The sequence below is a fragment of the Haliotis asinina genome, chromosome 11, assembly GCF_037392515.1.
Source record: "Haliotis asinina isolate JCU_RB_2024 chromosome 11, JCU_Hal_asi_v2, whole genome shotgun sequence".
NCBI classification, from domain to species: Eukaryota; Metazoa; Mollusca; class Gastropoda; order Lepetellida; family Haliotidae; genus Haliotis; species Haliotis asinina.
This window is the reverse complement of record NC_090290.1, coordinates 44057464-44201642: the sequence shown is the minus strand read 5'-3', so window position 1 is coordinate 44201642 and position 144179 is coordinate 44057464. Positions and strand designations below refer to the sequence as shown.

The window sequence follows — 144179 nt, the reverse complement described above, 5'->3', positions numbered from 1 at the left end:
CAATTTAACTAAATCTGACAAGATGATATCTGTATATCGGACAGATACTCGGATGATGAAGAAATAGATGAAGAAATAAATTCCAGCTATCACTGTGACATAGGTCATTGATGTTCCAGAGCTTGTAGACAGCACTAGCACTTTCCCGGTTCCTCAACGGTGACGTATTACAGGGGCGTGAAGGAACGTCGACGGCGCTGCAGTGAGCTTGGCAGAATGGTTTCTAACAGATTATCATCCACTTTTTAAGAATTACATTTTGCTGTAAAATCTTATAGTCATATATTTTGTTCTTACTTGGAACATGTCTGTCTTCTTGTTCCCAGCTAAGGTACAGAAATAGAGGAAGATGCAGTGGGTAGATGAAGATAAGTCTACAGAACCTGTTCGGGAAACATTCTATTTTCTCAAGACGTCACGAGCGACGCAAACATCCGTGGAACAAACGTCTCGATATGTCTGCCTCGACAAAGCCTGCCTGGAACAGTGTTAGAACACACAAAAGCTGTTAACTACTAGATTAGAAGATCGATTCCAAAGTCTCTCCAATGAAGTACAGTGAAAGCTGGCAAAACCGGTGTTTGTCCAATCCGGCAAGTTGTCAACACCGGCATAAGATCTGAGTCCCATACGTGACTTGTACATTTATCATCAGCTCTACAATCCGGCACATTGCCTAAACTGGATTATTTATTCAGTCCCAGTGAGTGCCGGTTTAAACAGCTTGCACTGTACGAGCAACGTGTCGACGACACCCGTGAACAGCTTGCATGCCGTGTGTTCGGGAAACAAAGTTACCGGAAGGGATGTCACAGCTCTTTTAAACTCCTTCTACAGCACGAACTTAGAATTAGTCGCTTGGAACGCATCTGTGAAATATGGGATATCTAGCAGCTGTGATTGGATGATTTTGTGTAAGACGTTATGTTTATGTTTCTTAAATGTACATCTATGCAATATTCAATCTGTACAGGTGGTATTAGATTTGGACTTGAGTGCATTTACCTTGGGTGCGAACCAAGCGTAAACATTCCAGTGATTGACATCATCAGCATCGATCTTGGATGAGATGACATGTGTCAACCAAGTCAGCGATCCTGACTACCCGATCACGTTGGGCGCTTGTCACCACAAGCATGTGTTACTGGAAACTAATCAGTCCACATATTCACGGGTGTATACAGGTCGTAAGATCGATGACGTGGTCGATTGTGTTTGAACTATGGACAGATGCTCACTATATCGATCACTGGGTTGTTTATCTGTATGAGACATTAACCATGAAAAACATGTAAACCAACATATAACTGTTTCGTTTTTATTGTATGCTCGTGTCTCGTGAGTTTATGTTTTAACGAGCAGAAAGAATTTCAGAGGCACATCATATGGGCTTTTCCTCCCAAAACAAGCTGGCACGCCCGGACATGAATACAGTTCAACCACAAGAGTCATTACAACCAAAGCAATTGACTCACACAAGCGTTTGATGAGATGAAAGAAGTTGAAATGATGACAGCTGGTGCGTCTAGCCAGTCGCTGACACTAGTCGGTGAATCTACCTGCAGATGTGGCCAAGACTCTTGTGTCCGGGGCGTCCTGAAACCGATGTGTTCTCGACCGCAATTCAGTCATAGCATGTCGTGTCTTTTCATGAATGAAATAGCTCATCCTAGCTATAAATAAATCTCTCATTTATCTCCGTACGTCGTAACATAATCCCTGAACAAACACGACCTGAACAGCAGGTCGGCGTGTCTACATTGAAACTGTACATTAACGCCATTAAGTAGCTGTATGCGGAACAAATTGAATCTATATGCGTGCAGCCCATACTCAAAGCTACAGTTGGATTAATTCACAAGACAACACAAACGTATCTCGTTAACTGACGTAGATGATTGGAGTATGCATATAGATATATTGTTTTCAGCCCATTTCAGAACTCTTGCCATCTCATTGTTGAAATATTCATGCACATAGACACGAACGCACTTATTCACTCACTCGCTGGCTCACTCATTCATCCAACATACAACACTATAGCTGTGTCAACTGTCCCTGGAAGTTGTGTAAACGGACCCTGCCGAAAATTCATCAAATTCGTCATCAATATCCTTAACGTCTCAGATTCGTCTGTATAAAAAGCTTTGCGTCTTCCTTTCCTGGCATTCTGATTCATGCTAAATCGAGAAAAAACTTTTAACTTTTAAAGAGTTTAATATTGAAGTTTCACGACCATTTTCTCTACATACAACCCCTACTAATGTGCTATTCATGTTAGAGGTTTTTATTATATACTTTGTAGGCAACACAAGGACTGAACATTCCATCAATCACGTTTTCCGTCAATCGACAAGAAAAGGGCGCCTGTGACGAGACGAATGGGTTTCTTTTGATTAATTCAAGCTTAATTTACAATGGCAGAGAAGACGTTGAACGTCGTGCTCTGAAAGCAGATATGCAAATTACACATTCCATGGTCAGTTAGGTGTGCCTAAGATGATAGGTTTACATTAATCATAATTGTCATAATATCTGTTTTCTGTCACAGTACCAGTTACTGTAGCTGGCGCAATGTGTATATTGGGTTCGGAAGGAGTGTGGGAAAAGCTTGCTGTGCCATCGGTCGATAGTCAAGCGACTTCTCCAGTTTTGGATTTCGTTAAAAAGGACTAAATCAGATATGACATACTACATTACAGTTTTACAACCAGTATCAGTCAAGGCTGGGTAACTTGACACACTATCAGTAGACGCGTTAGCGGGACTGGCCCGACATTTGACAGACTTAGAACTGGAACACTGGGTGTGACCACTCTGAAAAATGGCCATCATTGGTGAATTCTCCAAGATGAACACAGTGACGTCATCAGCATCAACAGCTTTGGCGACGTTGGATGTTGGTACGATATCTGTTGTGTTTGGGCACCACAAGACAGTTACTTTGTTCGGGCACCAGATGTGTACTTTCTTTTATGCGTCAGTCTAGACATACATACATATACATACATATATATATATATATATATATATACATACATACATACATACATACATACATACATACATACATACATACATACATACATACATACATACATATATATATATATATATATATATATATATATATACACACATACATACACACACACACACACACACACACACACACTCACACACACACACTCACACACATATAGATATAGACACACATATATATAGTTATATAGTTATATGTAGTTATACTTCAGCCTCTGAAACAAAGTGTAGTGAATGTGGCAAGTCTAGATTCCCACAGTTTTTATGATATTTTATCAATATGATTTAGGAACCGTTTCTGTAGCATATGCTCATTTCAGAGACAAGGTGCAAGTCCAGGCGGTCCTTGAGTGTTTTGAGCATCACAACTATATCGCTGTTTCATTAGATTACAGCTTTTGTGTGTAATCAGGTGTAAATCTGACGGTGCACAGATTACAATAGTTGCTGGTCTCATCTCATCCACTGGATGGTTTATGTGATGATGAAGTTGGTCTGCGTTGTCATGGGCAGATAGGAGTGACCAGCTGAGCTAGAGTCTGGAGGAGGGGATTTCGAGGCGATCCCTGAAGATAATGACTCTTTGAAACACTTTAAAGTTACTCTGACCTCACACTGTCTAGATACTGAGATCCGGGTCACACCTTGTGTCATCAGTACTCTAAGGTAACCAAGGTAACATCCATGACTGAGTTCCGTCCCATTAGTCAGATGTAAATATAGTTAGTCGTGACAGTTCTAAGACAAGGTATATACAACCAGCACCCATACCTCTACTGACTACCCCTAACGAGACAGGGATATCTAGAACAGGCTTTGTCTCAATGACATTTCATATGACTAGACAACACAGGAACTTTTCCAACAGAACCACGTGGATGTCCTAACCATGCGGAAGACTTAACCGGATTTCAGTCCTGCCGAGCATCTGTGGGATGAACGTCATTGACAGTAGCTGAGTTGATAAAAGCTCTGCAATTTGACTAGAGAGCCGTTCTACAAGTTTCGATTCCGATATTTTGCTTATCAGTGAGTGCCAGACCTCGAACTTGGATCACTGAGCGTATTATAAAGTGTCACGTGACATTGTACTCTGATACCTTTTGTTTTCCACGTGGTCGCAAAGACTTTGTTGCATCAGCAAAGTGTGAATAATTGTTAAAACATTTCCTCCGTGCGCTTCGTTTTTGAGAGAGTGTATTTTGTGAGTATTAGAAATAATATGTTAGTTTATCTAACTATATCTAAAAATTAGTTTATGGGTGTAAAGTGAACTAAATAGTTAAGTGCAATAATGTTTTAACGATTTTAACCCTGTCTGTTCATCGATGAAAGAAAGATGGGTGATTAAAATGTTTATGAGAAACGCGTTTTGCACGTGTTAGATAAACAATGCGCTGATCGAGTCCACATCCACGAGTCTTTGTAAATATTATCATACGGAAATTAAACCTTAAGGACAGGACGGAAACATTTGGAAGTTTCACTGCGAATGTCAGAAATTGTAACTAATTCATTTTATGGATAAGTATAAAATGCTTAAAAACGATAATTGTAATATCGATTTCGAACCTGATGTCTTTCGATCGATAGAAGAATGACAGTAGTTTGATATATCCATGAAAACATGTTTTGCACTTGTGAAATGGACGAAGTGCTGGTCGACCCATTATTTAGGAAACAAAGTCACTGACTGTTTTGCTCCTTTTTATGTTTTCTTACTTTATTCTCACATATCTGAGCAAAATGTATCGGTTTCAAGTCTGTTAATACACCTCTCCTTCACTGATGCTTTGTGTACACACCCATAATCATTGATGCTTTCACGGTAAACATTTTCATTCGGGACATTTCGGGAAAATTAATCCGCGGTGTTACCTTCTCGGGCTTAGTTTCCTCGGGTCTTAAAGTCCGAAGCACAAGCACTAGATACGCATTATCCTATACATGGGGAGATCTCCCCAAGATCAGTTTCACATTTAGTCTTGGAGGAATAATCTCTCGGGGAATTGCGTGGAGATAAGCTCTCCTCTACTCCAAAACTTGGCGACGTGGAACTAAGGACAGTTTATCACAGCGCCTGGGCACAGGATGTTCGCTGTAGCAGTTAACAGGAATTTGGTCCAGGTCACCAATTTGCGTCCTTGCTACATACTAATTAACTCACACTGGTGATAAGGACAAGCAGTGTGCCTCGGAAACATGTCCCAAGGACAATCTTTAAATGGTGCTGTAACGTAAAAAGATTCATAATGGTGTTGGATGTGCTTCCTCGGATTCGGAGACGGTTTTGGTTGAGGTGGGGCATGGCTTGTGACTTCGTATCTGGACAACCCATGAACATCCGGTCACAATTTGTCTTCAGCAACCCAGACCTGTCGTAAGAGGCGACTAACAGCACCGGGTAGTCATGCTCGCTGATTGGGTTGATACATGTAGTCGCATTCAAATTGTGAAGACCTATATTCAATGGACCAACGGGGTGTCTGGTTCAAACACGATTGTGTACAGACACATATTCAATGGACCAACGTGGTGTCTGGTCCAAACTCGATTGTGTACAGTCCCACGTCATATAGAACTGGAATAGGGACAATGTCTTTACAGCGTTGAACAAACACAGAATATTCCATGGCCCCAGATGCTGCTGCGACGTTTCCATTTTGTCAATCATTGGATTTTCTGGTCGAAACACTAGACCATCTTCATATGTAACTGGAATACTGCCCATGTATTTACTGCTTTGAGCAAACAAACAATGTACCGTGGTCAAATTGAAATGCTGCAACTTTTCCATTTTGATTTTCCAGTCGTGAATTTCCTCTTGGCAATAAACCATCAGTTCCAATTTATGGCGTCTGCACGTTTCATTATTGATAAATGCTTTGGTAAACGAACATCACATTCAATATACACTGATGGCCAAGTTTTGCTTAAAAATAAGCTTTGCTATAGGGTCTTGTCATGAAAGGTCTGGCTATATCGTTCTAATAATTTTGCGACAGGGTGATTAAGTATATATGACCGGCTGTTTGTCTACCTGCTGTGTGGTGCTATCCCCCAGAGTGGCCTTTGCAAATAGTGTACGCTCACTAAGTTACTGGGGGTTATGTTTTTATAGAATGTGTATGGCTGGCATGTACGTACTACCGGCGGAGCGCAACATGCTCACCATTTTCACCAACCCCTCTTATCATTACTGACTTTAGTTCCGCATTGGTATAGGTTTCTGTTTCATAATATCAATTCCCTTCCTCCCATCTAGTAGAATTGTGTTTAGCAGATACTCCAAACTAGTCATGCAATGATAAAGACGTTTGGAATTTATGTGACCACGAGTTCGTTGATTCTTTTTCTTTTAAATAAAAAACTGAGATGGTCCTGGAAAAATAAAACGCTGAAAAGGAACAGCACGCCGGTGTGACAATGTGAAGCCAATATGGACCAATCCCGAGTACAATTACTTCCAGGTGTCTATGATTTAGTACCTTAATATTGTAGGTCCGAAATGGGAGAATAAGTATTTTACGACCCAGCATGTCAATTGTGTTTAGCATCTTAAACCGACCTAAGCGTTATGAGACTTCGGTGGTGATTTTGGCCTGTTCAAATGGATCATTTGGACCACGTGTGGTGACCAAGACGTTTGTTACGGCAGCGCTGTATCAGCCCTTATCCAGTTGAACGGATGTACTCCTTGGGGGAATTCTGAACTCATTAGAATGAGACGTTTAATGACTATCACATATAGATGAAGTCACAACAATCACGTTTAGTTTAAAGATGTTATTTCAGTATCCCTATCCATTTCTTTCGTGTCTTCGAACGAGTATTCTTCAATGTGCCAACAGAGAACGTTTCTCCAGGCTTGTGAAGGTAGTGTCATTCAGCTAGCTGACTGTGTAGGTTGTAGCCTAAAGTTACGTGCACTAGACTGACAAGACTGGGTCCGAATATGCCAAAAGAGTTGGGTAGTAGAATATTGTACGAAGTATTGTCCTAAATGATCACATGAATCACCTACTGCAGCTTGTGGCGTTTAGACTTGTAATTGTAGCATTCCGGAACTGATCGTCAACAACCACTCTTGCCGTCATGCGACTAAGGAGATCAGATGGGCAGGCTCACAGAGTTGATTCATGGTTGTCATCCCATCCTAGATGCGTAGATCGATGTTAGAGATGTCAATCACTGGATTGTCTAGTCCAAGCTCTATTCCTTCACAACCGACTGGAATATTGCTAAACAACAAACAAACGCTTAAAATATACAGTTCTGCAAATAGTACATAACCCATTACGTTATCTCCCTATATGTAGCGGCTACTCGCCCCATTATCTTGTGAATAGTTCGATGGCGGTTGGGTAGCCTGGTGGGTAAAGCGTTCGCTCGTCACGCCAAAGACCCGGGTTCGATTCTCAACACGGTCACAATGCAGTCCATTTCTGGTTTCACCCGTGATGTTGTCAAAAGCTGGTTGTAAAATCTTTTAAAAGCTGCGTAAAACCACACTCACTTCATTCATTCACTTGTAAACAGTTATCGATCTAAAGGAAGTGATAGCTTTGCCGTCTGTCTGATTGTGACGTGAAACTATATGACGGCACCATTACTCCCTAACCACGAAACTATACCACTACCAAATCTCTCTTCGGATTTGGAAATCGAAATATCGATTGAAGAAACACTTGAATCTTGAGAGGGTTCGAGAAAACTAATTTTAAGACTTTAGTATTTTTGTGCTCTACTTGCATTTTGAAAAGTGAAAGAATAATATCCTGTTTCTGTTTTATTTCTTTGTTTTCATTTTTCAAGTGTAAGAAAAATAATCACAGCTGCATGCATATTCAGAAAGAAAGAGCACTTTTCTATCACGAATTTTATTGGAACCATGTATTTGTCCTTAACAAATGTAAGTGTCTATATCCAAAACGATTTAAGACCCGGTGGTCTTTGAAGTAAAAGAAGTACGCCAAGAAAAATATGGATGATAGAATGAGCGGAAAATGATCCATTTTGTCGGGTCACGGTGACCCAAGTATTGTGCCTGATCTCCTAATCATCTTCGGCCGTCTCTTACGACAAGCGTGGTATACGTATTTCAGGATTAGGGTTGCCTGCTCGGAAAGGGTCCGTTTAGTTTGTTTGTATTTTGGTTTTTTTTATACGGTCTTTCTTGGTGTCTTGGTGTCTTTAAAATATATGTTTGTTTCATATTCTCAACGATATTCCAGTTCTTGGGTGGAGGTCTTAGTTGGAACCAGACAATTCTGCTATCAACAGCGTGAGCGTCGAGATTCTGTCAAGCAAGTCCTCGAGTCTGACTACCCAGTCTCTTTAATTGGCTGTAACGACAAGCATGCTTACCGAAACACGAGTCTCGTTAACTTGATGTTGCAATTTACAAGTGCACAGACATATGAAATTATACTGATTAAATGAATTAGTCTAAAAATTCCGGACTGGTTATCGCACTAAGTTGCACAATAGGACGGAACCAAGTGAACAGGAAACGAGATTAATCAATGTTTTGACTTGGTTGCTGAAGATGAACTCCTAACTGGGATCTTTTCGAGAGTCAAACAGTAACACTAGAGGATGTGGTAGACTTTTCAGTTTTATTATTACTTTTTGAAAACAAGCATTCCCTCTTTTTACCTCTAGAAATAATACCGATAATTTACACCTGTCATTATATTTAAAGCTTATAACATATTCATTAAAAAATATTGTATTTTTATCCAGATTGATGTGATACTGCTTGTAACATCTGACTGTGCGAGTCAGTGTACATATTGTTGACTTTGTATTTGGAGGTCTAAATACAGTAAACTTCTTGTTCTTCTAATGTTGCGAAATAGACACATTATTGATGGCCAGAGGGCACACATTGTTTAAAAAGATCTTGATATATTGACCACGTGGCATTATGCCACGTGCCATCTTTGTATGTTTCATAAGAGCGCCAATGATTGGCATCCTATATTTGATACAATGGTACTTGTACACGTAGGCATACACTCATGACATTAACTGTACCATACAATCGGGTTATTGGACAATGTGCAGACATATCACCCTCTGGTATCGACAGCAACATATTGGTGTGAAGTCTCTGGCAGACAAATCAAGAATTGCACTGTGAAAGCTGCAGCAGGGTTTGACTGTTGGGTGTAGAGTACGCCAGGCTGCCATGTCAACCTGGTACTTTACATCAACTTGAGACTCGGGGGATGGCTCTTTGTATATGTCACAAATATGACGAAAAAGGTTCATCAAAGCCGAGTGAGTGAGTGAATGAATGCGTTGATGCATGCGTGCATGCGTGTGTCTTGTGATCATGTCAGACAGATTTATTTCGTAGAGTGGCCATGAAGTCAAAATTACAAGGACATTCTGTTTTTTGGAGCCTTGACTTCGGAAGTATATTGGTATAAGTATCATAAATAGTTATGGAGTTTGTTTACAAATAGGGACAGGCGTTAGAGAACATTTGCATTTTGCATTTTGAGCAAATTCACAAACTTCTGTTTGTTGGGAGTTACATAATAACATTGGGGTATATATCTGCGTGTAAAACGTGTAGAATATCTTTCACATTGGGTTAGGCCACTGCGTGATGTCATCGGCACAATGCACAAACTGAAGAAGATAATTACAAAATTGGAATAAACCCATGCTTCCCCAGCCAGCTGTTATCCAATGTCCGGCTGTCCTGTATGAAAGTTATCCAATGTCCGGCTGTCCTGTATGAAAGTTATCCAATGTCCGGCTGTCCTGTATGAAAGTTATTTAATGTCCGGCTGTCCTGTATGAAAGTTATCCAATGTCCGGCTGTCCTGTATGAAAGTTATCTAATGTCCGGCTGACCTGTATGAAAGTCATCCAATGTCCGGCTGACCTGTATGAAAGTTATCCAATGTTCGGCTGTCCTGTATGAAAGTTATCCAATGTCCGGCTGTCCTGTATGAAAGTTATCCAATGTCCGGCTGTCCTGTATGAAAGTTATCCAATGTTCGGCTGTCCTGTATAAAAGTCATCCAATGTCCGGCTGTCCTGTATGAAAGTTATCCAATGTCCGGCTGTCCTGTATGAAAGTTATCTAATGTCCGGCTGACCTGTATCAAAGTTATCTAATGTCCGGCTGTCCTGTATGAAAGTTATCTAATGTCCGGCTGACCTGTATGAAAGTTATCCAATGTCCGGCTGTCCTGTATAAAAGTCACCCAATGTCCGGCTGACCTGTATGAAAGTTATCTAATGTCCGGCTGACCTGTATGAAAGTCATCCAATGTCTGGCTGTCCTGTATGAAAGTTATCCAATGTTCGACTGTCCTGTATGAAAGTTATCCAATGTCCGGTTGTCCTGTATGAAATGTTTGTAGTCGTGTTCAATGAAATATCCTCAAATACTGCAACCATTGTATGTAAACATCACTACATTGATTAATTATTTGATCAAAGAACTTGATAGGAGTGGCATTATGAATAATGTCTCACACGGGGCCTCGAGAAGCTGAAGACATGTCCATTCCTGTTTGTACTGAATTCTAAAGCAGCCTCATACTCAGCAGAAAGAAAGATATACTGCTTGTTCCAACGAATGATTCAGCATAATTTTAGCAAATCCTATCCTAAAGCTTGACCATAATCCTTAATACCATCAATACATGACTTTCTCTATATTCATAGAAAGGATTTGAGAAAAGCGGAATTAAGACCTTGTGGATTTCAAAAATATCAAAGGATTTGCTAGAATTTTTAAAATCTCAGAGTTCAATTCTGTTGAAACATTTAATTTTTCAACGCTGTACATCTCTATCTTACATTACAGACTTTTTCACTTGATGCATGAGGCATTTGTCAATAAACGTAGTAAACAAATATTTCTTCAAAGGTTCAGGACAATTCGCCAAAAATGAAAGCACGCGTCATTTGAAGTTTTCTGACAAAACAATATGTACACGTTCACACGTTCTCACTGATAACATCTTTGTAAAATGTGGGTGTAAAACATTTAGATAGGAAGTAAGCAACTGAATGAGAACAATTTTGCTCCCATCCTTACGAATCTGTTTCTTTATGCATAGCAATCAGAATTTCTACTTGGGTTAACAAAATCAAAGTATAGTAATTTGAGTAAGAAACTTAATTTAAGCTTCGGGTATATGTATGACCTAACATCGTTCAATAACAACTAACTTGCTAATTCCTTTCCACCGGTCACCGAAATTAAGGAAAACAGGCGAGACCACATCACACATTTCGTATTTTCATTTATGCATGTAGTTGTCCATGCATTCAAAAACCCTCCACAGGGCTGTATGACAAAAGGGATGATTTCACTATTTATGTTTATCAGCATATTTCGGTATTCAAACAGAATCATCTTTGCATGCAGTTTACGGTTTATAACTGTACAGGTACAGGCGAGATTAATCTTTTCGCTAGATTTCAAGACACGTCAATCAGCTCTTGCTTTGAAGTTGTTCGAACAAGGATACAGCATGCAAGACTGTACTTAGCTAAAAAAAAGCTGTATCGAGATATATGTGGGTCGATAATGTGTGACAAATATGATGTCCGATGCAAATCCCTTTTTTATAAAGGTCATCAAGGTTAGTAATCCACACCATGGACACGTGAGGGATCCAGATCTCATCATCAGTCACGTGACTATTTCCTTGCTAACCATGCTTCCATGGTAACTCTATGAACTGTTGGACTCTTGGACTCACACCAACTATCATTTGACAGGTGCAGGGGTGCTCCCTTGATCAACGGATGTCTTTTTCTGGCATTCTTTTAACCAACTCGTGGAGAGTATTCAACTGATGCTGCCTGTTAGTACCGCGAGATGTCACACAGCCTCATCCTCTCAAGCACCCAGTTGCAGTTAGGTGGATATGGACACATAGTCTCGGTAGTTTGCCCGTAACTAGGTGTCTGCATGTGTCCGTGTGTCCATCATCTGCCCACCTACCATCGGATGAATCTACTTTAAAGTGCACAAGGTTGTGAGCTGCACAAAGGGGTTACAACTCTGGAAGAACGTCAATTAATGTTAGCTCCAATATTTTTACACCTTGTCACCAGCGGGCACAAAAATAATGAAATCTGAGGGCTGATTTTTAAAACCTTTTGTAGCTCTGCAAGAGTCTGTGGCCACCAAGGTCAACCTCAGGAAACCAATCTGAAGAAGTCTACTGATGACCTTATAAGGCAGCTCATGGAACCAAATCTCTTAAACGTTTACATTTGGGAAAAAGGGTTCTTTATTAAAAAACTATGGTGGAAATTTGGAAAAATGGAAAATATCGATCAGAAAACCACTCATTGTGATTGTTGCAGAGGTCTTGTTAAGAGACGTAGTATCAGAAACAGCTTCCTCAGGGAACTTTGGCATGGTGTTTGCTTAGTTTCACGAATGATTTGTGTCTTTACCCGACAGGGTAATACGTGACAGTCCTCAGGAACAGTGTCTGCATTTATAGGCTAGAAGTCTGTTGTTGTTTAACGCCGCACTCATCAATAACCCTGTCAGATAATGGTGGTCTGTAGTAATCCGGTCTGGAATAGACAATCCAGTGATTAACAGCCTGAAAATCGATCTGCGCAATTGGCGCTGGTTAAACGTTTGGTATATCGGAACAGTTGGTCTATTAGCGTGGTCTGCTCTCTCTGGGGCTAAAATAATTTCTATTGAAGGGGAAACAACCGTTGCGATAATCTCTTGCAACATGCTATTGCGATACCATCAGTAGTTTCTTCTCTCATTGAATGTGTCATTTGAAGTCACTTGCAAAATGAGTGTATAGTTTATATGAAATAAAAACAAGCTGTATTTTCAGTCTCTTGAAAGTTGAAAGCCAGATGGAGTAATTCAATACTGATGCATAGAACATGTTTAAAAGCAACCTAGATTTTTACGGATTCGTGTCAGACTGAAAGTATTCAGATATCCGATGGTATATCGCGAATCAACTTGATGCTGTTATAATGAACCCGAAGGCACCGACACTATTGGTTCGCTATGTCTCAAATATCTAACAGCAAAGTAAACGCAAACGTTCTTTTTTTTTGTCAAGTTAGTATAATAGAAGGCATAAACATGAACGTTTGCTTTTATGAGATTTCTCGAAACTTGAGATTCTTTTGCTGTTTAGTTCATATACCCCGAAGCAGCTTAATTTTTTAAAATGGCGTCGCATGAAAACGTAGATTTCTGTCAATACGAAAGGAATAATGGAACACATGAAAGTGTAGTACTCCTTTATCTACCTCCAGAATTTCACTCCCCGTGCAATACAAAACATGTGAAGAAACATGAAAACGAATAAAGGAACACTTGTACTTTCATGTGTTACCATATTCGTTTCCATGAGTACATTCTCACCATTAGAGCTATATATTTAGAACAACCGTGTCAAGGGCCAAGTGTAACTGAAGTACATCGGTACACTGTCACGACAGAGCGCGTTAACGCTACAATGTCATCTCGACATCTCGACATCTCGACGCGAGTTGACTGTCATAGGAATTTCTCATCACGCTCAAGCGACTCTATAGGATGATGTCAAAGCACATTACTGCTCTTTTCTTCTGTTTACACTGGGTGATGATGAGATTTATTGGCATTATGCAAATAACTTGTTCAGTATGCGATTATGCTAGTTGTTCATTACGCCGAGGTTCTCCGGGGAGCTCAGTATATGGAAAGGTTAGGGGAGGTGGAATGTGGGGAGGGGGTAGACATCTGTTGTTATTGAACACCTAGATATTCTGCCCTTACGTTTTAAGGAATGAAATGGTTGTATTGTTCTCGTCGTTGGATAACTGTGATGTTAAAATGTGTACAGTTGTTTCCCTTAGGCTTGGATCATGTGACCGTTGGTTTGAGTGAGTGAGTGAGTGAGTGAGTTTAGTTTTACGTCGCTTTTAGCAATATTCCAGCAGTATCACGGCGGGGGACACCAGAAAATGGACTTCACTCATTGTACCCATGTGCCGAATCGAATTCGGTCTTCGGCGTGACGAGCGAACGCTTTAACCACTAGGCTACCCCACCGCCCCCGTTGGTTTGAAATCCGGTCTATCCGTGCTGCAGGATTCAGTCAACGTGGTCCAATTATAATAATGAGAATATTTGTAAAGTGCCTTTTCCTGGCCAGATATCCTGCTCAAAGTGCTCAATCTGATCATTATTACCCCGGATAACCCAAGCTGCCTGTTAGGCGCTAGACGGTTAACAGTCTCACGACTTATTTCACCGGGTACCCATTTTCTGCTGAGTGAACAGAGGTGACGTTTAACAAAGTGACCAGCATGAGATGAGACCACATGTATCACGTGTTTTGTTGTGGGCAAGGCTGAAGTCCTAGGAACTCTCATGAGTCAAGCTGCTAAAGACGGTCTCCCATCCAAGGGCTCTCCGTGCCTAACGCTGCTTCAGATGATTTATGATTTGAGCTCTACCCACAGGACTACTCACCGTCAGCAATTTAGCCACTTTACGTTGACACGCGTTGATGTGTGGCAGTTGTTGGATAACACTGCGTGTCGTGAGCTGCGAGTTCGCGTGCCGATTCCTTCAACACAACGACGGTATGTTCCACGTAGAATTAAACCCGCTCGTAATCAATATTTCCAGTGGAAGTGTGACGCCCTTAAATGTTCTTCTATAGGAATTATAACCCCAGAGACCGTGAATACTACGTGAGGTGGCATTATATCGAAGCCCGGTTGTCGAGGAGACAAGATGACATCACGAGTGAGTGAGTAAATGTAGTTTTACTTCGCATCAATTTTCCAACTACATGGCCACGGTCTGTAAATAATCGTATCTGGATCTGACAATCCAGTGATCAACAGCATGCATTTTGGAACCGATGACATGTGCGAATCAAGTCAGCGAGTCAGACCACCCAATCTCGTTAACTAAGATAAATTCTAACCCGGATCTTCACGTGAATGATGATGGCTCGTAACTATAAAACACCAATGCTAGAGAAGTCATCCTTGGTTTAATTATCTGAGATGTTTCCGAAGGCGAGCAAAAGGGCTGGTATTCGCTGTGCACTGTGTTCAAGTCCTTTATTAGCCTAGTATATGTTCCTTGATCTGTCATTTCTGGTGTCCCCGTCTAGATATTGATGGGATATTGCTAAAATCAGCATAAAACTAAACTCTCTCACTCACTCAAGCAAACCTAAACTAGTGGGTCTCATGATCACTGAAGCGGTAGTTTGTATGGTGTGTGTGCCTGTCACTGAACACATCGTCATATAAATAAAGAACAGCAGACCAACTTACTTCTGTCCTCTCCTGCTGGTCAAGACAAGAGGGTGTTCGTCGACGACCAGATTTCGATTTCCCACATAAGTAAAATGTGTGAAGCCCTTTTCTGGTGTCCCCAACGGTGATATCGTAGGAACATTGCTAAAGGCTGCGTAAAACTAAACTCACTCACTCAAGACAAGCGCTTCGTATTCAGGAGAGCAGCTGTAAGTGCCAGTTGGTTGTATGTTTGCATGCATGGGCAACTGCGTTCGATGCCAATGCTTGATAAATCGGTCTTGTGTTTGTTTAAAACTATTCCGGGATCAGACCGCGTCATTCAGCCATATTCAGCGCTAATAAGGTACTGCGCGTGTGTTCGTTCGCGTGATTACAGGTGGATTAAATGTTGGCTTCGAGTACAATTAATTAGTAAACAACCGTAGACAGCGATAAGGAATGCTAGTGGGAATCTAAGGTGACTTATCAAAGTGGATTGTTAAATTAGTGGATGACACACAAACCTAATTTTCATCTTATCGGATCAAAAACGTGAATCGCAGCGCGCGTTGTCGCCCCCTGCATTTCAGATGGTACAACCTCGTGAATATTAATGTGACAATCTGAGAAATCTTTAAAAATATGCCATCACACACCGTGGACTACCTTTTTACGCATGAGCGTAATACCCTGCACGGTGGTAATTCGCCGGAAGTACAAGTCCAGTTGCCTCCCTTTGTTATGGGTCGTAAATCACGCTCTCAGTCCTTTGATCAGTGGCGATTTCAAAGGTCCAGACACTTTATACGGTGGTAATGCGTCAGAGGTACAAGCCTCAGTCCAGTTGCATCCCTTTGTTGCGGGTCGTAAGTCATGTTCTCGGTCCCTTGACCTGCTACAGACACGTAAGAATTCATGCGAGTACGAACAAGCAGACTCGTTGTTCAGCCCCTGTATCAGGTGTATTTGTTTAACAGAGCATACAAATACGTTAAACTTCGTCGTATTAAACTTTAGTCCCATATTGTCAGCAGAACTAGCAGAAATGACTGAAAGTTGACAGCAAACGTTGCACACTCACTCACTCACGTCTCTTACTTGCGACCCGTGAAGATCCGGGTTAGAACTGATCTTCGGTAAACCATTCTTGATGACTGGATTGTCTGGTCCACACTCGATTATTTACAAACCGCCGCCACATGGCTGGAATATTGCTGAGCGCGGCTTAAAGCTAAACCCATTCACTCACGCTTACTCGCGTCTCTCTCACGTCTCCCTGAATCATTTCGCAAACGTGTGGTGAAAGAATTCAGTAAATGGTAACCACTGTTTGTTACTCAGTCGATTTAACTTGCCCTGCAGAGGACGTCTTTTTGCAGTGAGTGGGTTATAGCTACGCCAGAGCCACGGATTACAGGTATGGTTTAAAAGTGGTTTTCCACAGAGGGAAACGAACCATATTTTGCACACCAAACAAGCACCATGCAGAGGATTTATTTTTAGTATGAGTTATGGATGTATCATTGCCATGGATTACAAGTTTGGTTTGAAGATGGGTTTTCACAGAGGGAATCGAACCCGAATCGTCTCGCTCTAAACAAACACCCTAACCAATGAACCACCTATCCCACACATGGCAAGCGTCTTTTGTAGCGCCTGTTGTTGTCACAATCTGTGATGAGGTCTGGTACAAGAGGCTGCATCAGAAGGAAAGACACTCAACAGACGAGGGGTGTCGACAAAGCATACAAATCGATAAACTTGAGACACGGATTCGGACAGCCTTGGCAAGTAGAAAGTTAAACCCGATAGACCTTTATTTGTTACGCTATCTCTACTGTTCCAGTGGGAGTTGAGATCATATTACTTGGAAGAGTGTTTGTACAGGAATTTATTTCGTACGCAAATTCCCACGGAAACTCTTCGTGAGGCGCCATCGTTATAGTCACGTAAAATTAGAAAATATAAATTATACGTCTTTCATTTTTGACACGGGCCCAAATGAAAATGCGGAAATACTTGTGAGACTTATTCGTTTTTTATTCAATGATTTTTCTTGTCACTGTATAAGATAAACACAAATTACGTCTAGACGATGACCTATTCTGTGTCGCATCATACATACATATAATTTCGTCTCAGACTTCCTTTATGTGGATTCATGTTTTAGTTGGGCGCTGTAAGGTGTCCCACTGGTCAAAGCGCTCGCTCGTCATGACGAAGACACGGGTTTGATTCCCACATGGGTACAAGTTGTTGCTCATTTCTGGTGTGCCCCGCCATGAAATTGCTGGAATATAGCTAAAAGAAGACTGAACGCTTACTCAATCACTTACACATGTGTAAATTAGCTTCGTGTTTCTCATCTTCTGTGAAGTTGTTTTGTTTTATCCATATAGCCTAAACACTCACAAACAAGAAAATGGTATCTCTGATGGCTATGCGTTTAATGCAGGCACCGTGGTTGTATTTCAGTGCAAATGCTCGCGGTGTTAAATCGACTATTTACAGCCTAGTAAATTTGTAACTTCTTTGAGTGGGTTGGGGTGGGTAACAACGGGAGATAACTCCATGGATATAATTATAACGTAAGCCACGTTTCGGTGTAGCTGCTTACACCGTTATGAAACAAGCTTTGCTAGCACCAGAAGGTCACCTACATTTAGTTAAAGAAGCTGCATATCCACAGAACGGTCCATTGTCATGAGAAGCGTTTTGATAAGGAGTCGGAGAACGGAGATAATGGGTCGGAGAACGGAGATAAAGAGTCGGAGAACGGAGATAAGGAGTCGGAGAACGGAGATAAGGAGTCGGAGAACGGAGATAAGGAGTAGGAGAACGGAGAGAAGGAGTCGGAGAACGGAGATAAGGAGTCGGAGAACTTCCTAATCCTTTTCTCTGTGAATAAAATATGTTTAAACCAAACGTTTTGATAACAGTTTCAAAGTTTTAGTCAAATCCAGTTTTCAAAAATTGTTTTCATTTGCCATAAAAAATTATTAAAAAGGAATTATTATAACTATCAATACTGACCTGCGTCTTATTCATACGTTCTCTTTTCAACGTAATATATTGTTCGAAATTTTCAAAAAAAATAGTGTTATTTGTTTAAAAAGTATTCGGTTGGTGTCCACTAAGATATATGGATTCATTTAACCGGAAGATGAAATATGTTAAAGCCATTCACATCCCACTTTGTCCGCATATAAACACTACACGAAACGACAAGAGTCAGCACGTCAGCAATCTGCCATACAGACCCTGAAACAAATCTACCTAATGCAACTCATTCTAAAATGCATGGCAAGTGACTCTTTTTCATTATATTTTATGAATATTTGTATGTCTTTGTAAAATATTTTCATTTTAGAAACAGGATTTTAGTCTAAATGTGTTCCACAAAGAGCATGATATTTCGGAGAGAATGGCGGACAATGGTTATGTATAACGTCGCAAGCTTATGAAACACCAGTGAGACTTTGTTTTAAGTTCAGGATAATGGTAACATTTGCCGTTATGATGCAAAAGATGTGTTGTTTTTTATGGAAATAGAAAAAATAGCCACCATTTAACTATTATCCGTCATGTTTATCATATGTCCATTGTCCTTCTTCACACACGCGCGCACTCTCACGCACAAGCGCGCACTCGCGCACATGCACACGCATACTCAGAGAAACACACACATCCACTTGCACGTGCACACACAGAAACGCATACGACCGCCGCCCTGCACCACACACGCACACAGGAACGCACACGCACATGCACGCGCGCACACACACATCACCCCCATCCGTTACATCAGTCTTCCCCAGTTCCCCATGTAGTCCCGTTCAGACTTGACACTAACTGAATTACGTCTTCAAACCATCCCCAATTGCAAACAGCTTAGGGCGTCCGTCGTCGCCCACCGCTCATCTATCGTTACCTTCAGCCACATAACCCGGTGTGTCTGACTTCGGGAACTTCGCTGTTGTTTTCCTTAGTGATAAGTAGAAACCAATCATTTAAAGTGCCCGGTGATCGATGTGGGTGAATGGAATTCGATTTACATGTATCCTGTTCAGCGATGGGTTTATCCTCTGACCGGAGCGGTATTGGATTCCCGTTTCATGTTACTGGTTGAGGGCCACCATGGGCAACACTGCACCTATAATGGAAGCTGTATTCCTGACACAGTGTTTGTGTAACCTTTTTCCCTGGTTTAGCTGTCTCGGTTCATGTCTCCACGAGAGCTTTGCTGTCCCCTATACACAATCACGGCCTATACACAAGTAGATAGTGTTCGACAGTTGTATGGTGTATGGTGAATATATCTGACATTCATTCAATGTGCATGAGTAGGATTAGATTTGAAGGTGTTTATATCTATGTTATAAAAGCGCGCAAAGAGAAGAAAGTACTAAATGTAAATAAGTCACAACACCCCTTATGTCTTTCTGGGTCTGGTCCAATTTCTGGGTCCTCAGGTTCGCTGACTCGGTTGACACATGTCATCGTATCCCAGTTGCGTAGATCGATGTTCATGATATTGATCACTGAATGTCTGGTCCAGAATGGATTACTTACAGACCACCGCCATATATCGGGAATACAGCGTAAAATTAAAATCATTCACTCCAACGTTCACCTGCGAGTGACAGATGCAGATCTGACTCGGACATCACGTCAGTTCAGACGACCTATTCTCGACGTCAGTACCTCCGCTATCACGGTCACACTAACAACACGACACCACCACAGGCGATGCGTGCATCGAGACGCAGTTGGAATCCACCGCTGCACCCACATGGGAGGTAATGGTAGTCAGTCACGACACTTAAACCAGCCGTTACATGTACACCGACAGTAGGATCTGTCAACGCTCTGAAGCTGTGTACAGAGGGTCAACATCTGACATAGCCATTTACCAGGAACCACCACAGACACGGAACTGCCTCTTCCCCAGGCATTTATCAGGTGCGCATGGAGACCGGAACACCATCTTACGATCCTCGCTCGGTGACAACAATATACTGGAGAGCAAAAGAAACTCCACCCGTTTGTCAAGTTTTTATGTAGAACCCATAGACATGAACGCTTATGTTTATGCGTTTCTTTTGCTGATCAGTATATGTCGATGCTTTAACAGTATGACCTTACTTGTTGGAGAGTGAGAATTGCCTCAGGAATGAAACTCTGGTAGTGTATGAATATTTCATTCTGTAATATGTACAGGCTGCCAAGTCTGTAATACCACTGTCAACACCTCAACACCTCACCTGTCACAATTTACATGTGTTTTTGTCTGTAATGATAAATCTTCTCAAAGATTGCGACCATCTGGTGATATGAATATCAACACTGTTTCCCTCAAAACAGATTACTTTGCCACTAGATGACGCTGTGTTTGCATCAGTATTCATTGTCCATCAAGACATCAATTTGTCAAAGGAGTTTCGATATCTGCATATGTCCTCTATTTAATCAACACAAGATAATGTGTCCCTCCATTTTGAATATCAACTCAACTATAACCAATACTGAATGTTTACTCCAGATACTATCTCCCTCGTGACTGAATGTTATAGCTGGATAACATGCTGGAATGTGCACTGCATGTTACCTAAATACTATATTACCAACGGTACTGAACTCCGTCATTATTACGACTGGTACTACTGACGGTATAAAATAATTGAAAATTCTTCACTCCTTTCATGCGAATCCTGAAATACACGTGTTCGTCATTCTACAATTTTACGACTCATAACTTGTTATGCTATAGATACGCGTTGGTGATTCTAGTAATAGTCAATCTCGTAGTTCTTGGACGACATGATCTCCTCGTCTGTGTGTCACTCTCTGCATCTCGAAATGCCCAAGTCTATATTTTCCTCAGGTTCAGATCCGAATCTGACTGGGGTCATTTTGATTTTAAAGGGTAGTATTTGTTTCTCAGCAAATCATGAGACTGAGCATGAGTGTGAAACAATGCTGTTAGGGTGTGGGGGTATAAATGTTTCACAGTAGGTTTCCGGTATAGTCTGGCACTAAAGGTTAACATATAGAACCCTTGCCCCCACGAACGTGAACTATATTCTCCCCCTCCCCTGTGGCGTGCTTGAGATTCACTGACACACTGCCCCATCATACATTTCAACCTAAGGGTTATATCGGGAGCCCTGGCCGTAATCTGACTGACTTCAACCCTGTATTAACTGTGGGCGAAAATAACCGCCACGACTGCTACCCTCGAGGCACGAGCTGGGCGAAGTGAATAGCCCGCTGATCCTCATATTACCACTGCCCGTCATTGATCCAACTTCAGGACCTGGAGTCTATATCTACCAATCATGTTGATCCAATGGTGCGGTGGAGAAGTTTCAAATTTCTTACATCACAAAGGAAAGTAACCTTGGTAAGCTACAAGACACGTTTGGGTTCGACATGGACCGATATAATACAATTAACGACTATCACTTTGGGAGTTTCTCACAAACGGGGAAAATTACATGGACTATATATAGATTTAACGTAATAAAGTTTAGAGTTTGTTAATGCGACTGCGATATGTGAAAGGCGAGAGGAGATTGATCCTGAAGAATGAATGGTGTATCTGTAACAGTAGTGACTTCGTAGAATTAACCGCACGGCCAGAAAAAACATACGACAGATTATACAATTGAATTGCGATAATCTGAACAGTTACTGTATTACAGAGAAAGCTTTAAGAACTAGGCGACCCCACCGCCCTTCTGATTTTAGGAAACGCAACATTTAATGGAACCGTGGCAGAATCTTTATTCCTGAAATACACTGGTGCATGAGTCGAGTACCTGTCACTAGTGGTTAAACAGTTCGCTCATCACGCCAAAGGCCTGGGTTTGATTCTCCACATGGACATAATGTGTGAATCCCATGTGTTTCACTTATGTTTCAAGTACCACGTTCACGGCTTTTTTTCTCCCTGTTCCCAAAATGTTCCGTGTGCTACGAAACATTCAATGCATTCTACCCAGTTTATCGTGAGTGCATGAGCTCGGAATCTAACCCAGGCCATCGGCATGAAGTGCAAACGCTTTTAGCACTCGGCTACCCATTCTCTTCCCACAGAGGTTACTCCTGTCATATCTTCCTACGTAACCTCTGTTCTAATACGGCGTATTTCCCGGTCATCGAGAAATCTCCTTGTGGCACAAAAGTCGCAACAGGAATTGCCTCCCTTGTTACTACCCAATCAGAACACGCGTTAAATAGACTTAGCTCCAATATGGCGGCCCCCATGGAGTTGGTACATCAACGTACGAAGGAAAGATTCGGTATTTCATGTTTAACTGAAAATCAGAAACTGGCAATAGAGAGTGCAGGGATCAATGGGCAGGATGTGTTTTCCCGATGCATTCGGAAATTACCGACATCATGCGAATTATCACTCTTGAAACAACGTCTCTGATTGCACAACTAAATCTGAACGCCTCCAATCACGAGTCTTGAACACTCGCACCATGAAAGGACCGTATTAGAACAGAGGTTACGTAGGAGGATATGACAGGAGTAACCTCTGTGGGAAGAGAATGTCGGCTACCCCACCATACTCCATATCAGGCTTATACGCTATGACGAAACTGAAACAATCAAACATGGACTCACGTCTTCCTTGACCCTCATATAATACATATCAACGTCTATGGTTTTAATTCCGGTTAGGAGTGAGTGGGTGAGTTTAGTTTTACGCCGCACTCAGCAATAGTACAGCTATATGGTGGCGGTCTGTAAATAATCGAGTCTGGACCAGACAATCCAGTGATCAACAACATGAGCATCGATCTGCTGAATTGGAAACCGATGACATGTGTCGGCCAAGTCAGCGAGCCTGACCACCCGATCCCATTGGTCGCCACTTACAACAAGCATAGTGGCCTTGTATCGCAAAATTCCAGTTATGAGATGGTGGTTTGGCCTGGTAGTAAAAGCGTTCGTTCGTCCCGCCGAAGACCCGGGTTCGATTCCCCACATGGATACAATGTGTGAAGCCCATTTCTGGTGTCCTCCGGCGTGATATAGCTGGTGTGTAGCTAAAAACGGCTTAAACCCCAACTCACTCACTCGTCTTAGGACAGTGTTTGAAATAGCGTCTTGCTCCGCTACTTGCTAGTTACATGACAGGCTGAAGCTTACAACGTTACTGCATAGCCAGTCTTGTGGGCCAGTCCAATTTCCATGGGTATATATTTTACCATGTCCACTGTCTATGGGTGATATTTTGAAAACAGTTAACTGTGGTAGCTAGACGACGTCTGTATGTATAGTTCGTGATCAATCAAACCGTAACTTCAAAAGATCAGCCAACCCTTTTATCTAACACTAAACGTGACTTGTCTAAAGGATGCTTTCAGTGACTAAGTCGTTTTTGTTAAATTTGCTGTAACGCATGTTTACTCTTCACAAGGAGACTTACCAATCCGCTGTGCTAATTGCATGAATACATGTAGAGACCATTGTTGCCAAAGATACTGACCATTCTGACTTTGCCTGTTTGTCTCATTCACATGGCAGTGACACTAAATGAATCAACAGGCACCACCAAGTCATGCTTTGTAAAGTTTGCTTTGCATATATTTAAGTTTACCTCACTATAAGTAATTCTTTGATAAGGGTATTTTAACACCTTGCCTTAGTTTCTTTTTTTCCAAAACAGGGCTGGTTACATGTTCACAGGACCAGCAACATTTTTCAGTTATCGGCGGGTTTCCTGTTTTTTCAGTTTCACAGACTGCTTAGGATATGGGCTTTACCATCGTTTGGCTTCATGCCAGGCACCGTAGAGTATCACAGATTTAAAGGAGCAGTCCTGGGGAATATTAAATAGCCGTGATATAGCTGCAATAGTGACGAAAGCTGCATACAACTAAACTAGCTCACTGTTGTATTGATGTGAGTGAGTGAGTGTGTTTACCTTTGCGCCGCACTCAGCAATATTCCAGCTATATGGCGGTGGTCTGTAAACAATCGAGTTTGGACAGACAATCCAGTGATCAACAGCATGAGCATCGATCTGCGCAATTGGTTGACATGTGTCAAACAAGTCAGCAAACGTTTCATGGTAAACAAGGCTTGATGAAGGCTTATTCTACTGACGCTCCAATACACTGTACATAAGTTTATACGGTTCATGTGGAGGGTTTATATCACATGACAACAGTACGGAGTGGGGGACATGATAACATCACTATGTGATACTGATTCTAAACCATGTGCTTATGATAAAAACTGAAAGGCATACCGAAGTTATTAATTAAACACATTCAAGTTTAAAGAACTTGTTAGTCTTTTAACTACCAATCATCCCAGCAACACCTTGTACATAGTAGGCTGTGACTGGTCATTTTATCTAATTGTGTGCAATGAAACATGGGAAGAAATACATTTCGAAAAAAGACGGTTTTTTTTAAGCCTTGTGCTGTTTGCACATACATATACACGCGTACGTCGTGTAAAAGATTACACAAAACCCAAAACAATCAGATCTGAGAAATTGTGTCACGTCTGTCCTATCTACACAGTCTACAGTGTGTACGCCCCTAAACAATCAACACGCTTCCAGAACCTCATTTTGGCCACATCACGTCTAATGCGTTGACGTTCGGCGGATTGATTCCGGTAATTCTAATATTCAAATGAAGACCTGTTTACTTACTTTCTGGAGGAAGTTCTTCCGCTCTATCGCCACTCATCACATCGTATCCCGTAGTTACAACGTCAAACGCTCAGTCATCCGACATTCGCCTTAATGAAACGATGGAGGTGATAACATGCATAGTCGGAGGATATTTAGACGTTCACTACATGGAACTTGTACAGACTTCAGTCTAAGTATACTTAGTCTCAGTGTATTTCGTTACACTCCACGACTGAGTCTAACAAAACCTAGTAGAAGGTCGCGTCAGGTAACCTTTGAGCGACTTATAACCGTCCAATCAAATCCGAGACGGTTAAATAGATTTAACCAATCAAACAATGGCTACTATTTAGGGATTGGAGGGACTTTCAAAATATTCAGGTTACCGACACAGATCTCTCCACAAACAAAAATCTGTATATAAGACAGTTATTTGACCAGCTGTATATACGCTTTGGGGGTTCTGTTGACATGGTTACCATTAGCCAATATTTCTGCAAGATGACATCCGTGAATATTGCCAAAAACACCATTTTCAGGGACTGTTTACTCATCGTTGTCATGGTTGTAACGCGCGCCGTGTGCATCACCCGGAAGCGAGCGTACGCCAAATAGCATTCGGAATCGTTCGGGTACGAACATTTTCGAAATAAACGACATTCAAAAGGTATGTGTGAATGTCCACTTTCGCGATTTGGTAAGCTGTGTTCTGATTGGTCAATCTCAAAGGCTACCTGACGCGACCTCTCATAAGGTTTCGTTAGACTCGGTGGTGGAGTGTGACGAAAAGCACTGAGGATAGGTTTACTAAGACTTTATACACAGATACACGAAAGGTCATATGTTTCTTCAAGTTCCCATTAGACCGGACTTCGCTCATTTAAGGTAATTAGGAAAATACTATCAAAAGATTTCTATTATATATAAAAATTGGTGCAATTAAGTCCGCGAGTGAGTGAGGTTGGTTTTACTCCTCATTTAGCAATACTGTGGGAACGCCAGAGATGGGCTTTACACCCTGTACTCTTTTCTGGAATTGAACCCTTCGGCGTGACAAATTAGCACTTTAACCACTAATTTAAGTTACGCCATGTGTCTAGGCATTTCAGTCAAATCTGTATCTTCACGAATATTGCATCAGCCAGAACGTGTCAACATATGAGGAGGGCGGTTAGTCCTATGTTCAGTGTGATCGGTTTCAGACTGCGGTTTCGAATCCCCACAAGTATACAATATATCGCTTCTTACACTGCAGCCAGTGTGCAATGCAATTATAGCACATGGAATGCTGAGTTTGATAATAAATACTAATAGTGCACATCTGTAATGCACGCATTTCCACGCTTGCAGCATGCTCAAGACGCAACAATTTGGCGTAATATTCACTTATTTATGCAAATGAATGATTCGGTATCAACAACTTCGTGTGAGTTGAATGTTGCCTTTCCAACTTGAAAAAAATTCCCCTAATAGACCCTGAATGATCAGTTCACCAACAGTGTTTCAGTATATACTGAACAACAAAGTAAACTCAAGTTTCGAAAAAAAAAGAAATTTCAGAAAAGTAAGCGTTCATGTTTATGTCGTCTTATTAATAACAACTTGACAGAAAACAGACTCGAGTTTCTAGTATTGTTCAGTATGCGTAGATCTACAGCGTTTATTGCCGTCATTATCGACGTTTCGTTCCACTGATATTGTTGCTCACGACTTGAGATACTTCTTGCCAATCCCCTCTTAGTCCGTCTGGGACAGACGTTCTCGTAGATCCTGTTCAAAGACAATGCATCGTTATCATTGCAGGAATACAACGTTTAACTGCACCTCCAGTAGCGTCTGTAGCTGCACACCCGCATACATTGTTGTATATGGGATCGTGGACAGTGAACGAGTTGACGTGGCAGGGAGACCGTCTGCGCTGGTTATCTGGATAACACAAGTCTGTTAATAAACAGTTACTGTTATTGGATGTCTCACAATATTAGAAGATGGGGTGGGGTGAGATGAGGTGAAATGGGGTTTAACGTCATACCTGAGATTATTTCGCTCATTTATCAAGGTGCATGCATGTGTAAACTGTGGCTGCTTGTACTATCTCAGACTTAAGCTGATTTCGTAGTGCTGCGATGTCATGCCGAAACTAAGCATGAATACCCTACTCAGACACACTTAGTGACCTTGATAAGATTAGAGCTTTACTGCCCAATCGACTAGTGTCTTTTGATACAGGCAGAATCTGCTTTCCTATCTTACGGCGGAGACATGCGGTTTTATACTCTTAAACTTGGTAATGTAATTATTAAAATTAGTTCTGTATTGTAGATGTCATATAGTGCTGGACTACACCTTGAGACCAAACCGCTTCATGCTGCATTTTCACCCCATCATCACTGCACACTACACATGAACAATGTTGCTATGTCTAATGGGTGTATTTTAATTATTTGAGAGCCAAGAGACTTACGCCGTGATAGGAAGACCTCGGATACGCATACGTAAATGCTGCCTCGAAATATCGTTGGAATTGTACAATCAATTCTGCTTTTAGCAGATAGTCCGTGTGATAGCCTTCGTCGTTTTTATTTCTGAATCGCTGTCGCTGTCAATTAAAAAGTGGAAGGATTTTAAAATCATTTCTCCTGGAAACGAGTTTTAACAGAATAAAAAGAGATCCGGTTGGTAAAATACGAAGGTTTTTCTTTCAAGAGAAAAATTCTGTTCCCATCTTATGCCCACAGTGAAAGACATTAAACTTGTCAGAGCGTATAAATATCCCCTTAACTATATCACACTAGTCACGCTTTTCCTATCCGAGTCGTAATTTAAGTAAAAGGTCGCAAACAGGAGAATTGTTGAATTCTGTCGTGTACAGCGTTGATATTTCTAAGCCTTGAAGCTGACATTAGAGGCAAACACGTTGCCGACATAAGTCCAACGCTCCCTTAAACACTCAGCAGTCAAAATTAGTTCCGGTATCGACTAAATCCAACGTCACCAGGTGGCGTTACTCATCACAATGTTGGCTAAATACTCCGCGGATGCAAATAGTACAACGCGCTTCGTGCTTGATCGCCATCTAGTGATAAAACCAACAACAAATAGACATTGCTATTTATAACAGAACCCAATTACAGCGAGATTAATTCCCTTCTGTTTTTTGTACGAGGTTTGTTGCTGTTTTGTGGAGCTTGAATGTCACGTGTACTCTAACATCCAGTTTGATCTGGTCTCCTATAGGGTACAATGACGGGAGCGACCATGTCTGCCGTCAGAACGTCGAACATTGGGACTAATATGTTGTACGTGAAACAAAAAAAAATATCGTTGATGGAAATGTACCTTCACGTTTACGGGTTGTGGAACGTTAGCGATGTTTACGTCTGAATGTCAGGACGTCATTGCATAATGTCAGATTGTAATTTGAACACTACGCATGTTGTGCCCTATTTGTAATGTTTAGAATTAATTAAGTTCAGTATCACAGAGGCACAGACATGATACAAAAAGTGATCTGACACAGGTGAGTCAGTGAGTTTGGTTGTAATATTCCAACAACATCATGACAGGGGACACAAGAACTGAACATGACACCTTGTACCCATGTGGGAATTGAACCCGGGGTTATGGCGTTACGAGCGAACGCTTTAACCACTAGGCTACCCCACTGCCTTCTGACACAAGTAGTGTATGTAAAAATGATATACGATTTCAGAGAATGTCCAAGTTGTTAATGCAAGAAACATGGACCATAAGTTCTCTAATATCAACATTATTTTAGACAGATGAACTCTCAAAACCATCTGAATATCCTGTCAAAGTGAAACTGCCAAGTGATTGTATGTGATGGTATTCGAGTGTGTTAGTGAGTTGGTTTTACGTCATTTGGGGCAAGATTAAAGCATAATCACGGCGGTTCACACGTTTTACTCACGCAGAGAATCGAACCGGGTCTTCGGCGTGAGGAATAAACCACTAGGCTGCCCAAACGCCCCATGCCGGAGTTCAAACCTGGAACACTCTGATCCAAGGTCGGACGCCTGGTTCGCAATCTCTCAGCAAGCTGACAAGCCGAGGATGTCAAAGTAACCCCATGCCCTGCTACACATGCGCAATGCCAAGTAAACTGTTTAAATCCAGACACCCCGCTTCAGGTAACCAACAAGGACCATTTTCAAAATATTAATGCTCTTGAGAACATTATATATTCGTTGTCATGATTCGTTAATCCTTCATTGGCACGATTCGTTAATCCAGATATCTGTTAATCCTGGTTGGATTACAAGTTTGAGATGCTGAGAGTGGTTGGCCAAAGCTGGAATGGCAGAAATGGCGGATCATCCTCAGCACCGAGGAAGGAAATCACGTAAACCACTTTGCAACGATCGTTAAATACATACACCGCTAAAAGTGGGGGATGAATTCCAAATACAGCGTTACTTAAGACGAAAAAGAGCAGACCTTCGTAAGTGAATTGTAGAGAAGCGATTGCCCGCTGCATAAAGTTTAACATTCAAGCTCCTGACACCGTTATAGTTTTTTCTAGTGATGCCATCAGTGAACATCGACCGAAACTCTTCGCACTAGATGACGTCTGTGCAGTTGATTCACACCTTTTTCAGCTATATCCCAGTAATAGACACCAGAAATAGGCTTCACACACTACACTCGCTTGTTTTCAGCACGTCTAAGTGAGTGAGTGAGTTTAGTTTTACGCTGCACTCAGCAATAGTACAGCTATATGATGGCGTTCTGTAAGTAATCGAGTCTGGACCAGACAATTCAGTGATCAACAACATCAGCATCGATCAGCACAATTGGGAACCGATGACATGTGTCAACCAAGTCAGCGTGCCTGACCATCCGATCAAGCATAGTCACCTTTTATGGCAGGCATGGGTTGCTGAAGGCCGATTCTACTAAGGGACCTTCACGGATCGGCACATCTAAGAGTTGCTGTGGATGGCAGCTGTTCGCTCGGTAACTGAAGTCTGTAACATTATTTTCAAATACCGTGTTGAACATATACCGTAAAGGTTGTCTTTGTTTATTGCATAAAAGACAACTTATTTTATTTACAAATAATCATAATAATACAGATCCATCCGATCCAGTGATCAATATAATGAGCATCGATTTACGCAATTTGGATACGGTCACACGACTCAACCATGTCAGCAGCCCTCAAAGGTTGAATATTTATAGATGGGTCCAATGTCTCTGCTCATAACATTAACCACTGGTTATTATCTAGTCCACCCTCGATCATTCACAGATGGCTTTGATATAGCTGGAATACTGATGACTGTGAGTTTAGTCTAGAAGCTAAATCCTGCAGCTGCTCAGAGAAATAGTTTGTTCAAAATACATAAACCGCAAACGAACGTCGCATCCTCTGTGAAATTGGTCATCAGTTTAATTCAAATACATGTAAATAACATAATAATCGTCAGAAAGATTTCAATACTGACATGACATAGGAATTTGCACCCATAGTCGGTGATACGCCTGAAAGAGTTCAGCTGCAGTCGTCGGCCGTGGACGTACATCATGGCGCATCCTCTGAACCTCGTTCCACAAGTGTTCTATCGGGTTTATCTATCTGGACTGATGGCAGGCCACTGAAAAATCTGTATGACGTGTTGACAACAAAGTCGCTAGTTGCTCTGGCAGTATGGGCACGCACGCTGCCCGGCTGGAAGACGCGGTTTCCATGACGACCAAACTGTGGCACGACAAAGGATCTCAACCCTTGACCATTGTAGCGGGCACATGTTACGCCATTTCTTCTACCAGGACCAATATTCTGGAAAATCATAGGGCCTACTCTGTGATCGAGAACAATAGCACCTCACAGCATTATGCTCGGACCTCCCAGGGAGTCTCTTTCCAGGACACAATCATCTGCAAAATGCTCCCCGCGTCGCCACCACACCCTCACTCTGCCAAAAGCAGTCGAGGCGTTGTACCGGCGGTCGTCGGACAATTGAGATGAAACATACCTGGCAAACATTTGGTAGGGTGACATTTCTTTTGCGGTTCAGTATATATAAAAGGTCTGACTAGATAGTGTTCTCCATGAGATCCTACTAAACCTCTCGGTGTACTATCCGATCATAAGTTACAGGGTTGTAGGGTAATCCCACAGCGTTCATTCTTAAGGCCTTCAACTACAAAGTGCATTTACTCGTTCCCGAGTAATTCTACTGGGCGATACAACCTATATGAAAGGGGTTCTGATTGTCATAATGAGGTACCTAAATCACTGTGTGCGGAATTCGTCACGGAAAGGGACGAGAAGTTACGATTGCGTAAGCGGGACAGGTCTCCTGACTATGATGAAATACATTCCATAACTCCCTAACTCATTCCTGGAAAGGTTGGGACGGGAACGGAGGAAGGGGGTCAAGATCCGACACGCCACGAGGCATACGCAAAGGAATTATGGCAAGGATAAAACAATATATCCGGTACATTCCGCCGTGCCTGACTTCTCCAGAAGCATGTTTACTTTGGCACGTCCATCGGTAAGTTACGAAAATATTGCACTCATTCGATGGTCAGAATATATATGACAGATAGCTTACAGAGCTCTTGCCGTTTAACTTCTGACACGTACTAAGTGAGCGAGTTTAGTTTTACGCCGCACTCAGCAATATTCCAGCTATATGGCAGTCTGTAAATAATCGGATCTGAACCAGAGAATCTAGTGATCAACAACATGAGCATCTATCTACACAGCTGGGATACGATGACATGTATCAGCTTGTCAGCGAGCCTCACCACCCGATCCCGTTAGTCGCTTCTCGCGACAAACATGGGCTACTGAAGATCAATACTTATCCGAGTACGTACTAAGTATGACATCAGCTAGCTAATTACAGTCAAGGTATGTTTTATTTGTTAGTTGTTAACAGCCGTGATCACCAATATTCCACCTGTACAACAGTGATCTGTAAATAATCGAGTCTGGATCAGACAATCCAGTGACTGACATGATGGGCATTGATCTACGCATCTGAGAACCGATGGCATATTTAACCAAGTCAGCGATTCTGATAACCCGATCCCGTTAGGCGTCTCTTACGCCTGCATGGCTCATCGAAGGCAACTTTTAATCCGGATCTTCAAGGATATGAACTAACAGGTGGAACGAGTTTGGACCAGGCAATCCAGTGATTAGCATTGATTTATGCAGGTGGGCTATGTTGACATGTGTCAACCAAGTCAGCGAGCCTGACCAACCGATCCCGTTAGTCGCCTTTTACGACAAGCATAGGTTGCTGAAGATCATTTCTTATCCGGATCTTCACGAGTTGTCACAATACACTGATGTTACAACATTTGTTCTCGGCGACCAAGGACGTCTCTTACGCTTCTTACGACAAGCATAGGTTGCTGAAGACCAGTTCTAACTCGGATCTTCACTGAAGATCTAGGTGTTAATACTGTACGAGAAAATACGCAGTAGAGGTTCGACGTAAAACGCAACGTCATCTGATAATCTTAGGTGTCAGAAGTAGTTACAGAAAACATATTTAAAATAATCGTCAGCTGCACCAACTGACCGAAACGCTGAAGTGTCAAGGGCCTTTGCTGCCGGATTTGACACGACCCGTGATGATGCGAGTTAAGACCTCTGGTTGTTTAGAAATACCACAGGCCTGATCTCCCACAAATCTCGTGATGGGGACATTTTCTAGAAGGCTGGCTGTAGCTACGAAAGGTCGATACGAGGACGAGTGTATTGTGATACATTGTACATGGCTTCTTTTTGCATTTGCAATGTGACCCGTAATGTGGCCATTTGTTTTGTAAGCCTAGAACCTATGATTTTACAAACTGAATAGTAATGTGCAATCTTCTACAAACTGTCCCTTTCATTATTCCGTCGATATCGCTGCAACTGTTTCGCGAGTTGGCTGCGTTTGTTTACATTGTAGATGCATTTGCTTCAAAATTGCTGTAATTCCTTCAATTACTTTAGGGGGGATGGTCGTGTTTTGTGTGGTCATTTACAGGTCCCAGTGCATTATATGATGAGCGATTTCTGGGTTAACCTTTGTTATACTATTATCTTTGTACTTTTATACTACCTCGTGTGACTGAGTTTTGTCAGATGACAAAATCGGGTATCGAACCCGAGCAGACTCTCAGTCACACAGTTGAATGTGAAAAGAGTGTGTGAGTTTAGTCTTGCTCCGCATTTAGCAATATTTTAGCAATATTCCAGCAATATTCCAGCAATATTCCAGCAATATTCCAGCAATATCACAGCGGGTTACAACAGAAATGGGCGTTACACATGGTACGCATGTCGGGAATCGTACCACGGTCTTCGACATGAAGAGCGAACGCTTTAACAACGTGGCTACCCCACCACCCCAACCTCGAGTGAACACATCTTCACTCACTCACTGCGGCGTAAAACTAAACTCACTCTCACGCTCTCTCACACTCTCACTCGTCCAGTACAATGGCTTGCCTCAAATGAACGTCACTAGTTGGTAGAGTATGCGTATGTGTGATATGTGTGATATGTGTGATATATCTCAGCTGGCTGGGAGCTAATTACAAGGTATGTTTTTGCTTGTTTGTTGTTTATAGTGAGCGCGCACACGCGTCTTTGGTATTGTTAACTGTCAGATCCTGCGTCGTTATCCAAAACTGAAGAGAATTTACTCCCTATCCCCTTACACCATATCAAGCCCAAACAATTACACCATTACAATGCTTTTTGTTTTGAGTGCATAGAATGTATTATGTTGACAGTAAATAGTTTCCCATTACAATTCTGAAACAATGTATTTTCACCATTATAATTATTTTAAATCAACTGTGTTGAGATCGAATGTTTATAATCTGTCTGAAGCACCCTTTAAAAACATTCAGGAAGTTGTTATCAATAAATAGATTCAAGACGGTACTTGCACCATGTTTGTGTTAGCACCATGCAGTTGAGCCAAACATAGAGGTGGAGGATCAGCAACTTGATTGTCTGACGCCCCACTTGTTAGACAGCTTATACCAGGATTGGTCGGTTAGTCAAACATACCTGTTACCTTTAATTAAAGAGGAACAAAGCAGAAAACAGGGAATTTACAGGGTGGGTTTATCACCTGCACACAACCCGACACAGATCAAACGCAGCGTCTAAACACAATCATAATCTGGTTAATCGGTATTGGTCAGTAACTCAGCTTGCTCTGTCCACAAAGAGGGCAGCTCGTTAATTACGTGAGACTGACTGTTGGATGATTGATTCCATGACTGATGGGATGTCTGACAATTGGGAGTGAACTGCTGCACTCGGCCTTTACCAGCAGACAAACAAAACATCACAGCTTGTCCTTTGCAATGTTAAGCCTTCACCGGTCACTGTATACAACATCATGCATACATGATCAGCTCTCCACAAGATACTGTGACTTACTGACAAAGAAACCACAAGTTTCAAAATATCGTTATGTGTAAATATGATTCAGTTTAGTGCTAAAACATATACTGATGAACATTCATTTACTACAATTGAACGCAAGAATGTTCTATCTATAGATAGATAGATAGATAGATAGATAGATAGATAGATAGATAGATAGATAGATAGATAGATAGATAGATAGATAGATAGATAGATAGATAGATAGATAGATAGATAGATAGATAGATAGATAGATAGATAGATAGATAGATAGATAGATCGTTGCAGTGGTAACAAAATAAACTAAAGTAATTCGATGTTGAATGACTTTGAAATGACGTTTGTTATAGAGTGGGAAGACGTCGGTCGGCACAGGGTATTTTACGAACGCTTTCAATGTTTTTCCTGTGTTGGGTTTTACGACAATATTAACATTAATACGTCACTTAGAAATGTCACGGTTCGGTTTGTTAGGAAATCCCAATAGATTGTTAAAGTTTACCACCTGTAAACCTACGATAACGATAATTTGGAGATTTGGCGTGCGTTTTTCGACATAACGTGCATTTAGCACAGATTGATCGCGAGAGGGGTGATTTGACCCACAGATAGAACAATCGGAAACGGGTATCAACGATGTATAGCCACTTTGGTGGTGAAAGTGGTATGCCTCATTGCAAAAATTGTCATGTAATTGCAAACAAATCAAGTGGAAGATTTTATGCGTACGATATCTACTGGAACCAAAACAGTTCATCACCATAATATAGCATAATGCATTATTTTTCAACATCAAAGCTTTAAATCGATAACGAAGAATGAACAGAAGTTAAACTGCATTGAAGACAAGCTAAAATGTAAGTAACAACATAGAAATCAGCCACCACAATCGTGAAAAGACATAATGAATTGTTTTCCCATAGTTCTTAAACAAACGGAGATGCAAAACCATATACAACATTCGAGGTATCGTTCAACAAATACGGAGGCACTGTTCACATGTGTCAAACATTCCATATGGCAGTTATCGACCGGTGGTCACATGTCTGTCACGTGTCACGTGTAATTTACTATCTCTATGACAACACGGTCTGGTGGGTAATTTGACGCTTCCCGGACACTGACAATGGACGTAATCACTTCTCATAGCACCCCTTAGACAATTGAAAGAATGGGCTACGTAAATCACAGCCAGTTATAACGATCAGCTAGGCGTCAGGCGTCAAAACCAATCAGTCGTGAACTGAATCGCTGAACCGATATCAACTCGTTTCAACCAATGAACAGAAAGATTATGTGACCCAGCCAATCAGAGACCCGCGTGAAGAAAAACGATGCAGGGGGTTTGAAGGGTATAAAACCAACACACACTCGGTCTCAACCATTAAAGTCGACAGTCCGAATTAAACTAGTACCCATCTTCAGAGTGTCACTTCAAAATCTTAACAGAAAATGGCGTCCTTCATTTCTCCCATCGGTGTTCGTTCTAAGCCACGTTTCTCAAAAATAGGTAAGTTGTCGTTATATTCATGTCTAATTTATGAATATAACTTGCTCAAAAAAAGTTTCAGAAAAAATCTTCAGTGACGACTTATAAGTTTTGATGGTTTGTTGTTTAATACCGCACTCAGCAGTATTCCAGCTATGTGACGGCGGTCTGTAAATAATCGTGTTTGGATCAGACAATCATTGATCTGCTCGACTGGGAACCGGTCAAATGTTTCCACCCGACCCCGTTACTCGCCTCTTACGACAAACATGGAATGTTGAAGACCAATTCTAACCCGGATGTTATCCGGTCAATGTAGTGTCGATTTTGAGATGTCTCTGAGTCTGTAATGTGAAATTGTCTGCCTTGTTTCTTCTTGGTGATGTTCATTATATTTCCGATGTTTTTCAGGTGCAGAGGCCGACAAATGTCACGTGACACCAAGCGATGATGTGATAGAGTCTTTTATAGGTATGTATTACCCGACTATTCCACAGTACTGTGATATAAACCGATAAGGGGAATATTCCATTAAACAGATGAAATACATATCATTGTTTGAATTTGTCAGGAAAATTGACAAAAATAGTAACGTCCGGAACCCCCCGACACCCCCTTCACCCTCGATCCCCCACTGTAATTAAAAAGTGACTTTAAGTAACAGCTTTCGATAAATATATTGGTACCCCCGGTTGTTTGGTGGTTAGAACGGTCCCTTTGCCCCACGTTTTCAATGTCTGGTTCGCCCAGTCTATAAATTATTTCGAATGGAATATAGTTTTACTCTAAATTCATCAAATGTTCAACGAACATAATGCTAATGATTATCTTTCCAACTACAGGTGCCCCGCTGCACTCTTCGACACCAGTGCCTAGATGTCGCGTTTACCAGATGTCGACACCGGGTGCTTTACATATTCCAGCAGTCTCAGCTCATGTGTTTCACCCGAGAACCGTCAAAATATCGAACTGTGTCCTATTCGCTGTCTGTGACGTCAGCTTGTGAAGACTCCCTTGAATGACCCTCGAGCCCACTCGAGTCATTCCGCTACCAATCGGACTGACGTGAACTGACTTGAGAATCTCGCACGGAACATTACGGGGAGGTAACTCTAGTTGCTATGACGACCCACATGGAGTGTCCAGTAATCGTTGATTTGTACAGTGCGCGGGGCATGGGGTAAAATCAGTTAGGAAAACGCTGTGGGACAGTACGTAGCTCTGCGAGGCGACAAAACAAGTTCAACCTCTGCACAGAGAGCTGTCACCTAAGGCTTGATGTGCTGGATCCTGAAATACAGAGAGTGAGTGAAGTTTCACGCCGATTCACAGCACTATTCCAGCAACATCACCACAGTGTGCACCAGAAATGGGCTTCACACACTGTACCCGTGTAAAAAATCGAACCCAGGTCTTCGGTGGACCGATCGAACGCTCTACCAACGGGGCCACCCCATCACCCCTGTGATATATTGAAAAGTGCTAACAACTGTGTACATATTTTAATAAATAACTAAAACCGATAGAAAACAGGCACATCTTGTTTTTATTTAGAACAAAATACTAGCAGTGTCGGGGAAATACACATAGTACCATGTACTATAAAGAATACTGTAAGGATATGCCGCAGTTTAGACCCGACTTGCGGGTATACGTCTAACAAGGCTCATTAAGCAGTGAAGACACAAGGGGGACAAGAAAAACATTATTTCTTTTTCAAGAGCGCTAAAAGGAATGACATTTCGTATACCTTGCATATGAAAACAAACACGTATATTCTTAATGGATACAAAACATATAAACAAACATATAATTACACACAGTATTATTAAAACAAATATCATTGGAGAAAATTGAGAAAAAAGGACGGAAGCGAAGTGGGACAGAATACATGCAAATATGAAGGTACATTTTATGAAGTGTTTATTTGATTACGTGTGAGTTATGGGTTGTACACGCTGGACCCATGCAGCGTTCAAAATAGCCACAAGCTAATTGAATTTCTGAACTAATTGAAACTACATGCGAAGCCAAAATGCTTGCCCGTTTCTATGAAATATTAAGAAATAAACACCAACCAAAATAGTCAACGCATCCTTCATCATTTGCAGATGGTGCCATGGCATCCTTTGTATCCTGACTGACTGGCAGAGTACTTAACTGGACTGTCACTAGTAGCAATGTTCCCTGGCAACAGGGTATGGTGGAGACTTATCGGAACTTACATTCTCAATTTCAGCTGTATGACGACTGTATGTAAATAATCTACACCGGGCAATCCAGTGACAGAAATCTTGAGCACTTCAATTGATGAAATACGATGAAGTGTATCAGACAACTGATCCCTCTTACGATAAGCATTTGTTACCGAAGACCTCTTTAACCAGATCTTCAAATGTATGAAGGAGGCGAGGAAATAGAAATGGTCGTGAGGCAATGCGCATGTACAGACGTGGAACCATGGGATTGGGTCTTGGACTACAGATCAGCGTTTATCTTTTGTCAGACGATTATTTAAGTTCCAATCCAATACTGGTAAAAGTCATGAATATTAATATTGCTGGAAAATTGGCAAAACCACCATAAAACAGTATTCACAAATTCACTGACGAACTTGCATTATTTGCAGTGACATGAGGTGGGGAACCCAAACATGTCCACATTGTGCAATCCAGTCCTTGTTTCCTAACCCACGAATAGCGAACTACAACCATGGTATCGACATGTACATCTTTCAACGTCTTTTCACATGTCACATTCGGGAATTTAACCCCGACAGACTGTGAGTCATTGAGACGGAGATGGGCGTTGAAAGAGTGAGTGAGTGAGTTTAGTTTTACGCCACCTTTGGCACTATTCCAGCAATACTAGTGGGGACATTCAGAAACACTAGACTCATTAACCACACAATGACCTGCTATTCCGCCGAATCGAATTTTCTCGTATCAAAGTGAAAATAGACACCACAAACAACTCTGTTTACACGGGATTCCAATTCCTTGTTTCATATGAAAATTGTATTTACAAATGAATTTAGTTTTTAAACTTAAAGAACACAGTAGTTCCATATTTAATGTCGAGATTTCCACAGCATGCCTTAATCACGAACTCACAGACTACAACTCTTTGAAGACGTCGTAAAATGATTCACAATGCACCTGGCTCACTGATTACACCTGTTATGTGTTATTTTGCGCTTATTCAGTGTAGATCGATAACGCGCAGTGAGATTGATATGCTATCCATTCCGTTTGTCAGAGCTCGCTGTACGACACAGCACGCGTTACGACGTGTGTGCAAGGGTTAGATGGAGGTAAGTGTTGCATTACACAATGCTTACACGTATCAAATCATGCCGATTACTATTTACGCAGCCTCGTAAATGAATTATTGTAAATTTTCTGGATTGGTTATTGCACTAATTTGCTGTTCTGTAATCAGTGTTTTCACTTGCAGAAATGGGCTTCACACATTGTGTCCATGTGGGGAATCGAACACGGGTCGTCAGCGTGACGAGCGAACGCTTTAACCACTGGGCTACCCCACCGCCCTGAGTGTCGAAAGAACACCGCCGCTTCTGTTAACGACTTATTAGTAAAAGGTTGCTGCTTCACCAAGAATCCAAATTTCGAGCATTGGATCCTGTTAAGACGGAAAACACCATTCTTGAATATCCTTAGCCCTACGGCGAGGTGTAGTAGCTTCGTGGTTAAAGAGGTTCGATTCCCACCACAGGGCGGCCCGTGGGCAAAGCGTTCGCTCGTCACCCCGAAGATCCGGGTTCGATTCCTGACATGGGTTCAGTGTGGGAAATCCACGTTTGGTGTCCCTCGCCGTGACATTGCTGGAATATTTCTAAGGCGATGTAAAACTAAATTCAACCATTTCGAACGTCATTCGACTGAAAGGCCGATGGCGAGGTTGGTATGATAGCCATTGTGCTCCCGTTGTAAAACGTCAGGTTACCCTGCTCGTTCAGCCATCTTGGATTCCACAGATGATTAAGGTTTCCGCAGTCGCAGTCGCCCCCGTACCACCATCCGCCGCCAACGATGGAACAGGTGTTGTTGGTACCGTGGCTTTCGTCGTACGTGTAGAAGGAGGAGCTCTCCTTGACAAGCAATCCGTCACTATTACTGACGCCGTTGGTTCCTTCAAATGCGAAGTGTATTTTGTACTGGTTCTCAGCGGTGTCGATTTTGAACATGTTCAGTGTCGTCTGAAATAATGATTTTTATAATAAGAATGTACGATAATAGTCAGAGAAAAGCAATGAATAATAACGAACGGAGTTCAACTTGATTTCTGGGTTGCTTAGAAAATGCAATTTAGAAATTGGTCAAATGGAAAATGTTATATTTGGGATTACACTTTCTTTGTAAAGTACAGATTGTAGTACTTTTGTTGGATTGTGTTCCATCCGGGATTCGACTCTGAGGGTGTGGGTTCGAATCCCGGATGGGACTCAACCGAGCAAAAACAAGAATGTGTACTTTACTAAGAAAGTGTAATCCCAAATATAATGTATGTAGAACAAACTTTCATTTAAATGTAACAAATTTTAAACAATACTCCCGTCCAATACATAAACCCGTAAAAATAAATGTTCTGGGACAGATAGACGAGATATTAGACGGTCGTCGGGGACCCAAGAACATTGGTCTCCAGCAAGTCAATTTTGTTGTAACAGGCGACTTAATCGGATGGTCAGGCTCGCTGACTTGGTTGGCAGTAATCCCAGATGTGTAGATCGATGCTCACGCTGTTGATCAGTGGTTTGTCTGGTCCAAACTCGATTATTTACAGACTGCCGCAGTATATTGCTGAACATGGTGTTGTAATACATAATACAGTGTGAAGCATGTCAGTAATAGTATATGGCGAAATGATTGAAAATACAGAGATTCTTGTTCGATTACAAAAAAAAAAATTACCTGCCATTCACCCAAACTGCTGTGGGTCCTTACTTGCAGGTTGTAATCCGTCTGGTTCGTGAGTGCCCGGATTTTATTATTGCCCAGCCAGAAACAGGAATCGTGCTCACCAAAACCGGACTCATACTCGGACCAGGACCGATTGAAGAAATCAGCATCGCACATCAATGATGATCTGAAGAAACGTCGAAAAATGATGGTGAGAATGACAAGATAAGATTGAAAGCAACAATTTGATGGTTTTGTTGAAGGAGTTTTCTTTGTGCATCTGAGAAGATGGAGTCTCACTGTGCTATACAACGTCATTAGGATATGATCTAAGTCAGCTTCGTAAGATTTGATCCAATCTGGTTTATATAAATGAAATTGAAAAATTGAAATCCTACACCTTTGACATAAGGATATACTTGTACAGTGTTCCCAGAAATTATTGAGAAAATCTTTGTTTTTTTTCTAATGATGCTAAGATTGGAAAAAGGGCTTTCACTATGCACTAAGCATACTAAATAATGGAGACAACTCTTGAAGGCTTAGAAGGCAGCTCATTACGTCAAGAGTTATCTCCCTTGTCTGAGCAGACGGCTTCCTGTGTTGACATGGCAGATTTACAGCAAGAGAGAAAAGAAAGCTCATTCTAGATGATTTTGAAAGGGGTGAGGCTGATGCTAAAGTGTTAGCTTGTAGACATGGTATTCCTCTGTCTACAGTATACAGAACTTTGAAGAATATTCAAACAGGAACCGGGATAGAGCACAAAGCAGGGGCAGGTCGGCCTAGGAAATTCAGTGTTGTGGATCGCCGAAGACTTGGGCAGATTGTGAGTAGGGGCAAATTGAAAAGTGTTGAGAACATCAGAAATGAAATGATTAGCAGAGGAAGTCTTCAGGTATGCAATGAAACAGTTAGGCAGGAATTACAGAGACTTAATTGGGTGAAAAAACGTGGAATTCCCTCGCCGTTGATGAAAGATGCACAAAAGGAAAAACGTTTAAACTGGTGTCGGGCTCATGAAAATCAAGATTGGGATAATGTTTTCTTTTCGAATGAAAGTTCTGTTTGGCTTTTCCCTAATTGTGTGAAAATTTGGACGAAAGATATTGTCAAACCTATCTACCAGCGACCAAAACATAGCCCGAAGTTTCACATGTGGGGTGGCATATCGGCTCGCGGAGTGATGCCATTGTGTGTTTTCACGGGAAACTTGACAAAAGAAAGATACGTTGACATTCTAAATGGTCACCTTCTTCCGACAGCACAAACATTGTATGAAGATGATTGGATTTTCCAGCATGATGATGACCCAAAACACACTGCGCGCTACACAAAACAGTGGTTGTCGAGCGAAAATGTTCAAGTTTTAGACTGGCCCAGTTACAGCCCAGACCTAAACCCAATTGAGAATGTGTGGGGAGTCATGAAGGACAGAATAAACCAAAAGGGACTGAGAAATATTGAAGATATGAAGGCCGAGGTCGTCCAATATTGGGACACCCTGTCACACGATTACCCACAAACTTTGATGGGTAGTGTGCCTAGGCATATTCAGGCATGCATTGCTGAGCGAGGAGGTCTAACAAAGTACTAAAACAAGACTGAGACTGTAAAAGGATGATGTTTTAACATGTTTATGTAAGTAAAACGCCAGAAGTTAATAAACGTAATGAGTTACATGACGCAACATGATTCTCAATAATTTCTGGGAATACTATATGTATTCTATAACTATATTCTATAACTATATCAAGATTTGCATGAAACTGTAACCAGCTGTTCAAGGTGCTATATGTAAACAGTAACCAACTGTATGTGACACTATAGCTAAAATGTAGCCAACTGTTTAAGGCACTGTAGGTACGCTATAACGAATGGTATAAGGCACTATAGGTAAACCCTAACCATCTGTATCGGGCATTGTTAGTAAACCGTAACAGCTGCATAAGGCACTAAGGGTGAGCTGTAACCAACTGCATAAGGCACTATGGGTAAACTGTGACCAACTGTACAAGAGACTGTAGGTAAACTGTAACGAATGGTATAAGACACCATAGATGAACTGTATGCAACTGTATAAAGCACAGTAGGTAAACTGTAACGCTCTGTATGAGGCATTGGAAGTAAACTCTCACCGACCGTATAAGACACTATAGCAAAACTATATAACCAACTAAATAAGGCACTACGGTTTAACTGTAACGGTTGCATAGGCACTATGACTAAACTGTAACCAACTGTACAAGGCACTGCAGCTGAACTGTAACCACCTGTATAAGGCACTGCAGCTGAACTGTAACCAACTGTATAAGGCACTGCAGGTGTACTGTAACCACCTGTATGATGCACTACAGACTTACTATAACCAACTGCTCGAGGAGTATAGTTGAACGGACTCAAACATTATGCTGATCTATTGTTACCCTGTACCTTTGTTGGATGGGCGTCTGCCCTCCGTAGCACGGGACCCTGAAAGCCTCATCGTAGTTCTGTGGTTGTATGTTGACAATCTTCGTGCAGTATACAGTAAAAGCCAGAGCGTCGTAACAGTCTAGAAACCAAACTCATCGTTAAACACAGTTACATATCTAACATAGCAGTTCCAACAAGCGATGTCCCTGCTTTGTTATAATATCTGTTCCAGAGTATTTTTCAGGTTACCAACTGACATACCTTTGCAAGGGATGCCATCATTGGAGCAGGATCTGCTCACCTTTTCGCTAACACAGTGAATTATGACATTTTAATTGTGAATCATAAATGCAGACTAATTATACGGTCACAATCGTTCAGCCGACATCGCGTTTGCAGAAATGTCTTATGACTCTTTGAAACATGTACTAGGGCTTGCATTTTGTATCCTGGATCACCAACTTTTGAAACCACAATCGTATCACAAGTTTTAGAGAGGACGCGGTGGGGTAGTGGTTAAAGCGTTCGCATGTCCCGCTGGTGATCTGGGTTCGATTCTCCATATGGGTGCAATGTGCTAAACTGTATTTCTAGTCTCCCTGCAGTGATATTGCTGGAATATTTCTAAAAACAGCATAAAACCATATACGTTCACTCACTCACTCTTTGAAAACTCACTCGCTCTTTGAATATTCTGACAGGATGAAACATCAGTGCTTTTCATAGCTGTTTGGAGTAAACGCTGGGTACTGTTGCACGTTTTCATACATGTGTTTTGCACACAGTGTGTCAGTGAGTGGGGTGGATATAACGCTGAAAAGTAGTTGCAGTTATATCAGATCGCGTCCGACAATTCATATTCCTTCTAGGGTTCCATACGTTAGCCTCTTAATGAAATGGGTTATATTAAAGTTCTCACGGAAATAGCAATAAATATTTTTGGCAATTATTTCTTTAGTTTGATTGTTAAATAGTCTATTACTATCGTTTTCCCCAACTTTTGTTTTGAACACTTTTTGAAAATTTATCCAAAATAGATGAGTTTACGGGAGCAAATTGACTTAATTTTGCATCTTGAAATTTCATCGAAGTCAAAATGTACGTTTCTGATGACCGCACGGGTTCGCATGCATAATATGAAAAACGTCATATACCTTTCATCCTATATTTCTTGTATTATTATAGACATATAAAATAATTAATTATGGGGTTTTCTCAGTACTTTTCATGCCTGTAGACTTGTTGACAATGTACCAAATTAAAAGGCTTCGTAGGGAAAAATCTAGTTATTTTTATACATTTTATTTGTCATAACTATCTATCGTCATGCCGTAATAAGCAAACGCCTAAAACCATTTTATGTTTATCTCCGTGAGTATGTGTGCCTGCACTCCTTGGAGAAACGCACGAATATGTCGAATGCAAGGAATTCTTGAAAGGACATAGTCGCGTTTTCGCATTATTATTCAAAGCTCGAGACTATTTGCTTCTTTGGGTAAGTGGGTAAGGACAACACGAGAATGTTCCTTCTGGGATTCCATAGGTATGGCATTGCTAGAATCCGTTCTCAAACCGATTGCCAATATCGGACTCCGTCTTATATACGTTTCAGCATATATCATAACATGCCATATCCTTACCTTTAAAGACGCTTGTTGAGTCAGGGATTTCTGGACATGTCGATGACTGTGAAGTGTCCGCTCCAGAGATCGTCCCGGAGGAATCAGTTTCTTTCAGGTCAGCCGTTGAATTCACGGGGGAGGTCAGTGATGACGATTGTTTGTTTCGTACCTGCCGAAAATAGCTCTGAAGGTCACGCTAATTGCCATGGTTATTTGATGTTTAACGAAAGGAGTGTGTGTGTGTGTATGTGTGTGTGTGTGTGCGTGCGTGTGCGTGTGTGTGTGTGTGTGGAGGGTGTATTTGGGTTGAGTGGATGCATGGCTGGCGGTGCGTGTGCGGTGAGGTATCGTTTGACTGACAATGAAAGTCGCGTGGTTTCATATACTGAACTTTAACACAAATCGACAAAGCGTGTTTTAATCAAATGTGGAATCAGTGGTGAGAGTGACCACTATTGGCTTCACCACTTCACCACACCACTTGTCGACAATTGATAACGTTCCCACGGTGCAACTTGTTGTATACAATTTGTGGTTGCAACGAATATCAAAATGGAACTCCAAAGCTGAACGATTTTTTGTTGCATCCAACTTGTGGGAAGCGAATTGCAAGCAATAAACCTTGCTCTATCTTCATGTGACAAATCTGATGATTCTAGTCAATCAGAGCGCGTTTCGTAATCACGTGATGATGACGTTATGTGCGATGCGTTGCCATTCCTTTCAGGAGACATCGTTGAGCGCTGACAGGAAGCGCTTGTAATCTTATATGTCGATCTGGTAGTCAATATAATGTTCTATCGGACTCCAGTCTAAGTAAATTTAGTCTCAGTGTATTTCGTTACACTCCACCACTGAGTCTAACAAAACCTAGTTGAAGGTCGCGTCAGGTAACCATTGAACGACCCACGACCGTCCAATCAATAGCGAGACGGTTAAATAGATTTAACCAATCAGACAACGGCTACTATTTAGGGATTGGAGGGACTTTCAAAATATTCAAGTCACTGACACAGATCTCTCCACAAATAAAATCCGCATATAACACAGTTATTTGACCTGCAGTATATACGCTTTGGGGTTTCTGTTGACATAGTTACCATTACCTAATATTTCCGCAAGGTAACATCCTGGAATATTGCCAAAAACACTATTTTCAGCGACTGTTTACTCACCGTTGTCATGGTTGTACGTACGGAAGCGAGTATCACCCGGAAGCGAGCGTGCGCTCGGGTACGAACCTTTTCGAGATAAAAAGTTCAAAAGGTATGTGAGAATGTCCACTTTCGCGAATTGGTAAGCTGTGTTCTGATTGGTCAATCTCAAAGGCTACCTGACGCGACCTCCCATAAGGTTTTGTTCGACTCAGTAGTGGAGTGTAACGAAAAGTGGTGCTGATAAATTTACTTAGACATTATCGGACTCAATTAACGAGAACATGCTGGTCATGCTAGGGTTACACAGGAAGCCGTTTGACAGTGTTTCTGTATGAGGAATTACGTTATCATGTTGGTAGACAATGATATGTGGTTTTTATGTTCGTATCGCAAAAAAAGATGCCAGCGAATTTAAATGTCATTGTCCAATAGGTCCAATTTGTCGTTGCCAGAATTTTCTGGTGGCAAAACCTCATCCCTGTATCTTCGAGAATTCAGCTTGCCAAGTCTCGTATTGATATTGCAGGAGATGCATCCCCACATGATCACGCCCTCGGCTCCATACGGTCGGATTTGGTGGCCCCAATTCGGCGTTCCGCTACTTATCTGTAAACACGAGCCCGGTCGTCATTACTGTACAGGCCAATGTCAAACTAGTCTGACCTACATCAGTCGCCAACGTCGAATGCACCCCGCAGTTACGTCGACGTGCTCGAATTCCATGTTCTTTTTTTGTCCGATTGGCTCAAAAAGCGGACTGATGAACTGCGATCTAGCTCGAAAGCAAACAAGCATAAATTACTCAGTGAAACGCTGATCATAATCAAAACATCATACCTACTCCTTAACATAAATGATCGAACTTGTTTAACAAACTATCATTAAAATATTGACGCAGTTCACTATTTGTTACGAGGGAGAAGTGCAAAGAAAGGGACAGCCAGGTGTGCGAGAAAGCATGGAAACGGCACAGCAGAGGTTAATGTGTCATATGGTATGTTATGAGTCAAACCCCGTTGTGTCGAACTCGTCGGGTCCAAGGGGAAAGTTCGACTTATCCGAGTGTTCGACACATCCGTCAGCATTGAAAAGACCAAGAACCAACACGACCACGGTGCTTAACTCATCGTTATTTTGCAGTAGGATACACATACGAACAATATATCTTTGCAATAAACGTTTACGGCAGTATTGATCTTTAAATTACAACATATACCAATGTAAATCAATTCAATCACTTTATTCGTCATGGCAAATAAATATGCATACAAAAAGATAAGAACAAGAATAATTTCACAAACTCACAAGCGATCCCATTTACTTGACAGCACTAATTCATTTCAGTCAGTATAAAAAGTTGTATGGTTCATACACACGGAATCGGAATGTACTTACGTACGGATACGGGTGTACATGTGGGGAATTTATCTCTTAAAAAAACCCGAAATTACAGTCTGTTTGGCGTTCGGGCATGGCATCACAGCAGACGTCAGTGTCACGTACTTCAACAAATCTGATAAGGGTGTCGAGGGCGGCCCATGCTGCAGCTAGGGTAGGGGTGATCCTACACCTTAAATACTAATCCAACATCAATTTAGATAATCCAACTCCGTTTTCCTCACTTCTCATTTTGTATTTTCAAGGAAATCACATGACCGCTAACATAGACTGTCACAGGACAACAACATGCGCCATTGTTTGTTTAGAGATATCCTGTCGGTCCGTGATCAACGTGTCACTGGTAACAACTTAATTATGGTTAATTGTTTGAGTAAAGTTCAGTTTTAAGTGTGCTGACAATGTGTGTATAGATGCGTAGTTAAACATGTCACTTGATTGTTGAGTCCGTTAATCGTTACTTTTGATCTTTAGGTAGCACGTTTATGAGGATGACTTCCGATTGCGCGACTGAAGTTTTCAGTTGCAACAACCAGCTTTGACAGTTCGAGACAAAGGGTAAATTTGTACTTGTTAGAGCCTTTGGGGACCCTAAAATGAGTTCGACACAACCGGGAATTCGACACATCAGGGTAAAAATAATGATAAATATAAGGAAATCGGCAGGGACCGAGATGTCAGTTCGACACATCCGAGAATTCGTCTCAACCGAGTTCGAGACAATGGGGTTCGACTGTATATAACTTTCTCGGCACTTGTACACGCACTTCCCGAATACCTGACTGTGTCTTTCTCTGCTCTCCTCTCTGTTACTAAATAGTGACGAGTGTCAGTATTTTAATGATAGTTTGTTAAACAGCACTTTTATAATTGGGACGAAAAATTCTGCAAAAAAAAATCACAGACTTGGTATGACGTTTTGATGATCAGCGTTTCATTGAGTAGGTCATGTCTATAAGTTCTCGAGTTACATTGCAGTTCACTGGTCCGCTTTTGAGCCAAAGGACTATATAGGCGCCGACAGTCTGTACCATCAACGGACGTTGTCGGACGTGGTTGACAACAGCTAGTCCAGTTGTATCAGTATGATGGCAGTTGCTTCGGGTGCAGCCGAAGGTTCTGGCATTGACGGTGTGGTTCGATTTGCCTCAAATGTTTTGTGTTCCTTATTCTCTGCGTTGCTCACATGTTGCGCGAGCTGTATTATAACGCCACTATGCAGGTGTATTTCATGTAACATATGAAAAATCGTTTTGGATTTTTTGCGACTTCTAGGCAGTTCGTTAACTTGTTTACCCGTTTGTTTGAAAGGATGGGTCAGTACATGTGTGACGTGACTCAGTATGGTTTTATCACTTCATGTATATTTTCTGTGTAATTTTTATGTACTATTTTGCAGTGTATAGTTTCCTTTGACATCGTTTCAGTAGTGTGCATAGATTCTTTCAAGACCACTAGACGGTTTTTTTTAAAAACTGTTGTACAATGACGCATTTTAGTATTTGCAGCTGAATTAGACATCTAGTTTCCATGCATACTATTTATCAGAATACCCCATACCCGAACACCCACCCCCATAAAAATATCCATTGATCGTTGTATTGTGAAATAGCTATACGCTTTATGAACATTATTCTTGTCGCAACACAATATTACAAACATGCAAATTTTGCAAAACATAATATTCCAGCACAAGTCGACGAGAAAATAGCCAAACACGATCATGGTTATCTGCATTATAACAGACCCGTGAAGATCGGGAACTCCTGCCTGTCCTGAAAGGCGACTAACGGAATCGGGTATCGTGGTTGACACGTCATCGTATCCCATTTGCGTTGATCCATGGTCATGCTGTTGAATTTCACGGATTGTATGTTCAGGCGTGATAACGAACAGACCGCCACTACATAACGTTGATATTATTACTGTGAGCGGCGTTAAACAACAAACAAACAAAGCATATATAACTGTATACGATTTATCCTGAGATTGGTAGTTCAACAATATGTACTTGAAAGCTGGCATGGATGGAAATACAGATGTGCAAACATCATGGCGCCGAAGAAAATACATGTAGTTCAAACAGTGCAATCCGAGGCCAGAAACACCATTCCTCAATTACCTACATGTAGTATTCGCAGATGGCGGTTCGAGAACATAGAAACTGATGGTCAACACATACGTGGTATTCTCTGTTCAGTAAGACTGCAATACTGCACCGAACTCTCGATGGATTGTGATTGTTGAGTCTCTGGTAGCTATCGATGCATCGATAGTATGTGTGACTATCGATAACTTAGCAATTGACTTCCGTTGACCTCGCCATAGTATGTTGCAATATATATAGATTATCCTATCGCAACAGTTGTTTTCCCTTCAATAGTCACTCCTAGTGTTCACAACTTTCTCTTAGATGGTCAGGGTGATAGTTGTAATATACAGTAATGGTCAGGGTGATAGTTGTAATATACAGTAATGGTCAGGGTGATAGTTGTAATATACAGTAATGGTCAGGGTGATAGTCGTAATATACAACTTGTAGAGCGAACAATCTTCACCCCATAGATACCCAGTGGCACTGAGGACAAACTGTGCCCACAGAGAAGACACCCCTGTTTTCCCAAGCCGTCGAAGCTAAAAAATCAACGAAATACTTACAACGTGAACAAAAAGGCAGTTGGGTTTGATTAATGGAAGGTCATCCTTACCTGTTTGCTGAATCGTCTGCATTTTGTGGCATCAAAAATAGTCATCGAGCAGGTGCTGTCTTCACCCAACGTATGACAGGTCACGGTCCAGGATGTCGCATTGCAGATAATGACGTCATTACAGAACGGACGCTGCTCACAGAAGAGTGGACACTGAGCTCCGACGTACGCAGTGTATGTCTGCGTTACACAAGCCGGCCTCAATAACATATTTATGTTGACGATGTTGTATAGGCTGGATGTTGAAGAAGCTGACGTCGGACTTGAGTCCATGGCCATAGGTGCCAAACGCGTCAAGAGCGATATCATGGCCAGAATGGTCATGACGCCTAAGAGTAGTCTTTATATATCTTCAGTATATTCCCCTGTGCTGGTTACTTTGTTGTGACAGGACATACCGAACAGTTACTTTTAACGTGGGTGTCACCAGTGGAGTGAGAGAATATTATTTAAGGACGGATCAGTCATCAGTGGAACGGTAGTACAGTTCACGTGGAAATGAAGAGAACTTTCTGTGAATGCAGCTCTTTACACGTAGACGTCAAAAGAAGTCTGTCGTTTTATGAGCCTACCGACCAATGAAAAGCGTTGCCTTATAGCACGTGATAATATACAGTCGCTGACGTCATTGATTACAGCCAGTAATGGAACAGTTGGGTCGGTGTTGACAGAGCTCTCGACAACACTGGTTTGTTGCTACGATGGGTACGGAATAAAAAATAACTAAAACCTGACAAAGTGAAGCTTTCGTCCATTCTCCACTCAATAAACGAAATGTGTTTGTTATAAAGTTTAAGTGAAGGAATAGATTATATTCATTTAACTAATCACACTTGAGAAGTGATTTAAATGATCATTGAAGTATTTTGAATTCGGTGAAGTGAGGCGGGGGTGTGGTGTGGTGTGTGTGCATGTGTTGGGGGAGGGGGGTGTTGAGGGGGCGAATGTGTGGTATCTGGGAGTACATGGGTGAGAGAGGGTAGCACTAATTCATAACAATTTCATTCTCTTTAATGGCACTTGTTTTTGTACGAAGCTACAAACGGGATCGGGTGGTCAGATTCGATACATGTCAACGTTTCCCTACTACATAGGCCGATGACACAAATCGCTCTGGTCCAGACTCGAATATTCTAAGACCGACACGTGAAGATCAGAGTTATAATGTATCTTCATGCTTGTTTTAAGAGGTGACTGACAGGATCGGGTGGTCAGACACTCTGACTTGGTAGTAACACATGTCGTCGTACCAAACTGAGTCGACAGATGCTCTTGTTGTTGATCACTCGATTGCCTGGTACAGACTATATTACTAGTATTTACAGACCAACGCAATATAGCTGGATTGTGAGTGCGGCGTAAAGCGACAAGGCAACATCAAGTAATGACTATGTGGGCTGTAAGCTTTCCTCGAGTGAGTGAGTGAGTTTAGCTTTCCTCGAGAGCAATACGGTCAATCTGAAGTAGCAGTGTCACCCGAGCCAGAGAGAAATTTACAACGTATTTATTTTACCTCAATTTTACATGTCATTTTATGTATCGCTACCGACTATAGGAAGTGTAAACAAAATGGCACCTGCCTCTCGACTGGATTTGTAGTATCAGTGGGCTTTATTCTGACAAGATTAAAACTGCTGTAACAATGGTTAATTATGTTCAGTGTTCAGTGTGCAAACGATGTAATGTGTAAAATAGTTTATATGAAGCGGTGAAAGTTGGTAACATAAGTGTGTACAAGGAGAGCTAAAAACAGCTGATCGAACGGTTTTCGAACTCCGAGCACTGCATGCGTCATTTAGAAATACTGAACTATATGTTAAATCACAATTACATGTTCGACAAATCGAACAACCGTAGTGTTGACAAAACACTGAAGTCAAAACATTGATTACAGAACAGGCTGATCTCGTTTCCTATCTACTGGGTTCCGTCCGTTTGCGCAACTGACTGTGATAACCAGTCCAGAACTTTAAGACTAATTCATTTAACTTGATGCATCAATATTCATCTGTATGATGTGATGCGTGTAAGCACTTGTATGTTGCAACACTCCTCTTCTTCTAATCGTAGCAAACCACGCTGTACCGCAAGTGGTCCGTCGTACATAGAGCTCTGACAAACGGTGCTCTGGAAATTGTGGAAAATATCAAAACGAGGCTCTGCCGCAAGAAACCTTGAGCGGCCTGGTACGGTATAGATATTAATTTTGCGTTACAGAACTACACTGAATAAACACACAAACACACAACTAGTGTAACCAGTGAGTCAGACGCATTGTGAATCACTTTAGGACCTCATGAAACAAGGGCAGTATGTCATTTATTAGTTACGGTATGATGCCTACACCTCGACATAAAATATAGAAATACGGTGTTATCTCACTTTAAAATTAAACTTCATTTGTAAATACCATTTACATGCGAAACAAAGAATTGAAGTTGTTTGTGGTGTCTATTTTCACTTGGACACGAGAAAATTCGGATCGCCTGAAAAGTAGGTCATTGTTTGAATAGGTTAATGAGACTAGTGTTTCGGTATGAACAGACTCCCAGTCGAGTCGATTTATTTTAATACTTTCTTAGTCATGTCTGTCTTTGAAAAAACTAACGTAGCAATGGAAATTCCAATTGACTAAACCATTACCAGTGTGTGAGCAATAGGTGCAGGTAAACACATACACTATGGTCATGTAGATCTTTGTTCGTTTTAGGAAACGACTTTACATGATCTCTCATACATCTACCTTGCAAACAGTCGTGGATTCAAGTGGACATGGATTTTTCACCTCATGTGGATGCTGTATGCAGTATCAGTTTGGATGTTATCTTCTTTGATTATGCGCAGGACATACAAAACCTTTCTAATTGGCGCATAATCCGTATGCCGTGTTTGTTGCAAATTATCGATACGACATATTACATTATGTGCATTAATCGAATAAACACTACTGGGAGTTCTGTGGCAACAAAGTCACATTATCTTAATGCACGGGAGAGTGTCTGTGAATGTATGTTTCGATTTGACGTTGTGGCGTTGATTACAAAAAGTGTCCGAAACAAGTGTAAATAGTTTCAAGTTCGTTCCGTTGACTGAAATATGTAAGTGAGTGAGTTTAGTTTTACGCCACGTTTAGCGAAACCCCAGGAACATTATGGCGGGAGCACCAGATACGGTCTTCACACATTGTACCCATGTGGGGAATGAACCCAGGTCATCAGCGTGACGAGCGAACACTTTACCACAAGGCTAACCCACCTCCTCTTCCCGAAATGAAGAATGTTTACAGACTGAACAGTTTGTAATATCGTTTGGAGTTTATCGTTTTTGTTGTATGCTTTCTGAGGTGTTAAGGTGTTTTCTAAGCGGTTGGGTAGCCTGGTGGTTTAAGTGTTCCGGGGTTCAAACGGTACTTTCGACTTTTTATGAAATGCAGTTGTGTACCTTTGCTGTAGAAATGAATACTGTTTGAAATTTAATATATGTTTCTTACATGTGCTTTTAAGATGAACAATATTGCAGCGAGACAAGGGGCTGATAACTTGTTTAAATTCGGACAGTTCCACTCAGAGACTAGACAGGTGTAATAGGTTTAGGTGTATTGGTTGAAGCATTGTGATGTGAAGAGGTTATAAGTGAGGTGAGGTGAAAGACTCTAAGCCGTCCAGTCCCAGAATAATCCCTCAGTAACGAATCCGTGAAGATCCAGGCTACAGCTGGCCTTCAGCAACACACGATCTTGTCGTCAGACTCAATGGCATCGAGTGACGTGGTTGACACTTGTCATCGAATCCAATCTGAGTAGTTCGATATTCATGTTGATGATCAATGGATTGTCTCTGAATATGTGTTCGATCCAGTCAAAAACCATCTCAGTATAGATAGTAAACAACTGCGTGGCTGGAAACTGTCATTCGTCCAAGTACAAAGCAGAGTTTGCACCAGATCCAGTCATCCGAGAAAAATGGATGTAGTTTGTTTGCAATCCACAGACATAAAAAAATATGTCATGTGTACGCGTATCACATCTGCCTAAGTCATGTAATGTGGCAGAGACTGGACTCTGGTGCACGAGTCATAAATCAATTTACTTTGTTTATGGCGTATAGCCTGATAGTGTTAAGTTCAAATTGCATGTGTAGCTGAAATTGAAACTGTGTATTGCATACTGTCTTTAGCAGACTGGCAGGCAGACATCTTGGTGTCAATAGTGTCAGAGGCTACGCAGCACGGCTGTTGAAACCACTTTTTTCCCAGCACTGGGGGAAATGTAGCGAATCGTTTGAACTCCGACTCCGATAGATTATTTTTTAGGAAAAGATCGTCACTGCAAAACAGCATCATAAGTCATGCCCCGGAGGTTGTTTACGTCTGAAATTAGGAAGCCTCCGGGTGCATGACTTATGAAGCTGTTTTGCAGTGACGATCTTTTCCTTAAATACTATTCTATAGATCCCACAACATCTCACACCTAAATGCATTCAACACGGGTGGTTAAAGATGGATAATTATAAAAATGAAAACAGTAGAAACCAAAAACAAAACTCATTGAGACGGGTGCTCCTTCCAGTAACGCCATGTATTGATGTGTGAGTTTCAGGACGCGACCGACAAATCACGGAACGGAGCCGAGAAATCTCCGAAGATGGCCGAGCGTGTTTCAAGTATTACCGACATTGTTTCCGAGAGGGGCGTTGTAATTCTGCTATTACCACTAAACTACCGATATCGCTGCAATTGTTTCGCGAGTGGGCTGCGTTTGTTTACATTTGTTTGTTTGTTTACATGACGTCACAGACTGTCATTGTTGGAAATGTGGTAAAATAATTCACAATGCATCTGGCTCACTGGTTACACCTGTTATGTATTATTTGCGCTTATTTAGTGTAGTTCTGTAACACACAGTGAGACTGATATAAGATCATACAAGACAGTCCAAGATTTCTATTAGATCCTATTACGACGCATCTCCGTGAACGCCATCCTCTATTATCCAGGGCGTTTTAACCCCATCTTGTTATTCTATTCACTCTGGAGCTTTTCCAGGTGGGTATGGAGCTCAATGACTGTCCCGTTTAGAATTAACGTTTGAGAAGAATATACATTTCAGAGTATGCCTTGATTTAACATTTGAGAACAAACCCACTCGCTGCAGCTGTTACATTTGACATACGCCTTGTCTCTGATTATATGCTTTACAAGAATAAAAAGAATTCCTATTTACGTTGAAAATGAACCCTAGTGAAATGAGAGATTCGGAGTTACTCGGGACTTGCCTCATTCTAGGCTTAAGTGAGTAATGAGGCACTTTCTCATGAAAAACTCGGACAATAATATTTATTGACAAACATGCATATTCATGGGAAGAATAGTCCATTAAAATTTATATCGGAAAAACGTATATTTAGAGGACTGTAGTAATACTATTCACGTGAGCAAGATACATGTTGTACTGATTTTTTGTTATCCTGTTGTACTACTGCTTTGTTATATTTTTGTACGATTGTTTTGTTGTACTGCTGTACTGATGTTTTGTTATACCGTTGTTCTATTGTTTTCCTGTTGTATTATTGTTATGTTATACTGTTGTACTGTTCTTTTGTTGTACTGATGTACTGATGCTTTGTTATACATTGTACTGTTGGTTTAGTATACTGTTGTACAATTGTTATGTTATACTGTTGTACAAGTGTTAGATTATACTGTTGTACTACTGTTTTGTTGTACTGTTGTATTGATGTTTTGTTATACTGTTGTACTGTTGTCTTGCACTGTTGTACCGATGCTTTGCTATACCGTTGTACTATTGTTTTGTTATATTGTTGCAGTATTGTTTTGCTATACTGTGCGAAGGATGTTTAACTTCTCTCCCAGACGAATCTGCTGTGGCGAATGAATCGGCGGTGTAAAAGCATATTACGTTGGACATTGACTGTGTCGTCAGAATCCAAAAGATACACGGCAATAATTTGGTTTGATTGTTGTTAACGCCGCATGTGGCGACTGTCTGGACCCTATAATCTAGTGATGAACATCTATCTAACAAGTGGGATACGATGATATATGTCAGCCGACCACCCGATCCCGTTAGTCGCCTCTTACCACAATAATGTTTTGCTAAATGTCAATTCTACCCGGATCTTCACGTGAATTGGACAAAAGCATAAGAACGGTGTATTGTCATGTTCTCCTAATACCGTAGTTTCCCTTTTATAAGACTGTAGGCAACAGACTGATGGGCGTTAGTTATTACGTAACGTTTCATTTTGGCGGCAGGATCGGATAATCTTGCTTGCTGATGCATGGCGTTGAATTGCGTCATATTGCGTAGATTAATAATGTCCGTGATTGTTTGGTTCAGACTTGATTATTTACAAAGTTCCATCACATAACATGAAAACCGCACAGTGAATCGTTAACCAACAGACAGCAGCATTCATTTACCCGCTGACACCTACCTCATGAAGCTCTGTCATAATGGCCATATGAGATCATGCACTACACCCTCCCCACTATGTCAGCTCCAACGGTAAAATTCATCAACAGAGAAGCATACGTAAAATACTTGCCACGACCCAGAAAAATGGTGACAGTATCTTTTCTTTGAGAGACGTTTAGAAGTTGGAGCAGTAAGGGAGGATGACAATATATGGATGAACAGCTTCTTTATTGCTATGAGAGCGACGTTTAGGTGTAGGTTCTAACACTGTTATCAAGCAAATGATGAAATGTTATCAAGCAAGTGATGAACAGTATGAGGATGGGTAGCACATATACAGATAGTATACATATGTATATGTATACCCCAATTAGTGTTTGCAGGCTTCGTTTGTCACAACCCTATCAAAACCCACGTGTTGTTATTGTGTCTGGCCTACCCCAATCAAGCTGTACAAACGTATCTACTATCTGTATACATGCTCCCCTTCCTCATACTGTTCATCATTTGCTAGATAACGACGTTAGAACCTACACCGAAACGTCGCTCTCATAGGAATAAAGTTGTTCATCCATATATTGTCATCCTTCCTTAGTGACAGTATCGTCTGCACACACGGTACAAACTGCGTTCAAGCTGTGTGAACGGGAAGTGTTATCAAGCTCAAAATCCATCAGAGATTCTTCTGACTTTATTTCTGAGTTTTTGTACTGCTCAAAATATTTTTATTTTACTTTGGAAAATGCATTTAAAATTAAAACTAGAAACATACTTATAGGTGAGCTATTAGCATGCAACAGTGTTAGGTTAGATTTTCAAATGGGAACACCTTGGGTTAAGCTAATGTATGAAATTGGTGTTTTCACCAACAAACAAATACTGGGCAGTTAATAACTGTATTCTAATATTGTGTACGTATAGAACTATTTTTGAAAAGAAATACAACGGCAGTACAAGAGTGCAGTAACACAAATACAATGACAATGTAACAATGACGCGGTGATTTTAGCGAAAGAGATGCTGTAAAGTCATTATTATTCGCAGGGGTTTAATTTTCGCGCTTTTCGCGTATCGTGTTGATGTTATTCACGTCGCTGCAACAACAGGGCCTTAACATTCCTAACCACTCACTCGCGGACATAGTATTCGTGACAATTTTCTTTGAGATAGAGTTTATTATTTAAGTTTCTAAATCCCTGTCACAATCGGTACAAAGAAAGATGATCGCCATATGAAGCGAGAAAAGAGGCAGTATGCACAGCAGAAGTAATGTCTAAAATAATATTTGACGATAACCACAAAACATTTTCTTCAACCTAAAACAAAAACGTAAACACATCATTAACACCGAAATCCTAGCCTACATAAAAATGAAAATATCTTAAACAAGGCTTAGTTCTACTATCAACACAGTGTCATCATACTCTGTTCTGAGAAACACAATGACAGAAACGTTGAAAAACAAACATCTGAACATTTAGACAGCGAGCAGAAAGACCAAGTTGCTACAAACTCTAAGGACCGCCCCAATGGTCTAGTGGTTAGAGCGTCCGCCCGCAGAGCGGATGGGCGCGGGTTCAAACCTGAAAGCGTCATACCAAAAGACGTTAAAATATGGTACTTGTTGGTCCCTGCCTGTCTCTCGGCATTAGTGGGTACAACAAGGACTGGTCAGCTCGGAGTCAGTATAATGTGACTGAGTGGGGTATTCACGTTTAAATGCGGCATGGTATCTCAGTGAGCTTGCACTACAAAACCAGCTACGGTCAGGGATAGTACCAACAGTCACACATACACACACATACACGTCGTCATATGAGCGAAATATTCTCCAAGGTGTTGGCCACATTGGTGGACACTTACACGTCGTCATATGAGCGAAATATTCTCCAAGGTGTTGGCCACATTGGTGGACACTTACACGTCGTCATATGAGCGAAATATTCTCCAAGGTGGCCAGATTGGGGCACAGCAAAAAGCGATACAGAAAAGCTGTTAGGTCACACTTTCAGAAAAATATTGTTCTTTATGAACATTGTAACAGAGGTGTAATTACCTACTTCCATAAACCAAATAAAGTCGAACATATTACAACACCAGCAAGCAATATTCCCTTCGTTGATTTAATGACTATATTATTGATTTTATGACTTTATATTCCAGGGTAAAACATAGTTAATGTCGAAATGTATCGGAGAGAGTTGATACAACAGAATCCCCATGAAGTTAGATATTACAACCTGACATGTTTTGGACAGAACCAAAACAGAGTCAGTCATGCAGAAATAATGCGAAACCATCAAGGGACGCAAATCTGCTTTGCCATCGTTGACCATCCACATCAATTCCAACCGATAAACAGTATAGTCTGATTTCAGGTCTTTTGTCATTATCTCTGAGAGACATGTGAGTGAATTAAGCAACATATAACACATAATAACACAATCCCGATATTGATTCTACTGTTGTGTGGAAAATGCAATTCAGCAAAATTGACTCTGTTATGTCACGTGACTGGTGTGCTAATAGCGTTTACTCTCCGAAAATCAGATTCAGAACCTTTCAGATTCAGGTTTAAGGGAAAATATCTTGTCAGTAACACCAACGAAATAGAGAAATATTACAAAAATATTCAGCTGAAACCAGTGAGGGTGCCAATCCATGTTTCAAACCATAATGAACAGAAATATTTTGGGGGAATGTTTTGAGATATTGTTGCACTAAAGAAGGAAAGCACAGTTTCATAAACTACTTCCGAAAACATTTATTATCACTAAGCTGTTTGTTTAGTGTAATAACAACTGATATGATAATCTGTAAATACGCATTAACAGCCAATAACGATCTGCTTATAATGACTAATCAATGACGGACAAGTTATTTGTATGGTTGACAATAAGATTTGCATGATAACTCCTTTATTCTCGTAAACGTTACTGTCGGGCTGTGGGATACTTCCCCAAACAAACACTGACTCTGATGACTTTATCAGCAAGCTGTTCGTAATCTACTTGTAGCTAAAGAGTGAGTGAGTATGGTTTTACGCCGCTTTTAGAGATATTCCAGTAATGCCACGGTGGGGTCACCAGAAATGGGCTTCACACATTGCACTCATGTGAGGAATCGAACCCTGGTCTTCAGTGTGGCGAGCGATCAAAAGGCTACCCTACCATCCAGTACCTAAAAGAGTTAGCACAGGTGCTTAGTTACCATTATGGAGCGTACAGGTTGTCCAGCTTGACCTGAGCTACGTTACATGTGCATGGGACGGGCGATCAAAATGCACAAACTGCAGGTCGAGCTACGTTAAATAGTGGAACAGAGAGTACCATTAATGTTGCGTCCGTACGACACGTGCATGCATGGATCCGTTACAGAACTTGCCCGTAAAACAACATTTCTGAAAACACAGCCAGTTCATGTTTAGATTGATATATTTATACAGTCATATGCTATCTGGTTTGGCTTACTAACTTTGCCACGTGGAGACGTCAGGTACTTTCATAATCCGATTCACTCTCGCTATAACTCTTTACCATCTGGAGTTTCTTTCTTAAAGAAAGTTACAGGACATTGCTGACGACACTGAGATGTCAAACGGCGACTTTGTCGTCTCTGCTTTTCTGACATGTCGAAAATCAACTATTGTGCACCATTTCACAATAACGGACCCAACCGGGTGTGACACGGTCACGCAAGCACTAGTATTCACTTGATTAGGTCATGCTGAACAACCTGTAGTTGATGAATATAGAAAGATCGCCACATTAATTTATTGTTAGTGTCAGCGTTGCCAGTATCAGCAATGTTATCCTGTTTTGCTATTTGTTTCATTTTTGGTTAACGCCGCACTCATGTCGAAGACTCTGGTTCGCCTCTCTACCTTGGAAGCCCATTCTGGTGTCCCACGCCGTGATATTGTTGGAATAGTGTTAAGAGCGGCGTAAAACTATAACTACTCACTCACTCTACGCGTTGTCACAGTGCACTACGGATGGCAGGGGTGGGGGTTGGGCAATTATCTCCCTGTGATCTTCGGCGTGACGAGCAAACGATTTACCCACAAGCCTACCCCACCGCTCCCCTCTCCTGTGAACTGGCCAATAGTTAAAACGTGGTTGGGTAAGGGAAGGTCCCCACAAATACATGACGATCTCTTGAAGGTGTTGAAACAGAAATAAAGTAGAAGTCATGTAAAATGGACAGTTTACATCAAGGATACAGAACGGGTGCTTTTGCAGTTTGCTGTTTATTGAGGGTTATGGATATAATACACAAAGAAGAGCATTGTTCAGTGTGATCGGTGTGTAGTTTACCTCGTCTTGGCGACAGAACCATAAGCGATAATAGTGTGTGTGTTAGTAAACATATCGGGCCAACGCAGATGCATCCAGGGTATAGTGGAGATGTATAGAAACATATACGCTGGTAATCATCAAGCATGATCAAACTCGTGACGATGTTAAGAAATACCGTCAACCAACGTATACAAAAACACATCACATAAGCTGTGGTTTGGGTAGGAGCATAGTTCTGTATTCGCTTGCGGATACACATCAATATTCATTATTATTAACACTGATGACAGACATACCGGATAAACTACATAACTGATCTACCGCCATGAGTCCGGAAACAGCTGTTCGACTTTACCAATGTGTATTAATCACCCAACCACATTGAGACATCGTCGTATTCTGTAAGTTCGCCGCTGTCGCCGTCTGGCCACTCCGCCCCGAAACCTTGATTCAGATCACCGAATGCGCATTCGGTGTTGTACCACCAACCTGATTTCCGGACCGAGGCACAACTGTATGGATTGTCCTTGTCATGAGTATAGAACTCCATACCATTGAGCATCGTATTGGAACCACCACCGCCAAACCCATCAATAGTGTTCCCAGACCCCCACCACCTGCTGGTACTAAACTCACTATATTCCAAAGCATAGCCCTCTTCTTCCGGTTTTAACCGGAAGTCATTATATTTGGCAGATGAAGTCCAGCGGTGTGGTTTTACCGACAGGGTATATTCACCCTGGTCCGTTATAGCCTTAATCTTCTCGTTTCCCAACCAGAAGCACGTGCCGCTGACGTCACCGAAACCATCTTTGTACTCCTGCCAGGTCTTGTAGAAGAAGTTATCGCCGCAGTCTTTTCTCCGCTGAATGGTGATGTAACTGTAGTAACAGTACACTTGGAATGGCGTGGGGTAGTTGGTTACTTGCAAGGTGTACACGCCGTTCCTACTCGGTTTGTGCCATCCAAAGGAGGGACAGTCTGGAAACATGGCACCAAATGCCTGTGAGTGAGTGAGCTTATGCTTTGGGCGTGTGTAATTGTACCCATGTGGAAAATTGAATCCGGGTATTCGGCATGACGTGTGAACGCTTTAACCACTAGACTTCCCTGCAGTCAATTTACTTGTGAAAATATCTCTCTGTTTACATGGTTGTCATAGTAGTCATGCTACAAATGATGGTCTTATAAACGCATCAATACGTTGGCACTAATACCCTACTACTACAAATGATGGTCTTATAAACGCATCAATACGTTGGCACTAATACCCTACTACTACAAATGATGGTCTTATAAACGCATCAATATGTTGGCACTAATACCCTACTACTACAAATGATGGTCTTATAAACGCATCAATACGTTGGCACTAATACCCTACTACTACAAATGATGGTCTTATAAACGCATCAATACGTTGGCACTAATACCCTAATGCTACAAATGATGGTCTTATAAATGCATCAATACGTTGGCACTAATACCCTACTACTACAAATGATGGTCTTATAAACGCATCAATACGTTGGCACTAATACCCTACTACTACAAATGATGGTCTTATAAACGCATCAATACGTTGGCACTAATACCCTAATGCTACAAATGATGGTCTTATAAATGCATCAATACGTTGGCACTAATACCCTACTACTACAAATGATGGTCTTATAAATGCATCAATATGTTGGCACTAATACCCTAATGCTACAAATGATGGTCTTATAAACGCATCAATACGTTGGCACTACTACCCTACTACTACAAATGATGGTCTTATAAACGCATCAATACGTTGGCACTAATACCCTACTATATATATATATATATATATATATATATATATATATATATCTCTGTGAATGTATATTTGGTTACTGCAAAACATATATTTTGGCAAGAATAGTTTGTTTTGGTCACATAGTGAGTAATACTACCTGGGTCCTTTTCCAAAAGTTGTACGAAATTGATATAGGTCTGAATGTAAACTATTCTGAACAGTAAAAAAAACCCCAAAAAACAAAAAACATCCGACCCCCCCCCCCCCCCTAATTCTGACTTTTTGCCCAGAGTATAAATAGAAGACATAAAATGAATGCTTACGTTTATGAGATTTCATTTTTTTCGAAAAATGCGTTTCTATTGCTGTTCAGTATAGATATGTCTTATTTTATTATTAAGTTGAGAATTTACTCATTTTTCAAACATTATCTTCTCTTATACTTGACCGTATTGTACCTGAGATGAATGTCGTGCAGTTGATGTTGGTGGCACCCGCGGGGCAGTTACATCCCCCACCCAGGTCGGTCACACACTCAGTAGTGCCTGACCCTGGCGAGGGCGTAGTGGTAGTTGTAGTCGTCGTGCTGCAGGGGCTCAGTGCAAGGTCCGGGGATGGGCTGTCTCCACAAGACACCAGGTTCTGAAAGCACGTGTGAGCTATAATAGATATGCGTGAGCACATAGAAAACAAACAGACAGGTGTGTTGGGTTTGTTTTGTTTCTGAATCTTCTTGTTAATTAACTCTGTTTTATTTTAAAAAACCAACCTGGATCAGATTATCCAGTGATTAACATAATATATAGAGCATCGAGCCATGCAATTTTAATAGGACCAAGACCACCCGATTCTAGTTACCAGGACCGGATCCAAAAGAAGGTGCGAATGTGCGCATAAGCTTTCCCCACAAGCTTTGAACTTCAGGTTGTAAGAACTGTGGGCTCGGATGATTTTGGGTCGGCTTCGGGCCTATGTGTGTTGGCCAGTTTCCGGGTGGCATTGAGCATTTGAGGCACGTGAATTCTGTGGTACCGATGGTTATCGATTGTGACTAAACTTCCCCTCGCTGCACTATCGTATCTATATTGTCATTGAGTAAGCCAAGGTATGTGTAAGGAGTTTGTGTGCTAAACATGGATAGTGGCGGCGCATTATAAAGCAAGAGTCAGTTTAATATGGAAGCACTGTTATCGTTTAAAAATACATTTTATATTTCCGTTTCAGCGTAACTTTTAGGACTGAATTAATTAAAAATGCCTATATTGCATCAATCCAGTAATTTGCATCATTACTCAGTTACCAGCTGAAAAAAAATGATACAAACAGTTCCTATCGTATGAAGCCTTGTTTTAAATGAAGAGAACCCTCCTTTAACATCTGCATCTTTCAACTGCCTGATCCATCAGGTGCATTATCACTCTTGAGCTCAGTGAAAAACGAGGTCGTCCGTCACTGGCCTAGGTACTCTCTATTTCCGCGGCATAACGATGAATTAACGTTATGAGGTGTTCGGAAGTGGAATCCTGTCGGAACGGGAGGGAAAAGGATACGATTTCCCCAAGTTGGTAAAAACTCAGGAATATTCGGTACATTGCAATATTTTGATCATTTGCAGACTTGGGCCACTTCCTAGTTACCGGTCAGTAATGTAAAAGTAAGTATCGCGCATTGGCTATCTCGGCAGAAAACGTGTTTACCGCGAGAATAGGAGACGGACCTGTGACTGACGTATGTACCTTGTAAACTTTGTACACCGAAGTAGATAGCATATGACTGTATAAACAATTCAATTAAAACAGGAAATGAATGTGTTTTTTCTTCAGAAGTGTTTTCCGGGATCATTTCTGTAATGAATCCATGAATCTATGCTTCGCACGAACGTAACTTTAATTTTTCGCCCTTATTGAGCTAAATTAACTCGACCTGCTGTTTGTGCCCTTTGACCTCCCCGGGTCATGCATATGTAGAGTAGCTCAGGTCAGTCTGGACAAGCTGTATCAGCATACCTGGCTGTGCCTTACTCTGCATTCCTCCCTCGTGACATACAGTGGACTGTCAGAAGTTTGATGATAGTTTGTTCAACAACCTTTTTATTATTAAATCGTACTTCATAAAAACATTCACAATGGTAGGAAAATAATGATGCATTATGAAAACGATTGTACTTGTAGTATTTCATTAAAGTGACCAAACACCGTCCCGTTTTCCTCCAGACTATACAGAAGGTGGTGATGGTAAATCTGACGTAACCTTATGTTTATAGGAGGCACACAGACATAGACAGATATTGACACCGGAAAAGATTAAGGAATTCAAGATTAGGTTACCTCTAGACGTTTCCTGGAGTAGTGAACAGGACAAGGAGACAAATCATCGCTGTAAATCCCGCTGAGAGTGACGTTGACGGTGACAAGGCCACAGGACATAAAGGGGAGACCACTCTGCTGGCAGACAGCAACCCCAACGCACCAAGCCTTCCGCTGACACAGTGATGCACAGCGAAGTTTGGATGAGAGCTTGTGAGTCTCCTTGACTTTCCAGGCATAGAGAGGCTCAGGACTGTAAGTTGTGCTCGTCATAGTTATGGAGGGCAGGCTGGAGGATATTGGGGTCGTCAACAGGAGCGACATTAACAGACCGTAAAGTGGTGACACCATCATGCCTGCAGAAAGTATTCGAAACTATTGATAGCTCCACTTGATTGTTTCTGGTATAGTGCCAGAGGTCCAGAGACAGTCTCTCAATCATTAAAAGTTTACCAAACTGGGTCCAATTTGTTATCAAGGGTGTCGGCAGCTATGGCAACGTCTTCCGCCGGAGTCACAGATGCCAAGATCACCAGTGCAACAAGCCTTATTCACACATAACCCGTTACAGAAGTAGGAATGCTGCAAACACAAGCCAGCATGAACCAAAGTCCCGTTCCTTCGAAACCTGGCTCAGATTCGCTTGTCCCAGTATCTGCCTTTGCCTATTCCGAAAGCAAACATACGTATCCTCGTTAAGGGCAGCAGTTGGACGTTGCAGAGCCCTGATTGAGTAGAGGTTACTGACGCAACTTCATCGACCTAATAGTTATTTTGATCTACGCGACCATGGTTAGCGATACCGGGTTTTTATTATTTGTCGAGTGGTTTGTGAAAAGAAGAACATTAAATATCAGACTGATTTCGGCTGTCAGTTTGGTTCTGGCGTTGTTCTATGGCGGCACTAAACAGAACGGTTTTATGCCATATTGATGACTCCACAACTGGAACAGGAACTTGAGACCACTGACCAAAAGGTCTTTTCTTCTAAGAAATAATGCCACGCGGAAGTGATAGATGGCGCTGTGTTTACTCAACGCGAGCTGTAAGTGGCTCTGTGTATGAGCTTGGCGTAATATGGATTGGTATAGGCATTACATCTCATGTTAACTTAAGCACCCCTCTCAGTTTCCGTTCTTCAACACAATCAGTACTTCACTAGCCAATTGACGCTGATAAAGACAACACTTATATATGTTATAATACACTGGAAGCGTTCCTGGACCTCGTTTAATTGTATGGATGAATGGAATTCGGTCACTTCCACGACTTCCGTTGGGAGTGAAAATGGTAAAACATTTCACCCATAAACAGGATAGTGGGTTTAATGCAACAGTGTTAACGGTTAACAAGGTTTGTTATGACCCTTGTTTATAAAAAATATATCATATTTTTACAGTTATCCGACCTGATCTTTCGTGAGGAATGAGATTTAGTGACATGTTCATTCTGCACAAAACACATATTTACACCTACTTGCTTGATTTTGCACATTTGAAAAATTAACTTGTTGATCACCTGTATGTAGCAAACAAAGGTAGGGATTCAAGAATGGTAGACCAATTTTCAGTAGATTTTGTGATAGAAACGCGCGGCAGGGACACGGTAAAGAAAACATTATGATTATATTTCTGACGAGATCCGCCAAGATTCGGGTTAGAACGGATGTTCAATAACCCATGCTAGTTGTAAGTGGCGACTGATGGGTTGAGAGGTCGGGCTCGCTCACTTGGTTGACTATCTACAAATATTGGAGTTTGTGAGTGAGTTTAGTTTTACGCCGCACTCAGCAATATTACAGCTATATGGCGGCGGTCTGTAAATAATCGAGTCTGGACCAGACAATCCAGTGGTCAACAGCATGAGCATCGATCTGCGTAATTGGAAACCGATGACGTGTGTTAACCATGTCAACGAGCCTGACCACCCGATCCCGTTAGTCGCCTCTTACGACAAGCTGAGTCGCCTTTTATGGCAAGCATGGGTTGCTGAAGGCCTATTCTACCCCGGGACCTTCACGGGTCTACAAATATTGGAGTTTGAACCAGATAATCCAGTGACCAACAGCATGAGGCACGATGTACGTGACTGGTCTATGATGACGATGACGATGACGATGACGTGTCAACCAAGTCAGCGAGCCTGACCACCCTATCACGTTAGTCGTCTCTTACGACAAGCATGGGTTACTGAAAATCAATTCAATCCGGATAACCACGGGTTCTTTAAATATCAAATCTATAACGATATAAATAGATATTATTAATGCTGTCATACAAACATACCCCTCCGGTGTATTTCCGAAAATGCACATTGTTTTCAGTTTAGAGGACCGATTTCTACTATTTATCACGCTTAATATGTCTTTTGAAATCGAGGTTTTGGCAGTGTACGATTATCGCTGGGAAGTCTTCTGTCCGCAAACATCACAATCGGCTTAGTTTACATACGGGGATATCGGTTTCCACTATGGGAACGAAGACAGGGTAATGTAGACTTACTGTCCAGTAAGACATAAGAGGGATATAGGGGGGGATGTTGCGTTAGGAAGCTATAGAAGAAGGCTTCCGATGAGCTTCCCTACCACGTAACGAGAAAGGATAAAAGGCTTAAAATATCAAGAACGTTGTCACCTGTTTTGCTCTGTATGTGGGTTGCCACGACCAACCTTCCGTAGGTACTTATTACACCTGGCCTATCATTCGGAAATGCTTGTTTTGTAAGCTTAGGACGCATCATATATCGTTTAACCACCTCAACGCATACAGCATTTACCTTTGTTTTGACGAATATAACCAAGCATGACGCAGGAGTGTGTGAGTTTAGTTTTACGCCGCACTCAGCAATAGTACAACCATATGGCGGTCTGTAAATAATCGAGTCTGGACCAGACAATCCAGTGGTCAACAGCATGAGCATCGATCTGCGTAATTGGAAACCGATGACGTGTGTTAACCATGTCAACGAGCCTCACCACCCGATCCGGTTACAAGCGGACAAGCATTGTCATCTTTTATGGCAAGCATGACTTGCTGAAGGCATGACGCAGGAAGATGAAAGAAGCGATGCACGCACGCATGCACGCACACACGCATTGATAGAACACTGAGTTTAGTTTTACGACGCGCTTTCAGCAACATTCCAGCAATATCTCGGCGGTGAAAAGGGCTTCACACATTGTATCCACGCAGGGAATCGAACCTGGGTCGTCGGCGTAATGAGCGAAGGTTTTAACCACTAGGCTACCCCGACGCCCCCAATTGATAGAAGAAATGCCAATGCTTTTGACGAACATGTTTCATTGTAAACGTTATAGTTTTATGTTAAAATAGTTTTAATTTATCACACCAACACAAAAAGCAACATCGTGCCCAAGATCTTCATCGAAATCGTGAACAAAACGGCCTCTGTTACCATCACCTCTATGAGTTTTACTTTACGCCGCACTCAGCAGTATTCCAGCTATTTGTCAGTGGCCTGTAAATAATTGAGTCTGGACCAGACAATCCAGTGCTCAACATAATAGGCATCAATCTGCGCGATTGGGAACCTATGACATGTGTCAATCAAGTCAGCGAGTCTGACAACCCGACCCCGTCAGCTGCCTCTGAAGACAAGCATGGGTTATTGAAGATACATTCTAACCTGGGCCTTCACGGGTCCTGTGAGATATCAGGGTGAGCTTTCGGATCCCATTTGCAATGATTTCATCTCAATGGATGACAATGCTCTTCCTCACAGCGCAAGAAACGTCCTTGATTATCTTGCGAGAGAATCCATCATTGGGATGGACTTGCCAGTCTGCTCACCAGACCTTGATACCATTGAACATGCCCAGGACTTGCTTCAAACTCACCAAACCAAGTCCGGTATTACAAGCAGCACTTATTGAACTCGTAGAAGCCCTTTGTTCATGAATATCAAGTTTCCATAGAAACTGTTTCAGAAACCTGCCCTCAGCTTTACAAGACGTAGAGACGTGCACTAAGCAACGTTCGAAATAATCGTGGGCGGGAGCCCCAGTGCTGGTTGTTATTGTATCGCAGCCAAGCCAAGATACCTGTACCTTTAATGACATCTGTACTTTTCTGAGTAAACAGGTGTGTTAATTCTTGTTTGATAAGTTTTCATGCCATCAAAGTTCATCAGCATACATGTATTACACTTTAAAATGCTTCATGGACACACCATTATGAAAGGTGGAATTAATCACATGATTCCTAACGTTTTTTGGCTGAGTATATTTTCAATGTCCACATTATGAGATGCTGGAATAAAGCAGATAAACTCATCCTGTTTGTTTTAGCATTTATTTAGCACTGACGGACGCCTGTACAGTATTAAAAATAATATAATGATGTTAAATCTTGTTAAACGCCACGATGTCAACCGACTGGACGAAGTCTTCAAAGGCAGTGATGTTCTCCTCCAGGAAATCTGTGCCCACCTGAAAACAAATAATAAAAGAGTGAGTGAGTTTAGATTTACGCTATCAATATTCCAGCAATATCAATATTCTATCAATATTCCAGCAATTATCAATATTCTATCAATATCATGATAAAGGGTGGAGGAATGGGGACAGGCACACCACAAATTTGCCTCACACATTGTACCCATGTGGGAAATCAGACCACCTGATGAGTGAATACCTTAACCTCTAGACTGCCCTACTGATAAATGTGGTCATTCATTGGCTGACATTTTACATATTAAAATACATGTGGCAGAGACTAGTTCTCGCTTCAATGTCTCTTACTGAACACTGAACCCTGCAATTTTCTATCTACATAACAGCAGACTGTAAATAATCTTGATCAATCAAGTGATTGATGTCATGAGCACACAGGAACTCGATATTGCACTGTAGGTTAAACATAGACCATAGATCTACATATATTAATAGAGTAAAGGAGCAGCAGCTGCCATATTGGATTGTCATGCCGACATTGACTCGTTCCGACTTCAGGTCGAAATATATGCTAAGAATTCGGTGACATTTGAAACTATGCACACGTACCTCTCAATTATACATTTCCACACACATCCTGCCTGATTTCCGCGACATAACACCCATTTTATTAACTTTAATACATTCTCAAACTCGAAAATCAAACCAAAACACCTCTGGGGTGAAAGTTATCCCGCACTCGCAGCCTCTCTTCAGGCCGCTGCTGAATGGAAGTATTTATCGTATCAGTAAACAAGACGGCATGGTTTGAGAGCCAAAAGTCTTGGATGAGCTATGAATCTGACACCCAATTAGTCGTCAACAACAACAACAACAAAAATTTTAAATTTTGCGCGAATGTAATGAACTTGTTCTGGAAAAATTACTTACGTTCAGCGGACCAATGAGATCACTCAAGAGGCTGCGAATGCGGGATAACGTTCACCCCAGAGGTGTTTTGGTTTGATTTTCGAGTTTGAGGACGCATTCAAGTTAATAAAATGGGTGTTATGTTGTGGAAATCAGGTAGGATGTATGTGGAAATGTATAATTGAGACGTACATGTGCATAGTTTGAAATGTCACCGAATTCTGAGCGTACATTTCGACCTGAAATCGGAACGAGTCGATGTCGGCACGACAATCCAATATGGTAGCCGCTCCTTTATTCTATTAATATATACGATGTGCGCGTAGATCTATGGTCTATGTTTAACCTACTGTGCGATATCGGGATCCTGTGCATGAACATCAATACAATAACATGCATCCATCTAGTTAACAGGCCTTGCACCTGACCCTATCAGTAGACTTTGACCACATGCAAGGGTTGCTGAAGATCATATCTAACCCAGATCTTCTCAGGTCTATGGTTCATGGATACATTGGGTGAACCCATGATATAAACCCACAATCATGGATACATTGGGTGAACCCATGATATAAACCCACAATCATGGATACATTGGGTGAACCCATGATATAAACCCACGATCATGGATACATTGGGTGAACCCATGATATAAACCCACAATCATGGATACATTGGGTGAACCCATGATATAAACCCACAATCATGGATACATTGGGCGAACCCAGGATATAAACTCACAATCATGGATACATTGGGCGAACCCAGGATATAAACCCACAATCATGGATACATTGGGTGAACCCATGATATAAACCCACAATCATGGATACATTGGGCGAACCCAGGAAATAAACCCACAATCATGTGTACATTGGGCAAACCCAGGATATGAACCCACAATGATAGGATTCTGGTAACACAAATGCTAACCAATGGTTCATCACAGCACACTGCGATATCTCAGAGGACTTGACCAATCATGTGATAGGTGGAACATAATGAATAGCCATTGTTAATCATTACCATGGTTACCCCATGTAATCTCCACTTAGTTACTCCATCACCTTACCTTGTCATCTTCCACTACACACATGATCTGCAGTTTGTTGATTCCATAGCCAACTGGAACGAGTTTGGCTGAAAAATACATACAGACTTGCTTGACCTCCTAGAATGTGTTCAATGGATGACACCACCAAAACAAGCCTTGAATATAAACATCTGACTTATATGACACCTTACTTGTGACAACACTCACATGACCCACAACAGCTGACAATACACGATCCCAACAGGTGACAACACTTACATGACCCCAACAAGTGACAACACTCACATGACCCCAACAGCTGACAACACTCACATGACTCCAACAGGTGACAACACTCACACGACCCCAACAGGTGACAATACTTACATGATCCCCACTTGAGTCCATCTGTTTCGAGAGATCGAACCCTTTGCTCGAGTTCCTTCATGTCTGTCTCATCATCCCATGGTTTCACTTCCATTATGATGTTGCTCTTGGCGATGAGAACAGGCTCTAAGAACAGGAGCAGGCTGTTAGCAGATACTATTCAATCATGTGGACATACATTTTTTTTAGCTTGTTTTTCAATACTCTCGTCTGGACAAGACGATCCAGACACCAGTGAGTGAGTGAGGTTAGTTTTACATTTTGGTAAGTCAGGGTACAATAGCTGATGCTGTAAGTAATAGTAGCTGTTTCCTCTTAGGTTTACGCAGTTGTTTTTTTATTTGTAGCAACATATCTTTCACGGTAGCAACTAACTAGGAACATTCATGCATTACTACGCACAGATCATACATACACCATTCACACTTTAAACCAATGTTTGGAAGAGAACTCAGGTCTTCCCTGTGCCAACGGTTTAACCACTAGGCCACCCAACTAACACACATGCTGTAAATTATCAAATGCCCACTTAATTTCCCCATCTAAATGCTTCACCAGCTGATGTATTTCAGTCACCTTAAACATGTGTAATGATTTGGAGCATTTATGTTGACAGGTTTGCAGAAACAGAACCTCACCAGCTGCTTTATTTGTTTTGTAAATAATCTGAATCCCTGCAGTCCACTTTGAACTTTGTTTTCAACACATTCAGGATTACAGCTTCAGGATAAAGACATGAGGATCTCTATTTGGATGCCACAAACTCACTCTTTGCCTTCCTTGCAGCATACTCAGCTACACGTCTCTTCTTCTCAGCTTCAAACTCTGCATCTGCTTCATCATCAGATCCAAACATGTCAATATCATCGTCATCATCATCATCTGCAACAGGCTTCTTGGATGCCGCAGGCTCTGAACTGCTGCCACCGTATGTGCTAAGGTCTTTCTTCTGGCCAGGAAAACTATGGGAGCAAGCAAGTGTGATAATGCTCCTATTACTATTGGTAGGAAGGACAAGCAAATTTTGTACATACATTTCATTGATCCATAACCTACATATACATACTGTTCCAGCAAAAGTCACTTAAATACTCTTTCCCTTAATTTCTTAATCTGGGGTTCAAAAATCACCTGAAGCCTGGGACAAGTCAGTTTTCATTTCGGACAATCAAATAATGGTTTCAAACTGCAAATAAACTTGGATTTCATGTCATATCTGCTCATAATGTAGCTAATACATTTTGAATTATAAGTAATTTAGAGCTATCATTTTTTTAAAATTTGTCACTCTTCGATATATAGTCAAGTAATCAGGACAAGTGGAAAATTGGTAAGGACAAGTTACTTTCTTGAAGTCACTTGCCCTGTGGCAAATGGCTTTTTAAAAAAAATTTGAACCCCTAATTATGTGAAAAACATTTTGAGATTTGGCTGTTCAAATAAGTGAATAATGTGGTCATTTGCTTTCAAAGATGGACGTGACTTAGTTATTAGTTTCCTGCTATTCAGTTAGTACTTTACCTGTTTCGGTCGTTGCCGTAAGAGGCAATGTGGTTGTACCATCGAAGGGCGTGAGGAAGACTGGCCCCAGGTGCCCCAGACAATGCAGAGAATACAACATTGTCAGCCTGAGATGGGGTGTAACTGGAACCCAACAAAAACAAAATATCAGAATTCCACAAATAAACGTCACATCTTCCCTTAAAAAAGGAGGAAAAGTCAAACTACTTACCACAGAAACACTGGTAAATACATCAAGGAGGTTCTACAAAGTGTCACGCAAGCACAACTAACGTACGTCAAAATACAGTTTAGTACTATTGCTGTCTTCATTGTTACCTGTGTAAAAAGATGTGTCAATACTGTGATAAATGTATCTGTAACTGGAAGCCTATACCCAAGTAAAATGCATATTTGTATTCAGTTGCTATCTTCATTGTTTCACCTGTTTTGTAAGTAAGATGTGTTTATTGTAATAAATGTATCCGTAACTGGAAACAGTCTATGCCTGAGTAAAATGCATATTATTATTCCCACAGATAAATCAGCCCTTCTACCAGCTGAATTGGAAACTGACAACTGAATGGAGACTCTGATTACAGTTTTTACTAGTAGAATCGGCGAATCATGATTTTGTGTGTATTCAATTATGAGAAAATGTGACAGATGCCTTAGTCCTTTGGTCACTGTGAATATCCTCGATTATTTCATACAGTTAGACCACCACTTTCAAGGAAAGTATGGACGAGTATGTATGAACACTCAACAAAATATTTCCACTATCAATACACCCAGCCAGTGAAGTGTAGTGAAACTGGAAAAAATATGAGATCCTGTCACCAATTAAAAGGAAAATGACACAACTTAAAATAAGTAATCTCAAAATTTCAGTTAGTTAGACCAAGATCCAAGGTGTCAAATTCACTTCATTGACAAGGATTAGACTGATGCTCATGCTGTTAATCACTGGATTGGTATACTGACCAACGCCACTGGGATGGAATTTTGCACAGCGTGGTGTAAAACTAAACTAACTTCTTCATTGAAAAGGCCTAATGTTATTTCTGCAAAGTCATAAAATTATTGCAGCAATTTAATATGATTTAGAATTAACAAATAACATATTATTCAACATGTGGAAGTTCTAATGACCCCTCATTTAGATTCTGTGTCCGATCAGGATCCGGATCTATAAGGTGCTTATCTTTTCCTCTTTTACTTAACAAATGTTGCTAACAAGCAAAAATAAATTGAACAGCACAAAGCATCTTCCAGTGTCATAAACAGCTGGGCCTGTCAAGGGGGGGGGGGGGGGGGGAAGAGTTCCTTCCATTCCACCATATTCTTTCTTGGACAGATTAACACTAACAGAGGTAACATAAAGTGGTTCAAACCTTTATACTGTCCTTAATTTGAACGCTTTTAGATATTTTTGGGTCCTCTAGTAATCACGCTAATTGTTGTGTTATGTTTTGAAAAGAGTTCTAGAATGTATCAATTTATAGACATTATCTGGGATGGTGGAACGGTGGGAGCTCTTGCCGGCCGGAGTCCATTCTTATTCAGCTTCATCTGCAATGGCCGGTCGGGAAATATTTTGCTTAACGACCCAAGACAATGCACACGTAAATCAGTGTCACTGATAAGAATATTTATAAAATACCAAAGATTACAAAAATACAACTATTGTGATCCTTAACATTTACTAGCATTATAAGTAGAACAGGAGTGAGGTATTCATCTTGCGTTGACATGTCATCATTTGGTTATACATGGGAACACTCATGTCACAGGTGACTGAGTACATCGAATAAAGAAACTCAACGTCAAATATAGCTTACCCTTCAATATAACTGCGGTCTGCGAGGTATTGGTTCAATGCCTCTTGGCCAGCCGTCGATTTTAGGTCCCCGAAACCCATCTTGTGTAAAGGTTTTCAGCCAGAAAGAAAACGTGGTCCGTCTCGTGGGAAGACCGGAAGTAAAAGACCGCTAACCTGGAGTGCGCAGTAAATGACATATTGTTTGGTAGAAATATTATGTTTGCGTTTACTGTCAGAAAAGCAACAAAATTAGAACAATAACAAAGAATCATTCATATGTTAAATATCACGAGAAACTGATAACACCTTTTCCGCAGAATATGTTGTTGGAGTGAAAAGATTACGCGGTGAAACGAAACTAGATGCGATGTAGACGAATAGTGTACTCAAACACTTGGGTTTTTTTCACCGCATTTCCAATTTTTAAGGATACTTTCCAAAATGATATGGAGGAATCTCGATCAGATAGATTTATTCATCAGATTTTAAGCTTATTCGCAGATGCAGGTACCACATAGATCAGACGTGAAAGCGTTTGGTGAAGTGTTTATTATTTCTAATTTTCATTCAACAGATGCCATAGAAGTTAGTTCTGGAAGCTGTATTTTGCGCCTTCTCTCAGGTTTCATCCATTTAATAGGTAGAATTATAAATGTTGTTAAACCAATTCCCGATTCGGATATCATTCCATACTTTTAACTCGCATCACAGGGCGCTGCCATATTTGTGTCATTGAACAGGCTTTCGCTCGCAGGGGTCGTTTCGAGGGTAGGAGCTTGCGTGGTTATGCAATCCTTTTCATAATTGATGGTTTCATTAAATCAGTTTTCGGAAAGAAATTAATCTCTCCCTGTCTTCGTGGTTTAATACGACCTCAAATTCTTCAAACTGTTTAAATATTATGCATATGCGACCAAGCCTACTTCAAACCATGCGATGCAGGCCTTCTTACAATCTTAGTTTTATTTCCGAAGTTGATAATTTTGCTTTGAATATTCATAGAAATGACAGTGCATATAACATTCAGTGAACTCACTAACAGACCCAATAGGGCAAAAGTATACAAAATATAGATATATTTTTGCTTAAAGTGAAAGACAAGTTAGTAATTCGGGAAAACTTGTTTTAACTTTAAGGCGTCGCCGTTGACATGGTACTACAAACAGCTTATCTATAGTGTGGTCAAACATTTGCCTTCTTAACGGAAGTCCATGATGTAGAGCATTAAGTATAATAAAGAGAATGCAAGCTACTATCATTATTGTCCTTGGCAGATTAATTTTTCATGAAAAAGATATTTGTAATTGAAGGGCATTTCAAGGCTGAGCACAACCTAACTCTATCTTTATGATGCCCATTACAGGAACTCGCTAATCATTCTTCTGTGGGAAGAGGCATTTATCAATAACACTGACAACCTTCACACATCCTTAAGAATAAATTGTCAGTGTCTTTCAAATCACAGTTGGTGTTCTTTTAATGAATGTTCCATGGACATTTGGGGTAGAACAGGTCTTCAGCAACCCATGCTTGCCACGAAAGGCAACTATGTGGCTTGCTGACTTGGTTGACACATCATCGGTTCCCAATTAAGATGCTCATACTGTTGATCACTGGATTGTCTGATCCAGACATCATCATTTACAGATCGTTGACATATAGCTGGATTATTGCAGAGTGTGGCATAAAACTAAAATCACACTCACTCACTCACAATTTTAATGACTGGTGTTATTTTCTGTTTTCAGCGTGACCTGCTGACTGATCAGGATGCTGCCTCTGATGCCCGTCAGGAGGGTGCTGTCGGCACACAACCTGCTGAGGCATGCATGTAAGTATGAGTTGATTGCAATTTTCATGACCAGAGGTACAGCTAAACTGCCTATGTGTGTAAATTATGCAAATGAAAGCTCAATTCCTTTTATGTCTATAGCATAATAGTATGCTTTATTTTTGGAAATTCTGAATAAATGTGATCGTACAGTAATGTGCACACACAAAAATGTCACATCTTGCATACTGGTGGATAGGTAAATAACTTGGGTATATTGTAAGGTTCTAATGCAGGACATGAACTTCACAACTTGCAATCTTTCTTGCTGTTTTTCACATTGCAGATCAAATATGAATAACAAACACTAACATTTAAACTTTATTAGATTTTTAGAATTGCAAAAAATAGTGGAAAATGGCAAAATACCCAGTAGGCTTTGAGTGAAGTGAGTACAATTTATTTGCTTACTGAAAGGAAAAAAGAAGATACCCCATTGAGAGAAAAATGAGATGGCCATGACTCAGTGACCCAAAATGTTATCTTTAGCTCAGTCATGACTGAAGTGCTGAATGAACATGGACATAGCTTGTATTTTGAGCATGTCATGTATTTTTTTGAGAAAGTCTTTGCAGATTGTTTGTCATGACAGTACTATCAGTTTGAGTGAACAGGGCATTTCCAAAGTGGAGTGAAATCTAACTGTGAACATGATGAATTTGTGATGGAAGGAATAATAAGTAGACGCTCTTGGTAATGATTGGCATTTTCAGTTTTCATTCTTCTTGTTGCAGTGCGAGCTAACTCGACAGGTGCCCCTGAGAAAATAGAAGTATTTGTAGATGATAAAAGTGTGATGGTAGAACCAGGAATCACAGTGCTGCAGGTATGGGATGTCTTTTTGGAAGTGGAACTGGAAGTAGAATGCCAGTCACCAGAAATTAAATTTAGTCAATATTCTCATGACCAATCTTACCATGTTTATCCTGGATATGATACAGAATGTGTGGCCAAGTAAATGAATGAGTTTAGTCTAAAGCAGCTCTCAGCAATATTCCAGCTATGTGGTGGTGTCTGTAAATAATAAAATCTGGACCAGGCAATCCAGTGATTAACATTGTAGTAGGGGTAATAGTAGCAAGAGCTAATGACCCAACCAAAGCCTTATTGTTTTAAAACCCCTATTCCCTATAGGGGTTTTAAAACGCTTTCAAGAAATGTCTCTACAAAGCCTTATTTAATAAATAAGGCTTTGGTTGGGTCATTAGCTCTTGCTACTATTACCCCTACTACAAACATTAATAACAAGATGAATACTGATCTATGGAATTGGGATATGATGACCTGTCAACCCAGTCAGTGAGCCTGACCACCCAATATCGTTGGTCACCTCTTGCAACAAGCATGGGTTACTTGTGGCCAAGCCATCACAGAAGCATCGCAATTTACTCTGCAATTTACAGAGTTGTGCCCCTTTTGCAGACCAGGATAGATGTTACATTATGTTCCTTTGTTTATAAATGCCATACTGATGTTTATAGATATCAACAAAGATATGAGATCTTTGATGTATATCACACATTCTATCCTCCCTTCCTCATACAGCTTATAATCCCATCTGAGAAATGTTTTTAGAAACTCATTTCAAATAAATGTTGGCTTGTGTGAAGTGCAGTGTTGAGTTTCTTGTTGCAGGCCTGTGCTGAGGGTGGTGTGGAGATTCCTCGCTTCTGCTACCATGACCGTCTCTCCATCGCTGGGAACTGCAGGATGTGTCTGGTGGAGGTGGAAAAGTCGCCCAAGGTACTTCCTGCTTTTGTGTTGGATGTACAATGACCCTAATTGCCCATACTCACGGGTGCTCGACTGGGATGTATTTATAAGTATGACCTATATACAGAACATACACAAAGGTTGGCTCGGTTTTGGTCTGACAAACACTTCCATCGTGTGGCTGTTGAAAATACTGGGCAATTTTTACTCTGTTGACCACTGCAAAGTACCTTGCATATCACTAACCTAATGATTTTATTTCCATTTAAAGCTTTCAATAATTTTACAGGCCATTCTTGTACGAAGTCAGAGCATATGCCCTGATGTTAACAAATATCAGGTAGTAGTAGAGGGAGTCTCTGATTGGATGATATAGATGCACGTTGAAAGAAGTGGGAATAATGGAAGATGCTATCCAATCAGGCAGCCAATTTGCTTCGATTTACTGTCACACCTTTCTACATGTTATGTATATAGGCCATACTTATAAATACATTTGAATCAAACACCTGTGCCCATACTCTAGCAGTAACCCTCTGCAGCACAATGACACCTTTTCTGTGTGTTTGTAGCCGATTGCCTCGTGTGCGATGCCAGTGATGAAAGGAATGAGGATCAAGACAGACTCACCTGTGACCCGGAAGGCCAGGTAAGCAGCTTGCCACAGCCATGAAAAGTAGTTACAGAAAAGTAGTTACAGAAAAGTAGTTACAGAAAAGTAGTTACAGAAAAGTATGCAGACTATAATGATGACTGCATGGTTATTATGTGTGGCCAGCTGGATGTGTCTGTATCTGATCAGACTGCATTGTGAATCACCAGTTTCTGTGGCCCAGATCTGACATTTGTGAAATGTGTTTGTTCATTGAGATCTTAAGCTTGTTTCAGCTTTGTTTATTAGTTTTTTGGGACGAGGTATCGCTTGAATTTTGTTAACCAGAGTTAATTTGGACCTCTTGGGCTGGGGTTGGTTTTATTGATTGGTTTACTGATACCTAGGGATGGTGGTCGAAATAGGAATAAAATTGAAAATAGTTTAAGTGTTTGTCGTAACATTTGAGTATGTAGGTTTAAAAAACACATCCAAATTTTGACATTGTAAGACAAGAGTAATTATGGTGAATCCGTGTGTGACTGCGTTTTTTACACTCTAATAATCTGAAAAAGATATTGACATCACCTGTAGAATGCGGTTACCTCACTATTACAATCAATGTAGGGTTTTCATTCAGAGTTACCCCCTTCCATACTGGTTCCGGTTTCAGGTTATTGATTCATAGTCATGAATGTGATTTTTCTTCAAGTGAATTATTTATTTCTGAACCATTGCTGATAGACAACTGATTTTAATGTTGTTGATGTCAGTCGAAGTTTTTTTATCAAACCCCCCTTAACGAAACACACTTCTCATTGAAATTTTACTTTTATTTGCCATTGTCCAAAAGTAAGTTTTGTGTATCTGCAAACCAATTAATACAAAAATTTTGGCATTTTGGATAAAAGGGACAAGTTAGCTTGCAGTCAGTATACTGTCACTCCTGCCCAAACTGTTTGGAATATTGGGATGAATGCAAATGGACCATGTACCTGTAGAAATGGAACACATACCTGTAATTCATCAGCCTGAACACTTTCAATTATGTTGCTATTTTGTAGTAAGAGATGACTAATCGGTTGTCAGGCTTGCTGAATTTTTTGACACTTGACATCCTATCACATTTGCATGGATCGATGCTCATGCTATTGATAACTGCATCCAGATTCGATTACTTACGGACTGCCATATTATTGCTGGAATATGTCTGAGTGTGGTGTCAAGCAAGAAAAAAGAAAACCCCAAAACAATGCATCTACATTTGCACGTTTTCACAGTTTTCATGTTGCATCTCTGTATAAGATGAGTCATTGATCTAATCCACAGAGAGGGTGTGATGGAGTTCCTGCTGGTGAACCACCCCCTGGACTGTCCCATCTGTGACCAGGGAGGAGAGTGTGATCTGCAGGTGAGTACAACATACTTAAGTAGTTGACAGATTGAATATTGGGCCTGTAAGTCGCATGAGGTGCTACTACCTGTCCTAAGTTGGTTCCCAAGCGACAACATACGATGTGCGTGTCTGGGCCCAGCCTACTCCAGTACCACATTTCTGGTGACCACATATTCAAGAGCCAGTTCTGGTTCCAAATTGTGTGACTGCCAAATATGACTTTTCAAGAACAGATGAAGTCAACAGCCATGCTTTGCTGTTGCAGCTGTAGACAATCACAATAATCAACTAATTTGGTTATGGTTAAATTTGAAATTTGTTATTCGTGCAGGGATTTGGAGAGGAGATTTTGCCAATGGGCCATTTTCAGGATTATTAGCCTTCTTCTGAGTTTAGAATGGGCCACTGACTTTCTATCAATAGTGAACTTTTAATGTGTTATTATCTATTTTAATGTGCAAAATGGCATATGGCCCCTGCCCTTCCTAATCCCTGTTCCTGGAAGAATTATCAGTTCCTTATTGTCAACTGAGTGACAATCCAGAGAAAAGGTATAAAACGTCTGTCACTGAAAACACTAAGGTCTAGCAGGCCCTGTAATATAACAAGCCGTCATCATGTTCTCATGAATGGAATGTCTACCTTGATAGTGGAGGGCTCAATTACCATCTGTCATGTCTGTCACTCTGCTGTTGAATTTATTGTATACTCTAAATTTGTTGTGTTAGGTTTGGGGAATGAAGTGTTGACTAGGGGTGAAACGGTACACTCTCACCATGGTATGGTATGTATTGCGGTACAAAATAAATCAAATAAATTAACACAACACATAAGAACTGGATAGCAAATGGCAAGTGATCCTCCACGCAATCATTGGTATTGTTTACAATAACATGCATACCAGATATCGTGCAAGACGACTCAGGTTGATGACAGTTTAGCCCCATGTTCACATGTCTATATATAACACTTAACTTGCCCTGGCACGTCATCATATTCATAGATGACCAGTTGTTGAAACTTATCGAAGTGTAATATGAAGTGTATGAAGTGGATTGTTTTGTTATTTTAGTATAAGTGAATTGTTGCTGCTGATAATTTTTTTTAATATAGAAATGACACTGATATGAGCTGCAAAGTTAAACACTGATTTTTCAGTATATCGTCTTGTAATCAAATACTGTGGATCCACTACGAGGGGATATCAAAAAGTTCCAATTATCACCAAGACTCATTCAGAGTACAAACTGTATTTTGTTTTCGTGTCCTTATGACTTTTCTACATAACCATCATGAAAGGCTAGTATGCTTGTCGTAAGAGGCGACAAACGGGATCGGGTGGTTAGGCTCGCTGACTTGGTTGACACGTCATCGGTTCCCAATTGTGCAGATTGATGCTCATGGTGTTGATCACTGGATTGTTTGGTCCAGACTCGATTATTTACAGACCGCCGTCATATATCTGGAATATTGCTGAGTGTGGCATAAAACTGAACTCACTCACTCCCTCAACTTCCCGCAGGGTGCCGTTTTACCTCTTAGTGTTGCCAACTGACATTTGTTTCATATGATGTGATTTGTATGGTTGTTTTCAGGACCAGTCAATGGCTTTCGGGAGTGACAGAAGCAGATTCACAGATACTCACTTCACTGGCAAGAGGTGAGACTTGTACCAACGATTAATAGTTCAGAACATATTCTTTGTTTTGTCCATAGTGAAGTCTTTTCTTTGTCTGGTTACTTGGGGCAGTGGGGTAGTCTAAAGTTAAAGCTTTCACTTTTCATGATGAATGCCTGGGCCCCGTTTCACAAAGCTCTTGTAAACTTAAGATCTCGTAGCCATTCTCGTAGCATTCACAGCTCCTGTACTATAACGCTGGAGGTACGAATGCCCATGCAGGCATGTTGCTTTAATCTTGAATATGGCCTTAAACCCTACTGGAACCATTAAGGTCCCAGGGTAGAATAGGCCTTCAGCAAGCCATGCTTGCCATAAAAGGTGACTGTGCTTATAGTAATAGGCGACTAACGGGATCGGGAGGTCATGTTTGCTGACTTGGTTGACACATGTCATCGGTTCAAAGTTGTGCAGATCGATGCCCATGTTGTTGATCACTGGATTGTCTGGTCCAGACTCGATAATTTGCAGACTGGCGTCATATTGTTGGAATATTTCTGAGTGTGGCATAAAACTAGACTCACTCACTCACCAAACCCTATTGCTTGTTGGAATTTGGGGTAAGAAGAGAGAGTGATGACAAATTCACTAGCCAATCGGGCCAGTGTGTATGGTGATTTACTGACCCTACTACATTTTTACTAGTCACAGGACAGCAGGCCATCCGTTATTTCACACACTGCAAAGGTAACAGGTGGTCAGGAACAGTCAGTTGGTTGATGGCATATAACTTTCTCCAACTGCAAGGATTTATGTTCACAATATTAATCACTGAATCATGTGAATTATCTGATCCAGACTCAGTAACATAGTGACATCATTTGGCTGTAAAAATACTGATTGGCTTTAGTAGCAGAAAACAAGCTTTTTCAGCTTGTAGGTTAATTAGTCTCCTGTATTAAGATGTCGTCATATGTCTGTTTTGTTGAAATTCCAGAGCTGTTGAAGACAAAAATGTTGGCCCCTTGGTGAAGACAATTATGACCAGGTGTATTCATTGTACAAGGTGTATCAGGTGAGAAGCAGTATATACTGGTCTCATTGCAATCCGATCTCTACTATGATATGATACCTCTCTGTTTCTAGGACACCAGGCCCATGAAGGATCTGGGGTAGAATAGGCCTTCAGCAATCCATGCTTGCCATAAAAGGCAACTATGCTTGTCGTAAGAAGCGTCTAACAGGATTGGGTGGTCAGCTTTGCTGACTTGGTTGACACATGTCATTGGTTCCCAATTGCGCAGGTCAATGCTCATGTTGTTGATCACAGGATTTTCTGGTCCAGACTCGATCATTTATAGACAGCCACCATATACAGTATGGTTCAAAATTATTGAGAATAGCTAAAGCATTTCATATTATTAAACGAGAACAAATCAGATAAACTTGAATGTATTGTGAAAGTGAACTGACCTTTTCATGTTGTGTAGGTAACAATTTAATATTTTATCAAGTCTCCTTGAGCTTCACGGCACAGTCTAAGACGGGTAGGCATACTTCCTATCAGAAAGGTTAGTGTCTCGTGAGTTATGCTGTCCCAGTATCGGACCACTTCTCTCTTCATGTCTTCAATTTTTGTCAACCCCTTTTGATTCACACATTCCTTCATCATCCCCCAAATGTTCTCAATGGGATTTAAGTCAGGACTATATGCAGGAAATGGTAATGCAGTCACATTTTTCTCCTGAAACCACTGCTTGGCATGTTTTGCGGTGTGTTTAGGATCATTATCTTGCTGCAAAATCCAGTCATTTCCATAAAACACATGTGCACTTGGAAGGAGAAAATTATCTAATATGTTAGTGTAGCGTTGACTTGTCAGATTTCCCTCAAACACACACAGCGGGGTCGTTCCTAATAAGGATATCCCTCCCCATACATGAAACTTTGGGCTGTATTTAGGTCGTCGATACAACGGTGCTGACGCAGACTTTGTCCATATTTTCACATTATTGGGATATACCCATACTGAGCTTTCATCAGTAAAAATCACATTTTCCCAGTCAAAGTTTTCATGTGCCAAACACCACTCAACACGCCTGTCTTTATGTTCTTGTTTCATGAGAGGAGAAGGAATTCCAGTCTTTTTCTCCCACCCAAGATCAATCAAATTTCTTCTAACTGTAGATTTTGATACAACTGTTGATCCCCTTTCTATCATTTCATACCTGATGTTGGAGATGCTTGCCCTTTGCTTTTTAGACGCTAAAATTCCCAGCCGGACGCGATCTGAGAAGTCCAATTTTCTGGGTCTCCCTGCTCCTTTCTGGTGCCCAAAATCCTTTCCCTCTTTAAAATTCTTCCTAATCCTATACACAGTAGAAAAAGGAGTTCTTGTTCTCTCTGCCAATGTATTTACATCATCAATTCCTTGATTACACAACTCAAAAATCAACCTTCTTTTATCTTCAGCAGACATTGTTGACAGTGCTGAGGAAAATGACGTCTGCTACAAATTCAGGGGAGGTAACTCTAATTGTACTATACTCAGTAGGCCAAGATGAGTTACCTCCTTTATACCATTACTTAGTTTTAAGTATCAGTGAATCAGTTGAGGTGTTAGGATAGCTGAAAGTAAGAAGAAAAATTCTCAATAATTATGAACCAGACTATAGCTGGAATATTGTTGAGTGTGGCATAAAACTCACTCACTCACTCACTCACTCACTGCTGACTGACCTGCAGCTGAAGATAGAAGAGATTTTCAGCTAATCTGTAGTTGAAGATAGAATAGATCTGCAATTGAAGATAGAATAGATTTGCATCTGAAGAATAGAATAGATCTGATGCTTATTATGGAATTGATCTGCAGCTGAAGATAGAATAGATCTGTAGCTCTCACCTAAATAAGCAGGGCTGTAGCTTGTCATGTACTATTGATGCAGATGAAAATACTGTTTTATGGTGTTATGGTAGTTTTATGAGTGAATCTGTGACAATCTAGTCGTTTTACTGGTTTTTGCTAACAGGCAAGTACATTAACTAACTCTGTTGTTATTCTTTTACAAATTTACAAGTTTCATAGTCATGATATGGCTGGAATATTGCCGATATTACTTACAATGGTAAGACATTGGTCAAGCGATTTAAGGTGCTCCAGTGAGCTTAAGGTGATGGGATTGAGCCCATCTGTGACTTGGTGTATAAAACCTATGAGTCAACTTTGTGTGCAAACTCTTTCAGTGTTGTCATAATGCCTAGTGTACAGTACACAATCCTCTGCACTTAAAAGAACCCACAAATCTGCTGGCATGTCGTATGCTGATGGTGGCCACATGAATACGTGCAAACATCTAGTTATGGGTAGAGCAACGTGCAGTAAAACGAGGACCAGGTACTGCCACTGTGTCCCTGTTCACCCAGCTCTGAATGGGTACCTGATGAGAAAGCCACATTAACTTGGTGTGCCTAGTAGGCTGCAAGAGTTGTATGCTCCCCTGGGTGTTGAGATTGAAAAACTACAATGTGCTGTTGAGATTGACATTCAATAATAAAGGGGATAAAACAAAGCGCCCTTGAGCAGTCGAGCTCAGCTGGATATTGATGGTATGCAAATACCATATAATGATAAATAATAAAAACTCAGTCGCTCATGCTGACTTAAACACTGATTCCTGATGTAGATGACTCTACCTTCAGGTTTGCTAGCGAGGTAGCAGGAGTTGATGACCTAGGCACAACCGGTCGGGGAAATGACATGCAGGTCGGCACATATGTAGAGAAGATGTTCAAGTCTGAATTGTCTGGCAATATCATTGACCTGTGTCCAGTAGGGGCTCTCACGTCCAAGCCGTACGCCTTCACAGCAAGACCCTGGGAGACAAAGTGAGTGACAGATTAGCAAATCCTAGATGAAAAAAATGACAGATTCATGAGATCACGTTTTCAACATGCTTAGAATTAAACCATCACCAAAATTTCATCCTGGTCTCAGGACTTAAGTAATATTTTTGAGACTTTATTTCCACTCCTGAAGATTTCACATTGGTCTTGTTCATAAGTGTGTGGAAAGGCAACTGATTATTGATCCAAGGTGGTTTCTGACCTGGTATGATTCACTTTTGTATATATGAATCATGATGAATTGAACTGTATCCGTCTGTATATTTAATTCTTTATTCATGGTCACTAGAATGAAATATGAACTATTTTGTTGCTTGTCTTATTGAGATTTTTAAAATGGACTATGCTGAAGCATGCACCTGTGTGCAACTTACATCATTTGGCCAACGCCCGTTACAGCACTGTCATTGATCTGTACGCAGCGTTGGTTACATTGTATTGTTTTTAGATCTGCATAAACAACCAAACGTAATGCCATGGCATGCTTTTATTTTACTTCATTGATGTACAAAGTATTCATAAATAAATGTTCGTATTTGTTTCTATATTTTCGTACAGCATATTGTGATAGCCTCATAGCAGACCTAATGGTTTTAGTGAAAGGAATCTCAAGGTCAGCTGGACATAGATCTGTTTGTCTGATTCTTGTAAGCATTCCGAGATAAATTTGAGGAACTCTGGGAACTTGGTGGAGAAATGGTCAAGTTCTTCGTTCCCCCTTGGACAGATAGTACAGTACATTTAGATGTGGCCTTCATGAAACCAGAAACATTAGATTTATGGATACAGTGAGACCCCGGATACCCAGATCCCAGATATCAGGAAACCTCGCTTCTGCTCAATTTTCATAAAGAAACAATCCCTTACATTATAAGAATGACTGTATAACAGATATGCAGTTTCTGTTTCTGAATGGAAAATTTTTCAAAGCAAGCTCCTAAATCAATACAGAATTGACTTGCTAATCGGCATGAAGCTTTGGTCTTCACTGACCATAAGAAGTGAAGCGCAAGAGTCTTGTCTTGACATGTGACAGGGTCTGCCAACCTGGATTGGTAGTGATTAGTAGGTCTATTTGACATAGAGTGAATTCCAGTTGTCATATCAAAGTGAACATGCTTTTAAACTAGAAGTGCATGTTCTCAACTGTTTCAACATCAAAGCCAAGATGACAGATATCCAGATATTTAGGTATCTGGACGATCTATGCAAAAACGAATGTGTCTGGATATCCGGGGTTCAAGGGTTTCACCACAGTGATCAATTTCTTTTCAGCTGTTTGTGTTTGTGACATGTAATAGTGTATATTCTGGTGTCTAGTTATCAAGTTGCTGTGTTTGTATGTGTTTTTTGTTTTGTGATTTTCAGAAAAATTGAGAGTGTAGATGTGATGGATGGTTTAGGCAGTAACATCGTCGTCACCATGAGGACGAATGAAGTGATGAGAATCGTTCCTCGCATGAATGAGGTCAGTTTGCTGATTTTGTAAGAGGGGCTTTGATAACCAGGGGTCCGTTTCACAAAGCCATCGTTGCACTGTGACAGTCGCAGGTCTTTGTTAAAGTATGGGAGTTACGATCACCTTAGCGTTACCACACTTTTGTGAAATTGGGCCCTGGAGCGCAAGTATGTGATGGTTAACAAATATATCGATGCATTCATAATACTTGCTGCCAATACAAATTGTGATGCATATTTATTTGTGTCAGTTTATGTTGTAGTTCTGTATTAATTTACATTTGAATACTTAAAGGAATACTTAACAGCACAGATAATTCAAATGATTTTGTTGGTATAGTTTAACCTACGTACATTTTAGTGAACAATTTTATGATCTTTATTTTCTGCTAAAGGTCTGTAGCCTACGAACAATTTACTGAACAATATTGTGATCATCATTTTCTGCTAAAGCACTGTAACCCATGTACAGTTTATTGCACAATTTTATGATCATTATTTTCTGCTATTGCACAAGATGTATAGTTTTATTCTTACTTCCATGAATGCCGGCAGGTATTGTCTAAGGTAGGCAAAGCATTAAAGCTTGCTAATCCTTAAACAATGGGGTATTATGGGGGACAGCTCCTATCTTAGGGTAGTGAAATTCAGAAATTCCTGAAGTGAGCAAGAGTTCAAATCTTTAAATCTGCTCTAATCTTTTTGTGTTGACACGAATTTGTCTGAAAATACGTGTTTGATTTGATTGAAATATGTGAAAATAGGTGTATGTGAAATTTGACGTAACATTTCATGCAATTTATTCAAATTTATACCCACTGAAATTCATATTGAGGACACTGAGGAGACTGTCAGAGTTAATGTAAACTCCCAGTGTGATTTACACTTGGATGTATTTACAACTACAAGTTGCATCAAGTGTCAGTTAAAATATTGAAATTGGAAAGTACAAATTTCCTAAATGATAGTATGTAGTGATAAATAATGATGTTGAAGGTCAACACATCTACTTGTTTCAGGCTATCAACGAAGAATGGATCTCTGATAAGTCCCGGTTTTCGTATGATGGCCTGAAGCGCCAGCGCTTGACGTCACCCTATGTGAAGAATGCTGAAGGGAACCTCGTGGCCACAGACTGGGAGAACGCTTTCATCAGTGTGGCACAGAAGGTAGAACACCTCTCAAAGTTGGGGCATATCGGTACTGTTTTGCTAACGTTTAGGGTTTAACAAAGTGGTGCCCTTCTTAGACCTGTATTGCTTCAGTCTGTCCTCCGACACCAAGCCAACATAACATGATATTTGTCTTAAATGTAGTTCACAGCAGCATTGAATCAAACTCTAGCAAGAGGCAATAAAATATGGTAACTGGTACCCTGCTTAACCATTGGCAATGGCTTGGCTTGGCTTGGCTCGACTAAAGTACTGAGGATTGTGTAATTTCTGCTTATAATTATAGACTTTGGTCCCTATTGCCGTGTACAGTGCAAGCTGTCTAAACTTGCACTCATAATCCAGTTTAGACAATTGTGCCGGATTGCAGAGCTGATTAATAATGAACAAGTCACGAATGAGACAGAGATTTTATGCCGGTGTTCACAACTTGCTAGATTGAACAAAGGCTGGTTTTGACAGCTTCCACCGTACACACATATAAATTTGTATCTGTGTTTCTACAGTGGGGTTGCTTTATGAGCGACGTTTCCAAGATGACATTTTGTATGCCACTGTCAGTGGGATATTCATGATAACCTGTGCAAAGTATCTCAGTGAGCTGCACTTGTGAAACCAGCATTAGTCTTTAGATGTACATGAAGTCACCCACAGATGTGTGCAAGTACATCTCTCTATTAGCAGGGGTGGTGGAGTATCCAAGGGGTTAAAGCCTTTATTTGACAGGCGAAAGACCCGGTTCACTTCCTCACATGGGTACAGTTTGGGAATCCAGTTTCTGGTGTGCTGGAATATTTGCTAAAAGCATCATAAAACTAAACCCACTCACTCACTCTCTGTAAGCATGAAACATGTAATGATCTTGTATCTTCAGTTCCGTGGAGTGAAAGGAGACCAAATTGCAGCTGTAGCTGGAGGTCAGGTGGATGCTGAGGCCCTCATCAGTCTCAAAGACCTCCTCAATAGACTCGGTAGTGAGGGGCTGTGCACAGAGGAGATCTTCCCCATGGATGGAGCTGGGTAAGTGGGTGTTTCATGGTGGTGTTTGGTTGAATCTTGCTGAGGGTGTTGTACAACCCTACTGTTCATGTTGATTGATGATTAGTGCTGCCAGTTGTGGTTGAATCTTGCTGAGGGTGTTGTACAACCCTACTGTTCATGTTGATTGATGATTAGCGCTGCCAGTTGTAAATGGCTTGAATATTGCTGAGGGTGAGTGAGTGAGTTGAGTTTTATGCTGCACTCAGCAATATTCCAGCTATATAGCGGCAGTCTGTAAATAATCGAGTCTGAACCAGACAATCTAGTGATCAACAACATGAGCATCGATCTGCGTAATTGGGAACCGATGACATGTGTCAACCAAGTCAGCGAGTCTGACCACCCGATCCCGTTAGTCGCCTCTTACGACAAGCAGTCACGTTTAATGGCAAGCATGGGTTGCTGAAGGCCTATTCTACCCCGGACCTTCACGGGTCGAATATTGCTGAGGGTGGTGTACATTCCTATCGTCTATGTTGACTAATGTGTAGTACCCCTGGCTAAGTTTGGCTTGAATTTTGCTGAGTGTGATGTACAACCCTACTGTCCATGTTGACTAATGGGGACTAATGGGATCAGGTGGTCAGACTCGCTGACTTGGTTGACACATGTCTTTGGTTCTCAGTTGCGCATATCGATCTTCTGCTGTTGATTTCCGGATTGTCTGTTCCAGACTCAATTATTTACCAATCGCCACCGTATAGCTGGAATATTGCAGCGTAAAACTAAACTCACTCACTCCCTCACAACTGTAAATAATTATGTGAGGATCAGGCCAGATTGTGATCAACATCATGAGTATAAGTGAATGCAGCTGGGATATGATGATATGTATGAACCATGTCAGCAAGTCTGACCACCCAATCTCTTTAGTTGTTTCTTACTAGCAGCAAGCTTTGTTAAAGACAGTCGAAGTAACCTTAGCCTCAGTTCTTTTCGTTACACTCCACCACTGAGTCTAACAAAACCTTATTGGAGGTCGCATCAGGTAAGCTTTGAGATTGACCAATCAGAACTCAGCTTATCAAATCGCGAAAATGGACATTTGCACATACCTTTGAACTTTTTATCTCGAAAAGGTTCGTACTGAACGATTCTGAATGCCATTTAGTGTTCAATCTCTTCCGGGTGATGCACACGTCGCACGTTACAACCATCATCTTTCTTTGTGGAGAGATCAGTGTCAGTGACCTAAATGTTTCTGTAAGTCTCTCCGATCCCTAAGTAGTAGCCGTTGTCTAATTGGTTAAATCTCTTTAACCGTCATGGTTAGGTTTCATTATCACATTTAACCGTCTCACTATTGATTGGACGCGACCTTCTATTAGGGTTTTTAAGACTCAGTGGTGGAGTGTAACGAATAACACTGAGACTAAGTTTACTAAGACTGTGTTAAAGACCATTTCTAATTCAGGTCTTCACGATTCTTAGGGTGTATTTGATTTTAAGAATTTGGGATTCTTGTTCAAACCGTTTTTTGATGAGGCCAAACGCTCTCCATTGCAGTTATTCACTTTTTGTACATGACTTGAATATTTCTGAGTTGTGGATATTGATGGTAAGTGCTGCCAGTTGTAAATGGCTGGAATATTGCAATGAGTGACTTACAGTATTGCATATGCTGACTGTGACTGTTGTTTCAGTACGGATCTGCGATCCAACTACCTGCTCAACACACGTATAGCTGGTATTGAGGAGGCTGATCTCCTGTTGCTGGTTGGGACCAACCCCCGCTATGAGGCTCCCATCTTCAACGCCAGGATCAGAAAGAGGTGGGGCATGTATGGCACACCAAGTATAACATGCAGGCAGAACCAAGTGTGTTAAAACGTTTTGTTATAAACTGTCTTTAACGCAGACACAATATAGTGTTAGGTTTCATTATCATATTGGCTCATATAGGGCCTTTAAGTTCTACAAGGTGCTACTCCCTGTAATAAGCTGGTTCCTGGCTCCCTTTGTGCACACCAACTTGCGCTGTACGGACAGGATCCAGGTTAACTTCTGGTACCAGATTTCAAAATTCGCGACTGCCAAATATAATTTTACTAGGCAGGACCAAGTGTACATTGTTGTTGGTCACTGAGCTTACTAAGGTCTCACTAAGTGTTGTGACCTACATACTGGACCTATTATTTGCCTCTCTCTCGTTTCGACTTGTGAAGGCCCAGGGTAGAATAGGCCTTCAGCAACCCATGCTTGCCATGAAAGGGATACTATGCTCGTCGTAAGAGGCGACTAATGGGATCCAGTGGTAAGACTTGCTGGCTTGGTTGACACGTCATCGGTTCCCGCTTGCGCAGATCGATGCTTATGCTGTTGATCACTGGATTGTGTGGTCCAGATTCGATAATTTACAGACCACCACCATATAGCTGGAATATTACTGAGTGCAGAGTAAAAGTAAACTCACTCACTCTTACTCCACCCAAATCTTTTACATTCTATCCTAAGTAGTGATTCTTTATTTTCTGCAGTATCTGGCATGACATGTTGACTCTTAGGTCTTAGGGATGAGTACATGCTGATCGTAAGATCTGACTAAAATTATTCTGTGAACCTGTGACTTCATTCACTGGATATTTCTGTCTAGACTGGTTTACCTACCAAATATCCTTTTTTGCCCCTTCTGTTCTTCTGCATGATGTTGGTTTTGTTTCAGCTGGATCCACAATGACCTACAAGTTGCAATGGTGGGGACACCGGTCGATCTGACATACGAATACGATGTGAGTCGGTGCTGTATCACATTGATAACAAGTGTTCTGTATTTGGCAGTGGTGATGAAGCACTGTTTCTCCTGCAGTCGAACCTTGATTTGGCTTACATGGATGTGTGGAATTCCCAGTTGTTTTGAACACATCGTCTTGTTAATTCCTTAAGCATTTTTCATTTGTACTCGGATCTATGGAATAGCATGTGATAAGTTCCTGGTTGCTTTAGATTCTTTTTGACATTTAAACGTCAAAATTAGGCCAAAAAATGTCCATAATGATTGAAAAAGTTTAAACATAATGTCCACATCAGCTGTCAGCAATGATTCAAAGAATCACGCCGATCGGACATCTGAAACACGATTACAAAATGATTAATGAACTTTGTGTATGTCTGTTGACTTGGTTTTAACCTTGTAATTGTGCTACTGACCACATGTCAATGGACATTTAAGGAATAACAGTGTTTTTGTGTTTTCCCGCCAAAAAAAATGGAAACGTGCTAAAAATATTTTGAGTGCATATTTTGGGGACATAGTTTCAGATCTACCTAATCTTAAAAAGTACCTTAAAACAGCAACATATAACAAAAGCAATAAATCTTGAAATGATTCAGGATTGTAATAAAAATTTCACGCACAAAAGATTTGGACTATATAGTTATTATTTTATTACTGCACACCTACCTCGAACATTAAGAAATAAATGGTGATAGTATTACCATTTACATTTGACCAGTTACTCACATTTAATGTGCCAAAATGTAGAAGATCTTAATTATTACAGTTTCTGTAAGAATGCATGGACACAATAGGCAAGTGATACTTCTCAGCATGGTATTTGTGTGTGTCAAATGTTATATTTCTGGTGTTTGCAGCAACTTGGTGACACGACCTCAGTGTTGGAGAGTCTGGCTAGTGGCAAACATCCCTTCTGTCAGGTGAGTCAGTGATACAAGTTAGGTTTTATGATAAGGCTGTTTTAGTGCAGCTGATGTGATAACACCTGGACTGTAATAGAAACACAATAGATGGGCTTGGATACTGGTTGGCCTGGACTGCACAGAGTGGACTAGACTGATTGAAGGGCACAAGCAGTTGACTTACAGGCAGTGGCCATGACATGACATGTTTTTGCCAGTGAATAAACATATAGCTGAAGTTACAGTCAACATTCCTTCAGGTCAAATCCCAAAACTCAAAGAGCAGCTGTCAAATGTTGAAGGTTTTAGTTGAAAACTATTTTGCTGATGTTTTTTGAGAGCAGTTGGGTAGCCTAGTGGTTAAAGCTGTGGCTCCTATCAGTGAAGGTCCAGGATCAATTCCCACATAGGTGTAGCCCATTGTGGTATTGCTGCAATAATGCTAATAGTGGTGTAAACTCACTCACTCAGTCACTCACCCACCCACCCACCCACCCACTCACCCACTCACTCACCCTTATGATTCTGGGGTGTTTATGATTTTAAAATATTTAGAATTCAGGGAGTTAAACTTTATTAATCTAATCTGTCTGAATCTGTTAAGTAAATGATTTCTTGTTTTGATGTTTTTCATGAATAATGGTCATGCTGAACTGTTGGTCTTGTGCTGGTATTTCACAGCTGTGCAGCGAAATAAAAACCTACTTGTTCATTACTGAAATAGAATTTGTTTTCCCAGTTATCATTGATGCTGTCACGAAGCCACTTTGTTTACTTGTTGCATTTGTTTGTAGACACTGAACGCAGCCAAAAAGCCCATCATAGTTGTCGGCAGCAGCGTACTGCAGAGGGAGGATGGTGCCGCCATACATGCCGCTGTGTCCACGCTGGCCGAGAATGTCCGCTCCAACAGTGGATGTGGGACAGACTGGAAGGTGCTCAACGTCCTTCACAGGGTAAGTTGGTAATCTTGGAAGTGTGGGGATGAAGTACACAGTTAAAGGACTTGGATGGTGGGCTGTTCAGTTTTTCCATAAACTTCTAACTGAAACTGTAGTCTCTTATTCCTTAGTAAGAACTGGTCCTCTGTTATGTGGTGGCGGCTGGTAGAGGTGTTTGGACATTCTTCACATGCTGTACAAGCATGACATGTAAGTTTGCAGCCTGTGATGTTCTTTTTGTGCCATGAACATTTAGTAATTGCTTTGATGTTAATTCTTTGATTTCATATTAAACTGTACAAAGTCCTTTGTTGTGCTTATTTCCAGCTTATCCCAACTTTCGTAAATAAGTACTCAGTCATAAGTAAGTACTCTGTCAGTTGCCCCAGTGTTTAAATCGTGAAACAAATATGGCTGAGAGGTTTCCAGATAATGCTGGTGTACTAAAGTCAAGGACCAAAGATAGGAATTTCAAACTCAGCCAGACTTAGATGTGTTTGTCTGATCCTTGAAAACATTCCAAGATAAACTGAGGAACTCTGGGAGCTTGATGGAGAAATGGTCGAGCTCTTCGTTCCCCCTTGGACATTGACATTACTGGTTTCACAGTGATAGAGCTGACACCAGTGAACTTAGTTTGGGGACATTTTGTACATGGTCTTTTGTGCTTGAAAACTCCAAAGTCAACAGACATTTGGCATGACCCAGGTGATAAATGTTAAATATTTAACCTGTCCTAATAAGTGTCAAATGGCACAGGAGAATGCCTCAAGGATATCAGTGCCCACGTTCCTTCCCCTCTTGATTTTGTCTGCGGAATTTAGGAACCTCTTGGTTTTGTAAGAAACAGTGGCTGTTTTCGCTTTAATCACTTAACAACTGCAAAACATCTTATCTCATCCCATTAATGCATGTTATAGCATAGCTAAATGTTGTCGTCTGAAATCATACAGTTTAATGATAATAGACCCCAGTGATCAAAGGACCAAGGGACTGCCATTCAGTTTGTACATGTCTATCAACCCCAGATCCCTCTCAGCTTTGGACAAGATCTCTAAGTCCTTGAAATCCCTTGTTTACTATAAGACATGCAATGGCTTGGGTGATCTCATAAAAAAGGGATCTCAACACCTTAGAAATGCTTTGGTGTTGGTGTGAAATGTCATTGATCAATGTCCCTTGCTTAAATTTCTTCAAGAAAACCATGTGATCTATTTGTAGGTTGCCAGCCAGGTGGCAGCACTTGACCTCGGCTACAAGGCCGGCGTGGACCACATCCGACAGAATCCTCCGAAGGTCCTGTTCATGCTGGGTGCTGATGAGGGGGCAATCACTCGAGAAGACCTGCCCAAGGACTGCTTTGTCGTATACCAGGGTGAGTGAGAGAGTGGCCGCATCCTTGGCATCTTTTGTTTGGTTGCTTAATGTTGTAGCAGTATCATAACAATACAGTCCCATAATCAAGTTTTGAAATACAAAATTGTGCTTTGAGCATATTTTTTTTTTGCACATTCAGCTATTTGTTCAGTGGAATTGTTTTGGTTTCCATTTTCATCATTTCTTTCTCAATTTGATATGTATACAACATAAAGTTTGAACTGGAAACAACCAAATTATTTTTGGGAAGTAAATTGTTTTGAAGTATGTGCTCTTCTGGTTATCCAGAATCGTGTTTCATACATACCACCTTGTGTTTTACGGAACTGTGGTTTTAAAGTTGACCAAGAAACTCTTAATTCACCTCATTATGACAGGAATCTCAGGGTCAGCCTGGCATAGATCTGTTTGTCTGATTCTTGAAAACATTCCGATATAAATGCGAGGAACTCTGGGAACTTGGTGGAGAAATGGCTGAGTTCTTCGTTCCCCCTTGGACAATAAAAACTGCTTTGAAATCATGACATTTTTTTGTGTTCTGTCATGTTTCACACTTTAATAATTGTGGGATGACAAAGTATGTGTGTGGGATCAGGTCACCATGGTGACAGAGGAGCTGAGATGGCAGATGTGATCCTCCCTGGAGCTGCATACACAGAGAAGGATGTAACATACGTGAACACGGAAGGACGTGCACAGCTGACCAGGACGGCCGTCACACCTCCAGGTCTGGCTCGGGTTGACTGGAAGATCATCAGAGCCTTATCTGAGGTTAGTACATAGTGTAAGCTGGATCAGAGAGGTTTTCATATGTTATGGTTTACACACCACATGCCAGAAATGTAAACTTAGTATTTGTTGAAATCTTGATGTTTGTGGTAATCTGTAACCCCTTGTGTTTTTATGAACTTGGAAACTCCTTGTTTAATTGCTTTTAAACCTATCTTCTTTGTCTCCCAGATAATTGGAGTGACCTTGCCCTATGACAAGATCACGGAGGTGAGACGGAGGCTGGGAGAGGTTGCCCCTAACCTGGTCCGGGTCGGCGATGTTGAGGATGCCAACTACTTCACACAGGCTCAACAGCTTGCACAAGTAAGGGTCTTCATTCAGTGAACCGTTTCACACCCGTCTCACTTTGAAGGAACCTATCAGAACATGAATCATGTGATACTTTAGAAGATGAGTCTTTCTTTGTGCTACTGAGTTACAGTTGTTGTTGGGTGTACAAGAACAGTCATCCTGAACGACTTTAGACACCGCAGAACGAATGTTCTTAGTTTCAGCTTGTAGAAGTCAGAGCTAGTGACATGTGTAACATTGATGTTTGTCATCTTGTGTTTGCAAGTACGTTGTGTTTGTGGGTGATGGTATATGTTTGTGTGGCATAATTAGAACTGACATATAATCTTCAGTGTGTATGTTGTGAAAAGTAGACGTCCTTCGACCATTATGATACTGCCCAAACTGTATGGTGTTATAGAAGATGGCAGCTGGAAAATCTGACAGCAGGATCCTATAAACCCTGTTTCACAAAACTCTGATAAACATAAGATTTCATAACTTTTCTTGTAGCATTTGTACCTCCAGTGTTACAGTATAGGAGCTATGAATGCTTCAAGAAAAGTTACAAGATCTCAGGCTTACAATCTCAGAGTTTTGGAAAATGGGGCCTAGGTTTGTTGCTGAAAAAAAGGTTTAGTGTTGCCGTCTTTCTTTGCCTTTTCATTAGGATACCAGCAGTATCCTAATGCGTGTATTGCTTGTCTAAGTCAATGAAAACATTATTTCCAATTTGTGTAAGCCTGCTTGTATTTGTATTGTAGTCAGTGAAGAAGTCTCTTGGCACCAGCCCGCTCACCCCACCTCAACAAGAACTGAAGGACTTCTACATGACTGATTCCATCAGCCGTGCCTCACAGACAATGGCCAAGTGTGTACAAGCCTCCAGTGAGCCTAGCAAATACTGAACTTATGTGTAGACATGCTGTTCGTGACTGTGCTTAAGACATCTCGTTGGTCAATCAGACCTGGTTCTGATTTGATGACAGATAAAAATCATCCTCTGTTCTGACTGACCAGAAATGTTTGGGAAGGATTTGAAAATATTCTGTTGGAAAAAAAAACAGTGCTGTTGACTCTTTGGCAACAAACATGAATTTTGTTGTGTTTTAGTCTTTGAAGGGTTAAAACTAATGATGTAATTTAAGAACATCTGTATTGAAATTTCTTAGACCTTCCATTATTTTGAAGCTGTCCAGTGTTCAGGTTAAATTCATTAAGTGCTACAGATCAGCTTGGCCTGTTACTGGTGAAAAGAAGCCCTATTCAGACTGTATATATTTCACAACGTATTTATGAATGGGCAGATTTTAGTGAAAAAGGTGTTTGTGAATTGGAGTTGTTAATGAACATTTGTAAAATAAAGAAAATGTGGATATAGTGAAAACTGGTTTGTTTTTCATGGACTCTGTAATGAAGTTTCACAGGACAGTGATCCTTGAAGATCAGAATTGTGAGAATGAAGTGAAAGATACAGTGATGAAAGCAGATGAAAGCAGTCAAAGTGCCCGTGATTGGGGTTTATTGAAGATGACATTACTCTTGCACCAATAAAGGGTTCTGTTGCCTCCCTTGACAGGTCTAGTTCTACTCCTCTAAATCAGAATCGCTTGTTCCCTGAACCAGTGTCGGATGCAAACATCTGGCCAGATAGACATGTGACAGCTGGGTTTGGATGAAACCCCTTAAGACTGTTAAGCTAAATAGAAAAGTGAAATGTTTATCGGGAGTTGGCGTGTCACTTTTATCTGTGTGCGTAAAAAGATTTTATTGACATTTTAAAAAATGATTTTGACTTTGATGTGTCCCAATCATCCAGTTTTCCGCTATAAGAATGAGTGTCTGTAAGAAGGAGTGACGGAATCTACAAATCATTAACACGTGCTAAACTTCCCAAGATGTTTTTCTGAGAGAAAAAATATAAAATGTGTTCTTCCATCCTCACTTTTTTCTTATCAAACATTAAGTTCTAAACTTTGTTGTGAATTAAAGCGTTTAGATGTTAAATCTTAGACGTGGAAAGCATAAGATGAGCCAGATTTACGGATGTCGACTTCTTTGTTGTGGGTAACATGCGGAGCGTGTGCTTGCATCAGGTGATGAAGGAGCAAGCGTGCGCTCCGAAACGTCTAGCCATAATAAAGAAGTTTACATTCATAAATCTGGCTTTTCTAGTGTAGAGTGTAATTTAAACCGTAAGTATAATCACGAAAACTCCATATGTGTTCTTTACTCAATATAAAGAAAATTCTTAGAAAAATATATTGCAATACATATCATTTGAAAAGCTCATTGCGATATACCGGTAATACGGTGCAGTCCAACTAATGGGACTGCATATAGTCAAGGTATCTGACGAAGAGCGGTCATGCTCGCTGACTCGGTTGACATATGTCATCGGTTCGCATTTCTGCAGATCGTTGTTCATGTTGTTGATCACTGGCTTGTCTGGTCCAGACTCGATTATTTACAGACCGCCGCCATATAGCTGGAATAATGCTGAGTGCGGCGTAAACTACACTCACTCACACATCACACAGAAGACGTGGGTTCAATTTAGTACATGAATACAAAGCGTAGTGCCCATTTCTGATGTCACCCACAGGGGATCGTATTGCTGAAAATAAAAATCCTTTATATGTATATGGATATCAGTGTAGGCTTGTTGGACCCAGGATGTTTCATTTTCAGCAAGTCACCTGTGCATAAAGGCGGCGCAAAATCATGCTCACACTCTGATTTTACAAACTGAAGTCCTATGGTGCTTGATCTTTTCAAAATGAGTTTCAGTACCAAGGCATCAGTTCACACGCTGTCGTGTTGAGCCAGGGCGGTGAGTAGCATGGTGATTACACTAGTCACATCATTCGATTCCCGACATTGATACAACATAGTAAGTGATATTGCTGGAATGTGTCCCGAAAGCCAAATCGCTCGATCATTTGAGTAAGAATAAACACATACCTCTTTAAACTTCATAATTATGTTTCCATCCAAGTCATTTCCTCTTATTTTGTTGATATACCTGAACTTTTATTCAGCAGCACCTAATTCCAAATCCAATCCACAACAAAAGTAATAAGTAAGCGAGATCTGTGTGTCGTTCATCATTTGAAGGGGCGGTGTCATAGTCTAGTGGTTAACGTGTTTCCGTAGACGACCAGGGGTTCGATTCCCAACATGGTGGCAGTGTGTTAAGTTCCTTTCTGGTGTTCCACGCTTTGATATTGTTTGAGTTTTGCTGAAAGCGGCGCAAAAGCATCCTCCTCTGCGGGGCCTCCTTCACTACATCTAACGGGGCCGTGCGTTAGCCGAGTGGTTGAAACGATCGCTTGTCAGGCGGAAGATTCGAGATCGATTCCCACATGGATACAACGTGTTAAGTCCCCTTCGGGTGTTCCTGACGTCATATTGCTGGAATATTGCTAAACGCGGGTAAAAGTAACTAAAACCCTGATTCCAGTTCTAATCCTGAATTAATTGTAACATCTTTATTCAAGAAGAATGTAGGCCCCCTGCCCATGTTCACATATACATGTGGTCAGTCAGCATACATTGATATTTCTAACACATTTGAACGTGTTTCTGGGTCGGGTAGGGCAATACGTGGTGGGGTAAACGAATAGAAAATTTGGACAGGTTATACCCTACGGCGGTGCATAGTAAGTATATATATCTCAAACTATACTCTTTGAAACCCCAAAAAGTTAACACCTGAAAGTATAAGTGTTGCTTTATTCTTAACCTAGGTAAACCTGGGCCCCAGCGTTATTCGTTACACTCCAGTGGATGAAATTCTGGAAATTATTTCCATGCTTATACATGTATTTTGTGTGACATTTTTCGACGTGAGATGGAAACGATCATAACAACGTGTGGCGGGCCCACCGTCCTCGACTACAGCGAACAAATGATAAAATGTATCTTTCTGTGACCAATATTGTTTTATTCCATTTGCACATAATAAACATCTGATGAAGAAAGAGTTTAAGTTGAGAAAAAGTTTCTTCATGTTGGTAAAACACACCTTGATCAAAGAATAAGTAATGGCTCTGTGGAATCGTCTCTCACACGACAGGTCTGTGGTTTGAAATGAGACAAATGTGATCAGTATAAGTACGGCTGTGATGAGAGTACAGCAGTTGTTTCCCTTCTTTAAACTTTTGGCCAACAAGGGTAGTAATCGAACTGTAAAGAAAACCACAAACTTTTGATGACGATTGCCATGATAGAATAATTGCCGACGATAATGACTGCAACAAGTCGGTTGACAAGGTGTCAGGGATATAAACTACCATAAACCATTGCTGATTACTGATTACTAAATGATTCATCTCTATCATAATATCATGTGGGTGTTTGTTTTGTTTGTAAATGATCTAGTCGGGAGTACAGAGATCGAGCATATTCGCACGAAATGGCGGCCATATACAATGGTCATGATGCCACTTGGCAGATTTGTTTTGTTATGTTCAGCAACAGTGTGCCTGAAAGTTACTAGCCTTTAAAATAATTTACTCGCCCGAAATTTTTAATGCAGAAACTAAGCAGAAGATTACAGAAATATATGAGAATAATATATTGTGGTCATGACACGGGCTCCATCATTAAGGTAATGCTAATGTCATGAACAATTTCATCCGGCCGTTCATAATCATGCATGATTTAAAGGCATATTATTACTTAGCAAGTAGTGACTATGCTTGTCGTAAGAGGCGACTAACGGGATCGGGTGGTCAGACTAGCTGACTTGGTTGACACATGTCATCGGTTCCCCATTGCGCAGATCGATGCTCATGTTCTTCATCACTGGATTGTCTGGTCCAGACTCGATTATGACCGTCGCCATATAGCTGGAATATTGCTAAGTGCGACGTAAAACTAAACTCACTCACTCACTCACTTAGCAAGTCAACGAGAGAGATATATTTACAAAATGACCCCATCAAAAGTAGTCCCAGTCAGGACAGTGACTATGAAGATTTACTGGCTCGGTTGGATTTTTACTAGCCACAAGCTAACGGGCCGCTGGGCACACTGGAATTATTCATATTTAATGTCGGCGAAATCCCATGATCATGGCGACGTATTGTTGATTGTTGAGCAAGTTGTTGTTTGTTGTTAAACTCAGCAGTATTCCAGTTATGCGTCCAATTCTAAACCGGATATTCACATATCGAGTGAACATGTGACATTCAGGATGATCGGTGATGACAAAGATTCTGACACCCGTGCAGATTTTAGAGCGGGTTAGATTTTTTCTTCATTAACCCGTTTTTGTATGAGGCGACTGGTAAGATCGGGTGGTCAGTGGCCAGACTCGCTGACGCGGTTGACTCATATCATCTCCCAATTGTGCAGAACGATGTTAATGATACTGACCAGTGGATTGTCTGGTCGGTCATTAACAGACCGCCGCCATGTAGCTGGAGTATTGATAGATGTGGCGTTAAACAACAAACCAACCAAAGACTCAGAGGTACGTACCCAGTCCATGACACCGACAAATCCATTGCGTTGCCCTGCACACGAACCGAGACGTAGAGCACTGTTGCTCTTCACGAGATCACCTGGAATGTAAAGATAAAACTAAATAGTGAGTGAGTGAGTGAGTTTAGTGTTACGCCGCACTCAGAAATATTCCAGCAAGATGGCGGCAGTCTGTGAATAATCGAGTCTGGACCAGACAATCCAGTGATCAACAGCATGAGCATCGATCTGCGCAATTGGGAACCGATGACATGTGTCAACCAAGTCAGCGAGCCTGACCACCCGATCCCGTTAGTCGTCTCTTATGACAAGCATAGTCGCCTTTTATGACAAGCATGGGTTGCTGAAGGCCTGAAGGCCTAACAATTCAGGAGAGAGCGTTTGAGGCCGACTCGCAAAAATTCAAGTGAGTGAGTGAGGTGTTACGCCGACTTTTAGTGCTAATACAACAATATCACACCCTAGGCCTCTAGTTTCGAGAAACACTAAGCACAGGGGTAGTTTTAAGTTAATATTAAGATATGGCACTTACGACTTTTTTAGGACTAAGAAAGCCTTAACACCAGAAAAGGGCTTCATACGCTTTAACCTCTCGGCTGCCCCACCACTGATTTTACTATGTGTTATGTTAAGGTTACTGACGTTTGAGCGTGTTTTGATCATAATTTGATCACAAAGATGATCAGATTAATGTAATAATATCTCATGACACTATATTCGGTTTTGGTAATAACCAATTTTGTTGGTTTTCTCAAATGCGGGCAAAATTTCCAGGTCGCCAGTGTTCGACACAAGTGACAGGAATGGATGTGTGAGTTTAGATTTACTCTTTTAGCAAACTTCCAGCAACGTCACGGCAATGGATGCCAGACATGGACTTTACACATTGCACCCATGTGAGGAATCAAAGTCAGGTCTTCAGCGTGACGATTTAGGCGTGGAGTATCCATTGCCTTATCAGCGAACGCTTTAACCACAAGGCGACCGCACCGTTCAAGAGATTGGAACGTCGAACTTACCAATTAGTCTGTTACTGTTGATGGTACGACCGCCAAACTCGTAGTCTATCCGGACGCTGAGAGCGTCCATTGCCTTCAAGACGACCAAAGTGTTGAACTCCCCAGACTGTGAACACCAACAACAACGGCAATCATAATAACAATTATGATTTAGTTTTACGCCGCACTTAGTAATATTCCAGCCATATAGCGGCGGTCCGTAAATAAGCAAGTCTGGATCACATAATCCAGTGATCAGCATTAATAACTACGCAACAGGGATACAATGATATGGGGAAACGGATTCAGCGAGCCTGACCACCCGACCCCGTTAGTCGTCTCTTGCAACAAGAATGGGTTACTGAAGACCAGTTCTAACCCGGATCCTCCCGGTCCTGGATAAGTAAAGAGCTGATACTCGCCATAACGGGACTGACGGGGTCAGGTGGTCCGTTACGTTGAATCGGCTGACACATGCCATCGTATCCCAAATGCATAGGTCGATGGTCAGGCTGGATAGTTTGGTCCAGACTCCATTATTCACAGACCGCCGCCATATAACAGGAATAGAACCGCGTTAAACAAACAAACAAACAAACAAACAAACAAACAAACAAACAAACAAACAAACAAAGATGTCTTACCTTGAAAGGCACCACGACCTCCACACCTTGAGACATATTGTAAGTTCTGACGCGAACTCTCACGAGATCTTTCTTTCCGTGATTCCGTTGTGTCTTGTCCAGCAAGATCAGAAGTGAGGGCTGTCCAGGGGGATCTTTGGCATCACAGTTGGTGAGCAGAACCTGAAAATAATACAGAACCCCTACAGTGCTCACCACTTGAAATAGTCACCACATGCCATGGGGCGGTGGGGTGGCCTTGTGGTTAAAGAATTCACTCGTCACGATGAAGACCCTGGATCAATTCCCCACATGGGTACAATGTGTGAAGCCAATTTCTGGTCTCCCCAGCCGTGGGTGTTGCTGAAATATTCCTAAAAACCCCGCTCGCTCACTCAAACAACATCGAGGTTATTGATTAATGCAGATAACCGCGCGTGGACTTCTGCAGTGAAATGAAGTTACGCAAGTGAGCAATAACACAAAACCATTTCCAAGGTGTATGCTCTTACAGTTTAGGCATAGGAGATTGCTGATCTTACCTGTTTCTTTGCCTTGGATGTAGGGTCGTCCTTAAATCGCATCTGAACCTGAAGATTAGGATCAAAGGGCCTGTCTTGGAAGGTCCAGAAAATGGCAGAGGATTCGGGAGTGAAGTGAGCAAATCCCTTGTACAGATCCAGGGTTTCGCCACCGCCGATATTATACCGTATCACCTTGTTCCTGATTCTCTTCGAGTTAAAATCCATTGCGAATCGAGGTCTGCACCCTAGGGGTTAAAAGAACGTCTTTTAAAAAAGTCTGTCAGTACAGGTTCGTTTTGGTTTTGATCTTGCTTTGGGATAATTCTGGTATTTACATTTTTTACGAAAATATTATTTGATTTGACATTGAAAAATGTTCTGTTATTTTGTTCTGAAGTATACATAAAATACCAGAAACCAGAATATTTAAAAAGGCATACCATATAGCTGAAATCATTATCATCATAATGACACCGGCACATTCATTCCGGTCAAATTAAGACCGAAGAGATAAGTGAAAATCCGGGTTGTAATTTGTCCTCATGTTATTGCAACCCATGCTTCTCTTTAGAGGCAGCTGCGGGATCTGGAGCCCGTTCCTCAAAGTGATCGTATCTCTACGGCACTCGTAAGTATATGTTAAAGCATGGAGTTACGATAATCTTAGCGCCACGATCGTTTTTTGTGGAAAGTTACCCACTTGTTTGAGCTCGCTGACTTGGATGAAGCATGCTAGATTTACTAAGATATATGCTCATAAAATCTATCATGGGATTATCTGGTCCAAATTCGATTAATTACAGACCGCGGGTATTTTAGCTGGAATACCCGCCATAGCTGATTCGCGGTGTTAAAAGGTTTATTTGATTTCATTTGAGACCGACATATTGCTCTCTAACACAAAATCTGAGTAATATTACACATATCTGTGTCTAATCATATATCTGTGTCTAATCATATATCTGTGTCTAATCATATATCTGTGTCTAATCACATATCTGGGTCTAATCATATATCTGTGTCTAATCATATATCTGTGTCTAATCACATATCTGTGTCTAATCATATATCTGTGTCTAATCATATATCTGTGTCTAATCACATATCTGTGTCTAATCATATATCTGTGTCTCCACAAAGGTACATCGAGGAATCATGCTTGACATATGTACCAAGTTTGATGAAGCTGGCATGTATAGTTTAGGCGATCTGCTCTGAACAAGATGACATCCTCATCATCAGTCATGGTCACATCCCAAGTCATGTTTCCATGGAAACCGCAAAAAATGAAATTCCTATCTGGCTCTAAACCCCAAAAGGTACATCTAAGGATCATGCTTGATATGTGTACCAAGTTTGATGAAGCTAGCACATAAAGTTTAGGAGATCTGCTCCGGACGAAGTGCCATCCTAATAGTCACAGCCGCAAAAAATAAAATTCATATCTGAGTGTAACCCGCAAAAGGCACACCTACGGATCTTTCTTGACACATGTACCAAGTTTGGTTAAATTATCACGAACAGTTTAGGAAATATGCTTCGGGCAATGCATTCCGGACGCAAGGATGGACGTGCGGACGTACAGACGGACGGGCGGGCGGACGCACGGAATTTGTTTCTATATCCCCCACAATAACGAAAACTACAATAACAACAATAAACTACTTAGTAAACGCACGAACAAGAATACATGTATGCGTTAATATCATATCTACATTTTACTTACACTGAAATGTGTTTTCCCCGTGCACACACGTGCAAGTCTTGACGTTGAAGACAGTCCCGTTAGCACATGGCATGATGTTACCGGAGTAGGTGTCAAGGTAGACGGTGTTGTTGCCGGGCACTTCCTCGAAGTAACAGGATCCTGGAAAACATAGTAAGAAACCATGGATCTGGGATGCCATTGTACCTGACTGAAAACACACACAACACACAATGGTCAATAACCTTAAAAAAGTAGCGAAAATTCCCTTTTGCGAGCTCATCACTAGCCAATACATGTGAGAAAAAGTAACATGCGTCCATACTGATGAAACCTTTACAAAGGAATGGAAAAATTGTCACATTTTCACTTAATTTCCCTTCATCATCTGTTTCCCTCGTGGCTTCATCATTTACATTTTATCAGTCTTGGAAATCCCATATCCCCTACTTGTTTTGAATGGTCAGGCTGCATAAAAAAAAATCATAAATAATAAAATTATGGTTCTCGGGCACATTTAAAAAAAAAAAATGGTAGGACTTTTCACACTCGTTCTTACAGACACTTCGTATCGTTAACAAATGGATGATCGGGACGCAGCCAATTCAAAATCATTTTTTTAAAAAGGCAATAAAAAATGTTACGCGCACAAATGAAAGTGACACGCCGATGCCCGAGAAACATTTGACTTTTTTTATATAGCATAAAGTACTACGTGTTGCCTGATGATCGATTCCGAGACCTGTGTACCGTTATATATTGTTTGAACTTTCTGCTACAATAACACGTGCACTTCTACATATGTACCTTTATTGTTGACATCACAGTGTCTGGTATAGGTTTGTACATTAGAAACTAATATCGTTGACGCCACAACGATACGCTTACAATTATAATCTTTACTAGTTTTACGCCGCTCTTAGCTCAATACTTCAGCAATATCACGGTGGGGGACACTAGGAATGGGTTTCCGACATTGTACCCATATGGGGATCGAACCCGAGTCTTTGACATGACGAGCGAACACTTTCCCCACTAGACTACCCCACTGTCCCTTACTATTATCGAGTGTCCTTACACTGGTCAGTATAAATAATCTGTCCGTATTTTGATGGCTCTTTCATAAATACATATGCGGTAGTATATGATCTGTTCTTAAACTGATGACCCTTACATCAACACAATTACAATAATTATTGCATATAGTCTGCAATCATATTTGTGACTCCTACATCAACACCTGTACAGGGAGTGAGTTAGAATTTATCGTCACATCGGCAATATTGCAGCCATATCGTGACAGCAATTTAATTTATATCAGCCATTGGCGATTATACTGAAATTTAGCCAAACAACAGTTTGGCAGTACTAAATTTACATAGAATGTTTTGGGACTTACGTGCCCTCTCAATCTGTATAGTTATACATATTCTATACTTATACTGAAGACCCATACACCGACGCGTCTACATATATACTGACAGCAAAAGAAACGCAAGTTTCGAAGAAATGAATTCTATAAAAGAAAGCGTTTATGCTTATGTCTTCTCTCCACCCACGCACACACCCATCCACCCACACACACCCCAGAGTTGCTTTTCTTATAGTCTTTACGTTTAACCTGGTATTTGCACAGTCATACCTGTCCTGTTCGGATTGTGTCACCTGTCACTCACATACACGTTATAAATAATACGGGGACTTATTTAAGTCGCATCATTCATCAAATATGCATCCTCATACATTATCTGAAATAATAAGTAGAGGATGACTTCACACGACATGTCATTGACACGCTCGCAGTATTTTTGAGCTGCAGCTTAAAATAATATGAACAAAAAGTTTGTCAAGGATTTGTCGTGGATTGATCGTTTGAAGTGTAATGAGACTTGCTTCATGGTTGACTTGACAACGTGTGAGTGATACGTCTTCTAAGGGGATTATTAATCAGACACGTGTATCCCAAGTGGCATCAACATCACGATGTTCCTTCTCGATTTGGCGTTCTGAGTTAAATTAAAGTGCATTTGATGTGGAAACATGCCATTTTATTGAAAAAAAACCCCGATGAACTTTCAAATCTAAGTAGAAAGAGTGATGAACAGTTCTCTAAAATATTCACGTCAAGGGACATCGGAGGGCTTAAAGACGGTAGCCAACTTTGTAGGGATTCGATGCCAGGAATATGACTGACGGGCGAACGGTTCAACCACTCGGCCACTTCGCCATTCCTGAGTGCCCTCGCCCCACCCCCAACCCCAACCCCCAACCCTCTCTCTCACACGCACACGCACACTCACTTCATTATCGTCACTTAGAAGCAGACCCGTGAAGGTCCCGGGGTAGAATAGGCCTTCAGCAATCCATGTTTGCCATAAAAGGCGACTCAGCTTGTCGTAAGAGGCGACTAACGGGATCGGGTGGTCAGACTCGCTGACTTGGTTGACACATGTCATCGGTTCCCAATTGCGCAGATCGATGCTCATGCTGTTGATCACTGGATTGTCTGGTTCAGACTCGATTATTTACAGACCGCCGCCATATAGCTGGAATATTGCTGAGTGCGGCGTAAAACTAAACTCACTCACTCACTCACTCACTTAGAAGCAAATTCAGTCTCCATGAAGTAGCAGTTTCTGAATCCCAGTATATTCCAAGTGTCTGTATGAACAGTACACTGTAACGATTTGTAATTATTATACCATGATAGTATGGCACTGTACGGATGTGTCTTCACCTCTGCGTTGAAATAGTGAGTATATCGTAGAAAAATACCGCTAAGCTGTTTGGTCAGTAAGAGATCGCAGACTGGGTGTGTTGGTTGATGGTTGGGAGATGCAAATATGTTCGGAAAAGTGAAACGGAAGACGAAAATGACGTGCATACGTGGTATTAAACGACACAGACCAGGTTTGTTACCCAAAACCCATCACCCAACTGGAATATAATTTCGTGATCTCGATCGTAGGGACCTATCAAGTAACACTCTTGTAACGTCAGGTAACACTCTTGCTGAACTGGAATATAATTTCGTGATCTCGATCGTAGGGATGTATCAAGTAACACTCTTGCAACGTCAGGTAACACTCTTGCTGAACTGGGATATAATTTCGTGATCTCGATCGCAGGGGTCTATCAAGTAACACTCTTGTAACGTCAAGTAACACTCTTGCTGAACTGGGATATAATTTCGTGATCTCGATCGTAGGGATCTATCAAGTAACACTCTTGTAACGTCAAGTAACCCTCTTGCTGAACTGGAATATAACTTCGTGATCTCGATCGTAGGGGTCTATCAAGTAACACTCTTGTAACGTCAAGTAACCCTCTTGCTGAACTGGGATATAATTTCGTGATCTCGATCGTAGGGATCTATCAAGTAACACTCTTGTAACGTCAAGTAACCCTCTTGCTGAACTGGAATATAACTTCGTGATCTCGATCGTAGGGATCTATCAAGTAACACTCTTGTAACGTCAAGTAACACTCTTGCTGAACTGGGATATAATTTCGTGATCTCGATCGTAGGGATCTATCAAGTAACACTCTTGTAACGTCAAGTAACACTCTTGCTGAACTGGGATATAATTTCGTGATCTCGATCGTAGGGATCTATCAAGTAACACTCTTGTAACGTCAAGTAACACTCTTGCTGAACTGGGATATAATTTCGTGATCTCGATCGTAGGGATCTATCAAGTAACACTCTTGTAACGTCAAGTAACACTCTTGCTGAACTGGGATATAATTTCGTGATCTCGATCGTAGGGATCTATCAAGTAACACTCTTGTAACGTCAAGTAACACTTTTGCTGAACTGGGATATAATTTCGTGATCTCGATCGTAGGGATCTATCAAGTAACACTCTTGTAACGTCAAGTAACACTCTTGCTGAACTGGGATATAATTTCGTGATCTCGATCGTAGGGATGTATCAAGTAACACTCTTGCAACGTCAGGTAACACTCTTGCTGAACTGGAATATAATTTCGTGATCTCGATCGTAGGGATCTATCAAGTAACACTCTTGTAACGTCAAGTAACACTTTTGCTGGACTGGGATATACTTTCTTGATCTCGATCGCAGGGATCTGTATCGTTACAAACACGGGTCGTAGCTATTTGTATCTTAAGTAAATATGTTTCACAGAGAAAATGCTTCATGAATTAGATTTATGAAACGTATTGCAGTGGATGTAAAAGGCTTCCTTCACGACGCTGTGGTAATCCAGACTTGCTGAATATTCTCTGCTTCAATGGCTTTGTTGGGTATGTTTGTCTCCTGGTCTGCACGACACACTACCAAGGGTAGATACTGGACTTCTGCAGTCAGGTGTCACCATTGCTTCAGTGAGATGGTTTGGCTTATTGTTTATTTTGAAAAGGTGTTGCCAAACTAATTACTTATGTGATTTATAAATCCGCATTGTTATGTCAGTGCCTCTTTGTGAAACAATGTTGTAATTGTCTTACATTGTTTTGTTTGGAGGTTATTACTATTTTTAGAATGGAAACTTGGCAGCAAGCTTATACAGCAGCCGAAGTAAGTATATTCCAAGACTACTTCCCGACACCTTTTCAAGTCTCACTTCAAACCCCGCCTCTTCCGCTCTGCATTCCACTAGACTCATTCTGTGTGCATATATATGCATGCAGGTGGATTTAAGATTGTCATAGAGTTAGTGAGCATCCTGTTTAAGATTGTCATAGAGTCAGTGAACATCCTGTTTAAGATTGTCATTGAGTCAGTGAGCATCCTTTTTAAGATTGTCATAGAGTCAGTGAACATCCTGTTTAAGATTGTCATAGAGTCAGTGAGCATCCTGTTTAAGATTGTCATAGAGTCAGTGAGCATCCTGTTTAAGATTGTCATAGAGTCAGTGAGCATCTGTTGATCAATACCAGGCGCTGTAGAATACGATTGTAATTATTATGTTTTACTGATTAAAAATAGTATGCAACGGAAAGGATTCAGGTAATCCTGGCACAGTAAGGTTGGTAAAGCTGATCATCAGCTCATGGCCCTTGTCCTCTTTACACGCAGACCAGACAGCGAATGGGACTTCTCCCAAGAAGCGCTCCCTAGTCGAACCTACCAAGAACTTTCCGAACATGAAGGCTCCCCAACACTGCAGTCTTCTGCATTACCCAGAGTGTAAGAAGGACTGTGCTCCCGGTGGAGAGCACGGTCATTCTCCTGATATGCGCCAAGAGAACAGGAGTTACCAAACCAAAGGCACCGAGAACAATGGGGAGCCTGACGACAGTGCACTTGAGATGCAAGCGAGACATTTCAAAGGCGAGGTTCGCGTATTTTTTCACCTTCCACTCACCTTGTGCTGAGGTCAGAGAAAAGGTCATAGCGAAGACCATGCATGCGACGCATCCTCTCAACGTTGACTTCTCCATCCTGCAAGATATACGGACAGACATTTATCTACCGTAGCCTGTCAAATGTTGTTTTCCTTCATTCAGATCACATTATGTGTAAAATACATTTCAACTAATTTTAAATCACGTTTTGAATTGTTCATTCTTTCATGTTCAAATGTAAACATGTCAGTCCATTATTCATTAACAGCTATACGTTCGGGTAGCAAAAGAAGTAAGAAAATCAAAAGCATTTATATAATGAAATATTAAAACACTGAAAAAAATTATGATATTTTTAAAAACAGAAACAATTAAATGCTTCAGGTTTACACCTAAAGTGCTGTCTGCCGTAAGTGAATCGTACTTTACTGACCTCAAAACACAAAACCTAAACTTTAAGAACACGAAAACTGTTCGACTATAGCATGCAACTTCCCAAAAATTATAAATAAAAAACAGCCCAAAATATAATACCAAAGAACCACAAAAACGAATAATTAGGAAACAAACACATTGGACATTATTGTGTAAGGGTGGCATATCAGTGTGATGTACATTTTTGCTCACTCACTCACTCAATATTTAGTTTTAAAAATTAATCTCTCCGTATTTGAATATTCATTCTAATTTTTCCCACCTAAAAGTAACCACAAAGCAAAAGCAAAAATAAAAAATAATAATAAAAAAATAATAATAATAAAAACCCATTCATTACTGTAATGTACAAAATGATATTGACTGAAATCTCTCAATTTATCCCAAGGAATTTATCTTAACCAATCAACATCTGAAACCAAAAAGAACAATATGTAGATTTGACTACCGAATCTGACTAAACGCTGGCTTGCCTGTCAACCCTTTCAACGATGACAAGACATGAACGGAGTCCCTGTACCTGCCGTATATGATTCATAGGTTGACCTGTCATCGTAAACACTCTGTGTCACAGATGTATCTGGGGACATTACACTCATGATTGATTGGTAATCTTATGCCACTTCTTGTCACAGGAATTTAGCCTATAATGCTTCCACTGGAGACAATCAATGACAAATGATTTTTCTTTAAGCATTGTTTTCTGTTCGTTCAAAAAGGGGAATTTAATTGCTAAAAGACATGAAAAAAGTTTTCATCAATTTCAATATATTTTGACACAAGGTATTTCGAAAATCACGATAATTTTTTAAAGGATTGATTGATAATATTTAAAGATAATTTGTCTTGAATGGGACAAAGATGTTGGATTTTTATAAGTTGCTTGAGACTAACCCAAGACGTCTCATATACTGATGTAAATCAAAGTTAAAGATTTAATTTGTGAATATTTAACCATTTCAATCAACTCTTTTCTTTAGGCTCGTGGATAAGCCAAGGTGGGATTTTATGTCTGTATTTATTTGATAATACATTCATCACATAGATTTATGTCAGTGAACTTTGTCATATCCGGTTGATCGGGTGCAGTCTTTTTGTTATAATGTGTCTAAAACGTGCGGTGAAGGTCGGTTATATCGAACTGACGGATATTACGAACAGTTTTTGTTGTATATTTTGTATAATCGGTTTATGTTTATACGGCTACAAGAAACTAAAACAGTGTGCCCCTTATGGGAATAGATTATATACCGCCAGCAAATGAAACGCAACTCTTTACTGTCTAGTGTGTAAATGGAAGACATAAACATGAAGGATTCATTTTATATGATTTAATCTTTTTCGACACTTGCGGGGATTTTGTTGCTGTTCAGTATAGTTTTCCCTTTTGTAAACACTTTGTATCATCATTATTTCATGCGATTTAGACACAAATAAGATATAGTCTGAATCGTACAATCGACTTTGCTTACAGCAAAGTTTTTTTGATGATGCGGAAATAGTTTTGTCAATTAGATTTACCTATGAAATAACTAACGTGTTTTCATAATATTTATGACTATTTTTATTAGATATTTCAAATAAAAATTATAGATTCCAGTTTCAGTCTTTACCCATATTTGTATATAGACAGGATGATATATTTGACACAGGTATAATAGTTTTGATCCTATTCTTTTGATCCTAAATTTGGACTGTTTCTGTGACCGCATACAACCTTGTAACGTTTTGCTAATCTTATTAGTTTCTAACGTAACGCCCAAATCCATCTGGCTTCGCCCAGATTTCCCGCTTACTTTACAAAAAAAAAGAAGAGAAAAAGACTTTTTGCTAATGCGTTAAGGTTTTACCATCAAAGGTCTGACAAAGGAATGCAAGGGCCAGACAATACATAGTAGACATTTCAGGAATTAGCTTGTCAACATCATGGGCGATGATATGTCATGTTATATTTAATAGAATTTTCACTTCACTATAGTAAAGAACATTTACCTTTCTACTGAAACGTGTGTGAGTGACGGGTGGTACCGAGAGCAGGATATGCTTACTTTTTCACGTATGCCTCGTGACTCACTTGTCATTTTATTTTCGCCCAAAGTATCTAGGTCGGCAAATTTTTTAGATTTATAATTTCATTGCGTCGACTTTACGAAGAAAATACGCTTACGGACATAACAGATGCCAGAATTTCACACACCAAATATATTTATGAGCATTTATCTAGAACTGGTTTGGTGAAGTTCAATGAGGAGAACTCCTAGGTCTATGTACACATTTCGGATAATCGTTCATGATAATGATAGGTGGAATATTGTTAAACGCGGCGTGAAAACTAAACTCACTCACCCACTTTATTCCCTCTTAGCAATCATCTTGCGTCTGTGTCGGACCATACCGAAACATGAGTCTCATTAACCTATTTAGAAAATGACCTACTTTTCAGCCGATCCGAATTTGCTCTTGTTAATGTAAAAATGGACATAAAAAACAACTATGGTTTCAATGAATTCAGAAAATGGTATTTACCAATGAATTTTAATTTTAAACTTTAATAACATCGTATTTTGACATTTTATTGCAAGATGTTGGCCGCATGACCGTAATTAAGACGTGACAGACTGTCCCCGATTGATGAGGTCGTAAAATGATTTACAATGCATCTGACTTACTGGTTACACCTGTTTTGTGTTTTTTGCGCTTATTCAATGGAGTTCTGTAACGCACAATGTGACTGATATAATATCAAGTCCGTAACAGACCGCCAAACTTCCCTTGCGGCAGAGCCTCGTTTTCAGATTTCTAAGTTTCTGTTTTCTAGAGCTGGCAGTGCGACAGAACACGTTGTACGACGTGTTTGCGAGGATTAGAAGGAGCGGAGTGTTGCAATATACATGTGCTTAGATGTATCAGACCATAATGGTTAATATTAATACATCCAGCTACATGAATTAGTCTAATATTCTGGACAGGTTATTGCACCTACATTGCATAATAGAACGGAACTCAGTCAACAGACTTTTGTGTACTCAAAGATTAGACTCGGATAACAAGAAGTATTTACGTAAGGACCTTCAAGTTCGACACAACCGTGTTCGACCGTATCGAGCGGGGCAGTGGGGTAGCCTAGTGGGTAATGCTGTGGCTCGTCACCCCGAATACCCGGATTCCTAGGTACAATGTGTGAAACCCCAGCCGAGATATTATTGCAATACTGCTAAAAGTGGCGCTAAACCATACTCACTCACTCACTGTATCCCTTTGTGTGTCGTTATTGTTAGTGAGCCGTGTTTCTCCACATACATCTTGACATTTTTGTCGCTATATGTTTTTCTGTTGACTTGTTTTGACGAACACCACACTAGACCTAACACAATAGAGTAGTGTCAACCCACGTTAAATAAAAGCTCTTACATCAACAGTTTTATGAGGTAACAAATATATTATATTTACAGTTGTTATGATTAGTTGTCATGGATACGTCAACGACAGAATGATATATTCGTATCTATGTATGGTCATAAACATGTTTATGGTTCTGTTAATATGTATTCACTCTGAGCGAACCCATTTCCGAATCCGACGTTCAACAACAGACATACTGATCTGTGACGTCACATATACCAGACGAGGAAACAACTCGACAAATAAATGTCAGATGAACAGTTCTTTGTCAAGTGACATGTGGAGGAATGAGACATGTTCTAACAATCGGCATTGTTCGTGGAGATATTTTGCGTTAAAGGTTTCCAAATATAACTAAGCATCCAACAGCATTTTCTAATTTTTAAATCAGATATTTAAGGATAACACAAAAAAATACGCACAGACCTTTCCTTAAATAAAAACACATCTTCTGTCAGTTCCTTTGAGAGGCAACTATAAGGAAGAGCTCTTACTGTAACTCTGTTCGTCCATATATATGTACATGTAGTGTCATCATTCCATATCAATCGTATTGTAGATCATATTCGACTTTGTGGTGAATATGATCTACTAATGCTCAAACAGACAATTTTCCATCTACTAATTTGTCCATGTGAACATTAAAGCCGCATCATCTGTTTTGCATTTTGAAACATTAGTGACACATACAAAGATTGTGCGACAAGAGGGATGACTAACTTTAATAAAATGGCACTGTCTTTGAGCAAAATTCCAGCACACTCAGCCTTTGGTGCTAACATTTCCCAGTGTGGTATGCTCACATTAAGCACGATCTGTCTGCGAATGTTGCTCTTGTTCAAACGTTCCCTGAGTATGTATGTCAGTATAGTTTTGCGCCGCTTTTCAACAATATTCCAGCGATATGACGGCGGGGACACCAGAAATGAGCTTCACATATTTTAACCATGTAGGGAATCGAACCCGGGCGTGACGGGCGGATGCTATAACCACTAGGCTACCCCACCGCCCCACGTTGTTTGAGCAGGTTTACACCCGTCACTGCCTCATTAATGCTTTTAAAGAGATATTCAACGGACGCGAGGAGGACGAATCTAAGTGTAACGGGTGTGTGACAAACATGAGGCTCGATGCAGTTCCTACTTATGTTTCTGTGTACCATCTTTTGAGAACACCTGGTATCAGTACTGTTTGATGGCGATTCATGAACACGTGGTCATACCAATATCGGAATAAGTGCAGTCAGACCTTGTTTATCTTTAACACTTTGGTTTTGGAATCAACGATTCGACTCAGTGTCCAATTTTAATTGTTTGTTCTCTAATTAACCTACACACCCAATGTTAAATACATGTCTTCATTAAACAATGAATTGACTAGCTAGAGACGCAATGAATTGGCAAGCGGTAGACATGATAGACTTCGTGTTTTGATATCTCGCTGAAAACAAAGGTAAAAGCGGTGATCACTGTTAATAAGCGGTAAACATCCGACATCTTGCCGATTTCAGCTTTGGTGTTCGAGGCAAATTTGTACACATTTTGATGTTTCGTTGGTGTAACTGACCGTTCGGATACGGCAACCGAACATTCGGATATACGAGGTAAATTGTCACTAGAAAAGTTCGTTTTTTTGTGAAGAATGTTCGGAAACCCAGGTATTCTGATATCTGAAGTTCGGATATACGAGGTCTGACTGTATCAATAGTTTCGGTAGCTAAATGATCAAAAACACTGATGACAGAAAGGAAGATATGAGGTGTAATCCCTTTGGAAAGAGTATGATGACACCAGGTGTTGTAGAAAATCTGTTTGTATGTGTCAATCAGTCATATGTATAATGTTTTGCTGGAAACTGTGCCAGTTAGATGCTTAGGTTAATACAAGTACGCTAAGGTATTGTTGAAGGTGTCTTCAGACCAGGACAAAAGAGAGCAAAACGTATGTACACAGTACATTGATCTTACGCCTGTATGAATAGTTACATTCACACTGATTCAGGTTTAGATGTGAATATATAATATGGTTTCACGAAGATGTAGACTTAGGTAGTGGGAGTATCTGTAGATTGGTGAGATGAATGTATTCTGTTTACACTTAATGTTTCGGATATATTATTGTATGATATGAGTAAGTGAGTTGAGTTTTACGCCGCACTCAGCAATATTCCACCGGTCCATAAATAATCGAGCAGTAAAAGAGTAACACTTGGGGGTAACCATAGTTCGATATAACCTAAAAATAACTGAAAAGAAGATGATTGGTTTTCTTTATTGTTATACACCGAACTCGGCAGTATTCCAGCTATATGGCGGCGGTCTGTAAATAATCGAACCGGGCCGGACAATCCAGTGGTCAATACCTCGAGCATCGATCTACGCAAACTGGATACGATGACATGAGTCAATCAAGAAATAACACCCGATCCATTTAGTCACTTCAAGCATTGCTGAAGAACAATTATAACCCTTGATATTTCGACTACCCGATCCCGTTAGTCACCTCTTACGACTATTACGGTCACACAGGTATGTTTGACTGTATTTACACGAAATACGACTGTTATGGTCACACAGGCATGTTTGACTGTATTTACACGAAATACGACTGTTATGGTCACACAGGCATGTTTGATTGTATTTACACGAAATACGACTGTTATGGTCACACAGGCATGTTTGACTGTATTTACACGAAATACGACTGTTATGGTCACACAAGCATGTTTGACTGCATTTACACGAAATACGACTGTTATGGGCACACAGGCATGTTTGACTATATTTACACGAAATACGACTGTTATGGTCACATAAACATGTTTGACTGTATTTACACGGAATATGAAACGACATAGAGTTGAATCTTGAGGTATCTGATGAACATTGTTTTTCGATTAAGACAGACTACCGTTTGGTTTTCAACAATGAAAAAATGTAGCCAGTAATACCATATTTCAAGCATGCATAGTAATCGCCTAAACCAAAACCATTATCGTTTTATCGAACTCATGCATTTCATCAAATGGAACAACATTAGAACATATTCTACATTTGAGACAGTGTACAGATCAAATCCGGATTTTAGTTTTACTGACAACAAACAAACCATAAACAAACCGTTATGGACATTTATGAGTGAGCAAGAAAGTGAGTGAGTGAGTTTAGTTTTACACCACACTCAGCAGTATTCCAGCTTTATAGCGGCGGTCTGTAAATAATCGAGTCTGGTCCAGACAATCCAGTGATCAACAACATGAACATCGATCTCCGCTATTGGGAACCGATGACATGGGTCAACCAAGTCAGAGAGCCTGACCACCCGATCCCGTTAGTCGTCTCTTACGACAAGCACAGTCGTCTTTTATGGCAAGCATGGGTTGCTGAAGGCCTAGGTATGGGAATTTCTTCTTTATTGAGGTTTGTTTTGTTTGATTTTAAAGCCGTTCTCAGAAGCATTCCAACAGCGGCAGTCTGTAAATAATTGGGTCTGGACCAGACATTCCAGTGATCGATAGCATGAGCCTCCATCTACGCAAATGGGATGCGATGAATGACATATGTTAACCACATCCGCGGGCCTGACCACCAGATCTCTTGAGCCGCCTCTTACGACAAGCATGGGTTGCTGTAAATCAATTTCAGCCCCAATCATCACGGGTATTCAACAATGACATAACGTTAAATTCCACAGACTTTAACCATGACTGTGAGTGGAACTAAATCACAAATTGTGACACAGTTTGTGTACGGTGGACCTTTACTAAAGAAGTCACAAAAGAGCTGTGGTGATTTAACATGCAAACCATTCTGGTTATATAAAACATATATTTCAGAGTCAGGCTCAGTTCAGTCGCAACGGAGACACACGATAAACTCTTTTGTATGTAAATAATTTAATGTAAATTTGTCCAAAATCCGTATAGAGTATAGTGCAGCATACGTACAGCATGGGTTCAGTTTTCTTTAGTGAGTGAGTGAGTTTTAGTTTTTCGAAACCTTTAGCAATATTCCATCAATATCAGGGCGGGGGACACCAGAGATGGGCTTCACACATTGTACACATATAGGGAATCGAACCCGGGTCTTCAGCGTGAAAGGCGAACACTTTGACCACTAGGCTACATAGCCCTCGATTCTCATCAGTGTACATGACGTGATGTTCACGTGGAATGCGTCACGGAAACATCCCAATTATACCCCTACAACATAAAAGCCACCAATGTCATTTCCGACCTACCTGTAACTGTACTGTGCAGGCCGCAGTCCTTGCTACCCAAGATAAGTCTGTGTGAGTTATGCACAGTTCAGCTCCCAAAAACTACTCACTTGGTATGAGGGACGCGCCTGACGTTGCCCAACTCCCACTAGCGGCCTCGCTCAGGCCGTCATCAACCTGTTATATACCTTCGTGCATCACGCATTGTAAGTGACAAGGGGTGACGTACTTCGACATCTCGCGTGTTGTCATAGTGACAGACAAGATTGATACCTGTCTGATTATCTAAGCTGCTCCCATGAGTAAGTTGGCGCACCTTAAACTTCTTTTTTAGTTTGAAAACGATGTGAAATATTGCTTTCACCTGAACTTTTAAATTTAGTTCGGTGTTTGATGTGTAGCCCTAATTGATTGCTGGGAAGAAAAGGGTAGTGTTCATGCATGCCAGCTGGATGTGATGTCATCTGTTGATGATAAATGATGGATTGTACATAGGTGGACATATAGCAGGAATACCGTGACGCCTGGGTTAGTAGTGTGAATCCATGCTAATAAAATAAAACCCTTTTCATAGTAAAATATATCTATTGTACGTTCCCACTTTACACAAGGCATACCTTTAATACAAGAAATATTTTACACTGACACCGAAGCGTTTTGGAAAAGAATGGTGCACCATGCCATACCAGCAAGGACAATGCAATTTAGCTGTACACTTTGAATAGCCCCAACATCCCTACCATTACAACACAAGCACGCACGCACAGTAAAACAGAAAAAGACCCCCCCCCCCCCCTCCCCTAAAAAAAAAACCCCAAAAAACAACAACAACAACAAAAAAAACCCCCAAAAAACAAAGCTCTCAACTTAAACCAAAACAACAGATGACCCTCTCTCCACACACACACACAACACAAACACACGCGTGCACACACACACATACACGCACACACGTACACCTCTCCCCTCCGAAACATGCACTCAGACAAAACCCTTTTTTGAAAAATCAAAGGTACAATGTGCTTAGAGAAAAAACAACTAAGGCACCATATCAAAGAACAAGTGTTTCGTATACTTTCAGGTTTCTTGTAGCTTCATAAACTGTGCGATACCAAGCTTGTGAAGAAACCTAGAAAAAAAAGTAAAGAAAACTTGTCCTTCCATGTGATCCATTATTTTTCCCATCAGTGTAATTGATCTCGCAGATGCGTCAAATTTGAGAGCGCTCTCCACATATCCATCACAAAACGTCTTAAACCATTAATGATGTCTTAAATGTGTACACTTGATTAAACAACAAGAATGAAAGTGACATCAAATTGAAGTCATAAGTCGACATTTGAAAAATTGTGCACATTTTTTGTCGTTGCGCATCTTTGCATGTATCTACATTTGAAGAGCCTAGACGATTACACCTGTCGAGTCTATTTTTCTGTTTCGGGTGGTTAAACCACTGATTATTTGGCCATTGTTTTGAACGATAATAGATCACTGATATGACTTAGGTATGAAACTTGCGGCGAAATTCCGATTCACAGTTTCAACAAAACAGATTAGAGGTGAAAGCAGTCTTTACAGCACTTCTTGAAAACTTATCCAAGTGTATTTATGGTAACAATAGATTCGAAAAATGTCCAACTGATGGCGGTACATATTTCCTTAGTTTGAGACAGTTGTAAGAAAAAGTATAATGATCAAATACTTTACGAGAAAATAACTTTCATGTCCGAGTATATAAACATTCAACTAATCGTGTGTTTTTTGAATCCACATTGTACCACATTTGAAGTATATATTTTCTCTGAGAGACACGGATAACAATGTGTGATTACATTGAGCCGGTTAATCATTGACACAGGGTTTGGTGGTAACATTTCACTCCAGTTGCCATGTCCATACCTGTACCTGTGTGGATATGTAGGTAGCTTCAACCAGACAGAATAACATTAAGATAAGAAGAGAAAGAAGTTCCATGCATGTTTTTAAACCCCCCCAACCCCCCAACCCCCCCAAAAAACAAAAACAAACAAACAAACAAAAACCCAAACAAACAAAAAACAACAACAAACAAAACAAAAACAACAACAAAAAACAGGACAAAACACAAAAACACAAAACAAAAAAAACAAAAACAAACAAGCAAAAACAAAAAGAGTAATCTGAACTTATGTTTTAGTAAGGATAGTATTTGGGAGGACTGTGAACCTGACTTGAGACTCACTGTATAAGCAGTCGTAGCAGTTCCGTTGATAGAAAGAAGTATTAACATGACTACACCGTGTTTATGTCGAGCACCCGCACCTCCTTGTGACCGTTTGTGGGACGACACAAGGCAATGGAACCAATAACCTTTAGTTCCCTGGGCAGTTCCAGTCACTACACTACTTTCATGTACATGGATATTCATGTGTTTGACGAATCCTTCCTGGGGTGATATCTGTATGCAAATGCATCCAAATTAAGATATATCGTTCTTGAAAAAATCCATAAGAGAAGTTTATTATTACTACAAAAAATAACAAAACCGAATGATTCATCCGCTATTTGCATATTTCTGATGACAACTGGGTGAGATATGAGTAATTAAATTCTTTTGAACGTTACATTGTAATGCGTGTTAAAATGTTAATTATGACCATCAGGCATACCGTGTTGTCATGGATGCTTGGCATCTCACACATTTACGAGAAAACATGAACAGGAAAGGCAGACATAAGAATTCAATTGCATCAACTGTACAAGAAAAAAACAAACAACCTCACGAATCCCCGTGCAAAGATCAAGTGTCCAGGTGGTCATGAAAGAAATGGACATACTCTTCTCTAACTACCCCCCCACCCCCCTCCCACAACACACACACACACACACACACACACACACACACACACACACACACACTCACTCACCTCCTGTCATGAAGGGTATCGGAACAGTGAGTTGAGTTCAGTTGAGTTGAACTGAGTTCAGTTGAGGTGTGAGACCAGGTACTGACTAACATACGTAAATTGTAGAAAAGAGTCATTGTCTTGTAATGTTTTTTGTGAGAATGGAAATCAATAAGGGTTGTCAAACACTTGATCTTTTGGTTCATCACCAACTTTCTTATATTTGCAAATATTTTTCTAAAAATTCGGAATATATCGTGATTTAGTACTCCATTGCTCAATAAAACAAATTAATTATTTTAAAGAAATCGGTGTCTGCAGATGTATATTTCTATCTGTCGAGAGCAACGAGCAAGGTTTCTCTGTAATAATATCAGGAGTTATGAGGTGACTGAGTGACACGTGACAGTGACGGAACTGACAGTGACGAGCATGTGCCCCAACTTACAAGGTCCGTATGTCGCCAGGCAATACGTGTTGTACACACAACTCCTGAGTGAGTGCTTAAATATTAGCGTTGCTATTATATATCAACATACAAACAATACAACAACAGATAAAACTCGGCAAATGTTTTTTTTTCGTAAAGAGGTATTTCAGCAAATAAGTAGTATTAGTAATAGTAGTATTGAAAGGCGGTATTTTGTTGAGCAGTATCCCACTTATACAAGGCAGGGGAAACTAGAAAAGGCGGTATTTTGTTGAGCAGTATCCCACTTATACAAGGCAAGGGAAACTAGAAAAGGCGGTGTTTTGTTGAGCAGTATCCCACTTATACAAGGCAGGGGAAACTAGAAAAGGCGGTGTTTTGTTGAGCAGTATCCCACTTATACAAGGCAGGGGAATCTAGAAAAGGCGGTGTTTTGTTGAGCAGTATCCCACTTATACAAGGCAGGGGAAACTAGAAAAGGTGTTATTTTGTTGAGCAGTATCCCACTTATACAAGGCAGGGGAAACTAGAAAAGGTGGTATTTTGTTGAGCAGTAGACTACTTATACAAGGCAAGGGAAACTAGAAAAGGTGGTATTTTGTTGAGCAGTAGACTACTTATACAAGGCAAGGGAAACTAGAAAAGGCGGTATTTTGTTGAGCAGTAGACTACTTATACTAGGCAAGGGAAACTAGAAAAGGTGGTATTTTGTTGAGCAGTAGACTACTTATACAAGGCAAGGGAAACTAGAAAAGGTGGTATTTTGTTGAGCAATAGACTACTTATAAAAGTCAAGGGAAACTAGAAGGGTGGTATTTTGTTGAGCAGTAGACTACTTATACAAGGCAAGGGAAACTAGAAAAGGTGGTATTTTGTTGAGCAGTAGACTACTTATAAAAGTCAAGGGAAACTAGAAGGGTGGTATTTTGTTGAGCAGTAGACTACTTATACAAGGCAAGGGAAACTAGAAAAGGTGGTATTTTGTTGAGCAGTAGACTACTTATACAAGTCAAGGGAAACTAGAAAGGTGGTATTTTGTTGAGCAGTAGACTACTTATACAAGGCAGGGGAAACTAGAAGGGTGGTATTTTGTTGAGCAGTAGACTACCTATACAAGGCAGGGGAAAGTAGAAAAGGTGGTATTTTGTTGAGCAGTAGACTACTTATACAAGGCAGGGGAAACTAGAAGGGTGGTATTTTGTTGAGCAGTAGACTACTTATACAAGGCAGGGGAAACTAGAAGGGTGGTATTTTGTAAGCCAGCATTCCAGCAATACATTGGAAGAAAAAACATAAAAGGTGGTATTTTGTATTTGTGTTCCACTTATACATGGCACCCTGGGGAAACTAGAAAAGGTGGTATCTTGTAGAGCAGTAAGTTAGCAATATATGACAATGAAAACTAGAAAAGGCTGTATTTTGAAAACGAGTATTTCAGCCAAACAAAGCAGGGTAAACCGGAGAAAGGCGTTATTTTGTAAATCAGGGGCGGTATTCATAAAAGAACTTAAGTCGGAAAGTAACTTAAGCTTTTGAAAAGAAACTAAGTTTTTCACTCTTTCTGACTTACTTTTTAAGATTTTACTTTAGTCATATTCATGAAGCAGTTTAGGTTTAAGTTTTGGCAATTTCTGACTCAAATCTGAAGACTGGTCAGGGATAGGCTTAATTAGAAGGTGTTTGACACAAGTCAGTAAACAACATGGCTGCCGTAACGAGGAGGCGTGGTCCATTTCATCAAAGAAGGCAAAGTCTCGTTGAATACAGTGATGAAGAACTCATTCGTCGATACCGTCTTGATGGGAATGACATTAGATTCGTTGCCAGTCTAATAGCGCCAGACGTAGAGCCAACAACCACCCGTAACCACGCTCTGGATGCCATACAAAAGACGCTCATCACACTGAAGTATTTGCCACCGGAAAATTTCAGTTGTGTAATGTGGACGATCAAGGTGTCAGCCAGAGTTGTGAATGACTGCATACGAAGTTTGTCATCTGACAGGATTGTCAAACAGTTCGTTTGCTTCCCCTTTCAACTTCGTGACATCAGGGGTCACCAGTCAAACTTCTATCAGATTGCAAGCTTTCTCGGAGATGTGGGGGTGATCGACGGAACGAACGTTCAGATTGAAGCTCCAATAGAGAACGAAAATACGGTTTGTAGACCGGCATAATCACCACAGCATCAATATAAAGATCACTTTCGATAGCGAAGACAAGATAATTGACGTTGTCGCTCGGTGGCCTGGATCGACACACGATTCACGCATATTGACTAAAAGCAATTTTCACACCCTTTTTAAAAAGAGTTCCACCGGAAGTCTAAAAATAATTCGGAATCACCCTGGTTATCACGCGGGTGCACACTACGGAAAAAAACTTGGTTTGTCTTTGGAAACTTAGCTAAGTTTCTGACTAAGTTGCTTTATGAATATCAACCTAAGTCTCAGACGTAGCTAAGTCAGTTTTCAAAAACTTAAGTCTGGACTAAGGAAAAAACTTAGTTTCTTTATGAATACCGCCCCAGTGGAAACTGAATACGCTAATAGTGGAAACTAGACAAGGTGGTATTCTGGGAAGGACTATCTAACAATGCTTTGGCAGGGCAACTAGGGAAGACAATACTTTGGCAGGGCAACTAGGGAAGGCAATACTTCGGCAGGGCAACTAGGAAAGGCAATATTTTAGGAAGGCAACTAGAAAATGGCAATACTTTGGCAGGGAAACTAGGGAAGGCAATACTTCGGCAGGGCAACTAGGAAAGGCAATATTTTAGGAAGACAACTAGAAAAGGCAATACTTTGGCAGGGCATCTAGGGAAGGCAATACTTTGGCAGGGCAACTAGGGAAGGCAATACTTGGAAGGACAACTAGGGAAGGCAATACTTGGAAGGACAACTAGGGAAGGCAATACTTGGAAGGGCAGCTAGGGAAGACAATACTTGGAAGGACAACTAGGGAAGGCAATACTTGGAAGGGCAGCTAGGGAAGGCAATATTTTAGGAAGACAACTAGAAAAGGCAATACTTTGGCAGGGCATCTAGGGAAGGCAATACTTTGGCAGGGCAACTAGGGAAGGCAATACTTGGAAGGACAACTAGGGAAGGCAATACTTGGAAGGGCAACTAGGGAAGGCAATATTTTGGGAGGGCAACTAGGGAAGGCAATACTTGGAAGGACAACTAGGGAAGGCAATACTTGGAAGGGCAGCTAGGGAAGGCAATATTTTGGGAGGGCAACTAGGGAAGGCAATACTTGGAAGGACAACTAGGGAAGGCAATACTTGGAAGGGCAGCTAGGGAAGGCAATATTTTGGGAGGGCATCTAGGGAAGGCAATACTTGGAAGGGCAGCTAGGGAAGGCAATACTTGGAAGGGCAGCTAGGGAAGGCAATACTTGGAAGGGCAGCTAGGGAAGGCAATATTTTGGGAAGGCAACTAGGTAAGGCAATATTTTGGCAAGGCAAATGGGGAAGGTAATACGTTGGCAGGGCAACCAGGGAAAGAGGTATTTGGGGAATGAGTATTTCAGAAAAGAATTAACAGATGAAACTACAAAAAGGCTTAGCGAATTTTATCCATATTCTGTTTTGGGTGGTCCTGATGTGATGAGGTGACGTATTGACCAGTAGTTACGCCACCTGCCGCCACCATTCTTAAAGTTACTTACTAAGTATTTCTTTTTTAGGCAAAGAACATTTCTCTGGTTGGAACAGAATTGTTTGCTTTTTTTTATCAACGCTGCACTTAAACCTGCACCAGCCTCATTACGGCTGTGTGTGAAATTATGGAGTGTGTACGAAACAATCCAGTAACTGATACTTTGAGCAACATCCCACACAATTAGGATACCATGACGTGCATCAACCAAGTCACTGAGGCTGACCACCCGATCCCGTTGGCATGACGACAAGCAGGTTTTTTTCTGGAGATAATTTCAAACCTAAATCGTCAAGGGGTAGCAAGACCCTGTGATCAATAAAGTTTTAAAGCATATTACTGTATGCCCATCCGTACTATCATTGTATATGATTTTAACAATATAAATTCCGGTAACCGAGCTACCAATAAACAGACATATTTTAAGGTCACGTTTCCACGTGTGTTGGAAGGATTTTGTTTCAACGCATTTTAATAATGAAAATATCTTGAAGGCAATTTACACTGTGAACGACGAGCACTTGGATTCTAATTCACTCAAGGTACAGTGTGTGACGACCCGTGAAAATCCGGGTTTGAACTGGTCTTCAGTAACGCATGCTTGTCGTAAGAGGCGACTAAGGTGGGCAGACTCTCTGAATCGGTTGACTGCGTAGATCGGTGATCTACTATTTACAGACCGCCGATATAGCTGGGATATTTCAATGTGCGGCGTTTGCTAACAAACAAATAAAAACAACAGGGGACTTAGTGGTATCTTCAGTAACTTAAAGTCAATGACAGGATCACTGTATCGCGGCGCTAAGGCTGACATAGCTGAACTGTTGTTATAAGTGTATGGTAAGGATTGACAAATATGTCAATCTTAGCGCTGTGACTTGATGCCGATCCGTTCTGGTTGTCATCAACAGTGTCAACGTGACCACCTGCGTCCATTCAGGAAGTGGCCGTCAACACCATTTCATACGACACGATGACCCACTTGTATCGAGGCCTGTGTTTTGGCTTGTCGGACAAGCCTGTCATCCCTTCACTGTGATGGGTTGTTAGAAAACGCTACAAGGATATCGAAATTATTGATGAACACAGCGTCAGCGGAAAGTGAGTGAGTGAATGAGTTTTACGCCACACCCAGCAATATTCCAGCTATATGTAAATAATCAAGTCTGTCCTAGACAACCCAATGATCAACAGAATGAGCATTGATCTGGGAACCGATGACAGGTGTCAACCAATTCAGCAAGCCTGATCACCCGATCCCGTTAGTCGCATCCAACGACAAGCGTAGACGCTTTAAAGACAGCGATTTAGTGACACATTTGGTAGACATGTAATGTTTATGGAGCTTTGGAAACAAATACAAAAGGGGTATGCACGTTCACATCACTTTGATTTTACCTAAAAGTTTTGACGATATTGACAGTTTACATTATTACACTGAATCAATGCTTATAGTAGTAGACAGGGGCATGCAAATACGGAGTCATCATAGGCATATAGAAAGTGTGACACTGTGCTTCATCAGTAAGATACTGTTTATACTTACATGAAGACTGTGTAGGTCAGTACCATGTAGCTAGCGTACGCTTCCTCATTTGTACAAACGTCCCACAAACCGAATAATATTAATAACATTTTGTGGGTAGGGGTGCGGTTCATATTAGATAGGAAATCGCCTTAGGGTATGGCAGCGTGTCAATGGCGAAAATCATACATTTTCACAGGTGTGGGTGGAGCCACGTGACTTGTGACGTCACACCGCACACACTGGTGAGTTCAAAGCTTTATATCTCTTATTTTTTAGTTTTAGAATTCAGACATTTCCTACAAAATCATTAATGTAACTGTAAATAATTTCATTCTGAACCATTAATTTCCTTTTTCCTGACATTTTACGATATGAATGTGACATTTAGGAATTGTACACATAAAAAATGTACGTGTTATTGAACTTAACGTGAAAGAGAATTTCAACAAGCGGATCTTGATGATCTTTAAATCTCCTTTTTTTGAATTCCTAAAATTCGGATTTGAATGACATGATGCCCAAAAGGACATCCGTGACGTTTGTTGAATATAGCGGATACTAGGTAGGATGTTTTAAATCCTTTCTTATCTGTTCCTTAGGGGTGGAATGTTGGAGTAAACAACATAAATCATCTGCACAACATGACTGTTTAAGGAGCGTTGGGGTAGCCTAGTGGTTAAAAGATCCGGACACGATTCGCTACATGGGTACCATGTGGGAAGCTCATTTCTGGTGTCCCCCGCCGTGATATTGCTGCAATATTACTAATAGCGGCGTAAAACTAAATTCACTCACTATATTCTGAAGAATCCACGACGGTGCTTATGACACCATCCACTTGCGATAATATTGACTGGTTAAGCGAGGATGGGATCGCTCTTCTGCCAAGTAGCCTAGTAATCTCACTCACACTGACTTTCTTGTTAAATCTACAATTCCTGCCCATGATTTTACGTGAAGATGTCAGCACTTATGCTCATGACATATCTGTGGCCTTGTTATCAAATGGGGCCCAGGACATATAGATAAACACGCTTTTCAGAACATGAATCATGCCACTTCCGGTGCCATCCTTCTAAAATTCTAAAAACCCATGCTTCGTGTAAGAGGCGACCAACAAGAGCGGGCGGTCAAGCTCACTGACTTTCTTGACAAATGTCATCATACCCCAAGTGAGTACATCGATGCTCATACTGTTGATCACAGGATGTCTGGTCCGGACTCGAATATTTACAAACCTGGGATTCTGCTGAGAACGGCATTAAACAACAAACCAACAACCAACCAACATCCTGGTTACAAATGTGCAGACCATTCTATAAATAATTCTACCAGCAATTAAACGGATAATGATATGTACGATAGTGTAGTTATTTCTAACGGGTGGTACTATGGACAGTTCTCTTCTGAATTTGGTTCCCCTCTTAGTAACACAGCGACCATTCAGTAGATACTTTCATGTGCACTTCTAATGACACACGTGGGTACCGCAGTTGGTACTGCTCTGGACGATTTAAGCTGGGATTGTAGGGGGACTTCAACAGATAATTCTATTGGTGAGTCTGTTGATAGTGTGTACATCTTTGAATGAATTTGAGGTCCAGTTCGGATAATTATATCGACGGTACTAGTAGCGAGGGCTACGATTGTCTCTCGGATAATCATGTGGGCAATTTCAGGCTTAATTATATGGATTAATGTTGGGTTAATCCTTTGGCAGCAACTGTGGATTCTCCTGGCAATTCGACCAACTCTTGGTTTCAGTTCTCCGTCCGTATGATTTTCACAGCTCCTTTGCCCCTCACACCAAACGGAATCCGTTCCGGTGGTTAGTGACATCTGAAATTTCAGCTGAACTTTGCATATATTATATAATTCAAGTGATCATTCCATTTACGAATAGGTGAAGATCATTTTAGAATTGGTTTTGAGCAACCCATGATTGTCGTAAGAAGCGACTAACAGGATTGGGTGATCAGGCTCGCTGACCTAGTTAACACACCGTATCCCAAATGGGTAGATCGATGATCATGATGTTGATCCCTGGAAGCCTGGAATGTCTGGTACAGATTCGATAATTTACAGACCGCCGACTTATAGCTGGAATATTGCTGAGTGCGGAGTTCAACAACAAACCCATTCTATTTACGACCCAATGATCTGTGGATTGTGCGGGTTTTATGGACGACATTGTGGATAATTCCACAATGTCTTGTAATCGTACCTGTCTGAAATATGTTAGGAGGTTGTGTATATTCTTGACTAGTTAAGCGCATGACACGTCCACGGACCCGAGTGGTCTATGCTATCCATATCAAAAGACATACAACCTGAAAAGTTCCTCAAAGACATTCAAGAACACAATGCTTTTCTGTAAATTGTGGTTGTGGATTCTTCTGAAACGGTTTCCTCGGAGCTCAGTGCACGGGCACCTCACTCTTGGCAATCCCCGAGACAATAATATATTTCCCCATGGGACCGCCTCAACTGTTTTATCAATCATCTAAACAGAACGGACGCATGCAATTGGTCTGTTATTACGAAACATAACTTGAATGGTGAAATGAGTAATTTTAAAGAGAACCTACCAAATTACACACCGGTTGTAACAACCACAAGCACAGATACGCTCGGACAAAGCTGCTGTTAGTTTATTTAACGACTTTTCTTGTTACCGAGTTTTCAAGAATTCATACGATTCAGAAGTGGTACAGCTCAGAAAGTTGCAGCATTCTCAGGACAGCTGTCGAAACTGTTTATGGTGTACATGAGGTAACCATTTCCTGATTCGACAGCTATAGTGGCCGATGCATGTCCTTATTCTTACTTGTTACGTTCCAGTTTTCTTTCAGGGGAACAAGTGACTGGACCTTTCATGTGTTTACGTTTATCACAGGTGGGGGCGGATGCGCTCACATTTTCGCGAACGCATGCTATCATCACTGTTTCTTAGTGGTTCACTGACACATGCTCTGTCGTATTTCTTTGTAAACTGCAATTTTATTGTTGATTAATATAGTTTTTATTATCTGACGTTGCCTGTTGTATACAGGTTCACATGTGTATAATGATTTACACATACAGTAGGAGTGTCGTTTTGCTAATTGCTCCATCCAGTGACGATACGGGTTATTATTGGTCTCCCATGCTTGTCGGGAAACGTGAATAACGAGATCGGGTGGTGGTGGTGGTGGTGATGCTGCTGCTACTGTTGTTGTTGTTGTTGCTGCTGCTGCTGCTGCTGCTGCTGATGATGATGATGATGAGTGGAAGTTTACACAACGCACATATCCACGCACGCACATGCTCAGTTGAGTGTTCCCTTAATCGACGAATGTCTTTTTCTGGCATTCTTTTAACCACCTCAACTCCCTGGGGAGTATTCAACTTATGCAGCCTGTTATTCGCCGCGAAATATCACACAGCCTCCTCCTCACAAGGTACCCATTTGCAGCTGGGTGAACGGGGCTACATAGTCAACATATCTTTTCCAATCATACTGTACGTTACTATACCGCACCTAGGTGTTTGCATGTGTTCGTGCGTCCACCATCTGGTCACCTACCATCGAATGAGTGGGTTCTTGTGCAGAGGATCCTGTCCTGAACACTAGGGGTAGTGACAACACTGAAAGAGCAGAGTTAGCTCCAAGGTTTTTACACCCGGTAAAAGTGGGGATCGATCCAGGCACCTTTCACTGAGACAGTTCGCCCACCTTGCCCCATAGGTCAGACTCACTGTCTTGGTTGATACAATTAGTCGTACCTGAATTGCGTAGATCGATGTAAATAGCTTCATTACCTGAAACTGATTCAGTTATTTACAGACAATGTTCACATATCTTGAACATTCCCGAGTTCCGCACCCTGTTTCGAACACTAACATCAAGTACACGGTTCGATATCACATACTGAAGTGTATGGGGGCCATATAATTTGACGTGAAAAAAGGTGTAAGAAATCAGAACGAACAAAATATAACACAGACACGTCTAAAATATTTAATGAAATGTGTTAAGCAGACAAGGGTCACAAATATTATATCATAATATCAGCTCACCATATATATATATATATATGTATGTATGTATGTATGTATGTATGTATGTATGTATGTATGTATGTATGTATGTATGTATGTATGTATGTATGTATGTATGTATGTATGTATGTATGTATGTATGTATGTATGTATGTATGTATGTATGTATGTATGTATGTATGTATGTATGTATATAGTCACTGATTCTTGAGCATTCCAGCGAAGTGTGGAACCATCACGATAGGATCGTGTTTACATATCAATGGGAGGCAACTCTAAAGCGCTACCTTAAAGGAGTGCCGCTAAAACATTATTACAGTGATACGAAATGCGACCCACAATAACTATAACTCAAAACTCTAAATATTGTGAACCTGCAATAACTATCACTTAATCAATAATAATACAGATTAGAAAATATACTCCCGTAACAGCGTTCATAGCTTTGATTATCAATGGCAACGCAAGTACATGTGCATCTACACGCCCAAATAGTGATGTAGGTTGTTGTAACCCTCCATAGTTGATTGTGACGTAAGTTATAACAAGTTGCTAAATTTGTTGATAACATGCAAATTTTTGTTACCTTTAACCTTTAAAATGGGTGATAGCAGTGAAAAGAAATGAAAAGGTCTATCTATTATTTTACTATATGTTAAACTTCCTTATTAATGCAGTAATAACCAAATAAACGCACCGAACCATTTTATTTCCCTTTCCGTCAAACTTGGACGGGTCAAACTCACCAGTATCAATATGGATAAGTCGAGCCGACACTTGCAGCGCACTCTGGCTTCATCAAACAATGTTTCAGAAAAGAGACCGGTATATTGTACTGCAAAATGTCCCAGAGATTAATAGAGATCAAGGTGTATATCTCCCCAATGCCTGGAACATCACAAAAGTCACCCTTGATGTTTTTTAATCAGCTGTATATCACTCTATTGTGTTTACATCTCCTCATCATTGTCTATATAACGTCTAATTGATCTACTTCACTGAATGTATACACATGTATACCTCTGGCTTCCTACAAATCTAACTATCTGTATATCAATCTGCTGTGTACACATCAGTTGACTGGCTTTACTTTATCCCTGTTATCATTGTTTTTTTATAACTGCATTTGATCTGTCCTCTGTGATTTGTTTGTATATACATGTACTTATCTCCTTCCTGTAAATACTGGTATATATAATATGTCTTGTACTCCTGTCTCTATCACCTGAAGAAGGGGCAAGAAGTAGCCCAGAAGCGTCGTGTTAGACAATAAAAAGAAGTTGTCATCCATAAACTCGCCTTATTGTATTCACCAACTTCTAAATGCCTCTCAAGAATCTCACGCAAAATGTCATTTACTGCTGAAAGAATCAATTATGCAAAAGTACCGACAAAAATGTGAGCCTATTCCCAATCGATCTCGCCATCGACATAATGTTATTACCCACGAAAGTAGTCTATAACGTATATTAATGACTTTGCACATAACATACTGATATAGCATTTCAGCCATCACATACTTACTGTTCAGTCTTCACAAAAGGATTGCTTATGAAATGTGTCTATTCATTCCTTAGTGTGTTACCTCTGGCCAGTTGTTATATTTGTCAAAGAAACACGGGAAACAAAATAGAGTTCGTTTGATCCATACCTGTATTTGTTTGAGAATGTTGTGTATATATAGCATATGTTATTTATCCTGATATTGATCCTTACAGAAATAAAGGAACGAACTGAATGACGCGTTTGTTTAGAACACCCTCTTATGTTCACGCAGATGACTCAGCTCCATGCATTGTGTTATACTACATAGGCTGATCCAAGACCCAGTCGTACGTCCTGAACCCACTCCCATCCCCCATCCCCAAATCCCCACCCCACTCCACCCCACTCCCACCCTTGCAAAACATTAACACAGTGGCCTGTAGTCAATTCTACGAAAACAAGGTAGGGGAGGGGAATCCCCGACAGACACACAAACACGCACACACGCACACGCACACGCACACGCACACGCACACGCATTGCAGGTCTTCCAGATGCTCGATCCCTGGCCTTGTCAATGTTCTGAAAGGCGTTTTGACTTCAAGTGCTCTCAATGGAGCCATTCGGAGCTCTGACTATGGGACCCTTTCACTAGCATCTGTTCTGGGAGATATGCCAGACTGGTTACTCTCTGGCCATGACGCATAGCAATCAGTACATTACCGGAATTAAAAAGGTTAAGCTACATATTATTCCTTCAAAGTTGGACCTGCAATAAACACTTTGCGCCATTAAAAAAAATAGAATAATCAATGGATTCTTGTGTCAGTATCCTTTCTAATCAGCAGATTCATCACGGGATTTGCAATTACCATTCTCACACAAATAATGCACTGGACTTCAACGTCACCCGTCTGGAAACACAAATACATGTTTACATTAGAGCAGAACAGCTATTGTGAAATCGGCGACGAATCATCGCTGTTAATGGACATTGGGTTCAAGCTCCATCAATATCACTGTTACAGTGTGGCAGACGTGTGAAACAAGGGTCATGCTCACTAGGGCATGGTTCACGGAGGTCTGAAGTAGAATTACATTGTCTGCATGAAGCTCTCTTATTCAAGTGACATTGTCTAATCGTGAGTTTCCAGTCTGGGATTCAGTGTCAGATGCAGATCTGTTTTGAATGTGTATATTTCCGCTGTAGATCTGGGTAGAAGGCCCGTATGTTAGTAAGTTACACGGGGTACCATCGATACCATATACCAGCTGCAGTTGTAAGTACGGGTTCTCCTTCGGGTAAGAGTTCCGCCTGTGAGACCCCAAACCCCAACCCCCACCCCTATTATAAACATAATTACAAATTTACATGCATATCCCGTCCTAAATATGCATAAACACAAGTACAGGTATGAAAAGCAGTCAATGAACTTGTGTCAGTGTTGGAATATTACACCGGGGAAGGTGGAAATATTCTGTGTGAAAAGAGGGGGTTACGGTCGTACCTCTTTCCCTATTTCGATATTTCAGCTGTAGGTATGGGTAGAAAGGAGATGTTCCAGCAATAGGCCTGGTTAGGGACTCGACATTTCAAATGTAGGTATGGGTAGAGAGGAGATGTTTAGTTGCAAGTTTGCAGAGACCGCCAATATGTCCTCTGTGCTTCTTTCAGACGTAGGTCTTGGAACGGTGGCGATATTTCAGCGATCGATTCCTCTTCTCCACGTACAGGTAGAGCCCTGATATAAAAGCTGTACCTATGGGTATTGTGCCAGTATTGCAGCTGTCGGTATCGACAAAGTCATGATATTCCAGCTTTAGGTCTCAGTAAAGTGCCGATATTTCAGCTGTAGGCATGGCGAAGTTCTGCAATTTCTGTTGTAGATCCCATTTGGGCACAGGTAATTGACCTTGTCTGATGATATGCCTTTTCATGCATGTGGCAGCTACAAGGGAGGTAACTGGGGATAAGTTTACACGTACGAACACGTCTTTAATACGTATGTAGTAACAATTTTATTCACATTTTAACGCCATCAACTCAGAAGAATACGTATGAACATAAACGCGTATGTTTTGAGAATGGTTGATTCAAATGAGTTTACCTTTCCACTGAAAGGTTTTGTTGAAACCAGCAGATTGAACACGCAAAATCTGTCGAAGACAAGGATTTGTGTTTATAAAACACATTCTGCTAATACCTTACATAAACCAGTTGTTTCAATCGATATGTGTTAAACATTCTAAAGGTTATAAATAGAACAATATATAAATAGAGAATAATACATATTTAAGATATACGTAAACCCTGGAAACTTTAATCAGTACCCGTAGCTGGTATTAGCGGGGGCAGTGTAGTAGCCTAGTGGTTAAAGTGTTCACTCATCACGTAAACACCCATGTTCAATTCCCCTCATGGGTACAGTGTATGAAGACCATTTCTGATGTCCCCTCTGTGATGTTGCTGAAATATTGCCGAAAGCGGGTACGAAGATATTACGTCATTATGTGTGTAGCTTTGCAATGATTTTATGTGCAGATTTACACAATGTGAAAATTGTATTTCACAACCGGAATAAATATGCAAGTCAGTTGTTTGTTACCGTTGTCAGACGGGCAGTGTTTGTTAAGAATCAATCCAATACCCCAAGCCCATTACCCTACTTTGTAATACAATAACAGGCCGGATATTAAAATCACTCTTAGGATCGATGTGATGGGGAAGATACGAAGTTGTCAATGATCACGTGACGATTAGCTGTTTATCATCATTGTTGAATTAGTGGCTGATCATTCTACGTTGATTGTAAAGATGATAGGATTAAATGATGAACTGAAACAATGAATGTTGGTCTTGGCATTGACGAGTCGATAGACTGGGTCAGTGGGTATGCTTTTCCTTGTCTTTTTATCAGCATGGTACCACGTGTCCAACCAATCTATTACCATCCTGCGTTCACGTCAGTTCTTCTGTATTAGTGTTGTGGAAAAAAAGGGGCTATTGTCAGACATTAGATGTCGCTCGTGAGTGGGTGTGTGACACTTCACCAACACAGTCTCCTGCAAAACTATTAAGAGCCTTTCATACCCCCCTAAGCAGCAGTATCGCGTTCTTTTATATGCATCTCGTCCAATAAACTTGTATGTTGTATAAATCTGTTCATTTAGTCATAAGTACAATTTACACATGAACATTAATTAAGCACCACCCATTTTCATGCTATAAGATATGGAAACCAAACACATGGTTATAATGTCGTTAACTGAACCATCTAAAGTATCAATCCATCAACTACCAACACTGCTGCTACTTTTGCTGTAATTTACTGACGGTCATATGGGCGCACTAAAAACGTTATCAATAACCGTGTCCAAAACTATGGTCACACAGACAATGTCTGAGGTCCAAAGAACACATAATTCTCAAGAAAGGTGTCACTGTTCAATCTTATGCCAACTGTTGTGGTCACATCAGTATTTGGTGTATCCTGCCCTTGCGCGGGTAACTGCTGCAAAGGTCCTTCTCATGCTCGAAATCAAACACCGAATGCGCGCATTATTGGCATCCTCTGCCGTTCCTAATGAAATGCCTGGGCAAATTCCTGTAGATTTTGAACAGGTGGATCCCTTACTTGAACTTGACGTCCCAGATGGTTCCATAAATGCTCAATTGGGTTGAGATCAGGCCAAGGTAATCTGCCAACTGCGTTGTTCTGCAAGTATGCGATAACAACTGTGGAACGATGGGGCCAAGCATTAACGTCCATAAATACTGGCCGACTGGCGAGGGGTGGTTATCAAAATGCGGGACAACAGCAGCTTCCAGTACTTCCTGTTGGTATCTGTGACCATTGAGTGTCCCTTGAATGGTGATAAGATTCAGCTTACAGTCATAGGAGATACACCCCCACTCCATTACAGAGCTACCACCAAACGGTTCAGCTGCATGGATCATCCGCTGTTGATAAGCCTCATTACTCCTGTTTTGATCCCTTTTTGTTACAATCGACAATTATTTTTGGTGGCGCTTAATTAATCCTCATGTGTATACATAGGTAGCCAGTGGGGACAGTCAAGGGTCATGGTCAAAGATATCATATGCCATTCCAAATGTAGAACAAATCAATTACAAACGAGACACCTTCACTAAATACGGGGTAACAGTAAACATGTTCATGACTCTGCGCCTTCAAGTGAATTAAAATTTGAGCGAATGGTATATGCTCACGTATACGTTCAGCGATTAACAGCTCACTGCCTGGATTGATTCCGTGGACTGGAAACATTGTTTTGTCAAATCTTGGCGGTAGTAGCCACAGCAGATCCTAAAACCTCACCAATATCATAGAACGGTAACTAGAAACACATGACAATGACATCTCTGACAATAATCCAAAGTTATTTCAAAAGCGTTCTTTAGTTTTTCAGAGAACATAAAGTAATCCCGACGTGATTCACATTACTTATAGGCATGCATTGAACCATAGTCTGTCATACCGACCCTGAAGCAAATACATCCAAGAAAGTCTACAGATATGTTCATTTCAAAGACTAGTTGTTAGTCAAATTCAGTTAAAGCACCTACTGTTCCACGCCGAATATTCTCATACACAGAATAAGTGAGAGAAAAGAAAAGTGGCCATAGGTTAATCAAGTTTCTTTCTTTCAGTACAGATGTGGGCCAACAGTCCCTGGTACCACATTGATTAGTCCATCACATATAAGTATTACATACTTTACTAGAGCATGTCTTACTAACAAGGCATGGTAAATATAGCAGGTAAATTTGATCAACAAATGTTTGGTTGAGTGACATGAGCATATTAAATTCTATCATGAAACAATAATCATGGTGTTCCTTGGCCATATATTATTGACATAGATAGGTTAATCATAGTTTTAACTGGTGGTTATTGAGACTGTAAAGACTATATGACATGAATCATAGTTTTAACTGGTGGCTATTGAGACAGACAAAGACTATATGACATGAATCATAGTTGTAACTGGTGGCTATTGAGACGGACAAAGACTATATGATATGAATCATAGTTGTAACTGGTGGCTATTGAGACAGACAAAGACTATATGATGTGAATCATAGTTGTAACTGGTGGCTATTGAGACAGACAAAGACTATATGATATGAATCATAGTTGTAACTGGTGGCTATTGGGACAGACAAAGACTATATGATGTGAATCATAGTTGTAACTGGTGACTATTGAGACAGACAAAGACTATATGATATGAATCATAGTTTCAACTGGTGGGTATTGAGACAGACAAAGACTATATGACATGAATCATAGTTGTAACTGGTGGCTATTGAGACAGACAAAGACTATATGACATGAATCATTTTTTTAACCGGTGGCTATTGAGACAGACAAAGACTATATGATATGAATCATAGTTGTAACTGGTGGCTATTGGGACAGACAATGACTATATGATATGAATCATAGTTGTAACTGGTGGCTATTGAGACAGACAAAGACCATATACAGACAAAGACTATATGATATGAATCATACATTCCATATGGTAAACCTCTGTAAAACTATAAAACATTGAATAGATATTGTACAGAAAATTATATTTTCTTCCTGATAATGATAAAATGATTATATCACACAAATATATGAAACCTAAAAAGGGAATAAAAGTCCCTGACCTCAAGTTGTTTCAACTATAACGACGCGATCAGACTGACTGTAATTATACAGTTAGTGAGATTTCCATTGTTGACCAAGAGTGATGGACATTTTAATAAGTAGACATTTCTTTCCTTTTGGATGCAATGGGATGATGCAGTCATGAGAAATATGTTTAAAATAGTTTCATAAAGTAATTCACAAGAGTGTTTTGAAGAAATATATGAAGCAGAATTTGAATGTTAACATTTACCATTTACCATTTCAAACCATAAAGAAGGTCAGTTTTATGAACCACAACCTCAGTTATTTAATATATACAGTGGAAGCTGTCTAAACCGGCACTCATTGGGTCTGAATAAATAATCCAGTGTAGACAATATGCCGGAGTGTAGAGCTGATGATAGATGTACACGGCACGAACAGGACTGTGATTTCATGCCGGTGTTGACAACTTGCCGGATTAGACAGATGCTGATTTTGTCAGCTTCCCTGTACCAGTGTCTTGATGTACGCTCTCCCAGCTTACCAAGCTGACTTCAACCAACTGAAACATTGACGTAGTTGTGGTATCGGTTATGAAATAAATTAATGTTCAAATTAACTGACAATTATTTTTTCGGTTCGACATATGTGACACGACGTGGCACCACGAATCATCGGAAATACATGCAAGGGGATCTGAAAAAATATTATGAATCAAGTTAATATAATTTGTTTTGCTTTCATTTCAGTATTTCACTTCTCTAATTCGGTTCCGCGGCGAATAAATTAATGTTCAAATTAACTGACAATTATTGTCTCGGTTCGACATATGTGACACAATGTGGCACCACGGCGGATCTGAAAAAAATATTATGAATCAAGATCATATAATTTGTTATGCTTTCATTTCAATATTCCACTTCTCTAATTTGGTTCCGCGGGGAGGTTTTAACTGTTATAAAATCAGCTCCTAGATCTTCAAAGTGTATGGTGCAAGTTGAAGGTATGACTTTAATTGTCTCGCCAGCTCCCCAATAACACACGGTGTACTGTAAAACGTCGTAGGCGATTTTACAACAATGATAGTTCAGAAAGTATTCATCAAAGAATCCTTTAAAGAACAGGTGTAGTTCGAAAAATGCAGTCTGGTGGTTTTGCGTTTAAGTGCTTATAATACAATGTAATACACAGCCGTACGTTCACAATAGCGATTTTTTATTATTTTGACTCAAGTGGGACCCACATCTGTCGTGAAAAAGACACTGCGTATTGAGGTACGTATGATTTGCGTAACACTGTTTTTCTTGGTGCAAAATCCTGCATATGCAGTGCGCATGCCGAGTCCAGACGCATGTATCTTGACGCACTTCCGTCGAATGATAAACATACTCCAAGCGTATTACCGATTTAGTAATGGCTTCCAGCCATTTTCACTGCGTGGATCAACTACTACCCGTGCTAGGTCACATCCTGGGCTCTTATTCTCGAAACGTTCGCAGCTTTAAGGATTCGTAACTTTGATCGCAGCCAGTGTACTGAGAATGGGCTTAAGAAGTTCGTAAGGCTACGAAGGTTTCTAGAATAGCTAGGCTATGCGCTAACCATGCGTAAGTCTTAAGTTACAAATAAATACAATAAGCTGCCCGATCGCAGGACAAATTGTAATAATTCGTACAATACGTCGGCATTCGCTAGGCGTTCGCTAGGGATTGTACGTTAGTAAGCTATAAATACGTCCAATATATAGTTCGTGACACGTATGAACCCCACGAACCCCACATCCCTTACGAACGCATAGCATGCTCGTACCGCGCTCGACCGATGCAGGACCAATATACTGCGCATGTATAACTTTTGACCTGCGCAATAGCTTTTTTTTACGCATGCCCAAATGTATCAGGCGTCCTGGACCTACTGTGCGTGTGCCGGCGTACATAAAACTTACACAAAGCGACTGATATGCATATAAGGTGCGTATTGTGCGTAGGACCGTGTCGGAAAGAAATCTCAATGCGCAACTCATAAGGAATTAGGAAAAAAATAAATTCATGATAGGACTAACTTAATAAACACGTTTTATGGAAAATGGATAAGTTACAACATGTAATAAACAATGGATTAAAAAGTGCACATGTCATTCATTTTACATAATCCAAATTTTATTTAGGCAAATGGCGCTACCCTTGAGTGAAATTCATACCAACCAAACACATCTCCGCTCTGAGGGGACAAATAAGGACATGGGTGGAATCGTTAATTGATTTATTTCATCACTAAAAGGGTTCTTTGACACATTATATTGCCTCTATCGACGTCTCTGTTCCAATAGCCAATACTACCAATATCGTTGGCTAAATCAACAACAACTGTAGTTATGTATGCTGTGTTACGTACGGTGTGCTTTCGGTACTGGTGTTCTTTCCTTTGCAGTGCCGTTCCGTGGTACTAGATATCTGAAACAAGGCGTGGAATGTATGCAGTACTAAATGAAACAGTCGATTTCAAGAACCCTAGACCTAGACAAGCAATATACTTTCCATCACGCACGCACGCACGCACGTAAACAAACAAAAGACTGATTTCTCCACTAACCGAGGGAAACCAGCCAGCTGCTAACCTTATGCACGAGGATCATGCGTCAACAGCTAGGTTTTGGTGTAAAGTTTTGTTCAGACTTCGCTAATTTTCACTGATTTTGATGATTGTTAAAACTCATGTCAATTATCAATGTTACGAAACTTGTTTTAAAATATGCCAGATTATGTGTAAACAGTGCCTTTAAGCAGTATGGAATATTTTGCAAAAAATGTTTGTAACAGTTGCCTAACGTAAGTGGCCATATTTACACTAGTGAGCCAAAGCGTTTGATGGGGTGACAATATACTGACAACATAATGTTAAGCTCCAGCCTATTTCAAAACTAAGATGTGAGGCTGTGGAAATGTCAGGACTAATTGGGAAGACCAATCCATATTTAGAGAAGGTTCATCTGGTAACTGTTTTAGGGATGTCATACTAAGTTGTATTTACAATTAAAGGAAATATTGTTACAGATATGATGACACTTCTTTTTTAAATCAAAATAACTATTATACAAGAGAAATAAGTTTAGGTTTCACTTATTAAAAGTGACAATCATGTGGCCACATAACAGTCACTTTTGATTTTCACTATTTAAAAGAAACGCATGCATCCTGTTAAAAGTAAAAGATAATTTCCATAATGGCTTTGTTTTTAAACTAAAAGTACTAAACCAAATTATGATAAGTCGTTTCAAAGGCATTTAGAAGTTGGAGGACACAAGCCGGCGCACCAATCAGTTGAAGCCCGTACATAAGTTGAAGCCTGTACATCTATCAATCGAAGCCTGTACATCAGTTAATAGAAACCTGTATATCTTGTTACCCATTGTTATCAGTCTACTGTTATGTGTATATATACTGCAACCCTTTAGTTTTACCCTCACTTCACCTGAAGAAGAGACTAGAATCTGTCTCGAAACGTTGTGACCTTGTATAATAAAGAAGTTGAACCATAAAGCACTTTTAGTTTCAAATTATGATAGCTCGTTTTTCTGAAAGATTTCCTATGTGCCAACCTATATTTTTGCATACTATACTGGATGGCGCTTAACTTTTTATTCACGGTATATTATACGGTTCTTTTCTGAGCCTCACGGAGAACACTGAAAAATCATAGTGGTTATATGATATCTTAGAAGGGTATATAAAGAAACCTTGCGGCTTGCCCTCCATATGCCACCGTGAAGTGATGAAACTTTGAGTTTCCATGGACAATCTTCAAGACACTACCCGTCCTGGGAGGAACGTCAGCAAGACAAGAAATAATCCAGAGAATGGAAGATGTGTACCCTTTGTAGATCCGGATTATAATTAGTCTTCAGTAGCCAGCGCTTTCAACAGGCGGCTAATGGAATCGGGTGGTCACACTTGGCTGATCATCTATCCCAGTATGACTGATGCTTATTATGATGATCACTGGGTTGTCTGGTCCAGATACAAATATGTATAGACAGCCAAAGAAGAAATCAACGCGGCAAGAAACGAACCAGCCTCAATGTGTTGATGACCGACCGACGGCTGATTACAACAGAAACTTTCGCAATGAAGTATCGACACGTTGGGTTTCAATATTGAGACGTTTGAATTCAATGACATATGTCAGCAATATTTGCTTGAACGGAATAGAGAATGGTCTTGCACATAAAGAATTGTCTGAATTTCATATTCTTTTTATCATTCCGTATGTTCCTCAATTATCATCTTTAAAATGCAAATCAAGCATATGATGTTCTTACAACAAGTTGTGACTATGGATCAGACTTAAGTCGACTTCTGAGAACAATAATCAACCAAAAGACAGTGGAATCTGCTTGACATACCTACAATCATAGAAGGCAAAATACCTATCGATTGGAAAGTTTTTAATCTACGTGTTTTGGACAACTTAGAGCGGACAATGGTATGTTTTCGTCCAAAGGACACACTATGTTGCACGTTTTAGGCAGTTGCGTGATGAAACAGTGAAGCCAAGAGACGTGGTAAACTGTGGAAACCCAGCCCAATTGAACGATAGTGTCGTGGCTTCTGAGGATAACATTTTGGTCGATTTGGGGCAAGTAACTGGGACAGCACGATACTTCGCGAGTCATTAGTACCTCCGGAGACAAACAACTTTTCATACCTGATACGGTCTCATGGTTGTCGGTTGACAGTTCGGAACTGATTATCCTTGCAAAAATAACACATCTCTGATATAACCGCCCCGAAATATGCCTATTACGCCTGTCGACGGCTGTGAGAACCAAGCATGGTTGTAGACTTGGTCCGGTCTGGTAAAGTCATATCTGATGGTCGCGAAATTTGGTACCAGAACTGATTCTTGGATATAGGCCTACCACTGGGAATCTGGTACTGTCTCGCTTATCGCAAGTTGATGAGAGCCAGCTTAGTACCGGAAGTAGCGCCTCGCGAAACTTACAGGCCTAATATCTTGGCATTATTGACACATTACTGACACATGTTTTTTGAAATATGTTA

General features: G+C 40.7%; 6 protein-coding genes across 8 annotated transcripts in view; 1 reads left to right on the top strand and 5 right to left on the bottom strand.

Annotated features, from left to right (window-relative positions):
- Positions 1 to 39766: 39766 nt before the first annotated feature.
- LOC137255458 (ficolin-3-like) lies at positions 39767 to 43296 on the bottom strand. The gene is made up of 3 exons (XM_067792895.1): positions 43238 to 43296; positions 40857 to 40998; positions 39767 to 40108 (listed from the first exon to the last, which is right to left on the bottom strand). The coding sequence occupies exons 1-3, from the start codon at positions 43294 to 43296 to the stop codon at positions 39767 to 39769; spliced, it is 543 nt and encodes a 180-aa protein (XP_067648996.1).
- A 17765-nt stretch (positions 43297 to 61061) lies between these two features.
- On the bottom strand, positions 61062 to 65717 carry LOC137255663 (fibrinogen gamma chain-like). The gene is made up of 3 exons (XM_067793140.1): positions 64956 to 65717; positions 63087 to 63270; positions 61062 to 61826 (listed from the first exon to the last, which is right to left on the bottom strand). Exons 1-3 carry the CDS (start codon positions 65286 to 65288, stop codon positions 61210 to 61212), a joined length of 1134 nt encoding a protein of 377 aa, XP_067649241.1. The 5' UTR covers positions 65289 to 65717; the 3' UTR covers positions 61062 to 61209.
- Positions 65718 to 69230: 3513 nt separating this feature from the next.
- Positions 69231 to 75173, bottom strand: LOC137255662 (elongation factor 1-beta-like). Its single transcript, XM_067793139.1, has 6 exons — positions 75016 to 75173; positions 73196 to 73318; positions 72443 to 72636; positions 71675 to 71800; positions 71327 to 71394; positions 69231 to 69381 (listed from the first exon to the last, which is right to left on the bottom strand). The coding sequence occupies exons 1-6, from the start codon at positions 75093 to 75095 to the stop codon at positions 69295 to 69297; spliced, it is 678 nt and encodes a 225-aa protein (XP_067649240.1). The 5' UTR covers positions 75096 to 75173; the 3' UTR covers positions 69231 to 69294.
- Positions 75174 to 75677: 504 nt separating this feature from the next.
- On the top strand, positions 75678 to 98123 carry LOC137255661 (NADH-ubiquinone oxidoreductase 75 kDa subunit, mitochondrial-like). Its single transcript, XM_067793138.1, has 20 exons — positions 75678 to 75764; positions 76745 to 76827; positions 77562 to 77653; positions 78463 to 78570; positions 79113 to 79189; positions 80462 to 80543; positions 82124 to 82188; positions 83144 to 83221; positions 85846 to 86031; positions 87418 to 87517; positions 88527 to 88676; positions 89554 to 89699; positions 91364 to 91492; positions 92383 to 92449; positions 93312 to 93374; positions 94151 to 94312; positions 95519 to 95672; positions 96270 to 96445; positions 96635 to 96769; positions 97501 to 98123. Exons 2-20 carry the CDS (start codon positions 76767 to 76769, stop codon positions 97642 to 97644), a joined length of 2175 nt encoding a protein of 724 aa, XP_067649239.1. The 5' UTR covers positions 75678 to 75764; positions 76745 to 76766; the 3' UTR covers positions 97645 to 98123.
- Positions 98124 to 100661: 2538 nt separating this feature from the next.
- LOC137255879 (uncharacterized) lies at positions 100662 to 128038 on the bottom strand. Of its 3 annotated transcripts, none has more exons than XM_067793457.1 (8): positions 127967 to 128038; positions 111411 to 111487; positions 106098 to 106238; positions 104390 to 104616; positions 103869 to 104030; positions 103246 to 103351; positions 102224 to 102306; positions 100662 to 100924 (listed from the first exon to the last, which is right to left on the bottom strand). In XM_067793457.1, the coding sequence occupies exons 1-8, from the start codon at positions 127990 to 127992 to the stop codon at positions 100892 to 100894; spliced, it is 855 nt and encodes a 284-aa protein (XP_067649558.1). In that variant the 5' UTR covers positions 127993 to 128038; the 3' UTR covers positions 100662 to 100891. The 3 variants fall into 3 exon arrangements, with proteins under 3 accessions (XP_067649558.1, XP_067649561.1, XP_067649560.1); XM_067793460.1 differs by lacking the exon at positions 127967 to 128038 and adding an exon at positions 119555 to 119616; XM_067793459.1 differs by lacking the exon at positions 127967 to 128038 and adding an exon at positions 119466 to 119600.
- Positions 128039 to 137105: 9067 nt separating this feature from the next.
- The window catches only part of LOC137255457 (uncharacterized), an 11496-nt gene continuing 4422 nt past the window's right edge, over positions 137106 to 144179 (bottom strand). The window contains exon 4 of the mRNA XM_067792894.1: positions 137106 to 137419. Coding sequence (XP_067648995.1) covers positions 137106 to 137419 — 314 coding nt within the window. The remainder of the gene's footprint in view (positions 137420 to 144179) is intronic.

Excerpts from the sequence above, each read along its gene's own strand:
- LOC137255458 (XM_067792895.1), bottom strand. The coding sequence starts at position 43,296 with ATGAGGCTTTCAGGGTCCCGTGCTACGGAGGGCAGACGCCCATCCAAC. Across the intron at positions 40,999-43,237 it reads CCATCCAACAAAGGTACAGG|ATCATCATTGATGTGCGATG; the intron begins GTAACAATAGAT and ends ACGTTTCTTCAG. Across the intron at positions 40,109-40,856 it reads AGACGGATTACAACCTGCAA|ACGACACTGAACATGTTCAA; the intron begins GTAAGGACCCAC and ends TCATTATTTCAG.
- LOC137255663 (XM_067793140.1), bottom strand. The coding sequence starts at position 65,288 with ATGATGGTGTCACCACTTTACGGTCTGTTAATGTCGCTCCTGTTGACG. Across the intron at positions 63,271-64,955 it reads ACTCCAGGAAACGTCTAGAG|AACCTGGTGTCTTGTGGAGA; the intron begins GTAACCTAATCT and ends ACGTGCTTTCAG. Across the intron at positions 61,827-63,086 it reads CTGCACGACATTCATCTCAG|ACTGTCCCTCCTTTGGATGG; the intron begins GTACAATACGGT and ends CCATGTTTCCAG.
- LOC137255662 (XM_067793139.1), bottom strand. The coding sequence starts at position 75,095 with ATGGGTTTCGGGGACCTAAAATCGACGGCTGGCCAAGAGGCATTGAAC. Across the intron at positions 71,801-72,442 it reads TGCTGCAAGGAAGGCAAAGA|AGCCTGTTCTCATCGCCAAG; the intron begins GTGAGTTTGTGG and ends TCCTGTTCTTAG. Across the intron at positions 69,382-71,326 it reads GTGTAGTGGAAGATGACAAG|GTGGGCACAGATTTCCTGGA; the intron begins GTAAGGTGATGG and ends ATTTGTTTTCAG.
- LOC137255661 (XM_067793138.1), top strand. The coding sequence starts at position 76,767 with ATGCTGCCTCTGATGCCCGTCAGGAGGGTGCTGTCGGCACACAACCTG. Across the intron at positions 78,571-79,112 it reads AGGTGGAAAAGTCGCCCAAG|CCGATTGCCTCGTGTGCGAT; the intron begins GTACTTCCTGCT and ends GTGTGTTTGTAG. Across the intron at positions 87,518-88,526 it reads TCGTTCCTCGCATGAATGAG|GCTATCAACGAAGAATGGAT; the intron begins GTCAGTTTGCTG and ends TACTTGTTTCAG.
- LOC137255879 (XM_067793457.1), bottom strand. The coding sequence starts at position 127,992 with ATGGTACTGACCTACACAGTCTTCAT. Across the intron at positions 106,239-111,410 it reads TTCTCTGACCTCAGCACAAG|GATCCTGTTACTTCGAGGAA; the intron begins GTGAGTGGAAGG and ends TATGTTTTCCAG. Across the intron at positions 102,307-103,245 it reads CAACAGTAACAGACTAATTG|GTGATCTCGTGAAGAGCAAC; the intron begins GTAAGTTCGACG and ends TTTACATTCCAG.